The 130685-nt window shown below is 37.9% G+C and overlaps 5 protein-coding genes, 2 long non-coding RNA genes and 1 pseudogene across 8 annotated transcripts; 4 read left to right on the top strand and 4 right to left on the bottom strand.

The window, feature by feature from the left end:
- The first annotated feature begins 6795 nt into the window (after positions 1-6795).
- Positions 6796-7380, top strand: LOC139148510 (medium-chain acyl-CoA ligase ACSF2, mitochondrial pseudogene; annotated as a pseudogene).
- A 5449-nt stretch (positions 7381-12829) lies between these two features.
- LOC139148719 (medium-chain acyl-CoA ligase ACSF2, mitochondrial-like) lies at positions 12830-17550 on the top strand. The gene is made up of 2 exons (XM_070720194.1): positions 12830-12958; positions 15485-17550. The coding sequence occupies exon 2, from the start codon at positions 15508-15510 to the stop codon at positions 17152-17154; it is 1647 nt and encodes a 548-aa protein (XP_070576295.1). The 5' UTR covers positions 12830-12958; positions 15485-15507; the 3' UTR covers positions 17155-17550.
- A 28878-nt stretch (positions 17551-46428) lies between these two features.
- LOC139147855 (medium-chain acyl-CoA ligase ACSF2, mitochondrial-like) lies at positions 46429-58862 on the top strand. Its single transcript, XM_070719066.1, has 2 exons — positions 46429-46506; positions 54205-58862. Exon 2 carries the CDS (start codon positions 54227-54229, stop codon positions 55877-55879), a length of 1653 nt encoding a protein of 550 aa, XP_070575167.1. The 5' UTR covers positions 46429-46506; positions 54205-54226; the 3' UTR covers positions 55880-58862.
- Positions 58863-69102: 10240 nt separating this feature from the next.
- Positions 69103-73902, bottom strand: LOC139147853 (uncharacterized). 2 transcript variants are annotated; one of them, XR_011555816.1, is made up of 4 exons: positions 73135-73902; positions 71723-71865; positions 71162-71244; positions 69103-69511 (listed from the first exon to the last, which is right to left on the bottom strand). It is a non-coding gene; the product is annotated as an uncharacterized lncRNA (long non-coding RNA). The 2 variants fall into 2 exon arrangements; XR_011555815.1 differs by lacking the exon at positions 73135-73902 and having other exon boundaries at positions 71723-72264.
- A 609-nt stretch (positions 73903-74511) lies between these two features.
- Positions 74512-77294, top strand: LOC139148509 (medium-chain acyl-CoA ligase ACSF2, mitochondrial-like). The gene is made up of 2 exons (XM_070720000.1): positions 74512-74541; positions 75621-77294. The coding sequence occupies exons 1-2, from the start codon at positions 74512-74514 to the stop codon at positions 77292-77294; spliced, it is 1704 nt and encodes a 567-aa protein (XP_070576101.1).
- Positions 77295-92240: 14946 nt separating this feature from the next.
- On the bottom strand, positions 92241-107712 carry LOC139148508 (zinc transporter ZIP12-like). Its single transcript, XM_070719999.1, has 12 exons — positions 107707-107712; positions 105733-106023; positions 99772-99985; positions 98418-98629; positions 98003-98162; positions 97500-97669; positions 97076-97231; positions 96729-96848; positions 95754-95805; positions 95291-95443; positions 94306-94493; positions 92241-93782 (listed from the first exon to the last, which is right to left on the bottom strand). The coding sequence occupies exons 1-12, from the start codon at positions 107710-107712 to the stop codon at positions 93642-93644; spliced, it is 1863 nt and encodes a 620-aa protein (XP_070576100.1). The 3' UTR covers positions 92241-93641.
- Positions 107713-111929: 4217 nt separating this feature from the next.
- LOC139147852 (uncharacterized) lies at positions 111930-113855 on the bottom strand. The gene is made up of 2 exons (XR_011555814.1): positions 113617-113855; positions 111930-112529 (listed from the first exon to the last, which is right to left on the bottom strand). It is a non-coding gene; the product is annotated as an uncharacterized lncRNA (long non-coding RNA).
- Positions 113856-125013: 11158 nt separating this feature from the next.
- On the bottom strand, positions 125014-126666 carry LOC139148507 (medium-chain acyl-CoA ligase ACSF2, mitochondrial-like). Its single transcript, XM_070719998.1, has one exon. The coding sequence runs from the start codon at positions 126664-126666 to the stop codon at positions 125014-125016; it is 1653 nt and encodes a 550-aa protein (XP_070576099.1).
- Between the last annotated feature and the right edge of the window lie 4019 nt (positions 126667-130685).

The following is a 130685-nucleotide window of genomic DNA, read 5'->3' as shown; positions in this document are numbered from 1 at the left end:
TTTCGCTTTAATAAGACCCGTCCAAACGCCCATTCCTTGTTTTCTATTCCAGTGAGTCTAAGCTGTGACGCTATCGCTCAAACCCATGGAGATGAACTAAATAATGTTCCTTTTTTCTACATGATACGTGACAGTCTGCTTATTAGTATCGGGCAGCGACTTTGATCTCTGTGTAGCCATAGTTACTCTGCATGGTCTGTTCATTGCGAATATTGAAGACAGACCAAGGAAGATCATCGTGGATATTGGATAGCGGCATTGAGACTAATTATAACTCGCCCATCTTCTACTCTTCCACGACATATTGTATACTTTAGGACAATACAGAGATAATGAGGCAATATGATATATCTTGTCACTAATAACGTTTTGTCATCAGGTCCATCGTCATCAATCATGTTAGCGCCTTAGCAATGGGCCCAACTGTGGCAATCTTTCTACAAGCTACTAATTTTATGGTTAAAACAACATAGAGGTATTCTGTTTGTCTTACTTGCTTTCATTGCATAATTATTGTCATGGTGACATCACCTTTACCACCACCACCACCACCACCACCACCATCATCATCATCATCATCATCATCAGCATGGCAGCAGCAGCAGCAGCAATATTAACATCATCATTAAACATCATCACCATCACCATCATCATCGTCGTCGTCGGTCGTCTGTCGTCATCGTCGTCGTCGTCAGCACCATCATTATTAATATCAGTTTCACAATACTATCCAATATCGCAAGACGGCCATTTTGTTACATTTCTTCATGTCCGTTCCAATAAACTCCAATATACTGGAAGCGATATCATTGAAACTTGCAATAAACACAGTGTGTCACGGCATAAATATCCATATGTTTCACTATATGACAACATAGAGTTGCCATACGATCATATTGTATTGAATGTTTATTAAGTATAGAGCACCTATATTAAGAGATATCTCAACTAATTTTGTTCAATTTGGGCACAATAGCGATATTATGCCGAAGAATTACATTCATGCATTGATTTGTTTCTTAGTCAAAAAGAGAGGGGGGTATTGGCTGGTTGTCGGTAAAGCCATGGTTTAATTATACTCTGTGGCTGGCGCACACGAACGCACACACACATTTATGAGGTAACTTAGGAAAATAGTTTATTTACGTTGCAGGACATTTTCAATCAATGGTTCTACTCCGGAATAAAAACGTCGAGATATGTTCTACAGACTCGTATGCCAAGAGATCACGTGATGGTGGTACAAACAAATCCACGTTTTCTTTAAGGTCAATTGAAATTTGGTTGGTTGGTTGGTTGGTTGGTTTGGACGTGGTAATGGGTCCGAGGCATATTAAACTTTTGAAAGTCTGCTGACTTGAAATTGCATACAATATCTTCAGATTCATCAAACTTTTGAAATTGTGTACGTTGCTAGAGCGTGGCTATGGTCGCTCGGCATATATTTGCGCCATTTTGATGCGAGAATTTCAATATACTGTTATGATATAACAGCAATTAATCACATCTATCGACGATATATCATTCGGTTTTGACCATTTCAAGTCATATATGTCGCGAACTGGTTAAAATCTAGTGGTATACCGTCCTTGGGTGTGGACAGACAAATTACAATAAAGGTACTATAAGCTATAATAACTGTCCGTGAGAAACCTACCGAAAAATGGATTAATAAAATGCAGACATAGAGAACCGGAAATAAATGTACGTACATAAAAGTATATGAATATATGAATATTTGATGCATATATGAATAAATATGAGATGGAAAATGGTAGTGAAGTTTTCTTATTTTGGTAAAAGGCCATATGGTGTAGGTTCTGAGACTGCTGGATGTGTTTTTATTGTTTTACAGCTTGGGCTCTCATTTACAGCGGGTAAGTATGTATTTTCCTAAACTTATCATATACCTAGATTCACGTGCCCATGTAAACCTATGGGAAAAGGCGCTCTTACAGGTGTGTAATAAGTTGCCGTATCACGCCCAGGCACACTTTGCCCAAATAGGTAGTGTGCGCGCTTTTTCGAACTTTTTCGTTGTCGTTGCTACGCGCGTTGCTATCCACGTACATTCCATTCGAAAGCACGTCAGCGCGAGATTCGAACCCGTGTCTATGCGCTTCGCTCGTAGTTTTGAAGCAAATTGTAGACAGTTCGAATCTTATTCCGATCAAAATTGGTTTAAAACAAGTGCTTGATAGTCTCCTCTCAATGTTTTGCTGAGAAAGTGTATTTTAACGAGCAGGATCAACTACTCATCTGTGCTCATTCTGTAGTGACATTGTCGTTCGCATAGAACAAGCTCGTGACGCGTTCCACAACAGAACAAATGACAACATCGTACATATCAATCCGCAAAGTTGCGTGGCTCATGTTTTTTAATTTACGCCCATAACTTTAACAATGTTTTATTGATAAATACTGAACATATCACAACGTTCAATAAGGTATATGATAAAACCTTTACGGCCCAGATACGGGTTTTGCGGACCTCGGTCGTACGGCGACGGGCCCTCGCACGCTCGGGCCCTTCCGCCGTACAACCTCGGTCCGCAAAACCCGTATCAGGGCCGTAAAGATTATTATTAATATTCATCTGTCAATCGTCGTTAGCGTGTTCCGAAAAGTTTAATTTTATGTGTATCAGTCAGGTTTCAGATTTAAAGTACCGAATTATTGAGAGCTGGTGATTAAAAGGTGTTTGCATCTCAGCTGAAAATATGCTTCATCATTCGATTCACTGGTTCGTCTTTTGTATAACAAAATTTTGTCGAATATAAGGATATCAAGTGCTATCATGACAAGACCATGTGCAACCAACAAAATGAACTTGGTCCGTTTTTTTATCGATACAAAGTGGGTGACCAGTATATCTAAACACAATTCCATCTGTTTTACTAACAAGTACACAACACAGATACAGTAGCCCATTCACAACTGGTGAGGCATAATCTTGTGCAAAGCCCGAATCCAATTACAACTCGGGTCATGCGACTGGGCAAGAATGAGAGAGGTGTGTTGATGATCAGCGTTCTTGAGTTCGCTATTGTTGGCGAATGTATGACGGAAGACCTGTTCAGAGTACTCACGTTTAATAATAATTGTCGCAGTTTATCAACTTGGTGAGTTTACGCTGGTGGCAATCACAGTGACGATTTTTTTACAAATTCTAATCTAAATAACTTTAAACAACTTGTCAAAGAAAGTTTTACATCTGACCTAAATTTGAGTATAAATAGTCCAGTATTTGCATTGTCAGACAAAATAGCAGAGCTTTTTCAGCGTCGCACAATTTATTATCTCTGCCCATATGGACAACGAACTAGCACTGTTTATGGACTGGTTAATATTGCCACCCCTTCTAATTTGCATGACCTAATTCCATCGTAAGTAAAACGTTCTCTGGTGTAGCCCCTAGTAGACACGCACCAGACAAAGGGTGAATTACGGCAATATGGACATGGCCGTAGTTCATCTATAACGTGTGGTTTTACGTCCAAAGTTATAGTCGTTAAGGTGTTGTGCTGTTCACTAACAAAGCTCTCCGAACACGGTAAGCAGTTTTTAGTTGTGTATTCTATAGGTTAGCAACTTTAAAGATATTTGTTAAACTTAAAGTTTACTGTCCAGTCTAGTATAGTCTTACTACATGGATATAGGTGCTTTGCAGGAAGTAACATGTGACTTCTATCTTGACTAGCCGAGTTTATTGTGAGTGTTACGTGTAAGAATATACAGCTGTACATGTTTGTATGAGATTTGGGGTTTTAGTGCGTTGCAGTGAGGTCACGGAAGGACGTTGTAATGACACCATTTCAATCGTCTGTGAGCGCTACCAGGGACTCGAATTCTTTTGAAAAACGATAACCCAAGTTGACCTTTTGATATATAGCCTACTTTCAAGCATAATCACGTATACCTTTATTTATTTCTCTCGATTCAATCGTTCTGAACGTTTCAACTTTCTTAATTGTGAGTTCTCAACTGTCTTGCGTTAAAACATTTACAGTGTTCTCATTGACGTTATTATATACTTATTCAAAATGGTTGATAGTGGTTCCGTCGATATTAAAACGACCTCATGTACACTCTGGTGAAAATTACGTTTCCTTCGTTTTGTGGTGGGAGAGTGCATAAGCAAGAACTGGGATAATAAAAATCAGTGTTGTAGACTGTCACGCCATTTTGTCCCTACTTTCGTTGAGCGATTTCTTTCAGGCATGTCAATGAGTATATTGAAATAAATGTTGTAAGAGATTAGGTGTGGTGCCCGTATTCAATTTTAAATTTTGACACCAGCGGACAGAGCCACAATTAAGCTATTAACATGGGTCTAGCGCCCTCTTTGCCCTTCCTTGTTGTTTGTAAGCTACGGTAGGTGCGAATAATCTCAGACGACGTTCAACAATGCCTGACATTTGCAATGCAGCAATTTCTCAGGAAAAGGCCATCGGAGATGGCAATTTAATTACGTTTTCAGACTAGAGATAAAAAAGACACTCCAATGGTCACTTGCCCCCACCTCCCCCGGCACTTCGTCCCCATTTTAGCTACAATATATAGTTTCGGCTATTTCTTTTTAATATATTGACAAACTTGTTTTGTCATGAACACGATTGGAACTAATTTGGGATAATTGGATTTCCATATTTTTCAAATTTCTCAAAAGTTTTAGGGGCCGTATAGCTGAATGTTGAAATATTACAAATTACTCATCAAAACAAGTGTGTAATGTAAAAAGAAAAGCAGATGAGATTACATTTGTAAATAAATTGACATTACTTCATCATCCAATTATCCCAAATTAGATCCAATCGTGTTCCATGTCTTTCTAGCATCCAACACTGATGTCTTATAACTACTAATTGATCAGGGTTTAATGCTACTGATAAGATATTGCTGACAGAAATTAATATGAAATTTTAATTTTCTGTGTCAAAAGCTATTATAGACCAAACTGTTAAAGCTGTTTTAGTGCATTGAATGTAATACTTCGGAAACAACCAGAGTAATTAATGATGTCAGGTTTTGCCAAAAAGTAGTTTAGAAAAGATGGGCATTTCTGTCCCGGGACTTCTTTGATTCCTTCAAGTAAATGAGAACAGTGATTCTGTCTGAGTAAGACGTTGTAGGATGCTTCGGTTTAGAACTAGTATCGCAGGGTGGTTATGTGCATTCATCTGCTCAAACAGGAATCGTAACGATGCATATCGGTCTATTTAGAAAAAAATCGAGTACAGATCTTTGATTAATCTATTCAAATCTGACTAATGGTTGGATAATTATAAACCAGTTTAGTTTACTTGTATAAATAGAAACGTAGGTATAAAAAAGTTGCAATATAAATGTTCAGTACCAGCAAGTTTGATACTTCGCTGTATATTGATTGTCATGAACAGTATCTCAAAAGGTTATTTGCAAACGTCATTAGCATCATACTGTATTCAGCTGTCTTTGTCACACACAAAAAACTGACGTGCTTACGAATCTAACGAATTCTTCAACATTCTCATTGACCGATAATGATAACAAACGTAAAATGCAACTGCCAATTACATTTCTATGCTGTATTTAGATCCATTCAGTGATGGTGTACTTAAAAATGCTTTCAGAAATGACAGATACAGTAAAGCTGTATTAAGTGTAATGACAGTCTTTATGCAGACCAAAACTCATTACTTACAGGTTGTACTTTATCGTTATGTTATAGGGGACAATATTGAAAACTCACAAGATGTCAATGTCGCCCAAGAGCTACCTACATGCCGCATCAGGCACTCCATTAACGGGGAACAGCTTGTGTGACGCACTCGACCAATCGGCAACCAGGTTTCCGGATAGAGAGGCCTTTGTTTTCGCTTCGAAATTAAAAAGACAACGTATCACTTTCAAGCAACTGCGAGAAGATGTTATCAAGTTAGCTTCAGGCTTGGTTCATTTGGGTCTGAAGCCTGGCGAACGTGTTGGCATCTGGGCGGAGAATTGCTACGAATGGATCACATCTCTTTATGCAATGGCCTATACCAAACTGATTTGTGTCCGGATAGTGATTGGCTACAATGAGGTATACTTCGAACATTTGGCAAACAAAACGAAAATTGCGGCTTTGATTATTGGTCCTGGCGATCAAGAAAGAGTTCTTTTGAACGTCGCGCCAGAGTTATCAAATAAAACAAACAAATGTGACGTAGCTAAATTACCAACTCTCCGTTGTGTGATTCATTTTGACAGTGAAAGCAAACAAGGCATGATTAGCTATGCAGAAGTGATGAAGATAGGAAATGAAGATGACTTACGACAAGTAACAAAATTACGAGAAACCGTTCGTCAAGATGACGAAATGATGATGTTAGCAACGTCTGGCAGTACTGGCTTACCGAAGGTGGTAGTGAAATCGCACAGGTGTTCGCTAGAGGGCGCACACGTATATGGCAGACGCTTTCTACAAATAGTGAAGACAGACGTATGCTATATGTCGATGAACTTGTTCACGCGTCCAAGTGGAGACCTTTCAACTGTTGCAGGCGTAAGCCACGGTTATAGGGTGATTGTGCCAGATTCAAATTCAGATGTAGAATTTCTTGTCAGTTTGATCAGGGAAGAGTGTGTGTCGGTGGCGTGTCTGTTGTTCTCATTTGTCTTAGATTTCTTGAAGTATGGGAAGGTGGATGAGCTTCGTCAAAGTTCCCTGAAATACGTCATCACTACTGGCAACCTCGTTCCATCTGAAATTTTGATTAAGGCGAGAAAGAATATAAACATTTACTCTGTACTAGGAACTACGGAAACAGGTTCATGACAATAAATAATAATCCTGAGAAATTTGAGAAAACTGGTTATCCCATAGATCACACTGAGATCAAGATAATTGACGACAATGGTCACATAGTACCGCGGGGTACCGTTGGTGAGCTGTGTGCCCGGTCGCCTTATACAATGTTGAGGTATGAAGACGATGAAGACAAAACAAAATCGGCTTTAGATCAAAGCGGCTGGTACCATACAGGTGACATGTGTAAACTGGAAGAAGATGGATGCATCGATGTTGTGGGCCGAAAGAGAGACATCATCATCAAAGAGGCTAGAAATATCTACCCTGCGGAAGTCGACCAAGTTCTTGTCAGACATCCAAAGGTAAAACTATCAAGAACTATCGGTGTGCCAGATGAACGATTCATAGAAGAAGTCTGTGCCTGTGTTTGTCTTGAGAAAGGAGAAGAAGTCACAGTTGACGAACTATTACAGTTTGTGCATCCATATTTGCCAGATTTTCACATGCCAAAATACATCTTGTTCTTTGATTGCTTTCCGAGTGGACCTACCGGTAAAGTACTTATAAAAAAACTTGAAGCAAAAGCTAGGGGGGTGCTTGGAATGTAGGTTATTTCCACAACAATTAAAAAAGGTAACTTACTAAATTAAATGACAAGTGTCAAGATGACTATGCCAGTGTCTAGAACTGATAAAGGTCATGCGCCTCATCCTGTACAGTGCATATGCTTGAAGAGATCTCCAGGCCCTCATAAACAACCACTACCTACTAAAATCGTATACTGTACAGTTTGTTTAACAAAAACTACCTCGACGTTGGATATTTTGGAACATTTGATAATTGATTTGAAAATGAACGAACTTTCCTGTGTCAAACTAATGCTTGGTTCACTACGTCATCTTGTGCTGAAAGGGGTAGGAGTACTGCAATATACCATTTGAGATGCTAGCAAACAATTTGCAGTGTTTTGACACTTTTTCCCTCGATAAAACAATATATATTATAATATATATATATATAATATATATATATATATATAATATTATATATTATATATATTATTATATATATATATATATACATCGAAGTATACAGATGTCCTCGTGGGAAATTACAGTGCTCAATGCAAAAGTAGAGCGTTATAAATAAACAGATTACTTCAAGTACAAAACTAGTACTAGATTACTTCATTACTTAGTACTTGAAGTAATCTGTTTATATATATATATATATATATATATATATATATATATATATATATATATATATATATATATATATATATATATATATAAGAGCGTGTATGTTTGTGTGTGTCTGGTGTCTGTGTTGGTATGTTGTGTTTTAGGTTGTCAGGGATGGAATATATCATAACAGAAAAGAAGGAACTATGACAATAACATTAAAGTGATTGTTTGCTGTTTGCGTGCGTCTGTTTGTGCATGTGTGTCTGTAAGTGTGTCCGCGCATTTGTGTGCATGTGCGCGCGCGTGTGTTGTGCTTTTGGCCGAGAAAAACAGAATAAAAGAACTATGACAATGACATAAAAATGATTGTATGATTTGCTATTTAGTCCAGGCTTCAATATTGAATAAGATCTTCTTACAATTTTTTGCATCTTTATCGCTGTATAAGTAGCTTTCGTTCAAAATTGTTATTCTTATTTTGAAAAATTTCGGTTTCCGACATAAAAATCCAGTTCTGTGACTAATGTAACATAAGTTTATATTTGGATGGCATGTTTATAAATGAATGTATTGGATGAATTGTTGTGATTTTATTATTATTCGTATATCCCAGTCCTGGTGACACTTTCATATTGGTTTTCAATATATGACGTATGGACAACCATTTAATGCCTGTGTTTGATGCATTTACATTTGATAACCTTATTGTAGGCAATAAAAATAACAGCTATTTAAAGTGAAAATATAATGTCTTAGAATATTTTAAATGCAATTGCTAAATATATAGAAACTATCCTGTAGCAAAATGATATGGATAAATATGCAATTATATGACATTGATACGTGTGAACTCAAGTATTCCTTCACGACCATTGAAAGAGGAAAATTGTCTTGGAACTCTACTGCGCCCTAGCATATCCAAATGAAGTTGTTAACACCATGACTTGTTCTCTGTACTTTCTCTAAGAACATATAATATCTAAATATTTGTACAAGTTACCTTGTGCAGTGTGTAGTCGTTTCATTGACCTTTGACATCATATCCCAGAAAATTTATCAGTTATTTCGGCATTCAAAATACTTGTCAGTATTAGTACAAATTTCGCGGAATGGTGAAGAAAATGACACATCAGAAAACCTTTCAGTCGACAATGTCGACTTCAAGTTATCACAATGTTTCAGATCAGATAGATGTCATGTAGTGAGAAGGGTTCATCTTGAAGCAAAGCTAAAGCAAATCGTTAGATTTAATTTCTACAGGGATAAGATAAAATATCAACTATTCAAAGTGAATTTTACAAGTGTTTGATTTGCACCACCAAAACATTGTTATCATAATCATCCAAATCTTTCATATATTTTTGTGAATCATTAAAGTTGAAATGAATGTAAAATTGTCTTGGAATACATAAAATTTACTGTTCATTTCGACTTAGAATAGCTATCAAACCATACAAGAATTATTACGCTATAATGAATAAACCGTTTATTTTAAATTATGTTACCACGAAAAAATTGTCTTGCTTGAGGAAGAAAGTGGCTCTAGCTGATGTTGTACCCAAGTGTTCGGCGTCAGCGCTTAGCAGAGTAAGCATAGGCACGACCTTTAGACAATATCGTTATCCTTTAATATATGAAAGTTTGCTTCGTCACATTTTGAAGGTAGGTAATAAATCGATGTTTTACACTCCATTATATATACTTAGCTTACCCGTATGTCACTCAATGTAACTCAAGATCTAAGAGGTCAGTAAAACCATAAAATCCAGTCAATCACCAGTCTATAAAATAAATAAATAAATAAATAAATAAATAAATAAATAAAATGTCATACATTTTAATATTTGTAGGTTACAACAACAATCATAGAACACCTTTTAATGTACGTTCTATCCACAGGCGCGTTATTTTTCTGTTCAAATCTACGTCATGTTGGAAGACACTGTGTCATCTCAAACTTTTTCGTTGGATGACTGTTTTAACATAGAGTTGCCATACGATCATATTGTATTGAATGTTTAGTTGGTATAGAGCACCTATATTTAGAGATATCTCAACTAATTTTGTTTAATGTTGGCACAAAAGCGATATTATGCCGAAGGATTACATTCATGCATTGATTTGTTTCTCAGTCAAAAAAATGTACAAAATCAGCCGTCAGTTTGTTCAATTTTGATATATCGAAAGCAACCGAATTCCTTCAGTCTCGGCTCAAGTCTAAGAAGGGAGGTATTATTTGCTGGTAAAGCCGTGGTTTAATTATACTCTGTGGCTGGTGGGCGCGCATCCTGGCGCACATGAACGCACACACACATTTATGAGGTAACTTAGGAAATTAGTATATTGACAATTTCAAAATCGTACATGTAATGTTTTTCTGACGATGTGAATTGAGTTATGTATTATGTCGTTGCAGGACATTTCCAATCATGATTCTACTCAGGAATAAAAAGTTCGAGATATGTCCTACAGACACGTATGCCCAAGAGATCACGTGATGACGGTACAAACAAATCCACGGTTTCTTTAAATTCGGTTGGCTGTTAAGGGCATGGTCATGGGTGCGAGGCATATTAAACTTTTGAAAGTTTGCTTACTTGAAAATCACTACAAACCATCTTCAATTAAGGTTTGTCAAAACTTTTGAAATGTGGCACGTTGCTAAGGGCGTGGCTATGGTTGCTAGGCATATTTTTGCCCCATTTTGGTTAATATCATATCCCTTATTTAGAATTATTACATGAGTGACAAGTATTGCATTATGGATTGGTACAGCCGATAATAGTTGACGACTTGTTTCGTTGAGAAATCAAAAGTATAAATAATTCTAATATAAATAGTGAACACAACTTATATGAATCGTACAATAAGTACTTACATCATCTGAGACGATAATCATAAGATGATAATGTTATCAGGTAAATAATCGCATAATTGATGCAGATCATGTATATTTCAAAAGTCTTGTGCACAATGAAGAGATAGGTACTCCATTTCATTGTGTCACTCAGTGTAAGTTCACTTGTGTAATTTTAAAGTTGTACAAATCAATCACTTTAATACTATGTTATGATTACTTTGAGTAAAATTTCAATTTTTGTATCATCGAAATAGCATCATCGTGTATGGCACATCCACAGCTTGACTTTCACACTGCGATATTTAAAAAATACCATCGATTGCTTTCAAGTCTTCTGTTTGATTCTTGGCATTTCTCATTTTATACTTCTCGGTGTAAGGCAATATATCCCAAAGACCGACAACAATTTATTATATTAGCCGTGTTTGGAGTATAATTGCCAGTCATTTGGCTCTAATTAAACAAGTATTGCTGACGTGCGACGCTCAAGGCACGTCTTTTAAAGGGCAAGTAATGCTAACTTTCGGTGATTTTTTTCACTATTTTTGTTTTAATGTCAACCGTAAGTTCTTGTTCTACTCCCCGTTGGCATGTTGATATACACTGTATTCAGCTTGTCAACTCGGTCAGTACAAGTGTAAATTGCACTGTTATTGTTGACAAGTGAATTCTGGTCCGGACTAGAATTCAAATGACATTTTACACAATTAAAGTGCATTTTACACATATAGACACTATGTTGACAAGCTAATAGTGGGTGTTTAAACATTCTTTTTGGTGTAGAATAAGAGTTTGCAACTGACATACAGAATAATAAAAAAATCATCAAAAGTTAGCATTACTGGCTCATCATTCCATTCTGTACGTATTAATATCAACAAAATTAAAAGAATTTAGATGGGAAAATCACTAAAAGGTACTATAAACCATATCAATTGTCCATAAAAGACCTGTCGAAGAAACAGATTAATGAAATGCATACATAAAGAACAGGAAATAAATGTATGTACATAAAAGTATGTCAATATTTGAACATTTGATGCAGATATGAATAAATATGAGTCGGAAAATGGTAGCGAAGTTTTCTCAATTTTGGTAAAGGGTACATGGTGTAGGTTGCGAGACTGCTGGATGTGTTCTTATTGTTTTACAGCGTGGGCTCTCATTTACAGCATGTATGTATTTTCCCAGTTTATTAATGTTTACCTGTCAATCGTCGTTAGCATGTTCAGCAAAGTTTAATTTTCTGTGTATTAATCAGGTTTCAGTTTTACGTATCGAATTATTGAGAGGCGGTGGTTGAGAAGTGTTTGCATCTTAGATGAAAATATGCTTCATCATTCGAGTCTCAGGTAGGTCTTTTTATATAACAAAATTTTGTCGAATATAAGGGTATCACATGCTTTCATTGCAAGACCATGTGTGACCAACGAAATAAGCTTGGCCCGATTTTTGACGATACAAAGTGAGTGACCAACATATCTAAACATACTTCCTTCCGTGTTACCGACAAGTACACAGCATAGAAACATTAGACCTTGCACAACTGGTGAGGTATACTCGTGTACATTTAAGCGGTTCAAAAGCCCGAATCCGACTTTAACTCGGGTCATATATCACAGGACAAGAATGTGAGAGGTGTGTTGATGACCAGCGTTCTTGTGTTTGTTGGTGATGGCGAATGTATGAAGGGGAGACTTGTTGAGAGTACTCACGTTTAATCATTGTCGCAGTTGATCAACTTCATGTGTTAACGCTGGTGGCAATCGCAGTGACGATTTTTGACCATTCTTAATCTAAATATTTCTAAACAACTTGTCAAAGAAAGTTTTACACCTGACCTAAATTTAAGTACAAATAGTCCAGTATTTGCGTTTTCAGACAAAATAGCAAAGCTTTTTCAGTGTCATACAATTTATCATCGCTGCCCACTGGGGCAACAAACTTGCACTGTTAAGGGACTGGCTAATTTGCATGACCTAAATTCCATCGTAAGTTCTTGGGTGTAGCCTTTGGTAGACACGCACCAGACCAAGGCTGAATTGTAGGGCCGTAGTTCATCTCTGAAGTGTGGTTTTACGTCCACAGTTATAGACGTTAAGGTGTGGTGTTGTTCACTAACAAAGCTCTCCGAACACGGTAAGCAGATTTCAGTTGTGTATCTATAGGTTAGCAACTTGAAAGATGTGTGCTCAACTTGAAATTTACTGTGACACTCTCACAGCCACTGCCCCCTTTGGTACTTTACCATCTGTATAAATCCTACTAATGCATGGATATTGGCGCTTTGCAAGAAGTCACACATGTCTTCTATCATGACTGGTTGAGTTTATTGTCAGTGTTACGTGTGAGAACATACAGCTGTACATGTTTGTATGAGATTTGAGGTTTTACTAGTAAATTAACGTTGAAATGAGGTCAACGGAAGAACATTCTATCAAATGACGCCATTTCCACTGTCTGTGGGCGCTATCAGGGACTCAAATTCAATCGAAAAACGTTAACCCAAGTTGACCTGTTTTCAAGCATTCTACAAGCAAGTATACCTTTGTTTATTCCTTTTAGTTCAATCGTTCTCAAGGTTTCAACCTTTTCAAATGCAACTTCTCAACTGTCTCACCTTAAAACCTTTGCAGTGTCCTCATTGGCGTACCTATTCCAAAATTGTTGATAGTGGTTCGAAATATTAAATGACCTCATATAAATTATGGTGAAAAATACGTTTCCTTCGTTTTGTGTTGGAGAATGCATAAGCAAGAACTGAGAGAATAAAAATCAGTATTGTTAACTGTCACGCCATTTTGGACCTGTTTTCGTGAAGTGATTGCTTTCAGGCATATCAATGCGTATTGCGATGAATGTTGTAAGATATTAGGTGTGGTAACAGTATTCATTTTTAAATTTTGACGTCAGAGGACAGGACATACTTAAGCTTGTAACATGGGTCTTGCGCCCACTTTGTCCCCCTCGTTGTTTGTAAGCTACGGTAGGTGACAAAAATCTGAGACGACGTTCAATATAGCAATGCCTGGCATTTGCAATGCAGCATTTTCTCAGGAAAAGGCCTTGACACTGTCGGGACTTATTGAAATTAAATAGCAGCTACGGCAATTTTTATATATGTAGATTTTGACGTATCATCAGAAACGGCAATTTAATTGGTTTGTCAGACTAGAGATCAAAAACCGACGGTCAAATGGTCACTTGCCCTCAGGCACATCGTCCCCATTTTGGCTACATTATATAGTTTTGGCTATTTCCCTTAATATATTGACAAACTTGTTTTACTATGTCTGTCTAGCATTTCACCAAAATGTACATGTCTTATAACTTCTAGTTGACCAGGTTTTAATGTTTCTGATTAGATAGTGCCAGCAGAAATTAATATGAAATCTTAATTTCTGTGTCTAAAGCTATTGTAGACAAAACTGAAAAACTGTTAAGCTGTTTTAAGTGCATGGGATGTAATACTTCGGAAATAGCTTGAGTGATTAATGTCGTCAGATTTTTTCAAAAGTAGAAAAAATGGGTAATTCTGTCCCAGGACTTCTTTCATTCCTTCAAGAAAATAAGAACATTGATTCGGCCTCAATAGGACATTGTAGTATTCTTCGGTTTAGGACTAGTATCACAGGTGGTTATGTGCATTCATCTGCTTCAAAGCGTTTAATCGACACTGTGTCTCTGGCCTTTGTGTACTTTGCATATTTTTATACAGGGTCTCCTTTAAATTATATCAAGGTTAGCGTTTTGTTGCTGTGTCGTCTCTAAAGTGCCATGTGTTTATCAATGTATACATTAGGTATTTATCAAATTTATACCAAGTTGACCTACTGCGTTGGTTAATTTCGTATCAACTTTGAAGTGACGTATGAAGTGCATGGAATTTGAGAAAAACTCGTGGCTTCTCCTTGTTATTGAGAAGGGTAGTAAGACATATAGCACAACAACATGTTCGCAGTGAGTGAGGTTATTTTCTTAGCAAAGATGCTATGTCTGTGCAATGACAATAGTTTCTGCTATATTTTCAAGGCCGAAGATTCTTCACCGGAGTTTTTCATATACGTTAGGCCGCAAGACTTCATATCATCAACATGTTAAAGTATATCTGGAAACATGAACTAAAATTTATGTCGCGAACTACAAGCCTATCTGAACGACTTCAATCGAACAGTAAAGTAGCAATGTATATCCGTCTATTTACAGAAGATTCGAATCCAGATCTTCGAATAATCTATTCAAATATGTGACTTATAGGTAGATAATTATAAACTGGTTTAATTTACTTGTGTGTAGATAGAGACGTGAACATTAAAATATGCATTATAATTGTTCAGTACTAGCAGGTTTGATGCTTAGTGGTATAGTTATTGCCACGAACACAATCTCAAAAGGTTACATTATGTGTCTAAACTCTTTGTCGCATCTAAAACGTGACGTGTTAAAAATGCTTCCACAATCTCATTGACCAAATAATAACAAACGGAAAATGCAACTGGCCAATTGCATGTCTATGATGCATTCAGATCCATTCAGTTGGGATGTTCTTAAACTGCTTTCAGAAATGAAAGGTACAGTAAAGCTGTCTAAGCTTAATGATAATCTTAATGATATCTTATGCATACCAAAACTCACTACTAACAGGTTGTACTTTTATGTATACAGGGACGATATTGAAAACTCACAAGATGTCAATGTCGCCCAAGAGTTACCTACATGCCACATCAGGCACTCCATTAACGGGGAACAGCTTATGTGATGCACTCGACCAATCGGCAACCAGGTTTCCGGATAGAGAGGCCTTTGTTTTCGCTTCGAAATTAAAAAGACAACGTATCACTTTCAAGCAACTGCGAGAAGATGTTATCAAGTTAGCTTCAGGCTTGGTTCATTTGGGTCTGAAGCCTGGCGAACGTGTTGGCATCTGGGCGGATAATTGCTACGAATGGATCACATCATATTATGCAATGGCCTATACCAAACTGATTTGTGTCCGAATAGTGATTGGCTACAATGAGGTATACTTCGAACATTTGGCAAACAAAACGAAAATTGCGGCTTTAATTATCGGTCCTGGCGATCAAGAAAGAGTTCTTTTGAACGTCGCGCCAGAGTTATCGAATAAAACAAACAAATGTGACGTAGCTAAATTACCAACTCTCCGTTGTGTGATTCATCTTGACAGTGAAAGCAAGCAAGGCACGATTAGCTATGCAGAAGTGATGAAGATAGGAAATGAAGATGACTTAGGACAAGTAACAAAATTACGAGAAACCGTTCATCAAGATGACGAAATGATGATGTTAACGACATCTGGCAGTACTGGCTTACCGAAGGTGGTAGTGAAATCGCACAGGTGTTCGCTTGAGGGCGCACACGTATATGGCAGACGCTTTCAAGATATAGCGAAGACAGACGTATGCTATATGTCGATGAACTTGTTTACGCACGCAAGTGGGGACCTTTCAACTGTCGCAGGTGTAAGCCAAGGCTATAGGGTGATCGTTCCAGATTCAAATTCAGATGTAGAATTTCTTGTCAGTTTGATCAGGGAAGAGTGTGTGTCGGTGGCGTGTCTTTTGTTCTCATTTGTCTTAGATTTCCTGAAGTATGGGAAGGTGGATGAGCTTTGTCAAAGCTCCCTGAAATACGTCATCACTACTGGCAATCTCGTTCCATCTGAAATTTTGATCAAGGCGAGAAAGATTCTAAACCTTTACTCTCTACTAGGAACTACGGAAACAGGGTTCATGACTATAAATAATAATCCTGAGAAATTTGAGAAAACTGGTTGCCCCATAGATCACTTTGAGATCAAGATAATCGATGACAATGGTCACATAGTACCGCGTGGTACCGTTGGTGAGCTGTGTGCCCGGTCGCCTTACACGATGCTGAGGTATGAAGACGATGAAGACAAAACAAAATCGGTCATAGATATAAGCGGCTGGTACCATACAGGTGACATGTGTAGGCTGGAAGAAGATGGATGCATCGCTGTTGTGGGCCGAAAGAGAGACATCATCATCAAAGAGGCTAGAAATATCTATCCTGCGGAAGTCGACCAAGTTCTTGTCAGACATCCAAAGGTAAAACTATCAAGAACTATCGGTGTACCAGATGAACGATTCATAGAAGAAGTCTGTGCCTGTGTTTGTCTTGAGAAAGGAGAAGAGATCACTGTTGACGAACTATTACAGTTTGTGCGTCCATATTTGCCAGATTTTCACATGCCAAAATACATTTTGTTCTTTGACTGCTTTCCGAGTGGCCCGACGGGTAAAGTACTTATCCCAGAACTTGAAGCAAAAGCTAAGGAGATGCTTGGAATGTAGGCTATTTCACAACATTTAAAATATCGCTTAATAAATCGAATGTCAAGTGTGAATATGACTGCAACACTTTCTGCAACTGATGAATGTGTCGAGCGCCTCACATGCACTGACAGTGCGTATGCTTGAAGAGAATCTCCGCGTATAGAAAACAACTTTATCGTACCAAAATCGTGTTCTGTACTATTATTTTCACAAAACCTACGTCGATGTTGGATATTTTGGAACTTCCATGTTTGATTCGAAGGTGAAGTGTTTGGTGCACTATTTTATCCATTGCATGCAGAATGTCCAGGAGCACGGCAATATCCGCTTGAGATGCTAGAATACTATTAAAAATGTTCCGAAACATTTTTCTTGCAAACATTATTTCAGTTAAAATACCTAAAATAACCACGATGACAGATTAAAATGTATATATATATATATATATATATATATACATACATACATACATACATACATACATACATACATACATACATACATACATACATACATACATACATACATACGCAGATACATAAATAGATGGATAAGCGTGTGTCTGTTTGTGTATTTCTGTGTGTTGTACTTTAGGTATACAGGGATAGAAAATATCATAACATAAAAAAAACATGACAATGACATAATTTGGATGTTAGCGTGTGTCTGTGTATGCTTGTGTTTATGACTGCTTGTATGTGTGTGTGCGCATGTATTGTGTTTTGGCGGAGGGCAGGGATGGAGTTTTATATCACAACAGAATAAATGAACTATGACAATGTAATAAATGTGACTGTATCATTTGAGGTCAAGTACCGGCTTTAATATTGAATTATATCTTTTTACAGATTTTGGTATCTTTAACATTGTAGATTTAACATCGTTCATCATTTTCATTTTTATTTTGCATAATTTTTGCTTCGACATAGAAAACCATTACTGTGGCTTATGTAACAGAATTTTATATTCTGAATGACATGTTAATAAATGAATGTATTGATTGTTGTGATTTAATTACTATTCGTATATCCCGGTCCTGGTGAGACTGTCAGGTAACAGGACAGTTACGCCCGGGACATTTAGTACCCGGCATTTGCCACCTACCATTTAACCCCCCCTCCCCCCGCCTCCGGCTATTTACCATCGGACACTCACCACACGGACACTTGCCACAGAAGACGTTTACCACCCGGATAATTACCCCCTCTCTTAAAGGACGTCTGATTCATTATCTTTATTTTCAAACAGTTTCAAATTTGTTTTGCCATAGCATAGACACGGTCTATGATTCAAACAGCATTATGGAGAATATTTTATATGTTGGTGATGAAGGAATTACCAAATATTTATGAAACATCTAACATGCATTCTACCAGTAAAACATGAAACTGAGGATGTTTGTAACTTTCGATGCAACCCGGTTTTGACTAAAAAAGACAAAAACGGAAAAAGAGACAAATATTATTAGTTGCTTAGTGTTAGGGTCAAGGTTAGGTTTAGGGTCAGCCAATAAAATGATTTGTATAGAGACATTATTTTATTCCGTCAACCCCATAGAGTAGTTGTTTTAATGCCATTTATAGTATTTTTCAAGTTCAAGATTACCATTTCAACTGAGAGCCACAGACAACTCCACTTGGCGTAGTGGTTGGAGTAGGTCGGGCGTCTCGGGTTCGATTCCCTGACAGGCATACGATAAAATTTAGAATGTACAGTAACACTCGCGAGGCATAAGGCAAACCATGTGGGGCACCCAGCATGTGGCAGTCCTAGAAAAGATGCACATGAAGTCTTCGCGAGCGTTCAGTACCCCTCTTTTTTATCATTTCCCTTTTGACATCATTTCGACAAAGCAGTATTGTTGTTATAAAAAGTGTAAGGGGTAACTAAGGGTGGCAAATGTCTCGGTGGTAATCAGCCGGGGGCTAATTGTCTGGTGGTGATTGTCCAGAGAGTATTTGTCTGGGTGGTATCTGTCCTAGACCGACTGTCATATTGGTTTCCAAAGTGACATACACAACCACGTATTGCCTGTGTTCTAAGCATTTATATTTGATTACCTTATTATAGGCAATAAAAATATCAGCTATTGAAAGTGAAAAATCTTTATATATACTATAGATGGAATTGCTAATATATAGAAACTGTCCTGTAGTAAATTAATAAGGGCGAATATGCAAATGTATGATATTGATGCGTGTGAACGCAAAGTACTCCTTCATGATCATTCGAAGAGCAATATTCTCTTTCGAACTGTGCTGAGCCCTAGCATATTCAAATGAATTTGTTAACATCATCATGACTTGCTCTCTGTACTTTCTCTAAGAACATATAATATCTAAATATTTGTGCAAGTTACCCTGTGCAGTGTGTAGTCGTTTCATTGACCTTTGACATCATAGCCCAGCAAATTTATCAGTTATTTCGGCATTCAAAATACCTGTCGGAATGGTGAATAAAATGACACGTAAGAAAACCTTCCAATTGACAATTTTAACTCCGACTTCAAGTTATCACGATATTTCAGATCAGACAGATGCCATGCAATGTCAATGAAAAGGATTCATCTTGAAGCAAAAACCCGACGCGATCCTTAAACAAATCGTTATATTAGATTTCTACAGAGATAAGGTAAGATATCAACTATTCAAAGTGAAATTATTTATTCACAAATGATTGATTTACACTACCTAAACATCGTTATCATAATAACTCAAATCTTGCATACATTTCTTTTAATCATTCGAGTTGAAATGATTGTAAAATATTTTCTTGGAATACATAAAAGCCTATTTCGATTCACAATAGTTATCAAACCATACAATAATTATTACGCTAGAATCATTAAAGTTCGGCTCGAAATGGACCGGGATCATGATTAGTGTCAAGTTTTGTTGGGCATTTGGGGCATGGCTCTGCATAATGAGTCTGTTGGAAACGGTTGCGATCGTTCACATTATCTGCGAGTAGTAAAATAAAGGTGGACAATTGTGACACTTACCCGAAAAAGCTACACCTCCCTTCCCCCAGAACTACCTCGTTGCTCCAATATGTGTCAATGCGGTAACTGTGGAGCAACTCCCTTCCCCCAGAACTACACGTTGCTCCAATATGCGGTAACCGTGGAGCAACCCCCTGCCAGAACGGGCTTTGTCATTGATATGGCTATCTATCGGTGCGAACTTGTTCACCCGATAGATAAAATTTTAGTAATTTCCTCTGAACTTAAAATGTGACGGAAGACCATTACTTCAAATAAAATGAGACGTTTCAGATGAATAACCTGATATCTAAAGTGTTCACTCTTTTATCTCTACGTACAAATGTAGTTCCTAAGTCGTTCTCTACTCTATTCCCACCAACAAAACATTCAATACTCATTTTATTGCGATCTTTATCGATACTTATAATAATATCACAAGTTGTTCTGTTATCTGTTTCATAGCGTAATATCCAACCAAATCATCAAACTCGTCTCCTGTAGCTAACTTTACACATCTAATGAGAACTGTACCATGTTGAAGTATTTTCATATTATCAGTCATCTGTTGATTTACTGTCTGTAAAGTTAATTCAGCTGCCTCATCACCGACACTTTTCAGACCCAGTTTCTTTAAAGTTGTGTCCCAAAATAATCTTACTGGAACCCCGCTAGCATTGTATGAGCAATAATTCTCCCCCTCGTTTATCCACCTTCTTAGTGTATTATCTGAAGACATTATTGTATTAAGAGGACTAATTTTAAGGTGAATCGGTATACCAAGAAGTGCAATGTATGGATTCGTAGGAGTAAGCCAACTACGAAAATCTAACAACTTGTACTTGTTAACATTGCTATCGAAATAAATAACATTTGGAGTTCCTGGCAGTTCAGTAACTCCACCACTAATTTCACTATCCAATATATCTAAGATGTTACGCGGTACATTATAAGGCATGAATTTCTTACTATCCCCATCCCACGTCAGAGCAAAAGGAGTTGGATCATTCGAAGCCTTTGTAGCGTCTATTATGGACTCATCAATGTCTTTCAGTTCAGAAAATTCTACAGCATGTTCGTGACTTTGCACGTCGGCTAAAGCTAAGACAAAAAGTTTCTCGCGGTCCTTATAACGAAGGACGTAATCCTTATTATGATTACCTGCTATCTTAGTATTATTGTTAACTTTAACATCACTCAGATCTTCGAGCTCGAGATTTTGTACGTGAATTGCACCTAGACCGAAGTTACTTGGACCAGACATACTCCGTAGGGACCTATATACAGTGAAAATTAAATAATACCTTGTAATATACAACTAACAATCATGGCTTCAGCTATAGGAATGACAGTTCTCGGTGCTGTATTAAATGCAACGGCATTCACAGGAGGAAATATTATCGGACAAAAGCTTTCCGGTAATGGTGACGCTCTTATTGAAGAGAAGGTCCGACATGATAAAGCATTAGAAAAATTTGAACATGATCGCAACGTCTGGTCAGAAAAAAGATTACTCCATGCTGACTGGGAAGAGAAAATCAAGCAAAGGACGCACATGCTGCAGCAGAGTTAAGAGATACAGATGCAGAAATCCTGGAAGAAGCAGAAGCGGTGCAAAGCAACTCTACGTCAGGCCGTTCCGAAGGGCAGTTCAATTCTCAGATTATTATCAGCCCAGTCCTGAGCAAAAGAAATATGAAATGATTTATATTGCTGGAGGATTGGTCGTGGGATGGTTTATGTTACACCGGTAGGGCTACAATAATTCAATACAAAAGCTAGTTGACCAGTTATTGAAATTGATCATGTTTCCATCCTGATCTGTTATCCAAATACGCATTGAACTCATATGGTCTGAACCTTTTCTCAATGGCATGGAAAGTGCTCCGTTTTAAAATCATAGGTGACCTTTCACTTATTTCTTTTGTATCCTTGACGGGAAGTATTTGTAAACAGTCCGATAATTTTCCCTGTATGTATTCACCAGAGCCAAATGAAACATAATTTCCAGTAACATCAACGACATCTGAATGAACTATGTATTTAGTAACTGTTAAGAAATCTGCTCGACCTGGACTAATAGTACTTTTTATAACTGGGTTGTCCTCAGGTTTATCTGAAAAGCCGACTACGTTGGCGAAGCTACCTGTGGCATTGAAATAGACTTTAATATCTTTAGCCAAAGTTAGAAGAACGTGGTTTGTCGGCAGATGTTTTTCAAAATTAATTTTTTGCTTCAACCCGATTGCTTTGTTTAACGTATCGATATTGTAGTTACCTGGACGTATTGATTTAGTCTTCTTCGGTTGGTCACCTTCTTGGTATTTTAGTACATTATTCGTCGATGTTATGTTATGCCATGAATTATATAGTCCACACTCTAGCAGTCTTATTTTAGTAAACTGTGATATGTCAATGCTAGGGTTAAAATTAACAGTAACCGGTTCGCCTGTTTTGCTTACAATCCAAATGATCATCGTTGTACGTTGTATGTATATATTACTAAGTATAAGTGTTCGATGAATATTATTACAAAGTATAAGGTTCTGCAGGAATAATATTTTTCTGTTCAAGGAGATCTTTTGTTGCAACCGCGGCAGCAGTCGCACCGCCTAATTTTGTCAATCGAGTTAAATTTGGTCGACTTGGATCGCCCATATCTATTTTCAGAAATTTGCTGGAGATCATTAGATATCCCATCGTAAGTCCTGCGATTACAATACCATCGTACATTGTGTTTACAACTGTTTTAGTATCCATGATTGCTGACTAGTATATAAAATAGAAAAATAAAAAAATTACGGAGTTAATCCATCTCATGCAATGTAGAGGAGCTGGGTTCCCCTCCCCCCGGAACCCCTGTCGGAACGGTTCCGGAGGGAGCCGCTACGGGCTCTGTTTTTTTCACTTTCTGGGGAGGCTGAACGGGATGCCGAGCACGCCCCAAATATAGCCCTAATGCAGTCAATGAAACTCCCACAATTCCTAAAACAAGATAACATTTATTATACCAGCTATCACACTGTTGTGGTGGTACCCTATCGGAACGGTCCCGAAAGGGGCTCGCTACCGCATCGCTATCATTAATCATTGCTTGGCGTTTCTTCTCCTTGTTTTGCCTGTTCCATTCCGCTAATCGCCTGCCCGCAGCAACTCTCCCTGGATGCTTCGTCGGTAACGTAATTTTCTCTATGTTGCGCTGTGTTGTAGTCGGTGACGGAGTCCCTGGCGGAGTCGTTTGCTGAGTCGGTGCTTGCAAAGTTGAATCCATTTATTTCGGGTATTATATTAAGCCCGATTTTTTTAAATTTAAATGTTTACCCGTAATTAAACCAGTGGAAACTAGAGCAAGTATGGGCCCCCATGTGTAGGCTATCCGTCCTGATAATCGTTTTATTTCACTGTTTAGAATAAAATCCTTTTTCAGATCAGTGGCATAGTTATCTCGATCATCGATCGGAACTACCTGACTGATTGCATGGGCTCCTAGATCTATGATAACTTTGACGTGATCAAGTGTTTCCCTAGGCCCTTCAAGCATCACGTCTCCGTGAGCGTTGCTTGATCGCCGTGACGCTTCTACAATGCCGTGACGCTTCAGATTTTTCCCGACACCTTGATTGACAGCCCCACTTGACAGCTCAGTGTATTCATTGGCATGGGACATCTGCCAAAACTAGCCTTATCAACATCGTTTTTAGTCCTGAATAGACTCTTTCGTGTTGATTGACGAGTTTACATTAATCAATTGACACGTACACAGGTGTTGAAAAACACCGGCCGAGCGGCACATCGGTGCGGCCGCGACTTTGATCATGTGGTTCAAGCGCCGTGAGTGGCCGTTTATCAAGTTACGTGGGAGATTACAGTGACGTCGACGCCGTGAAAACGCTGGTGGTCAAAGCTATCGGTCAAAATTGCGACCCTCAAAAAGGTTTATAAGGCGTCTATACCTGATGACGGTTAGTCTACATGAAATCTCCATGGCAGTATTACGAATGCGCATTTGTATTTTAATTATTTTTCTGTTCTTGTTGTTGAGACAAACGGTGAAAGTATCAGAGCAGGAGAACGGTAGAGTTCGTGGGCTGCACACGTTACGTGTGTGTCATATTACTCTACACTGACTTGACATAGTTTCTCGATGTTGGGGTCACTGTCATTTTACAAGTTTTTTGGTTAATCGTGCAATCGTTCTTTTGCATTCTTGTCGTCTTTTTTTTATTTCGCACAAAGTTTTTAAAAATATGAGTTTGGATTAACTTTTTGGTCGCGAAATGATGTCTACAGTGCCATGTGACGTAAACAGGTCAGGCGATTTCCAAGATGGCGGTCGAAGTGTGGGCTTTGAGCGTTTCGCGCTGTTTCAAGTTCAGGTCTCGTTACAGGTTCGCTAAGGAGGCAAGTTACTGAAGCGACAGGGGTTTCATAAATTTTGGTGACGATCATTCGTGTAAATACGTATGAATTTTCTGTTATGGTAAACCGTAACAGTCCCTCTATTCATTGGGACCGTGACCGTAATGTGCTCAAAAACTCGCTGGGGTACACAGCCCTGATTGTGTGGCTTCGTTGCTCTGTATAATTTCGTAAACAAGTGACGCAATGTTTCATTGCAAATGTTTCTCCATGCAATGAGAGTACGAGTTGAATTTTTACAACTGAAGTTGGACTGCTGAAGAAAGCAAGATGTGACCGTTCAGTTTTCATGTATGAAATTATTGCACTTCATGGTGCCTGGCACCTGTAAACTTAATTGTTTATTCCCCTGATATGTATGTTCATGCAGCAATGTGTGAGTAAATAAAAGGCATATTAAATGACTACAATTTGCAGTTACTGTTTTATGTGTGTGTATGTAATTAATATATGTTAATGTATGCAAATTAATTATGTAAATTTTATGCAAATTTCCGACATGCTTGCCCTTGATCCTAGGGAGAACACTGGTGATGGTATCACTTATAAGGGAACTGTATTTCGCTTCGTACATTTTGAAGGCTTAATTACAGATTCATCTTCCCATTTTTCTACGCCAGCAACTGAAATCTCCTTGCCAAAAAATAACTTACTTTGGCCACTTGCGATGACACAGAGTATTTTTTCACGTTTCGTCTCTATTATGGATTGAGCGTCCGAAGGCGCCGAAGGTAGTGCCCCTTCGGAACGCGTATTTGCCGCTGCCGATGACTTTATTAAATTCTCCATTGTTTGCAGTATGTTATCTATTCTTAGTAAAAAATAAAAAATTCGTTTAAACCTGAATCCGAAATAAAGTATTAACATAGTCTGGAATGTTAGAATGATTCCGACAGGGATTCCGGGAAAATTCTCCTCCATTTAAATCTATCTGTATATAGAAACACGAATAATGAGTACAGACGCATTTCCCAGTTGCTTTTCAATTGAATAAGACGAGCGTACCGACAGTACAGCATGCTGATATTCCTCCCAAACCGAATGGGGGAATAAAACCTATTCTCATGGACTTAGAAATATATGTAACGCCGACAGATAAATTTACTTTTCATCCTCGGGATATATTTAAAGATAACGTAATCACTCATCGAACAGCTAAAGAAAGTAATGTCTGGCTGGGCGGTCCGCACATGAAATACTGGGACCAGCAATTAAATTTCGCCGTATGGTGCAGCACTACTGGTTGTGGTATATCATTCGCCCATCTCGTCGATAAGAAATTTCCACCACAAATACGATCATTCTGCCGTTTCCATGTATATTTTACAATACGTCGTATTCTTCATGAAATGGGCGTTGCACTTCCAGACGATACCCCCACCTTCAAAGCCGGCGACAATCCATACAATCTCGTCCAATATGAACTTCTATGTACAGAATTTGGAAATATAAGTCCAACGAAGTCCGACTTTCGTTATCGAAAAGGCCAAAACTCAGGTCTTGGTTATGGTTATGAATATTACACTAATCGTGGGCCTGTTCGACAGCCAAAAGCAATATACAATGGTCATGACTTTTTCCTCTCCGCCGACGGAGGCGTTTTCTATACACATACAATTTTTGGAAAGAAAAAACATGTACTGTCCGACAAAGACCGACCACACTATTATTTCTTCCGAAATGATGGATCGGAGGGGCAATATAATAGTTTCATTCCTCTGACGGAGACTCGGGACTAACAAAGGCCGGTCTCGCCCGCCTCAATGAAAGCCTTGAAGCCTACGTATATTGCATACTTGGCGCACAAGCTAATATTCGCAGTACCATAGTGGGCGATACTGGCAGTGCACAGACCGAAAGAATTCGGCGTTCTCCTCGAAGATGAAATTCGTAATACTGACAAAGTAATCAGTTATAGGCGATATCAAGACACAATAATGAATACTGGTGTCAAACTTGATATGGCAGTTTCGCCCAATTTACTTCTCTTACCGTCTGAGATGGTTATTCTTTCGGGCCCGGCAATCTCGGGTTATAATAATGAATTGCAATACGCAACAGAATCTATGACCTTCGGGGTGAATGGTGATATAAACACGGAAGTTCGAGAAAGTGCTATACATGAGATGGAAGGGGAAGAGGATCCTGTGAAGTGGCAGGACGAGCCCGGAGGGTCACCTCACAATGACACGACTCGGATTCCCTTATCGTCTTCGGAACGGAAGGCAGCAGCCGTGACCGGCGCAGACCCTATTCACGAATATGGTAAAATTGGTTTGTTATCTTTAGCAATATTCATTACATTTATGTACAGTATATAGATCCGATGTATGCAACCGTGCCATTCAACATGATTGTAACTGGACCGACAAATTCTGGCAAAACAGAATATGTAATGGATCTCCTCACCGGTCCGTACTTAAGGAAATTTGAATATATAGTTTTCATTTGTCCGACATTCATGAACAATAAACATATAATAAAAGATTCATTTTCGCCGATGACAATGTGTTTGTGTTTCCGGTCGGACTCGATGCTGTGGATGATACACTAGCCTTCGTGCATAAGGAATGGGCCGGCACGAACACTTTAATAATCCTCGACGACTGCGCCTCGTCCAAAGATATGAAGAAGCGCAGTGACGTTTTAGTCAAACTTGGTTTCAGCGCAAGACACGACGGACTATCTGTCTGGTCGTTCTGACTCAACAATATACTAGTATTAGTAAACCATTCAGGGAAAACATACAGATGTTAGTACTATTTTACACACCGAGCAAGACAGACAACAAGACTATTATAAAAGAATATGGAATGGAGGTGTCAGAACGGGAGGCCACGGACCTGGTCAGACAATTGAAAAGTAGGCCATTCAGTAAACTAGTATTTCATTTACGGCATCCGTACGACATACAATTTTTCGTATAATATAGCAATTATGGAAGGTTCTACCGAAGGTACTCTTAGAGAATTATATTACAACCCGAAAACTGGTTTTGGAGGTGTACAAAAATTATATGACGCAGCACGCTCCAGCGGGCTCCTCAATTACTAAGAAAGAGGTACAGGACTGGTTAAAAACTCAGCTAACTTATAATCTTCATAAACCGGTACTCGTACTCGTGGCGGCCGGCACGGTTTTCGTAACATCGATAGACTCACAGTGGCAAGCAGATCTCGTGGAATTCCCTGCAGCATTCGCAAAAGAGAATAAAAACATTCGATACATGCTAACAGTAATCGATGTGCTCAGCAAATATGCATGGGCCAGGCCGATACAGTCAAAAACGGCAGATGATACTGTGACGGCGCTACAAGACATAATTAAGAAATCCGGGAGGCAACCCGACAAACTTCAGACAGATGAGGGGCGGGAATTTACTAATCGAAAAATGCAGAAATGGTTGGAGGAGGCGGGAATTCACTGGTTTCACACCTACAGTGACAAAAAAGCTAGCGTCGTTGAACGTTTTAATCGTACGTTAAAGACGATGATGTGGAAATACTTCACATACAGACAGACACGTTCCTGGCTCCCCATTCTACCACAACTTCTCGAGAATTACAATAACACCGTACACGGAAGTATCAAAATGAAACCCGTCGACAGTAACAGAGGAGAACGATTGGCAGGCATTTTATACACTTTACCCTGAGTTGGCAGCCATGGGAGCTAACCCTGAATTCAAGCCGGGAGAATGGGTCCGAATTACAAAATACAAGACCACTTTTAAGAAAGGATATTTACCAAATTGGACAGAGGAGATTTTCGTAGTTTCAAAAGTGGTGTACGCAGCTGGACTGGGAACGCCACCAGTTTACAAAATAAAAGATCTGAATGGAGAGGAAATACTGGCACTTTCTATTCCGATGAACTGCAGAGTGCCCTTTCGGAACGTGCCGACGAGCTGTACAGAGTTGAACGAATTTTGAAGACGAAAAAAATTAGAGGAAAGAAATATTATCTGATAAAATGGAAAGGTTATCCAGAAAGTTTCAATAGTTGGGAGCCAGAGGAAAATGTTATTAGAACTTCGTAAGTTCCTGTGCTGGTACTTGTCAAGTACTAACGCAAGTACTAACGTAAGTACTAACGTAAGTATTTACGAAAGTTATTCAATAAGTACCATGGAATAAGTCTTAATTTCTTGAAAGCCGAAAGTGTCAGTTTACCACCCCGCTTCCAACCACCTGGCCAAGTATTTATCATGTACTGTCGTAAGTAATGTTCACTTATTGCATCTTGTTTGGCCGTATGTGGATGAGGTGGTACCTCGGTTCCTGAACATATTAAGTTTGCAAGATCTTCAAAGCGACTTCTCATGTTGCCACAGTCCGTTCTTTCGAGTCCCCCTTTTTCAGCTTTATCTATAAGTTCTGGCTGAAGTATAATGTACACAACTGACATGAGCCATAGACAAGTAACTTCAAAGTCTTGCCTTTTCATCATATCAAGTGCCCGTAAGTCAAACGGAGCATTATAAGCACACACTGTTTCACAAGCATTAAGAAGTTTGTGTAGGTTCTTGAGTGAGACTCGAGGTTGTTCTAGTTGTTCTTGTCCAGGTGGATAGTACGCTTTTTCAAGTTCCTCCTTGCTGAAACCGTCTATTAAAAATCCCTGGCTGCCGCCGCTCCATGCAATTCCAAAGTCAAAAGCTCGTGGAAAATCTACTGGTCCGACTGTCTCGGTATCAATTGTTGGATTAAGTATATTCTTGAGAAGGGCAGGCGTAAGAGATTGATGAATTACCAAACATGGAAGCCTGTAGTCATTACAAATTTCTAAGAAAGTCTGTTTGAACTTATTGTGAATCTCTTCTAGTTCTTCTAAGGCAGCTATTTCATATTGTCTTGCTCGAGTCAACACATTCCGCCTGCAATAATCCCAAGGCATATCTTTGAATATGATAATGAAACTATGTAAATGGTCAAATGCTCTAGAAACAATCTTTTTTTCTTCCGCTGCCACGGAAACGCCCCGGATTCTAGAAAAAGTTAGATGTTGAATTATGGAAGAGTCACAAATAATGTAGTTGGCTTTCCCAGCGGAGTCTGTACCAGCCTGACATTGTAAACTAAGAGTATGTTCTATAAACTGCTTCTGAAAATCGGCAATCAAAACTTTCCCATTATAAAAGTCGGCAATGTTGCTGGAAAAACTAGTGTCAAATTCTGGTACGTGAGACGCAGCCAAATTTACTGCATCGTAACTCTTACCACTTCCAGTTGGTCCATTTATGAATATGTATGACATTTTGGTGTACTATATCATAGAAAAAAAAATTTAAAATTATTTTTTATTAAGATATATACGATAAGACAATGGCAATCCTTTCTATTTCAGATGCAATAAAAATACTTGAAACTGGAGAAATTCAAATCAGTGACGACAAACTCATATTTGGTGAATCTTTGGTAGATCCTTTCATATACGTAGACAGTGAGCTAGAAGTAGTTTTCAACATCGGACCTAAATATGGATCCAACGATCCTGCTACATGTGATGAAATGTGTGTCCGTTGGCAACAAAGTCTTCAAAAGTTTACCGATTTAATAGTATTCCGTACCTTAGGTGAAAGTTTCGATGCAAACACTGCTAAAAGTTATGCTGCAAGCCTGGCCGCTCACTCCAAGAATCCTACCGGATTTTACAATCCATCTAAAGTGTATCAGAAGCGAGGGAGCGGGGCACAGATAAAGTATTTTAAATTTCGGTTTAAAAGAGGGGGAGGGGCTCACGATTTCGCTACATGTATTGATATGGTTCAAGAAATTGACTGTGGTTTTAAAGCAGTGAGCCAATTGCCAGTCCGAGAAAATCCTGCTATTGTACCTCGTAATATCCGGAAAGGTAGTAAGATAGAATTCTTAGCATTTAAACCGCGCTTAAATAAACGTGCTCTTTCTTTCACTGTTGAGAGGTTATTTTGTGCTGCGCCTAATAAACCAGAAATTCAAGATGTGGAAGAACTAGTCGACTTAGAAAGATTAGGTGAGATATATAAACAAATAAATGCTGCTAAAAATATTATAGTGGATTTTGATGACCTATCATAGAATAATTATTTTTTTCTTTTAAAAATTTTTAGGATAGTATATATCATAAAGATTATTATGGCCCGTCGATTACGTACAGCATTCAAGGGAGCAGTTTTACGAAAAGAATTTCCTGAAGTCAAGCGAGTCGTGGATATTGGGGCGCTGGTGGATATTGAAGGTATGGCCAAAGAAAGAAAGATGTACTCTGTTTATGCAGAAATGGAAGTCAAATTTTCGGATCCGAAAAACGGTAATACACAAAATCGTACATTGCCTGTTAAATTAAAAGATACATACACAAAAGATGTAGGAGGGTCGGATGTGAAACAACAATTAATAGATCGCTACGACCATATGCTTGATACAATTGAAGATGTTGAGGGTTCTGGTCTCGTTCTCGAGGAGATACTTAATTTTGAAGTAATTCTAGTAGAAGTTTTACTCGGGGCCGGAACGGGGGCTGGCGCAGTCCAACTTCCCGGATGGTTAAAAAATAAGCATTGTGTGAGCGATCTGGTGCTACCTTCTGGCAGCGAGAATTGTTTTCAGTATGCCGTCGTAGCAAGTATAAAGTTGAGCGATCCCGAGTTTCGCAAAAAGAAATGTGGTCAGGTAAGGAGAAAATGGAATACGTATGACAAATTTATGGCTGACTACTGTTGGGATGGAATACCATTTCCTACGCCCGCCGATAAGGTAGTAACATTCAAGCGCTTCGAGCAGCAAAATCCAGGCACGAAACTCCAAGTGTTTCAGATCTACGAAAATGATCCCGCCCCGTCCGACATAACTGTGTTATATAGTGGTTCCGAAGGTGGAACGGATCAAATAGCAAATATATTACTGATAGTTGGTGAAGATGGCAGCCACTTCGTACCAATTACTTCGTTAAATCGCCTTCTTAATTCTCGTAATAATCGAAAGAATGAGCGCAGACAGAAGTGTATTTGTATGGTTTGTAAGCGAGGTTTTGCATCAACAGAAGAATTAGAAATACATCAGGTATACTGTGGAACAGACACTGCCCAGCCAGTTTTTCCTAAGGAAGTATGTCAATTTGAAGGACATAAGAAGAAGGTGCCCTGTCCCTACGTCGTGTATGCAGATACTGAGGCAATTATTGAGAAGGGGACCGGCCGACACATTCCAATTTGTATTTCGTATGTTATGGTGGAACGATGGGGACTGGACAGTAAGCCGAAAGTTTATGGTTACAGAACATTCACGGGTCTCTCCTGTGTTACAGACTTTCTAAAAGATATGAAGAAAAGGGCTGAGCATTATTCGAAATCGTATTATTGGAAAAAAACCGATGAAAGATCCTTCTAATTACAACGATCCAGACTGTATTGCATGTGCGACACCCGCCGGATACCGAATAGTGAAGGACGGAACGACTTTTTATTGTGAGGGATGCCGTCCGTCGAGAACCATTCCTATCTACTTTCACAACCTCAAGGGATACGATGGTTCTTTTATTTTGCAAAAGTTACATGAAATAGATGAGGGTACCGGACCAGAGCCAATATCATAGCTAAGACGGGCAATGTGGAATTATGTGTCTTATGAAAACATTTATTTTTAGTGCATCAATTGTTGTCGATGGGAAGAGGGAGACAAAGAAACGTTTCTTTTCTATAAAGTTCATGGACAGTGCTCAGTTGATGTCTGGGTCGCTCGCGAAGTTGGCAAAGACTGTGCCAGAGGATGGATGGACGGCAGTACCACTTTCGTACCCGGACATTCAGCGGGCGAAAGGTTTCTTCCCCTACGAATATTTAGACTCGGTTGACAGACTAGAAGAGGAGGAGCTCCCGGAGAGGGGCAAATTTTATAGCGAATTAACGGAAGAGGGAATTTCGGAGTCCGATTACGAACATGCTTTGCGAGTATGGGACGAAGTTGGATGTAAGACGATTCGTGATTATATGGAATTCTATTGTGAGACGGACGTTCTCCTTCTTGCAAATATATTCGAAAATTTCCGCGACACATGTTTAAAAGCATATAGGTTAGATCCAGCCCACTATATGTCAGCGCCCGGCTTGACATGGGATGCTATGTTACTTTACACAGGTAATAAATTTAAACTCATTCAAGATGCTGAGCAGATGACTTTCATTCAGAGGGGAATTAGAGGCGGTATCAGCCAGTGTAATATTCATTATTTACAGACAAATCATCCAGCTTATGCTATAGACGAGCCTGGCGGAGCTGGTGGGAATTATGATCCGGAGAAACCATTGTCCGAAATAAAATATCTCGATGCTAATAATCTTTACGGATGGGCAATGAGTCAACCAATGCCCACGGGCGGACTTCATTGGATGACGATGGAAGAATTGTTAGAATGGTCTGCTCAGAATGGCGGAGCAGGATTTGATTGGGGACCCGGCGCTAGATTTCCTCCAAGTTTTCTAGAAGTAGACTTAGAATATCCAGTCGAATTACATGAAGAACATTCCGATCTACCACTCGCGCCGCATCACTATGAATTTCCGAGGCAGGGCAGTCGACTGATTACAAGTCTTATGGACAGAGAGAGATACGTCTTACACTACAAGTTACTTGAATTCTATCTTCGGATGGGAATGCGACTGAAAAAGGTGTATAGGGCGCTTGCCTTCGAAGAGGCGCCATGTCTCGCCGACTACATTGACTTTAATACTAAAATGAGGGCACAGGGAAAGACAGATTTTGAAAAGAATTTCTATAAGTTGATGAATAACGCGATGTTCGGTAAGACAATAGAAGACGTTCGAAAGTACAGAGACTTTAGAATTGTTTCGGACCGCGGTTCCGATAGTGGTCGTAAAAAGATTCAGAAGTATAATCCAAAGATGAAACATATAACTTTCATAACTTCCGAAGAGGATGGTGATTCCTGCGACAGTGTTCTCCTGGAACTGAAAAGGGAAAAATATGAATATAAAAAGCCAGTTTTCATTGGCGCGGCAGTGCTTGAACTTTCTAAGCTGCTTATGTATGAGACGCATTACAATTACTTTCGAAAGCGGTTCCCTGGAATACGATTAGCCTACATAGATACTGACAGTTTTGTTTACAGTGTACCTCTTCCTTCCCCAGACGTAACTTTCAATGATATAGTTAAGGAAGATGTGGAAAAGAATGGTGAGAAGTCTATATATGATACTAGTGGGATGAGCGGCCCCGCCAACTTTCCAAAGATTAATAAAAAGGTGATAGGTAAATTTAAAGATGAGTTGAATGGTGAACCTATTCTTGATTTTGTCGGCATACGCTCGAAAGTGTATGCTTTTCGGACTCCAACTTCGGAGACGAAAAAAAATAAAGGGATAAAAGATGTTTGTGTTAGAAAACATTTGAACTTTGAAGACTATAAAGATCTGTTTGAAACTGGGAAGGAGCCCGAGCCGGCACAATTTGTACAGTTTGTACGGAAAAAGGCTGGAGAAATCCGTAGTGAAAAGCGTAGTAAAATCATGATGGCGCCAAATGATATCAAACGTGTGCAGTTATATCAATCTAGACACGGGCGAATGGCTGGCAGAAACATGGTTAAAATTATTAAAAGAATCTAATTTACTATTCTTAACGTTGACCTGGGCATCACTGATAACATAAACGTGGGCAAATATATTATCATCGCGAGCGTCGTCGCCAACTTTTACTGAAGTGTCCATTTTTATTATCTCAAGTTGAATTCCATCCTTTGTGTTCATTACTTTTAAACCATTTCCATGAAATTCAATATCTTTAAAGCTACGCAGATCGATAAATAGACAGAATTTATTCTTCAAATAATCGACTTCATCTATATCAATTTCACACCAATCTTTATCTTCAGCAAAATACCGTCGTGCCTCTCGCCAAAATTGTCTTGGTAACATCTTCTGAGCGTACACTTTATTTGCAATGCCTTCGATTGATACAGACACAGATTCAATGGATGGGTTAAAGAAAAGTTCACTATTAAGTTCTGACTGATTCTGATTTTTAGTGAAGAGTAGCGCAATACCTCTAATGCTACGTCGTGGTACATTTATATTTTCATTGATAACCGTGGTTGATTCTTTGAATGGGATTGTTCTAAAATAATGTATATGCTCGTAGAGAAAACTTTTCCCACTGTTGTAATAACCAGCAGTATCTCTCGCGAGTACGGGATCACTTAATGTTTCGTATTCCATTTGAATGTTTTTTAATTTATAATTGGGTGTAACAACATTATTACTGACAAGTAATTGGGAGGCGGGTGCCAACGTAATTTCCCATTCGATATGACTCCCTAACTCTTTTGGATATGCAACTCCATGGCCTGTTATGAGGGGATGGGACAGACGAATAGCATATTTTGTTTTATACGCGTCGAAAAGTAAAATATCGTCCCATTTTGAAAGCCTGTCGTCATTTGCATCGGCCGCGCCACTTCTCAATTTTCTTAGATTTTCGTTCTGAATTCCATACAGTGTCATGTTAGTTCTCTCCTTTTTATGTTTGAAGAGATCACGATAACATTCAATAAGGTTATATTTATTCAAATTGAAAAGTGCCTGACCCTCAAATGTGAGAACCATACGCTCCACCAAATTTTTGCAACATTTGTACTACTCGGTTATCTTCATGTCCGTTACTTCGAGATCAAAAACCAGGTCGAAAGTATCTGGAACTAGTACTACTCCGCTTTCTAACTTTGGACATCGTATGATAAGTGTCTGGCCTGGATCTGCCTCACTTGGATTATGAGCAACCACATGATGAGTTCTTTCTGACTTCGTTCCCTGCGGTATTCTGTTGGTGAAATTCGGTAATAATGAACTATCGTACCCCATTTTCGTGTAATGTATATAGTAGAAGAAAAAAAAAAAAATAAATCACATCTTTACATAAATATTTCCGTCTGACTGAAAGATAAATCGATTACCTGTGTCGCGAATCAATCGAAGAACCCAATATTCTTGTAAATGTTGGACTTCCATTTCATCATTGTCAATCTCCTGAAAGACGTTTATGAATTCTAGTCGCTTAAAGAAGTTAGTCTTTTGACATTCCTTAATGAAAGCTAATATGTTATGATATAGATTATCATCTTTGAGTCGGACACCTGGATTTGCTCGAAGGATATGTCGATTTACCCGCCGAAGTTTGCACCATTCCAATTCGACAGAGAAACCAAATAGGTCTTTATTTTTAGAAAGAAACTTTGCAATATTCTTTTCACCAAACATGCGGGCCATATATTAATACATAATTTTATTTATTATGACTAATGTTAATCCAGTTAAAAATATCCATAGCTGTTCTCCAACAAACCCGACAACCGATCCCGCTGTTTTTAATAGAAAACTGACAAGTGAACCAATTAAACCTGGTATTGCAGCAGCACTTTTTGCGGCCAATGTTTTTAACCATTCACCAAATTGCTTTACAATTTCTTTCGCTTTTGTGTAGCTATCGCTTGAGCCTTTGGGTGGACCTGCTCCAGACCCGCCAGTTCCTGCTCCCGCTCCTCCTCCTTTAGTCACAGCCAAGGCAATCGTTGATATTGTCATTCCAAGGGCAGTCAGTATTGCAGCGATTGTAATACCATTTCGTTTAAATAACTCTGTCAGCTTCAGCCTGAGTGATAATTCTGGATCGGAAATTACATCACGAAGAGACCTAGTCGTAGCGAGACTTTCACGTGCCCCGCTAATCTTACCATTTTCGTATTCAATTCGATTGTCAATTTTAGCTTCTCTTGTTATGAGTTCAGCTAGTAGTTTTCAGCTTTTTCTTTTGCTTGGGTGTGTTCTTCAGGAATTTCCTTTAACTGTTTTTCAACTTCTCTTTTCTCTAGCCTTATTTTAACTTTTTCGTTGTTAAGCTCGCCAAGACGCATATTCGCAATCCTTAATTCATCATTAATAGCTCTATATTCAGGGTTTAGATTGTTCCATTGTTCGATTTTATTTTCAAAAGCTTGTATTTTATCTGCATTACCAGAAGCATCTTGCCGTAAGAATGTCAGTTCATCTTTATATACACCCATGTCTTCTGGCGTCATCTTCTCAGCCGGTATTTTATCGTTTTTCACATCTTCAGAATACAATGTAGAACTTACAAATTCGGGCTCTGCGCTAGAGTGATATTCGACTCCACTCCATGTGTATACTTTATTTATAAATTCAGGTCCTCCTTTCCTCTTTCTTAATGTGGATTTCTCTAAAAATCTACTTCCTTTATCTGTTGTAACTCTGATGTCTTTATAATACAGTTCACCACCTTTAATCTCAGCATTTATAATCAATTCGTTTAGTGCATCCGGATTAGTAATCTTATATTTGTCTAAGAGTCGTTCAGCCATATCCTTTGTAATTTCTCCTCTCTGTCTAATCAACGAATCACCTGGGGGTCTATCGCTTGAGCCAGCCTGGGAAGGATCGGCTTCTGCAAGGGCATTATCGTCGTCTATAAAGTATGTTTCAGCAGTAGCATCATCATCGTCATTTAAATTTGCATCATCGAAATCCTGTAGTGGTATATCTTCTCCTCCTTCTGCCATATTGTATTTCTATATTACTACAATTATTTTTTATCATGCCTTACATATACAGTAAAAAATGCACGTCTCAGTTGTTGAAAGCGTTGAACAATTGGCCGACTATATCGAAAGAACTAGCGCTGCATATCGACGAAGTTACAAATTGATGGGTCGAATTGATATGGCTCTTAATGTGACTAAGGGAATTCTTGTAAGTTCAGCTGTAATAGCAGCAATTCCGACAGTTCCAGTTCTTTTAGCTTTAACTCCTATACCAGGTGTTATTATTGATGTAATACAAGGAAAAACAGGAGTATCAAAAAGAAGAGAGAAATATAAACATTATTACGTTCAATATAAACAGCTGCTTACACAAATACAAGAAAAAGGCGCAACAACAGAAAACACCTCAGAACTTATTCAGGACATTTTCAAGCAGGCACTAGAAATACAAAAACAAGAAGGATTTAGTCCGCCGCTGGAACGATACCTACGACATTATGGATTAAATGGATATGAAAGTTAGTTAACGAGATCGTTCAGAAACCTATCGGAACGATTTTTCTGAAAACTGTAGAATGTTCCATCTCAATCATGACATCACAAATTGCTAAGCAACCGGAACGGTATTGCGAAAGTCATACTGGAAAAGGTATTGCGCAACATCCCTACGGTTCCGGCAGGGTAAGTAGCTGCACATTGTAGAGGATGGGTCCACTGGTCATCAAATATAACAACCATTCAAATTCTCCGGTTCTTTCAGTGTTGGTTCCAATAACTATATCACACACGCCTAATTCGCTCATTCAGAGCTGCTGGACTCCGTCTGTAGAGCTTGAAAGTGCCAGTCTGTGTTGAAGAGTCTCCGTCCATTATTGAAATGTGGCTATTTCTTTCTATACAGATGTTGAAATACCAGTTTAGTCATCTGAAACACTGACGTCAGTTTCCTGTTTCCTGTAGGCTGAGTAATCTGTGGTGACGTCAGCGCTAGCTGTTGCAGAGGTCACCCTCACTTCATGTAGGGACCTACCAGCAGCTTTCATGTCTATACATACCACACTGGATTATTTTTAGATAACCATCTGTTAGCCATATCAATGACAAAGCCCGTTCCGGCAGGGGGGTTGCTCCCACGGTTACCGCAGATGTGAGCAACGGGTAGAGTTCGGGGGAAGGGAAGTTTGCTCACAAAACGTTACGGCATTGACCATATTGGACAACGAGTAGTTCTGGGGGAAGGGAGGGTAGCTTTTCGGGTTAAGTGTCACAATTGTCACCTTTATTTTACTAACTTCTGCGGATCTGTTTGCTCTCCAAATCACGCTCAGGCTCGGACTAATATAGATATGTACAGCCTTCGTTTCCCGGTTCGTTTCAGTTATGCCATGGCAAATACTCGAAATAAAAAAGAAAGAAAGGAAAACTATCAACTTCATCAAACAGGAGTTTGCTTGAATGAAGTTTTTTCAGGCCATATCAACGTTCATTATGTGAATGATTCGGCTACTGACCGCCATGTACATACGGAATATTGGCGCCGTACAAAGTCGAATAATTATCAAAAAAGTAATAAACTTATAGAAAAATTACAAATAACCCGAAATTGGCAATTTCGTATGGTGAATTACCGATGAATGTTGACTAAACTGTATCCACCTGAACATGGAAGGAGGAACATGTCAGGAAAATGGTAGGAAATAGGTAAACGGCGACGTCATGACCGATCGCTATTAAAATCAGAAAATAAAGGAAGTTCACAACATCACGTAAGGGTCGATACTTCCTTGAATCTCGTGTATCACGATACCTGTAATAGCGATAACGGTCGGCTGCTCGGTTGCTTGGCGGGTGACATCGACAACTCATCACGAGTTATGTTTATTTTCGTAGCAATTGGTATGTCAAAACCTTACCAGCCCTCCGAACACGACATGTCATTTCCACGTGTAAAAACGGCCGTTTTCGTGGCCAGTATATATATCCAAAACAACTGTTCGGTACCGTCAAGTTCGACCGTAGATTTGGAAGTTGTTAAAAACGTGGATCTCTTCGACTGACTATAATTAAATTGATCATGGAGGCTACCATCATGTTTTGAAGGTTGTTTTCGAGGTCATTCTCGGTGCAAACTTCAAACTCTGCCTACAGTTTTGTTTTAAAAAGTTTACGCGCTTTTCCCAAGAATACATCGTACTACCAGTATACCCCTCTTGCTAAGTCACGTCTGAAAATGGTTCACTTTCGTGATGTCATTGCAACATAAACGCTAGCAAAAGAGTTGATGACAATTTACACAAAGTTTTCATCCTTCGCCCGCTGATATAACTCTAAGCATACTTATGGTTGGTTTACATCGTAATTGTTCTCGTATGCACAGCAGTTTACATCTCTGCGCGTCACCGAATGATTGACAATTGTTTGAATCATGGAACAACTGTCTCTTGAGGGCCATTCCCTTTGTTCAGAAAGCGATTTCTCCCCTAGTCGTCGTAGTTTTAAAAACTTTGTGAAACTTTGCGGATACCTTTTTGGCCTAGGTGTTTGCTAATAATTTTTGTTTGAGAATCGTTTAGGCTGATTTTAATGGAGCGGTCTACCTAGCTGTTGCCAGTTGTCACTCAAGCGCCATTATGAATTTTCAATGAGTAGGGGGCCTTTTATACCCCACACACCGGTTTAAAGTGTTTATTTTAAATTATGTCACCACTAAGCAAATGTCTTGCTTGAGCAAGAAAGTCGTTGTAGCAGATGATGAACCCAAGTCTCCGGTGCCAACGCTTAGCACAGCAAGCATGAGCACGACCAGTAGGCAACATCGTCACCGTTTACAATTTGGAAGTTTACTTTTTCTGATTTTGAAGGTAGGTAATAAATCGATGTTTTACACCCCATAACATATACTTAGCTTACCCGTATGTCAAATAGTGTGACTCAAGATCTTATAGGTCAGCAAAACCATAAAACCTAGTCAATTACGGTCTATAAAGCAAACAAACAAACATACAAATAAAGAATAAATAAATAAATAAATAAATAAATAAATAATAAATAAATAAATATATAAATAAGTGCCATAGATTACATTTTAATATTTCTAGGGTACAACAGAACTCATAAACTATCTTTTGATGTACGTTCTACCCATAGGCGTGTTATTTTTCTCTACAATCTTTGTGCTTGTTCAAAGATACGTCATGTCGGAAGACTCTGTTATCTCACAATTTTCCGATGAATGACAGTTTTATTTTCAATGAGACAAAGTGTAAAGTATTGATATATGAGTCTTATTACCATTAAAATGTCTCCAAACGTTTTAAAAAACTTGGTTGTAGGTATTGGACGTCTTGAGCAATTATATGGTTGATGAACAAATACGACATGATGGTTTCAATCGGGTTCGAACTCACGACGTACGGTACTCAGTCACCTAGTGGAGAAGCCACAGACAAAACCGCTCGGCCAAAATCCCCAATCTCAAAAACGATTGGTTCAATAACCGAGCTACTGAGATGTTACAATTTGTCTGACTGCGACCCCTCCACACGCTGTAGAGTTCGTGAAGTATTCACACTCGTACGCCTACGGCTCAGTCACAATCAGGTTGCTCTAGAGTGTTTCACTTTTGTCAAAATTTCATCTTGTAGACACATATCTAAATTTACTAAATTCACAAAGCTTAAGTTTGGTACATATCTGCTCGAAAAGTTGTGAACCAAACTTTTCTCAGTATTTCCATGGCAACCAGTTCTTTATTGTGTTGACACACCGTCACGGACACTACAAAATATTATGAGTTAATGGAGAAATAACATAGTAGACTATACAACATTCGTACAAATATTCATTTTAAAAGTTTAACCAGAAAATATAGACATCTGTTGTAGAAAATAAGGTGAATGTATCAGGATTTTACCCAGCTTTGCATGATTTCCTGCAAAATGATTTGTTACAAAAAAAAAATTTTTCATTTTTTTCTCCCCATGAGCTTATGATTCCTCTAGTTTACAGATTTGCCCTTTAGTACATTTAAATCATTTTTTACTGCAATTGTTGAAGTCTTTAGAAAACATTAATAGTATTTGCAGCAAAATTTTGCTCATTTTTTGTTAGTTTTCTAGTCATTTTTGTAGTATGGTAAAAGCGTCACGGACACTACACATTCAGGAATATGTGTGTGAAACAAACTATTGTTTATTATAACCGGTAAACCTGTAAAAAAGGCAAAATTATGACAAGAATCGATTACAAACAAATCAAAAACATATTTTTAAGGAAGTTTGACATAAAGAATATTTGCAGTTCTTTTATTTTTCAATAACCAGAAAATGTTATCAGAAATACAACACTGAATGCAAAAATTCTTGAGATAACTGGTATTAAGACAATGATAACTGGTATGTAGAAAATGCTACACAATGCAAAACTGTCCTGGTATCACTATAAAGTGAACAATAAATGATTTACTGAACTTTTGGTTTCCAACATATTATTGTGATCTTTATTTCAGTAGCGTCACGGACACTACACATTTGAATACTTAAAGGGCAACTTCTTTATCAGTTTTAACAGACAATATTAAACACGAATTCTCTATATCAGAAGTCATGAAGAGTGTAATATAATACTCTCTTGCCACTCATAGTGATATTTGTAGGTGACTGGAGTATTTTATGTATTTGGTCAGTATATATTGTGTATATATAAGGGGAAAGAGGTTGCAAATCTGACTATTTATGGTGGTACTGCAGTAGTGTGGGCTCCATTATGGATCTTTGTCAATAGTGATGTATAAAAAGGGAGGATATATGTCCCGCAATGTTATTTTTCTATTTTATCCCCTTCTTTGCATTATAAGGTTGTATTATTTGTGTTTGGTAAAATTTAAGTCGTGTGTTGTTTGTTTATGGAAAGCTATGGCGAGCCATAGTCGGATCTAGCATGTGGTGTCTTTTGAATGCTGTGATCCTGAAATCAATGTTTCAAAACCCAAGTGTGTGGTTTCTCCTTAGTTGCAAAGTCCTGTCTTTCCTAAGTTGTTGTGTCAGATATTTTGATTTTTATATGCTTGTTCTTGTCGTCGTTTTTCTTGTGTTGAAGTTTTTTTGTGAATTTTGCTTTTGACAAATGTTTTTTTTAATGTTTTTGTTTCTTTTGTAGGCTGTTATTGGGGTTCAGGGAAAAGGGTTTTTAATGGCTCGTCCTTTTCACGTTGCTCCCAATATTTTGCAAGACTTTCTTTCAAGTCTTTTGTTTTAATGTATGGCCTATATGTTGTTGTGAAGATTAGATTATTTGTTTGTTCCTTCTTAATTTTCTTGTACTTTTTGTTGAGTTCAATTCCTGTGTTTGATTTCTGTTGTAATTCTAGTTATTTCTTTTCCGTGTATTCTCTGTAAATTAATTTGCTTGTAAAGAAATCAACTATCTCCTTGAAATCGTTTGGGTCATTGGATGTACAGAAGTATCTGAGAATTTCACCTTCAATTAGTCCTTCAAAATTTGATTTGGGTAACATGATTCTCTGTGCAGGTATTGGAATGTTCCAATTAGTTTTGTGTGGGTTTTAATATCCAAAATATTTTCTTGGTTGTGCCTTGGGCCCTTCAAAATTTTGACATCGAGAAATGTTATTTTTTCTAGTGATTTCTTAACTGTAAATTTAAATGTTGGGTGCATTTTGTTTATTCTATGGCTGAACTCTGCCAGTTGGTTTTGTGTTCCAGTAAAAATTATGAAAATGTCATTTCTGAATCTTTTCCGAAAGTAATCACATTTTGGTATTCAGAGATGATTTCCATTTTCAATTTATGAAATGCAATCATGGCAATCCCCAGCAATGCATTGAAGCCCATTAAACAGCCATATATTTGGCGGTAGAATTCGTTGTTGAATAGCCCAAGACTTGAAAGAAAGTCTTGATAAGGACGAAACATTAAAATCCTTTCCCAAACCGCCCAATAATGACCCACAAAAGAAACAAGAGCATAAAAGACACACTTGTCGAAACAAAGTCCACTAAAAGAGACAAAACGTTAACAATAATCTCAACACAAGATACAAATATAGAAATATTGATGTTATTTGAAGCCAATAACACGTGAAAACATTAACATCAACAAGTATAACAAAAACAACAAAATATCTGACACAACAACTTAGGAAAGACAGAACTTTGCGACTGAGGAAAACTACACACACTGGTTTCCAAACAGATTTCAGGATCACAGCATTCAATAGACACCACATGATAGATCCGACTATGTCTCACCATAGCTTTCCCTTAACAACCAACACACGATTGAAATTTCATCAAACACTAATAATACAGCCTTATAATGCAAACAAAGGGTTAAAACAGAAAAATAATTTGAAGGGACATAAACCCTCCCCTTATATGCATCACTGTTGACAGAGATCTGTACTGGAGCTAACACTACTGCAGCATCATCATAAATAGTCAGATTTGCAACCACTTCCCCCCTTATATAATTCAAAAACACATTTTGTCTTTTGTTTTTTAATAGGATTTATTCTGGTCTATGAAGTTTACTTCAGATGTCAGGTGAATTTAACTTAAATGTAAATGCAGTAAAAAATGGTTAACCACTTGTTAGGTGTAGTGTCCGTGACATGAAGCCAGTTGCAAATGGAAAGTGGTTTAATGTGAAAGTAAATTAGTTTGTTCAGTGTTATGTCTTAATTTCACCATAAATAACATTTCTATCTTAAAGTAATATAGGGAATAACTGATAACACTATTTCTGTTCCTTTTTGAAACCCTATACCGTTATTTCATCGGACAGTTTTTTTAACATTAAAATCTTAAAAGGTAGAAAAACATCTTTCACTGGTTTAATATATTTCATTTGATGTCTCACTCAAAACTAAGTTACTCTCTTATAAAAATGTAACTTCAGCTGGTAAACAATAGAATTACCAGCTTTAATCACTGTAACAAGTAATGTATGGATTTGGTGTCACGGACAATACGGCTGTCACGGACACTTCATTTGGCTCCTTTTTGATACGCTGAAACAATACAAAGAGGTAAATGGATTATATTTTTATAACACAAAAGGAAGGCAAACAGGCCACTTTGGCTAATGACATCAGATCTCTACTATCTGAATATGGCTGAAAGTTATGAGGGTGTCACGGACACTACAAAAATTTGGGACAAAAGATGTGGGCAACTTTCATGATTTGTCATTCATAGTCATTACGTTGACCCTATAAACATTTAGTACAACTAATCACAGTTGGTCTTCCAATTAAATAGATTTTGTAAGAAACATTCTAGGGTAATGTTTTACAAGTGATAATAGAGAGATAAATCAATGCTGTTGTCAAAATATAAAAAGCGTAACGACACACCAATTTCATTGCTATCACGCCATTTCTATTCAAATCCATGTATTAAGATGAAATAACTTGTAAAAGAAAGAAGAAATGCTACGTGATACTTTAAATATTATGAATAATCGAAAAAATAATCTAACAGTTTCAAAAAGTGAGTTTACAAAATGTGCTTTTCCAGATGAAACAGCGTAACGCCCATTTTGACCCATTTTTAAGGTACTTTTTTCACTACTCAGCTCAAAATCATCACAAAACCTCCATTTTTTCGATGGGGCCTGTTTGGTTCTACTGGTTGTTTCATATTAAGAACAATGTTTCATTAAATTTTGCTCAACATTTTTTTATATTAGAGTGTAACATGTCGAAATCTGTCTAGAGCACCCTGATTGTGACTGACCCGTTACTATAACATGTCGCACACAACTTTAGCGAAGCGAAGCAATGAATACATCGCTTAAATGGACGAAAGACAGCCTCGGGACAATTCTGTCCACCATTAGAGCTATCAACCCAGGGTAGAAAATACGATGGTTTCAATCGGGTTCGAACTCACGACGTACGGTACTCAGTCACCTAGAGGAGAAGCCACAGACAAAACCGCTCGGCCAAATCCCCAATCTCAAAAAAAAAATTAAGAATTTTTTTTGATAAAAATTTATTCTTAGTAGATATTGTCGTACATAACGACAGTTTATTTCATGATAAGAGCATAAATGACCATAAAATAGAGAGCCAAGCCGGCGGTGAACAAAACACTTTGGGCACAGCCATTTGTCACCTGTTGAAAAACAAGAGAGAATACGGTATAAAAAATACACACTTAATGTAGAACGCCCCTCGGGGACAGATATTTGAACTCTCAAACTTTTACAATTCTTTCCTGATCTATCTCTAGTGAGGGCTCGTTTTGACGGCCTTGGTAAATATAAAAACTTTGACCGTCTTTGTTTTTTTGAAAATTTTATTTTTATTTATTTATTTTATTTGATTTTATTTTTCTTCATAAAGTTAACACAGGGATGGCGGCCATTTTTAATTTCAAACATCGGTAAATTTTTGGTAATTTGTTTCTCTAATACCAAACTTTGCATTTTTATTCTTGATTTTGAAAGACAATGATTGAAAGATTGATCGAGCAAAGTTTGAGCAAAAGTTTAAGTCTTTCTCTTTCGAGGCGCAAACTACCTTAACAGAACAACGGCTAATGACAATTCACAGGTTATAGAGATAGAAAATGCGTTGAAATAATTTTATACCAGCTTAATAAAGTGCCCTCGTTTGTATATGATCGACTGTTTGCTAGATGCGGGCAGCACCATCGCCATTATTTGCCATCAAGTCGAATCCTTATGTAGGACATAAGCTAAGGAGAGCACGGGGCTTGCAAAATGTATGGCCACATCGTAAATTATACTATTTGTAATGGCAGCACCATGACGAAGTTATTCTGCAAAACCGTCTTCTACTAAATGACGTTCCACCGTTTGCATATTGGATGCAATAAATTAAATCGGACGATGTGCACGTGAATGAATAATTAGACGTTTGCAAAAGGCACCCATGACAGAAAATGCCATTGCGATTAAAAAGAACGGGCATGAAATGCGTGTACGGGCCTTTTTGGCTTCACCTTCTTTATGTACGAACCCTATACGCCTTAAAAACCGAAAGCCGAAGTACCGCGTATCTCTCGTATTCGGGTAATGAGTACCACGTTTGGCAGAGAGAAATGTTAAGACATCTTTCTTCTACTCCGTGTTTGACCTTGGCGCCTGGTTTAACAAAATAAAATAGACGTTTTCAAGGTGAATCTCCGTGTATGACCTTTGGCTGCTTTTCAAATTTAAGTGAAAGCGACATTTTGGAGGTGTGTCTACGTGAAAGGCCAAATGCATCACCTTTTATGCTTTTGAACATCGAGGCGTGCAATGAATGACAGGCAAACGGCATTGTCACCAATTGAAAGAGAGGTGTTCATCGTTGAATGTTGACATCAGACAAAAGAACACCTCAAATTCACATTCGACGTACCTAATACCCTCTCTGCCCTCTTTTCGTGGTCTGTAAGTATTAATCTTATCTTCGTATATATTCATAAAAATGCTGACAAAACAGTTAAGTGAAGATCGAAATGACAACGCATAGTGAACTGCCAGAAGTTTCAAGTAAGAAAATCCCTTCGTGAAAAGATCTGACATCTACTGACTGAGTGAAGTTTCATGGCTGTCTTGGCAAAGTCCTAACATATATTTTGCAGTGTATACAAGTAGACATGGATATTCCTGAGTAATCTGAAATTTTCTCATGGAATCTCAGTAATATTTACTGTGGAAATGGGTTATATTTGTATTGGATCGATGAAAATTGTTCCATGGCGTTCTTCATGCGCATTTAAATACATACTAACCTGTGACCTAGTGTAAAGCGCCAGTGAATATCGCTGATGGATACTAGGCGCTATATAAATTATTTATCCTTTATCCTTTAACCTGGAATGAAGTACATTCTTCATTACTCGTTGTTTCATAGTAGGGCAGCATTTGATCACAGTCCCTCCTCACATGATTTGATGAAGAAACTACCATTTACTTAATATTGTTACAGTAAAGATATCTCCCGTAACGTTTCTTAAGGTAGAACGCGCCTTGGGGACAGATATTCGGACTCTGAAATTTCGGAAATTTCTGTACTTCTTTTCTGGTCTACCACTTGTTGGGGCTCATTTTAAAGCTCTTTCACCGTCTTAGTTTTTCAAAAATCTAAAGTTTTGTTTTTACCCCATAGAGTTAACACAGGGACAGCCGCCACTTTGAATTGTAAATATCGCAAAACGTTGAATAATTTGTATCGCTTGTTCCAAACTTTGCACTTTGACCACTTATTTTTTATTGCTGACTTGGTAAGAGAATGGTTGAAAGTTTCATTTAGGAAAGTTTGGGCATAAGTGCACTGTTGATAAAATGAAGTCAGGGCATTTCTGTCATTACTATACGGAATAAAATCGCAAAAAAACATAAAAAGATACAGCTGCTGGCCCCTGAAAAATAAAAGACTGTCAGTAAGCAAAGATTACTTGTGCTGGCTACTAACATCTAATTACCAACTGAAGATTTTTGACTTACTGCTGTTTTCCCTTTTGACAAGAATCTATATACAACAGTTCTTGACATCTAGTTAGGCACACAGTGATAAATACATTCAAAGCTCATTCAAAATTGACTAAAATATTGTATTCGCAGTCAACGAATTTTGAAATTTATATACTACAATTGCCATGTCATCATTCACAAACACACACACACACACACACGTGTATATATATATATATATATATATATATATATATATATATATATATATATATATATATATATATATATATATATATATATATATATATATATATATATATATATATATATATATATATATATATATATATATATATATATATATATATATATATATATACAGGGCTCGAAATTAGCGGTAGTCCCGCGTCCACAGACTACCAACTTTTCCCTGGGGCTACCAAAGTCCATGAAATGGTAGCCTTCATGGACTACCAAGGCCTGGGATATGAAATTCAGTCAGCGTGCCATGTCTGGTCTTTCCCTTTTGGACGAGCTAAATGTAGTCAAACCCAACTTGACACAGTTAGGCCAGGCTACGACTTTGTGATGTACTTTGCAACAAAGTTTCAAAATCTAAACTGATGTACTTGGATGACAGGCACAAAATATAGTGGCCAATGAAAACGTCATGGTATTTTCATTGCATTTTGATCAAAATGTATCACTCACAAAATTCTCCCTACTACAGAAAGCCTGTGGTCTATTTTTAGCCCTGCTGACGAGATGGTGGTCATTGCCATGACGACTATCAAAATTGGCATGCAACTTTGAGAATGAAACGGGTTGTCCATACAATGATAGGTCACCAAACTTTTGAGTGTCACTGTCGTCAATTATATACCAGTTTCCTTTAGGTAAAGGTGTGCAAGTATTCACATCTATAGCTGTGGAAACGCAGCTATCTGTTGGCGGGGTAGCGTAAGTCGCTATGCGGGTCAACGGGGTTGACCTTTGACCCGCATAGCGACTTATGCTACCCCGCCAACAGATAGCTGCGTTTCCACAGCTATCACATCTAATGACTAACAAATTCACTTCATGGGCAGAATGTTGTAAAATAGCTTTTTCTTCTCTGGTAATGAAAAAATCCCTTAAATAAAATACGCATGGGCTACCAGCCATTGTCACTGGGCTACCAACTTCAGAAAATGGTAGTCCAAGTGGACTACCAGGGAAACAGTCAATTTCAAGCCCATATCTATATATCTATATATCTATATATCTATATCTATATATATATATATATATATATATATATATATATATATATATATATATATATATATATATATATATATATATATATATATTGCTCAGTTATGTATAATGTATACATTGCTCTGATAAGGTGTGGATGGGTCACAGTAAGAATATCTGTAGGTAATTACAACTTAACTCTAAACCACTCTGTTTTAAGGGTGGGGATTTGGCCAAACGGTTTTGACTATGATGTCTTCGCTAGGTGACTTGGTGCCGTAAGTTGTGAATTCGAGAATATATATATATATATATATATATATATATATATATATATATATATATATATATATATATATATATATATATATATATGAATGATACATGTGTAAAATGTTTAGCAGATTAGTTAACTTTCCCGTATACTAACGTGGCCGCAGCTATGCAGCATGAACCTTACTCCAGTTTGGATAATGATTTGGTCTACATAAAGGGGGTCGGTTTTGTGTTTGTTTGCCAATTGAATACTGTATATAATGGTCTTTCAAGAGACATGCCATGACACGCTTGACTTCGGCAGTTAACCTAAATAGGTCACATTGCCCTTTGACTACTACGTGTGTATGTATGTATGTATGTATGTATGTATGTATGTATGTATGTATGTATGTATGTATGTATGTATGTATGTATGTATGTATGTATGTATGTATGTATCTATCTATCTATCTATCTATCTATCTATCTATCTATCTATCTATCTATCTATCTATTTTTTCTCATGATTCGCGGAGCACGTGTACCTAAATTGGAGTAATAGCTGAGGTCAGTCTGCAGGATAGCAATTGCCTAAACTCTAACACTGCTGCACTTTGGGTTGGTTCAACTCTCGTGCGCTATAAATCTTATGCAGCCTTGATATTGAATTACCCTGGATCCATTGGCAGAACTTCGAGCGGGCTTGTTTTACACCCGGAAGCTTGTTTGTGGACACGGTATCAAGTGTCTGAATGCCAAAAAAGGCCGACGACTTGATTATTTAATAAAAGAATCACTGCTTACGTGATATTAGTGTAGGCCCTATACGCGTCCAATGAGAGAAGAGCAATCTGCCAAGGGTTGTATGCACAGGCGCGTACATTGCATGCAGCTTATTCAAAATGGCCGGCGCTGTATGGGGGCCCGTTCTAGTCAAAATTATGTTTTATTAATTTTAGTATGTTATAATTTATTTTATATAGACTGGAATTAATTAACTAGCACCTCGAATTAATTGTATGTTTCTTTCAATTAATTTTATATGCTTTAATTAATTTTGTGTAGTCATGCCGAATTAATTTTATGTGTTCCAATTAATTATTTCTGCTGATCTTCCCTGCAATTAATTTTATGTAGTCTAGAATTAACTTTGCTAACATTTCAAATTATTTATATGTTTTTTATGTGCCGGAATTAATTTTATGTAGGCTAGATTTAATACATTAATTCCTTCAATTAATTTTGGGTTCAAAATGTTTTCACGTGCTGCAATTGATTTAATGTGTGCTAGAATTAATTTCTACTAGTGTCTTGAATTGATTTTGTGTTTGGTCGAAGTAATTATGTGTGTTCGCTCGAATTAAATATGTGTTTGAGCGAATTAATTATGTGTTCGCTCGAATTAATTATCTGTGTTTGCTCGAATTAATTATATGTGTTTGCTCGAATTATTTTCGGCTGATCCCACAGTCCTTTGCGCACGCTTTCTTAAATCAATATGGCGGCTCCCGACCGGAGTGGTATTATTCAGGCGCTCGAACCGTGATCTGTGAAAATGGAAATCAATATATATGACGCTTGCCCAAAATTAGATATGTGCATATTTAATGAGGTACCAGATATGGCATCATAAGGTCTCCCATCATACCAAATATGAATGGTGTAGCCCTTTTGGTTGCTGAGTTATGGACATTTATGTATATTCGGGGTCAAAGGTCACTAGGGTCACGTAATATTTGGTCAAAAAAGTGTATCCAATAGTTATCCTTATATTCCTTATATACCAAAAAACAGACCTCTAGCTCTTTTGGCTTGCCAAGAATAAGATATGTGCATAATAAATACAGGATACAGCATGTGTTGTCATAAGGTGTCCCATCATACCAAATATGAAGGGTGTAGCACTTGTGGTTACCGAGTTATGGACATACATGTATATTTGGGGTCAAAGGTCATCAAGGTCACGTGATATTTTGACACAAAATTGCCTGGCCATAAGGGCTATAGCGCCCATCTATTACCCCGAGGGGCCATGTGTTACCAGAAACACATCGCTGTTCTCCGAGGCCGTAGCTCCAGAGCTTGAGCCCGGCTTGGGCCCGTTGTCCACTGCTGCAAAGACAAAGGCGTGAAAGCTTTTCACAGCCCGATTTCATAAATCAGCGAAATTCACGAATTCTGAGAGTTTCCGGTGATAGAAACTGGTCAACGGTCAGATGGTTGCATAAACAATCGATCGACTGGCCTCTTTTGCCTAAAATCATACCATACCCTATGCTACTCGCGAGAAATCGTCTTGAAATCGGCTGGGCACACCAACCCAGCGCTATGGGGGCCCGTTCTAGTCAAAATTATGTTTTATGTTTTTTTGTTTTATGTTTATTTGTTTTTATGTATATTTCAGCTCTTTGAATAGTATTTGTATGGGCTCCTGATGGTCGCTGTTATGTTACACACTTTTGATAGTGTATATTTGTCATGCGTATAACTTTCCCCTCGTTTCGATGACACGTGATGAAAGAGAACGCAACATGCAACAAAGGTACGTATCTCCCTGCCATTGCACCACATCAACGATGCGAAATATCAGATGTCAATCATCAACTAGATACATTTCAAGAATCAGGGACATCACTGAGTCAGAATTTTACCGAGGCAACAGGTAAGAGCTACATTTGAACAGAACTGCATGAGCATGCTAAATTGTAGCCTTTTTACTTCTACCAGCACAGCTAAGCTAAGCTCGGCCTGAACATTCTTGTCCTGACACGAGGACAATATGATGCGGTTGACCTAAATTTTCATTGAAATATGGTTCTGACCGAAGGGATTAGTTTTTTGTTGAGGGACACAGGCTATTGCCTTCCAATCATCATCGATGTGCAAGCTACATGTACATGTATGAAAGCGCGTGACAATGTTTGACCTGTATGAACCTTCTTCAACAATAACCAACCTGCAGGGCGATCTTTCTGTCCCTATCATGTAATATGTAAAATATGAGGAATTAAGTCATGTCGGAGAGCAATACACATATTGCTGACTTATTACCCCTGGTATGTTTACAGAACACTTTCATTGCACGTAATTTGCGCGTTATGGTTAATTTAGCGAATGTTGTATATCGATGTGTTTTGGCAATACATTACTATTATATATACTGTGATGTTATTTTAATGTTCTAAAATATCTTACTTTTCCATCATTTTCAGTTTGACAAGAAAGCGGCCCGAACCAGAATATGGATGATGAAATTTAGCTAATCATGTTGAAACGTATGGAGATAGGCGGGAGACATAATTGAACAAACGCTTTTGTTTATGAATGTTAGTGCCATTTGAAATCAATATTTGACTGTTGTTTCCCACTTGTCACTTTGTAAGTCTGAATTTTTGTTCAATGTAATTTACAAATGATATTTATGCCGTCAATACATGCATTTCTTTAAAAGAGGGTATTGCAAGATGAATGCGTTGTTATTATTGGGAGATTATCCATGCTACCATACATTTTCACATTAAGTGGAAATTACAATATGATAACGTTTGTTGATCCACTGTGTACTTGACAGTGTATAAGTTCCCCTTTAGGCTATTCAAAGAAAATTCTTAGTTTGCCGTCCTTGGATTTTTGAAAAACCTACCAGCCAGCCAGGGAAAAAACAAACATAAACAAAAAACACAAGTGTACCTTAGAAGTTCATTTTTTATTTGATTTCTTTTGGAAACATAATATTTTATTTGTAATAGTGTTAACATTGTATTTGTTTTCTAAATTTTCTCTGAAAACCTACCCACACGCGGGCGGCAATCAAAGATATTTTTTAAAGTACCTTACTTGGCAAACTCTGCAACATTTGCTGAGATGTGTTTGTGTCTCTACTAGCACGACTTCCTTAACACTATGTACATTCTCATGTTAATGGTGATTGAATGTCATGCCGCTAGACTGACTAAAGTCATGTAATTATGTAGATCAAGGCAAACATACAGGGTTCATGGGGCGATTTCAGTACACTATTAGACTGGATAACGAGAAAGAAGATTCGTGATTATGAGAATCAAAAATTTGTAATTACAAGAATTAAAAACTCGATATTGCGAGAATAATAAATCGTTATTTCGAGACTTAAAAAATTCGTAATTACGAGAATTAAAAACGAATTTCATTTATCGTAATTACGAAAAACAAAAGCTCGTAATTTCGACACCTTAACTTGTCACTACGAGTTTTAATCCTCGTAATTACGAGGATTAAAACTCGTAATCGTATGAATGGGTGTCGGAGAGATACATAGAAATCATACAGCAGAATTGTTCAAATATATCGGAAAATGCTAGTTGCTCGTCATAATTTCATAGCAAACCAAACATGGAACAACTGCTGGTCTATCCTGGATGTAAATAATTAACATAACATTTCAAGGTATTTGTAGTGTTAGGATTATCTTTTCAGCTTGTCGGTGACGACATCAAAGTTCAATCACTCATCTATTCATCTAAGGATGTCTTATAATTACTTTCTACATGTTATCAAATCATAATCATGCAAAAACCTGATATTAAAATATAACAATACGTTCGAAAATTAAAGATATGGTTTTATACATTACGTCTCATAACTAAGAGATCAAGGCTCATGGTAACGAGAATAAAAAACTCACAATTACGAGATTTGAAATCATGTTTGATTTACGATGGTGTCACTGAATTCCCATTGGCTAATTATCCCATACTACCAGCTCTGGTTGGATAGTGAGTGTTGTTTACTTGTTGAAGGGTTAAAGGCTAGTGTACATGCGAAACAGTTCTCGCTCGTTTTCCCTGTAATTGCCGTTTGAAAAACGACGCAAAGCAACCTATGATTCCATTTAAGTCTCATTAGATAGTAATCTTTGTCGTAGCAATCGTTTCAAAAATCTTCAACGCTGTAAAGTCATTTGTCGTGTTTGCAGACGAGCCTTTCTGTTATGTTTACAAAACAATAGTTGCTTACAAACAACAACAGTCCCGGCTTCCTGTGCTCAGTAACACAAGGTTATGGCATAATATACAAGCAGCACGTGCGCTGCAGAGTAGCTGACCTTCGTTATACATGTAATAATGTCATATATGATAGTCACCGCCGATGATTACTGATAGATTATTCTTTGATACAATTGTTACCTTGCAGGTGGCGATTAAACTCACTCAAGATGTCATTATCTGGAAAGAGCTACCTGCATGCTGCATCAGGCATTCCGTTCACCGGGAAAACATTGTGCGATGCACTCGACCAATCAGCTGCCGAGTTCCCTGATAGAGAGGCGTTTGTCTTTGCTTCGAAATCTACAAAACAACGTATCACTTTCAAGAAACTGCGGGAGGATGCCATCCGTTTAGCTGCTGGTTTAGTTCACTTAGGTCTGAAGCCAGGTGAACGTGTCGGCATATGGGCGGAGAATTGTTACGAATGGATCACGTCATTTTATGCGATGGCCTATGCAAAGCTTGTTTGCGTCCGTGTAGTGGTTGGTTTTAATGAAGTATACTTCGAACATCTGGTGAACAAAACCAAAATGGCAGCTTTGATTATCGGGCCTGGTGATCAAGAAAGAGTTCTGTCGAATGTCGCACCTGAGTTATCAAATAAAACAAACGAACATTATACAGGTAAAGAAGCAACCCTTCGTACTGTGATTCGTCTTGGCATTGGGAGAAAGCTAGGAATGATTTGCTATGAAGAAGTGATGAAGATGGGAGATGACGAAGACTTTGGACGAGTTGGACAATTACGAGAAACCGTTGATCCTGATGACGAAATGATGATGTTAACTACCTCCGGCAGTACAGGCTTACAAAAGGTGGTGGTGAGATCGCATAGAATTTCTCTTGAAAATGTACATGTATACAGTCGACACTGGACACAAATAGTGGGGGCAGACATATGCTATATGGCAATGAACATGTTCGCGCATGGAAGTGGGGAGCTGTCCTTGATTGCGGGCGTGAGCCATGGTTTCACAGTTATAGTGCCAGATTCAAATTCTGACGCAGAAAGTCTTGTAAATTTTATCAGGGAAGAACGTGTTACAGTAGCTTTTCTACAGTACACATTTGTCTTAGATTTTCTTAGGTATGCGGATGTGGACAAGCTCAATAAGAGTCGTCTGAAATACGTCTTCACAAGTGGCAACCTCGCTCCAGCTGAAACTTTGGAAAGGGTTCGAAAGGAGTTAAACTTGAACATCTTCACAGTACTAGGAATTACAGAATTGGGGCATGTAACTTTCAACAACAATCCGGAGAAATTCTGGAAAATCGGATACCCTATAGATCATTTTGAAGTCAAGATTATCAATGACAGCGGTAAGATCGTACCACGTGGTAGGGTTGGCGAACTGTGTGCCCGATCACCTTACACAATGGTGAGATATTGGGACGATGAAGAGCAAACAAAATCAGCCATAGATGAAAGCGGCTGGTATCGCACAGGCGACATGTGTAAAATGGAAGAAGATGGATGCCTTGACATCATTGGGCGAAAGAGCGATATCATCATTAAAGATGCAGGAAATATTTATCCTGTTGAAGTCGACCAAGTTCTTGTCAGGCATCCAAAGGTAAAGCTGTCAAGAACTATCGGTGTGCCAGATCAGCGATTCATAGAAGAGGTCTGTGCCTGTGTTTGTCTTGAAGAAGGAGAAGAGGTAACAGTAGAAGAACTTTTGCAGTTTGCGCGCCGATTTTTGCCAGAATTTCACGTGCCAAAATATATCTTGTTCGTCGACTCCATTCCATGTGGTCCAACGGGTAAAGTGCGCATTCAAGAACTTCAAGCAAAGGCTATGACGATGTTCGGAATTTAGGCGAATGTACTAATTTTTGCAGCAAGGCTTGTTAGTGACTATTGCTGTTTGTGTTAAATTGGAGGTACACTTCACCGCTTCAAAGTTTATCCAGAGCCCTTCCCTGTAATATCACAATTATATTGCATGTACCACGGAGTAAGAGGAAAACTTGAGCGGTCGTGCTTTCTCCTGCACTTCCCTCCTTGCCTGAAACGTCCCAGAACAGAAGTGTACCAGTCACTCAGTCTAAATATTTTAAGAACAACATCAAAACTCATCTTTTTAGAACAGCATACTAAACAACGCTGTTCTGCCTCCGTTATGCGATATTAAACACTACCACCTTTTTTATTTCGAGCATAGAAATAAATTTGATTGATTTAATGATTGATTGATTGATCGATAGATAGATAGATCGATAGATTGATTCATTGATAGCGAAGCTGAGTAAGTAACATTTATTTAACGTACATAAGACTTGAAGGTCACTGTGCACTGAAGGCAACTCTCAAATGTTTCTACGTAGTGTATAAGAAAGGAAGAAAGGTGTTCATATTGGTATTCATAGCTGCTCTTTTTATCTCCTGAGTCAGTGATTGTAAATAAGGAGTTGTTATCTAGTCCATTCACACTAATGTGATGTCAACAGTCTTTAATTTTCGTATGTATGACTTTCCATAATGTAATTAAATAGATTCAAGCTAAACATTTTGAAGATCTATAACAATTCGGTCCCGAACTAAAAATCGTAAGTAATATCGTATATTTTGCAAGAATAGAGTGAGAAAACTAGGATACCTTTCTTTACGGTAGTCTTTTAGAATGGGTCAAGATGGGGGCAGGATGTTCTCTTGTAATGGAATTTTTTACAAGCGAGGGTGAAATGGACATGCAAAGGATTTTTGTATCATACGGACACGAATGAAGTCATCAGACCACAGTTTATCCACAAGATATGAACCGAAAATGTTCCCGTGTTTCAGTATATTGCAGTTGTCAGTAAATTTAGTCCTTTGCCACACGTTTTCATTTGTTGCATAGCAAGTGTTATTGCCTTCAGTCATGTTTTTCAAGCTCTATATACCAAACAATTATAGCTCATTAAACTACGCAATTATGAATTAGCTGACGCGAAAATTTAAAATGTCTTTCACGGTTGTATAACTGTATAACGTTGTTATCAATAGACATAGTACTGTCACGATCAACTATGGTCAGGCCCTTTAGTAAAATCTGCCTAACTTGGAATTTCATTTCAAATGCAAATTATCGATTAGCTGGCACGAAAATGTAAATTCTCTTCCACTAATACGGTATCATTGTCTCATCCATAGTTACTTTCATAAATTTTGCTAGAGTTCTTCAAGTTTTATGTCGCTAATAAGAAAATTCGTCAATTAAGATAAATTAGACATTAGCTGAATGCTCAATGACTTCAATAAGGATGTATCATAGTATCTTCACTTTACATAGCAAGTTTCGTCAACTATGATCAAGAAATTTCAGATATATATCCCTAATTAGAAAAGTTTATTAAAAAACAAATTAGCAATTAGCTGATCACTAATGCTAAGCGATTTTCAATAATATTATATCAAAGTATCTTCAATTTCGATAGGCAGTTCGTTGACTTTGATCAAATCAATCCATATATATCCCTAATTAGGAAAGTTCGTTATATATGCAAATCAGTAATTAGCTAAAGAAAATGCTAAATGACGTTCATTGATATTGTATCGTCAATGTACCTAGCAAATTTTGTTAACTTTGATCGATACGATCCAAATATATATCCCCGATTAGAAATGCTCATTAAACATGCAAATTGTTAATTAGCTGATCAAATCTCCTGACAACTTTCATAGATGTTATAATCTCAATTTCTTCAATGTACATAGCAAGTTTCATCAACTTTGATTAATCCATTCCAGATATGTATCCCTAATTAGGAAGATTAATTAGTTATGCAAATTTTTAGGTAGGTGACCTCAAATTACAATTACTTAACACGTTTACTCATGTTATGTCGTAGTATCGTCAATGTACATAGCACGTTTTTTCAACTTTGATCGATACAATCAAGACAGATATATATCCCCAATTACAAAGTTGAATATACAAACTAGTAATTAGCCAATATCAAATGGCGAACGCTTTTTAATTATATTATATCATAGTTCTTTCGATTTGAATATAGAAAGTTTGGTCGATTTTGATCATACAGATATATATCCGTAATTAGGAACGTTTGTTAAATATGCAAATTAGTAATTAGCTATAGTACAAATGAATTATTGTTATATCGACAATGACCATAGCAAGTTTATTAACTTTGATTAATTCATTACAGATATATTTCCCGAATTAGGAATGTTCATGATATATGAAAATTTGTTATCAGCTTAGCTCAAACTGCTAAACGATTTTCATTCATATTTTATCGTAGTATCTGCAATATACATAGCAAGTTTCGTCAACTTTGATGAAGTTGATCCACATATTTATACCTGATCAGAAAAGTAAGCAATTAACTTTAATGTTACCTTTCTTAATATCTTTCAGGGCTGATATATCCTAGTGTGATCAACATTTGTAGCAAATCTCATCATATTTTGTGCAGCCGTTCTCAGTATATATCCTTTTTTTCTAAATTTAAATCATTAGTTATGCCAATATGCACAAGTGTGCCTGCCACACTCACCATAAAGTAATCAGTTTTTGCAATTTCTAAACAGAATATATGTACCAAATTTCATTCAATCCTGTCAGCTGTTCTTGAGACATCAAGCCAACAGGCAGACACGCACACCGACACACTCATACACAGACAGAGTTGTGAAATTAGCTTGTGTGTGAACACGTGATCTAAAAATACAAAAAACAACAGTATAATCCTTGCTACAATAAATTTAGCTTTCAAATTGTACACACAAACAATGTTGAAATCGTATAGTCGTTTTTGTGATGTAGATGGTCAATAAAATTCTTTTCTAAATATGCCATTCAGCCTTTCTTAGTTTCTTGTTTTATGTTGTACACTTCTGCACTCAAACCTGACGGAGTGAAGACCGTGGTGTAAATATTTTATGACTTCTAAGGGATCATGTTTTAATGCTACTGATTATATATTGCTAGTAGAAATCATATGAAACCTTACGTTCTTGGATTAAAAGCTATTATAGACCATACTGTTATGGCTGTTCAATCTTTGAAATTTTCAGCGGAGGATCATACTTCAGTAATAGCCAGAATGATTCAGGGTGTCACGTTTTGTCAAAAAGTAGTTTAGAAATAACGGTAGGGGTAATTTTGTCCGAAACTTTGTTGATTCCTTCAAGTAAACAAGAATAGTATAGTCTGTCCTGGTAGGACATTGTATCATTCTGAAATTGGGAAGTAGTATCGCCGGGGTTGTTATGTACTTTCATCTGCTTCAAGGTGTTTCTTTCACATTGCATCTTTGGGCTCTGTGTTTTGAATACAGGGTTTCTGATGTACCATTTTCACACTGCTTCTTCTTAATGAGTACTCGGCCAGTTAGCGTTTGGTGATGTGATCGCTATAATGTTATACGTGCATCAGTGTATACAATTAGGTAATCATCAAATTTATGCCAAGCTGACCTTTTGTGTTGGTTAATTTAGTATCGACATTAAGGTGACGTAGGAAGAACTGCGAATTAGGAAACTCCGCGGCTGCTCAATGTTATTCAGAATGATAGTAAGACATGGCACAAGAACATGTTCGCAATGAATGAGCTCATGGACTTAGACAGCAGAGATGCAATATGTGTGTCATGACAATTAGGCCATGGACTAGAGGAGATCTACCTGCACCCCCCAACAGATAACAAACCTGTATTTTTCAGAAGCCTTAGGATCCCTAGAATATAAAATGGAATTTTAACAGAAAAAATATAGGCATGCAATGTCTGTTACGGTCATGTTTTGAAGGGTAACGCAGAATCACGATTTTGTGACCCACAAGCATTTTCGTCAAATCTGTCTTCTTGTAAGTCATCTGCAGAGCTTGTTTTTTAACTAACCTCACCTGTTTGGTATCATTAGAAACGCAATTCATTCCTCTTTAAGGTGGCATATTGTACTATTCAATATCTTCTACAGTTTTTGTGAAATGTGACCATAACTTACCCAACACCCAAAAGTTTAACATTGCAAATTACAGTAAATCTCAAATTCTAACAAATTTTAAGCTAGGCATAATAAAAAATGCGATGCTCTTTATGAAATCTGTTTTATTTGGTAGAGGTACATGTCAGAAATTTGAAATAGACTTTTAACAGAAAAAGTATTGAAACTCTACAGCTGTAACAGTCAGACTTTTAACAGAAAAAGTATTGAAACTCTACAGCTGTAACAGTCATATTTTGAAGGGTACAGCAAAATCTCAGTGTTGCAGAATTGCATGCATATTTATTAAACCTGTCTTCCTATAATTCATCTGCTGAGCTTGTTTTTGAATATAACCTAATTTGTTAGGTATCATTAGAAAGTTAATTAACTAGTCTTTAAAATGACAATATCGTGTATAGTTTTCATAAAATATGACCAAAACTTACTGCATGCCCCAAAGGTTACATCGAAAATTGCTGTCGTAGCTAACATCAAATTCTACGAATTTTTTTCCTATACATAAAAAATCGGGCAATTTTTTGTATGAAATCTATTTCATTTGGTAACGGGTCATGTCAGAAATATAAAATAGACTTTACATGATACATGATTAATGATACCAAACAGGTGAGGTTATTTTTAAAAATAAGCTCAGCAGATGACTTACAAGAAGACAGATTTGACGAAAATACTTGTGGGTCGCAAAATCGTGATTTTGCGGTACCCTTCAAAACATGACCGTAACAGCTATTGCATGCCTATATTTTTTCTGTTAATATTCCATTTCGTATTCTAAGGATCCCAAGGCTTCTGAAAAATACAGGTTTGTTATACTGTGGGGAGGGGGGGTGCACGTAGATCCCCTCTAGCCCACGGACTAAATGGTTTCTGCTATGATTTTAAGGCCAAAGATTCTTCACTTCAAATTTTCGTAGTTAGACTGCACGATTATATATTATCAACATTTATAAATATGTCCGGAAACATGAATTAAAATTTATGTTAACGAACTACAAGCATGTCTCAACGACTTCAGTCGAACAGAAATTGTAGCGATGCATATCGGTTTATTTACAGAAGATTCGAATCCAGATCTTTGGATAATCTTTTCAAATATGTGACTTCTGGGTGAATAATTATAAATCTGGTTAAATTTAGTAGAAGATGCAGAAAGTGAAGTAAATATTGAATGTTGCATTATAATTGTTCGGTACTAGCAGGTTTGATGCTTAGTTGGTAAGTTATTGCCACGAACACAATCTCAAAAGGTTATATTCATGTGGCTAAAACGTGCATTTGCATACTAAAACGTGACGTGTTGAGGATTGCTTCAACATTTTCAATGAGCAATATAGCGATAACTACAGGAAAATGTAACTGACAATTGCATGTCTGTGCTGTATTCAGATCCAGGCAGTTGGGATGTTCTTCAAACGCTTTCAGAAATGAAAGGCACAGTAAAGCTGTCTACAGCTTAATGATAATCTTAATAATAATCGTTATGCATACAAAAATTCATTATTAACAGGTTGTACTTCGTGAAAATATTACACCAGCCAATTGAAAACTCACAAGCTGTCAATATCGCGCCAGAGCTACCTACACGCTACATCGGGGCACTCAATTTACGGCGAACATTGTGACGATCTCGACCAATCGGCAGCAAGGTTTTCGGACAGAGGGGCCTTTGTTTTTGCGTCGAAATTGAAAAGACCGCGAAAAGACCGCGAGAAGATGTTATCAAGTTAGCTTCAGACTTTGTTCCTTTGGATCAGAAGCCTCGCGAATGTGTTGGCATCTGGGTGGAGACTTGTTACGAATGGATCGCATCATATTATGCAATTGCCTATACCAAACTGGGTTGTGTCCGAATAGTGATTGGTGACAATGAGGTATACTTCCAACATTTGGCAAACAAAACGAAAGTTGCAGCTTTGATTGTCAGTCCTTGCGATCAAGAATGAGGTCTTTTGAAAGTCGCACCAGAGTTATTAAATAGAACATTCAAACAAATGTGACAAATCTAAATTACTGACTCTCCGTACTGTGATTCATCTTGACAGTGAAAGCAAGCAAGGCACGATTAGCTATGCAGAAGTGATGAAGATAAGAAATGAAGATGACTTACGACAAGTAACAAAATTACGAGAAACCGTTTATCTCGACTACGAAATGATGATGGTAGTGAAATCGCACAGGTGTTCGCTTGATGGCGCACACGTATATGGCAGACGCTTTCAAGAAATAGCGAAGACAGACTTATGCTACATGTCAATGAACTTGTTTACGCAGGCAAGTGGGGACCTTTCAACTGTCGCAGGTGTAAGCCAAGGGTATACGGTGATCGTTCCAGATTCAAATTCAGATGTGGAATTTCTTGTCAGTTTGATCAGGGAAGAGTGTGTGTCGGTGGCGTGTCTTGTGTTCTCATTTGTCTTAGATTTCCTGAAGTATGGGAAGGTGAATGAGCTTGGTCAAAGTTCCCTGAAATACGTCATCACTACTGGCAACCTCCTTCCACCTGAAATTTTGATTAAGGCGAGAAAGATTCTAAATCTTTACTCTCTACTAGGAACTACGGAAACAGGATTCATGACAATAAATAATAATCCTAAGAAATTCGAGAAAACTGGTTATCCCATGGATCACTTTGAAATCAAGATAATCGACGACAATGGTCACATAGTACCGCGTGGTACAGATGGTGAGCTGTGTGCCCGGTCGCCTTACATAATGTTGAGGTATGAAGACGATGAAGACAAAATAAAATCGGTCATAGATCAAAGCGGCTGGTACCGTACAGGTGACATGTATAGGCTGGAAGAAGATGGATGCATCGACAATGTCATAAAAGTCACCGTTGGCTGTTTGCGCGTGTGTTTGTGTCTGCTTATGTTTATGTCTGTTTGAATGTATGTGTGCTTGTATGCATGAGACCATGTCTGTGCGCGTGTATTATATTTTGGCCAAGGGCAAGGGATTGAATTTATATCATAACAGAATAAAAGAACTATGGCAATGTCATAAATGTGACTGTATCATTTGTTGTCTTGTACAGTCTTTAACACGCAATTAGATCTCTTTACAGATTTTTGCATCTTGAACGTCGTAGCTTTGTTTCAACATTTTAATTCTTTTTTTGCATAAATTTGCCTTTGACATAAAAAAAGTACTGTGACTTACGTAACAGACGTTTATACTCTGAATGACATCTTAATAAACGAATGTGTTGGTTGAGTAAGCGATTGTTGTGATTTAATTAGTATTCGTATATCCCGGTCGTGGCGAGACTGTTATATTGGTTTCCAAAATGTGGCATACACAACCACTTGTTGCCTGTGTTTAAAGCATTTACATTTGATTACCTTGTGGCAGGCAAACACCGTTTAAAAATCTTGCTCACATACTATCAATACCATAGTTGAATAAACCAAATAGTCTAAGATTAGGTCACACATTCTGACGTACTCTCCTGGGCTGGTGTCCTACATGAGGATACGACTCGATTGCAAATAATGGCGATGATGCTGCCAGCATCTAGCTTGAACAGTCGATCATATACATGCCGGCGACACTTTGTCAAACTGGTATACACATTTTATCAACGCATTTTCTATCGGTATGCCGTGATTATGTGTTATGTCAGTGTTAACCTGTGAATGGTTATTATCCCCTTTTCTGATATGTATGTATTTCTATATCGTATTCTCTTTGCTTTTCGATAAGTGACAAATTGTCATAGCTTTGCCAAAACCTTTATTTTACTTCTCGTTTGAAGTGGTTTATTCAACTACGGCTAGGCAATTTCTCATCATGAAATAAACTGACGTCCTCATTTATGACAATATCTTACTTACAATAAACCTGGCGTAAATTTTCGCATAAAATATATGTGGCCGATGAACAAACTATTGAAATACTAGACTCATAATATACTTTAAAATTTATCTGAATTAAAAAAACACAATTATTCAACGGAACATTTTGAGATGACACAGAGTCTTCCTTCATGACGTATCTCTGAACGCGCAGAAATATTTGTAGAGAAAAATAACTTCAGTCGCATCAATTAATATAGAACGTACATCAACAGGAACTCTGTGGTTTCTGTCGTAACCTAGCAACAATAAAATGAAGGGTTCTGCAAAACGGTCTTCTGGACGCCTTTGTGTCTCCTCTATGCATGGCCAGTCACATAGTTCGTTCTGGATGCAATAAATTAAATACGTGAATGAATAAGACGTCTATATAAAGCCTCATTATGTCATGGTGAATAAGATTGAGGGCGAGTACTGCGTTTACGAGCCTAGTGTGGCTGAACCTTCTTTTTGTAGGAACCTACACACCTAAGAAGCCGAAAGCCGAAATGCTGCATATTCCTCGTTTTCAGATAATTACAGCGTAAGAATATTAGAAATGCGTTGCTGAATATCATTCAACCCTTCGAGCGCAAAAGTCAATTTTTGTCACCTTTAAAAAATATCCCCGGTAAATTTTTTTTTTCAGATCTTTGCCAAAATTTTGATAAAAAACTGTAACAGATGAAATTTAATGTCCATCTAGTTCAAAATTATCAACAAATTACAGAAAAATTTATAAAAATTGGTTAAATGTTGCAGTAAAATTTTAGTGGGAAAAATACTGCACTCAAAGGGTTAAGGTACCTGGCTTGTGTACTCTACTTTTATATAGTGAATACAACGTTTGGTACAAAGAAATGTTACGACATCTTTCTTCTACTCCGTGTATGACCCTGTCTAAAAAGTTAATCCCCCTGTATGACCTTTGGCGGGTTTTAACATTTAAATGAAAGCGATGTTTTGAAGGTGTGTCTACGTCGTAAACATCAAGGCGTGCAATGGATGGCAGGTAAACGTAATTGAAAGAGAGATATCCATCTTTGAATGTTGGCATCAGACAAAAGATCAGTTTAAAGCTCTCAGTCGACATACATGTACCTAATACCCTGTCTGCCCTCGTCTGTGGTCTGTAAGTATTAACTTAAAATACTGACAAAACTTTCTCAGTGAAGATCGAAATGCACCGTATGTTGTATGTTACAATGCAAGCAGTTTCAAGTCAGACAATCCCTTTGTGTACAAATCTGACACCTATTCACTGAGCGAAGGTCCGTGACTGTCTTGGTAATGACCAGACATATCTTTTTCAGCGTGCCAATAGAAATCTGAGTGGAATCTCAGTAATATTTAATGTGAAAGTCTGTAATATTTGTATTCAATTTGGATTTATTGACGCACACTGTTCATGTGCATTTAAGTATATACCAACGTAAGTGTATGGTATACATTCTTCACTTACGAGTTGTTTCATGATAAGACAGCATTTGATTAAAGGTCTGGTGAAATGGTCCCGTTCGTGTGACTGAATATCTTCCAGTGGGTCAATACTATTACACTCGCAACAGAATTGCAACCTAAAAGTACGCGCAAGTGTTAGTTTTTTTGATATTTCTATGCGCGGCTTTCATGGGGTCATTTTGCGACACTCAGGTCACGCCCATAGCGGGGATAATGGTTGGCCGTCTGTGACGTCACAGGTGTGTTCATTTACATCGAATAGCGGTCCAACGCCGCCTTATCTCTGCCCGGTATCCGCTAACAAAACAGTGTTCGCGCTGCCCATTCGCCACGTTGGTCAATGCGAATCGAAATCAGAAGTGGCGAAAAAAAATCGATATTAATTCGCCACAGCGGCGAAACTGATTTTTGTTTAAAAATATGGTAAAATAATGAAAAAAACGTGGGTTTTTTGGTCTTTTGTTTAATCTGCGCTTCTCTCTCGGCGATTCGCAATAACTGTCTACTTCCGTATTATTGCGTTCTTTCCGTCGTACGTTTTTGCAATCGAGCCAAGTCTCGCGAGAGATTTGACGTCATATTAGTCTAGTGTACAGCATGCATAAATGGCTCTCGCGAGAATTCAAACTTAGACACACGCAATCGAGCCCTCGCGATAAATTTGACGTCATTTTGTCTAGTGTACAGCGGGCATAGGAACGCTCGCTCGCGAGAATTGAAACTTTTGCTATACATAGCAGACATACGCATTTTAATCGAGGCAACAAGGTTCGGTGTTGCAGTTGATTTACATTGCGGTCTAGATAATCTGTGTTGTGCATTTTAATCACGGTCTTAAACATTCCATGTTGCGGTCGATTTGCATCGCGGTCCTCGTGGTCCGGTATTCCCCGTTGTTCTTCAATTTAATTGCCGTCCCAACGACGCGTTCCGTGTTGCTGTCGATTTGTATCATGGAGGACTCTACGTCCATGATTTGTATCGCGATCTCTACGTTCCGTGTTGTTGTTCGTTTCAATGGTAGTCTCAACCACAGCCCCTCCGTGTCTCAACATTCAGTGTTGCTGTTCATGCAGCTGATTTGCATCGTGGTCCCAACCTTCCGTGTTGTAGTTGTAGTGCATTTTAATCACGGTCCCATTTACGTTTTAAGTTACTGTCGATTTGCATTGCGGTCCCGACGTTCCGTGTTCCGTGTTGTACACAATGCAAGTGCATTTTAATGGCAGTCACAACGTTCAGTGTTGGTGTTCATGCAGTTGATTTGCATTGCGGTCCCAACCTTCTGTGTAGCGAGTAGCGAGGCAGGATAAGCCGAGGGACCGTGGCCCCGGGACCGTGGCCGATCGTACGAACCAGCAGAGACAAGCACATTATGGTTCAAACACTCAACACTTGACGGGAACTTGAAAAAGTTTACAGTTGAGCCGTTCATGTTCTTGCCGCTGTCACCACAGGGAACTTAGTAATCTTGTTGTTGTTGTTGTTGTTGTTGTTGTTGATGGTGGTGATGATGATGTTGACGATAATAAAAAATATTAAAAAACAAGAGATTTTATTTAAGATTGGCACAGAGCACTGAGAAAACACAATTATTATTTCATGCCTCCCCTCAGTATCATGGTGATCTCTGTAGTATAATAACAAACCTGTAGGTAATTGTCACTTGTGATGATTGTTTATAAACATTCCATTATCACTTTTTCTGCTCCAGAGGTGTACATGTCAATCAGGACCCAGATTTACATATACTGGTCAATAACATTGCAATGTGCACATGTATGATATATATAGGTACTTTGTTTCCCAGTAAGCTTTCAGAAGAAGAACAAGAAACTAGAGTTGATATTATAAAAATTTGTGAAAAATTCATCAAAAAGATACAGCTACACTGCAGCCAAAATTTCATTGGAAGCTGTCATTATTTACAGCCTAAGGGGGGGTGGGGGGTGGGGTGGGGGGTGGGGTGGGATGTTGGAGGAATTTTGTCGGAAACTCTAAAATTTCAAGTACCCGCCCCCCCCCAAACCATGATGAACTTGAGTAACCCCCCTCTCTTACATGGAAATTTTGACTGACCCCCTCCCCCTCACTTTTGAAACCTTAAATTTCAATACATGTATTTTATATAATTTACATAAATACAGCAATAGTAAAGACCATTCAAATCCTAGTGTACCCTGCTAGATAATCATTGTTTATCTCATGACGGTTGAAAAAGGTGAAACCAACAAAATGAAATTCAAAGTCACAACAAAACATAGATGTCAAAGGTCACACTATAACCAGTATACAACCACATACAGTATTGTTTAATATGGATGGGTATCATAACAGGGTCCTCACTGGGATATCTGATAGGGTAGACTTTGAAAGTACTGATTGAAGAACATGCGGAAGGCTGATGGGGAAAGTGTCCGACGGGCTTGCTCATCTCCCTTGCATGGAAAAATTTGAGAAATTGTAGTGTGCATTGGTACAGTTTGGCGTAATCTCAGAGGTGTTTTCAATGTGTAATTTTACTGAGTAAAAATTTTAGAAATTGATGTGTGAAGTGGTGCAATCTGAGAGGTACGTGTTTCAATACATTTTGCACCAACGTTTCAATACATTTTGCACCAAAAATTGAGTAACCGCCTTCTTTCTCTCAACATTTTGAGTAACCCCCCCCCTATAGCTTTCAATATTTTGAGTGACCCCCTTCATATTCCTCTGACCCCCGGCTGTAAACAATGATGGCTTCCAAGGAGATATATCTTCAAGCTTGTGCGATATGGATTTCAGGCAATGTCAACTTGTGGACAGGGTACAGAGATTTATGTTGCAGATTATTGCAAATTGGACTAACTCGTGAATACAGTACATGAAGTCCCATTCCATTATCAAGAGCAAAAGCTGAAAACTACATCTGAAGCTTGCTTTGGAGCAATATATATATATGCCGAACATGCAAAGTATTATCACTTCACACAACAAATCAGTACTTGCCAAGGAAATGGAAAGCAAGAACACAACCGCCACCATCGCCAATAAAGAATGCAACTGCAGACAAAAGAGCAAATGCCCATTGCCAGGAAAATGCCCTCACCGAGGGCGTGGTTTACCAAGCAACGGTCACCAGAGAAGACAACAACACACACGCAACATACATCGGCCTGACGGAGACTCCATTCAAAACAAGATATAATAACCACATGCTATCATTCCGCAACACAAAATACAGAAACAGCACCGAACTGAGCAAGCACATCTGGTCACTGAAAGATGCAAAGACAGAATACAGGATTGACTGGAAAATAATAAAGCAATGCAATCCATACTCCAACGTCACAAAAAAATGCAATCTGTGCCTCCACGAGAAATTCATACTCCTCAGATATCCAGAAATGTGCTCCCTCAACAATAGAAACGAATTATATCGACCTGCAGACACAGGAGAAAATTTCTCTTGTGCAGTCACTAATTATTCAACCATTTGCAACAAACAGGTGCCAACAAAAACAAAACAAAAGAAATCGTTCCCGCTAAAGTTTCAGTCGATCACAGCCACCCGATGAGTGTAGGCAGCTCTGCAGCCTATACGAAACAAATTTGTAGTGGAAATGTAATATTTTAGATTATCCTGATCAACTCAGTTGTGTATTTAGCTCTACTCTAGTATTGAGCACTCTACTCCAGCTGATCTTGAACTAAACAAGTATATATATATATATATATATATATATATATATATATATATATATATATATATATATATATATATATATATTATATATATATATATAGTCGCTTGAGGGCGCTTGTAGAGTATTCCTCGTGGTGCCGATGGACGGAATTCTCTCTCAAAATTTCTCAACGTTACGGGAGAAATTTTGTTAAATTTGTTCTGCTAGACTATCTTGAAGTGTGTTGGCCGGCAACTGGTGGTTTCTTTTGCCGAAATACGATAACATGCTCGTTAAAATGGCATGTAAAGATCACGATGCTCGTTCGTCTCAGTCCTCTGCTCAAGATGGCTTCCTCACGTGTGCGTATACGTGTACAGTGATGACTCTGGTGGTACGTGTTGAGCGCGAGCTTCGAAGTTGGAAAGTTGTGGGTATACTACTCCTCCTTTTGTTGTTATCCGGTGACGTTGAGTTAAACCCCGGTCCAAGGAAGTCGACGAGAGGGCCCAACAGAGAAGCATCACCGAAGCCCTGAAAATAAATCAAGTGACGTTACTAGTACACCAGTCTCCGGTGAGTTGAGCGATGATAGTGACGGCAGCCATGTTGCGTCCGACAACACTGCAAACGGTAGTACCGCCTGTACACTGAGCGATGTAATGGCTGAAATAAGAGGTTTGAGGAAAGAAATATCTACTCAAATAAAGACAGTAGATGACAGAGTACGAAAGTTAACAGGTGAAGTTATAGAATTGCGTGGTGGAGTGCGAGAAAATAGCGAAGCCATGGCTAAATTGTCAGAAGAAAACGAAGGGTTACGTTACAGGCTTGGTAAATGGAATATGAATTGGATAAAACTCAGGCACAAATGAAACGAAACAATTTGATTATTTACGGAGTTGAGCAAGCTGGGGAAGAACCTTGGTCGCTTACTGAGCAGATTTTGACAGACTTTATTAAAGAAAAGCTGCAAATCGAAGAGGCTCCGGACTTTGAACGTGTACATCGCCTCATATACGCCCGCAGCCACCCGCAACCAATTATAGCGAAGTTTTCCAGCTTCAAGCAGCGAGAGAAAATTCTACGAGCGGCATACAGACTTAAAGGATCTGATTATCGCATTGGAGAAGATTACACTCCACGGGTGAGGGAAATACGAAGGAAACTAAGCAAGTACGCAGAAGAAGCTCGTACAGAAGGAAATCAGTAAAATTTGTATATGATAAACTGAAAGTAAATGGTGTAATATATGTATACGATGAGTTTACCAAAAGGTCCGTCCTTTACACCCTGTTGACGAACACAAAGCAGAGCCGACTAGGGTTTTGGCCACGGCCAGAGTAATGTATCCAGGGTTTTCAGTAGCACAACTTCAGAAGAAAGTATTAAGCTGACTTTGCTCATTTGAAATTTCTAGTTTGGAATGTAAATGGCTTGCTGGAAAAACTTGGTAATGCTGATTTTCGTGAATATATCCAACAATTTGATTTTATATGTCTGACAGAAACATGGCTTTCAAAGCAAGATAAGATTTCTTTCGATGGTTATAAGAATATTCAGGCTCCTGGAGTAAAGAAAAGTAATTACGGGAGAGCCTCTGGTGGTATATTAATTTTCTTTCGTGAAAATAACAGCTGTGGTTTTGAACTTAAACCTCTCTCGTGTACATCTACAAATATAGTTTGGTCTGTACTTACGAAAAACAACAACCCACGTTTATTGATTGCTGGAGTGTACCGTCCTCCAGAGGGTTCAAAATTTGCAGATAAGAGTTTCTTTGACAATTTAGAGTCTGATCTGATAAAGTATACTACTCATTACAATTGTGATGTAATTATTGCAGGAGATTTTAATGGGAGAATTGGTAATATTTCAGAAAGTATTGAGTTTGATTCAGATTATCTCCCAATTGATGATTCAGTAAATTGTAATTATCAGTTACCACCTAGAACTTCACAGGATAACGTGGTAAATAATTATGGTGCACAACTTTTGGAATTTTGCTCTAGGGTAGATATTGCTGTTGTAAATGGTAGGTTATGTCAAGACAAAGGAGTTGGTATCTTACATATGTATCCAGTATTGGGACCTGTGTAAATGATTATGTTCTCACCACAGCAAATATGTTTTGTAATTTTTTGGAATTTAAAGTTGATGACCGTATTGAGTCAGATCACTTACCTTTATGTTTTGACCTCACTTTTCTGGTTCACACAGTCCATGTCTCTTCTGGCACAAATACTCATAACAGTAATTTCTCGAGACTGAAATGGGTTCCAGAGAAAAAGACCAATATTATGATAATTTCAATACAGATAATGTGGAGCACATGTGTCAAACTTTCTATGAGTGTATTGCATGTGAAAATTTTGAAAGTGCAGCTGATTGTCTCTGTAAAATTATATATTCTTGCAGCAAGGAAATGAAATTTAAGCATACACAATATACAGGTAATAGACAGAATCCTTGGTTTGACAAGGAGTGTTTGAATACAAAGAGGGAAGTCTATAGTTCTTTGAATAATTTCAGAAAATTTCGTAGCCAGGATAGTTTGAATCGTTATATTCAGATGAAAGCTGACTATAGACGCTTGTTACGCAGTAAAAAGTCCTCGTATCAAAAACAGAAACGTGAAGAATTAGAATTTTTAGCTATGCAGCCAAACTCAAAATTGTTTTGGCAGAAATTGAGTCAAAGTTCAACTGGTATCTCAAGTAATATTACAAGGGAAGAGTGGCATACTTATTTCAGTGCCTTGTTCAATCCAGAACAAATGGAAGTAGAGGGTGTGGAAGAGTTCTATACTTCTGTCCAGGACTTTGTAGAGCAGCTTAATTTTGATGATTTCAGTGATGTAGATATTGACTGCTCTGAATTAAACTGTCCTATAGATATGAATGAAATCAAAAATAGTGTAAATAAGTTGAAAAATAACAAAGCTCCTGGAACAGATGGTATTCCTTTGGAATTTTGGAAATATGCACCCCAGGAAATGTATGATATGCTCTGTGTTCTTTTCAATGGAATTTTGGACAAAGGTGTTTTTCCCAAACAATGGGCAGTAGGCCTAATTAGTCCGATTCATAAAAAAGGTTGTAAAGATATTCCAGGTAATTATCGTGGTATAATGCTCTTAAATGCAATCAGCAAAATCTATACATATATTATGACAGAAAGGCTCCAAAGTTGGTTTGACAAATACAGTAAGTTGGTGGAAGCGCAAAGTGGTTTTCGAAAACAGAGAAGTACCATTGATAATGTTTTTATTTTACGTACTCTTATTGAAAAATATGTATCGTTTCTACTGTGCTTTCATAGACTTTGAAAAGGCTTTTGATAGGATTCACCATTATTCATTATTTTATAAACTGGCCAAGAAAGGGATAAGGGGCAATTTTTTTTTTTTTTTTTTTTTTCATCTCTTTACTCTATGTATTCACATGTGAAAGCTTCTGTAAAATCTCCCCAAGGTATAAGTGATTTCTTTGAAATCAGTACTGGTGTACAACAGGGATCTGTCATTTCTCCACTTTTGTTTTGTTTTATATTAATGACTTAGAAGAAGCATTGAAATATGGTACAGAAACTGTTGTGTACTCTTATACGTTAAAGCTTCTGTATTTGTTGTATGCTGATGATCTGTCTCTTTTTAGTAGCACCCCTAATGGTTTGCAGCGACTCCTTAACCGTCTTTATGATTATTGTAAACGTTGGAGATTGACAGTAAACCTGGTAAAAGCAAAATAATTGTGTTTCGAAAAGGAGGTCGCCTAAAAAAGACCGAGAAATGGTACTGGGGATGTAAAGAAATTGAAGTAGTTTCAAAGTATAACTATTTAGGGGTCATTCTTTCAAGTTCAGGTGTCTGGTATCAGGCACAAAAATACATTGCAGATCAAGCCAGGAAGGCTTTGTACAATCTTGAGAGCACTTTATACAGATTTGATGGGCTTCATCCCAACATTGCATTTCACATATTTGATTGTAAGATACTTCCTATCCTTCTTTATGGTGGTGCTATTTGGGGGACACGAGATTGTGTCGATGTTGAAAAAATCCAGCATAAATTCTGCAAATTTCTGTTAGGTGTAAATGTGAACACAACAAACTCTGCTGTAAGAGGAGAATTGGGAAGATATCCCATTAAAACTTACCTTGATATGGAAATTTTACGTTATTGGATAAGATGTCTTCACCCTGAATGCCCTGAAATTGTCTATGATTGTTACAAGTACCAGTATGATCGAGCAGAAAAAAGTGTAAACTGTTGGGCTTTATATGTAAAACATTTGTTGTATAAATATGGTTTTGGTGACTTCTGGATAAATCAGCAAACAATCGATTGTACTTATTTACTTCAACAGTTTAAAGAAAGGTGTTGTGATATCGCAATGCAAGAATGGCAATCAGAGATAGAGAGTAGCTGTAGTCTCCGTACATATGTAAATTTTAAAAATGCTTTTAAATGTGAGAAATATCTTAAATGTATTCAGACTACTGTATATCGCAAGGCTTTAGCCCGTCTTCGGGTATCATCCCATAATCTTCTAGTTCAAAAAGGAAGAGAACTTGGAATTCCACTTCATGATAGATTGTGTCCATTTAATTGTAATTGTATAGAAGACGAATTTCACTTTGTCCTGGTCTGTACTCAATATGAAAATCTCAGAGCCCGTTTCATTCCTCAATTTTACTACACACCTGCTATAAAATGGAAATTTAGTCGATTATTACAATCAGAAAATGAGAGCATCTTGGAAAATCTAGCAAAATATGTATTCCATGCTTCTAAACAACGTCAGCGTCTGCTTGGCAATGGAAACTAGAAATGTAACTTTGTCTGAAACCTCAAGTGACTGTAACTTTTCAATATGAAAATTGTACATTAAGGCCGGTGGCCTATAGTACTGAATAAATATGATGATGATGATGTATATATATATATATAATATATATATATATATATATATATATATATATATATATATATATATATATATATATATATATATATATATATATATATATATATCACCTTTCGTTTTACCTATGTCGCCGGGGGTAGGGGTGGTGAGGGGTCACCCTGTTTTCAAAATCAGCCACCTCATGACGTCCGCAAAAAATTATCCACTCCCCAGGCCGAAGAAGACCAGCCCCGTAGGACTTCAACGGCGCCTTTCTACATGCATGAAGTGGTGGGCTGCGATATATGTGTTTACGAATTCTACACGTTGGGCGCCCCGATGTTATTACAGTAATGGACTCAATAGAAATTATTGGGAGGGCCGGTGTTTTTCAAAATGATGCGGTGCATAAAACAGTGACCTTTCAAGAGTGTTTTCAAGGAAAACAAAGTGACCTTCCCCAATTTTCATGCGCAACTGAAACTGTTTACTGATTTATAGGTCAAGTAGTAATATCTAGGTTAAAGGTCACTCTGGTCACGTGACGTTTGTCAAAAAACGTCTAATACTTATCCCTCTCCACTTAAAATCAGACTTCTGGCTCTATCGGCTAACCTTGAATTAGATATGTGCATAATTAATGGTGTACAGGATGATGTAAGGGTAAAAGGTCAGGGACAACCCCAAAATTTTGGAGTGCAATTTGGTTCCATACCAGTCATTCTTCAATAGACACTAGCCCTCTAGGAATCTTATATTGGATGAGATAAAGTCATAGCTCAGTTAGCTGCTGAGATGTAGGGCAGGTCAAAGGTCATAGAAAATTCGGAAAAATGATACTGTAAATCTTCTCTTGACAGGACCTGTGATCTTGAAATTTGGCACATAGACACCTGGCTGTATGATCTACAAACAATTTGTAGAGAAACTTCCTTTTTAATTTTGATGCGAACAAGGTCAGTTTTCAAGTTAAAATCCACAATGGCCTCAAAAGAAAGGGTCTAAATATTATTGAAATGGATTGTGACATATAGGGAAGGGGTCACTGTGTGGTCGATGCAGCGCTTCACCCAAAACTATCAATTCATAATACATTGGAATCTATAGGGCAATCTATTATCAATTTTACATACAAAATAAGCTGTATGTGTACATTTATATATGTTTGATAATTTATGTCAATGTACTCTGCTTAAACTAGGAGGTAAAAACTACATGTGTGTACAAGAAATTTTGATTTTTTGGATTCATTTTTCCAATATCTGTGCATAGGTGTTTGATAATATGATATAAAACCATTTGGTAGAAATAGGATGGTTACAAGTACATATGTGTACAAGAAATTTGATTTTGGAAATTCCGACTGAAATGTTGATTCACTGTACATTGTAGTATATGAGGAAAATATGAACACTTTTTCCAATACAAAACTAGCTAAATCTGTGTATTTATAGACACTATATAATTGATATTAATGTGCTTTTATTTGACAAGGGTGGTTACAGCTGCATTTGATTTTGAAATTTCACTGAAATATTAATTCACTATACAATGTTATGTGTGAGGAAACTATGAATAATATTTTCCAAATACAAAACTAGCTAAATCTGTGTATTTATAAATGTAGACGCTTGATTATTGATATCTCTATATACTTGATTAACGTCATGTATTATTATAGTCACCCCGACAATTACTTATAGATCCTTCTTGTATATTACCATGTTACCTTGCAGGTGACTAATAAACTCATCCAAAATGTCAGTATCTGGAAAGAGCTACCTGCATGCAGCATCAAGTATTCCATTACTGGGAAATCATTGTGCGATGCACTTGACCAGTCAGCTGCTGAGTTCCCTGATAGAGAGGCGTTTGTCTTTACTTCGAAATCTACAAAACAACGTATCACCTTCAAGCAACTGCGAGAGGATGTCATCTGTTTAGCTGCTGGTTTAGTTCACTTAGGTCTGAAGCCAGGTGAACGTGTTGGCATCTGGGCAGAGAATTGTTACGAATGGATCACGTCATTTTATGCGATGGCCTATGCAAAGCTCGTTTGCGTCCGTCTGGTAGTTGGTTTCAATGAGGTATTCTTCGAACATCTGGTGAACAAAACCAAAATGGCAGCTTTAATTATCGGGCCTGGTGATCAAGAAAGAGTTCTGTCGAATGTCGCACCTGAGTTATCAAGTGAAACAAAAGAACGTGACGTAGGTAAAGAAACAACCCTTCGTACTGTGATTCGTCTTGGCATTGAGAGAAAGCCAGGAATGATTTGCTATGAAGAAGTGATGAAGATGGGAAATGACGAAGACTTTAGACGAGTTGGACAATTACGAGAAACCGTTGATCCTGATGACGAAATGACGATGTTAACAACCTCCGGCAGTACAGGCTTACAAAAGGTGGTGGTGAGATCACATAGAATTTCTCTTGAGAATGTACATGTATGCAGTCGACACTGGGCACAAATAGCGGGGACAGACATATGCTATATGTCAATGAACATGTTCTCGCATGCAAGTGGGGAACTGTCCTTGGTTGCAGGCGTGAGCCATGGCTTCACAGTTATAGTGCCAGATTCAAATTCTGACACGGAAAGCCTTGTAAATTTTATCAGGGAAGAACGTGTTACAGTAGCTGCTCTATCATACACATTTGTCTTAGATTTTCTTAGGTATGTGGATGTGGACAAACTCAATAATAGTTGTCTGAAGTACGTCTTCACCAGTAGCAACCTTGCTCCAGCTGAAACTTTGGAAAGGGCCAGGAAGGAGTTAAACTTGAATATCTACACAGTACTAGGAACTACAGAATTGGGGCATGTAACTCTCAGCAACAATCCTGAGAAATTCTGGAAAATCGGATACCCTATAGATCATTTTGAAGTCAAGATAATTAATGACGACGGTAAGATCGTACCACGTGGTATGGTTGGCAAACTGTGTGCCCGGTCACCGTACACAATGCTGAGATATGAGGACGATGAAGAGCAAACAAAATCAGCCATAGATGAAAGCGGCTGGTATCGCACAGGCGACATGTGTAAAATGGAAGAAGATGGATGCCTTGACATCATTGGGCGAAAGAGCGATATCATCATTAAAGACGCAGGAAATATTTATCCTGTTGAAGTCGACCACGTTCTTGTCAGACATCCAAAGGTCAAATTATCAAGAACTATCGGTGTACCAGATCAGCGATTCATAGAAGAGGTCTGTGCCTGTGTCTGTCTTGAAGAAGGAGAAGAGGTAACAGTAGAAGAACTTTTGCAGTTTGCGCGGCGATTTTTGCCAGAATTTCACGTGCCAAAATATATCTTGTTCGTCGACTCCATTCCATGTGGTCCAACGGGTAAAGTGCGCATTCAAGAACTTCAAGCAAAGGCTAAGACGATGTTTGGAATTTAGGCGAATGTACTAATTTTTGCAGCAAGGCTTGTTAGTGACTATTGCTGTTTGTGTTAAATTGGAGGTACACGTTAAGGCATGCTTTCAACCACTTACCTCGGGTCTGGAAGATGGAAAGAGTGGTTCATAAGATTTGAACGTGGCTTGCACACAATAAACGTTTCTGTAAGCACAATCATATAATTTGCAGACCAATCAACTATAATCAGTCTATTAAATAAGTGAATACCTATTCAAAGAAGTTTGTCAGATGTTTGCCCATGTCAATCACATCAAAACTATATTAACTGTAATGCACTCCTGTATGGTTTGTCATCAGCATTTGTTCTGACTTCCACTTCAGCGTGATCAGGATTTTGCAGCTACAATCGTGTCTCGCTCTCGGAAAAAAAACGGTTCCCAAGGAATTACACTGGTTGATCGTTCACTACAGGATCCAGGACGCAAAGTCCTTTTCATCACCTGTAAAGAGTCGAACAACAATGCTCCTGTCTACATATCTGACCTAATCCGCTTCAAAGTTTATCCAGAGCCCTTCCCTGTAATATCACAATTATATTGCATGTACCACGGAGTAAGAGGAAAACTTGAGCGGTCGTGCTTTCTCCTGCACTTCCCTCCTTGCCTGAAACGTCCCAGAACAAGAAGTGTACCAGTCACTCAGTCTAAATATTTTTAAGAAGAACATCAAAACTCATCTTTTTAGAACAGCATACTAAACAACGCTGTTCTGCCTCCGTTATGCGATATTAAACACTACCACCTTTTTTATTTCGAGCATAGAAATGAATTTGATTGATTTAATGATTGATTGATTGATCGATAGATAGATAGATCGATAGATTGATTCATTGATAGCGAAGCTGAGTAAGTAACATTTATTTAACGTACATAAGACTTGAAGGTCTCTGTGCACTGAAGGCAACTCTCAAATTTTTCTACGTAGTGTATAAGAAAGGAAGAAAGGTGTTCATATTTGTATTCATAGCTGCTCTTTTTATCTCCTGAGTCAGTGATTGTAAATAAGGAGTTGTTATCTAGTCCATTCACACTAATGTGATGTCAACAGTCTTTAATTTTCGTATGTATGACACTCCATAATGTAATTAAATAGATTCAAGCTAAACATTTTGAAGATCTATAACAATTCGGTCCCAAACTAAAAATCTTAAGTAATATCGTATATTTTGCAAGAATAGACTGAGTGAGAAAACTAGGATTCCTTTCTTTACGGTAGTCTTTTAAAATGGGTCAAGATGGGGACAGGATGTTCTCTTGTAATGGAAGTTTTTACAAGCAAGGGTGAAATGGACATGCAAAGGATTTTTGTATCATACGGGCACGAATTAAGTCATCAGACTACAGTTTATCCACAAGATATGAACCGAAAATGTTCCCGTGTTTCAGTATATTGCAGTTGTCAGTAAATTTAGTCCTTTGCCACACGTTTTCATTTGTTGCATAGCAAGTGTTATTGCCTTTAGTCATGTTTTTCAAGCTCTATATACCAACAATTAAAGCTCATTAAACTATGCAATTATGAATTAGCTGACGCGAAAATTTAAAATGTCTTTCACGGTTGTATAACTGTATAACGTTGTCATCAATATACATAGTACTGTCACGATCAACTATGGTCAGGCCCTTTAGTAAAATCTGCCTAACTTGGAATTTTCATTTCAAATGCAAATTATCGATTAGCTGGCACGAAAATGTAAATTCTCTTCCACTAATACGGTATCATTGTCTCATCCATAGTTACTTTCATAAATTTTGCTAGAGTTCTTCCAGTTTTATGTCGCTAATAAGAAAATTCGTCAATTATGCTAAATTAGACATTAGCTGAATGCTCAATGACTTTCAATAAGGTTGTATCATAGTATCTTCACTTTACATAGCAAATTTCGTCAACTATGATCAAGAAATTCCAGATATATATCCCTAATTAGAAATGTTTATCAAAAATCAAATTAGCAATTAGCTGATCACTAATGCTAAGCGATTTTCAATAATATTATATCAAAGTATCTTCAATTTCGATAGGCAGTTTCGTTGACTTTGATCAAATCAATCCATATATATCCCTAATTAGGAAAGTTCGTTATGCAAATCAGTAATTAGCTAAAGAAAATGCTAAATGATGTTCATTGATATTGTATCGTCAATGTACCTAGCAAATTTTGTTAACTTTGATCAATACGATCCAAATATATATCCCCGATTAGAAATGTTCATTAAACATGGAAATTGTTAATTAGATGATCAAATCTCCTGACAACTTTCATAGATGTTATAATCTCAGTATCTTCAATGTACATAGCAAGTTTCGTCAACTTTGATTAATCCATTCCAGATATATATCCCTAATTAGAAAAGTTTATTAAAAACAAATTAGCAATTAGCTGATCACTAATGCTAAGCGATTTTCAATAATATAATATCAAAGTATCTTCAATTTCGATAGGCAGTTTAGTTGACTTTGATCAAATCAATCCATATATATCCTTAATTAGCAAGTTCGTTATATATGCAAATCAGTAATTAGCTAAAGAAAATGCTAAATGACATTCATTGATATTGTATCGTCAATGTACCTAGCAAATTTTGTTACTTTGATCAATACGATCCAAATATATATCCCCGATTAGAAATGCTCATGAAACATGGAAATTGTTAAATGGATGATCAAATCTCCTGACAACTTTCATAGATGTTATAATCTCAGTATCTTCAATGTACATAGCAAGTTTCGTCAACTTGATTAATCCATTCCAGTATATATCCCTAATTAGGAATGTTAATTAGTTATGCAAATTTTTAGTTAGGTGACCTCAAATTACAATTACTTAACACGTTTACTCATGTTATATCGTAGTATCGTCAATGTACATAGAACGTTTTTTCAACTTTGATCGATACAATCAAGACAGATATATATCCCCAATTACAAAGTTAAATATACAAACTAGTAATTAGCCAATATCAAATGGCGAACGCTTTTCAATTATATTATATCATAGTACTTTCGATGAGAAAATAGAAAGTTTGGTCGATTTTGATCGTACAGATATATATCCGTAATTAGGAACGTTTGTCAAATATGGAAATTAGTAATTAGCTTTAGTACAAATTAATTAATGTTATATCGACAATGACCATAGCAAGTTTATTAACTTTCATTAATTCATTACAGATATATTTCCCGAATTAGGAATGTTCATGATATATGAAAATTTGTAATCAGCATAGCTCAAACTCTTAAACGATTTTCATTCATGTTTTATCGTAGTATCCTCAATATACATAGCAAGTTTCGTCAACTTTGATGATGTTGATCCACATATTTATACCTGATCAGGAAAGTAAGCAATTAACTTTAATGTTACCTTAATATCTTTCATGGCTGATATATCCTAATGTGATCAACATTTGTAGCAAATCTCATCATATTTTCTGCAGCCGTTCTCAGTATATATCCTTTTTTACTAAATTTAAATCATTAGTTATGCAAATATGCACAAGTGTGCCAGCCACACTCACCATAAAGTAATCAGTTTTTGCAATTTCTAAACCGAATGTATGTACTATAAATTTCATTCAATCCTGTCAGCCGTTCTTGAGACATCAAGCCAACAGGCAGACACGCACACCGACACACAAACAGAGGTGTGAAATTAGCTTAAGTGTGTGAACACGTGAGCTAAAAATAAAAAAAAACGACAGTATAATCCTTGCTACAATAAATTTAGCTTTCAAATTGTACACAAAAAACAATGTTGTAATCGTATAGTCGTTTTCGTGATGTAAATGGTCAATAAAATTCTTTTCTGAATATGCCATTCAGACGTGCATAGTTTCTTGTTGAATGTTGTACACTTCTGCGCCCGAAATTGACGTACTGAAGACCGTGGTGTAAATATTTTATGACTTCTAAGGGATCATGTTTTAATGCTACTGATTAGATATTGCTAGTAGAAATCAATATGAAACCTTATGTTCCTGGATCAAAAGCTATTATAGACCATACTGTTATGGCTGTTCAATCTTTGAAATTTTCAGTGGAGGGTGATAATTCAGAAATAGCCAGAATGATTAAAGGTATCAGGTTTTGTCAAAAAGTAGTTTAGAAATACCGGTAGGGGTAATTTAGTCCTAGACTTTGTTGATTCCTTCAAGTAAACAAGAATAGTATACACTGTCCTGGTAGGACATTGTATCATTCTGAAATTGGGAAGTAGTATCGCGGGGGTTGTTATGTACTTTCATCTGCTTCAAGGTGTTTCTTTCACATTGCATCTTTGGGCTCTGTGTTTTGAATACAGGGTTTCTGCTGTACCATTTTCACACTGTTTCTTCTTAATGAGTACTCGGCCAGTTAGCGTTTGGTGATGTGATCGCTATAATGTTATACGTGCATCAGTGTATACAATTAGGTAATCATCAAATTTATGCCAAGCTGACCTTTTGTGTTGGTTAATTTAGTATCGACATTAAGGTGACGTAGGAAGAACTGCGAATTAGGAAACTCCGCGGCTGCTCAATGTTATTCAGAATGATAGTAAGACATGGCACAAGAACATGTTCGCAATGAATGAGCTCATGGACTTAGACAGCAGAGATGCAATATGTGTGTCATGACAATTAGGCCATGGACTAGAGGGGATCTACCCGCAACCCCTCCCCCCCCCACAGATAACAAAGCTGTATTTTTCAGAAGCCTTGGGATCCTTAGAATACGAAATGGAATTTTAACAGAAAAAATATAGGGATGCAATAGCTGTTACGGTCATCTTTTGAAGGGTACCGCAGAATCACGATTTTGTGACCCACAAGCATTTTCGTCAAATCTGTCTTCTTGTAAGTCATCTGCGGAGCTTGTTTTTTAAGTAACCTCACATGTTTGGTATCATTAGAAAGGCAATTTATTTTTCTTTAAGGTGACATTGTACTGTGCAATATCTTCTACAGTTTTGTGAAATGTGACCATAACTTACCCCATACCCAAAAGTTTAACATCGCAAATTACAGTAAATCTCAAAGTCTAACAATTTTTAAGGTAGGCATAATACACACAAAATGCAATGCTCTTTATGAAATCTGTTTTATTTGGTATAGAGGTACATGTCAGAAATTTGAAATAGACTTTTAACAGAAAAAGTATTGAGACTCTACAGCTGTAAAAGTCATATTTTGAAGGGTACAGCAAAATCACAGTGTTGCCGACTTGCATGCATATTTATTAAACCTGTCTTCCTATAATTCATCTGCTGAGCTTGTTTTTGAATATAACCTATTTTGTTAGGTATCATTAGAAAGTTAATTAACTAGTCTTTAAAATGACAATATCGTGTATAGTTTTCATAAAATGTGATCGCTATCCACCTGGACTGCTGGCCGCTGCTGATTTGCTATTTTGAAAGTGTCCCATGCCCAACATACTTCAGCAGTGCATGCATGGTGCTCCTGTTTTCATTACAATACACCATTGACGAATTTGTTGGAACAATATCAAATGTCTGTTTCTATCCCTTATTATATCATACCAGTATATTGATGGCGCAAATACAGCGATCTGATTGGTCGGGACGCGAAAAGAACCGTGGCATATTGGCGATTTATCATATACCCATGCCCATATTGCTACATCATAGTGACGTTCAACGTAAAATATCAGCCGTGATATTTCACGGTAAACGTCGAGATATACACGATGAACATCATCAGTTTTAGAGTTTCCCGAACTACATTAGCAGTTTGTTGGTAAACAACGTAAACAACAAAATGGCTGCCGCTCCCCGCCTGCGAAGCAATGTCGCCGACGTAAAAACTTGAAGGGCTTCGAGGAACACGGGTATTTCTGGTTGCAAAATACGGAATTATATTATATCATGCTACCATGCGCCATTCTGATTGGACGAGAGCTCATTCCACCGATGCTAAAATACTGTTTTAGCACTGACAGCAGTGGTAAAACGGGCCCCTAAACCAGCATTTTCGAAAATTTCCCACTCGCTGCATTTGAACGTACCCATCTAAACCATAGACCCTCGCGAAAAACCGAAACAGTCCGCTTTGTTTCAAAGAAAGAATACCGAATTTTGATACACAGATAAAGTGTGGGTCTGTAACTCACCTCTTGGTGAAAATAAGTTGGGATCGATGATAAAATACATCTCTGAAGCAGCACATTTGAGTGTGATGTAGACGAATTATTGCATTGAGGCGACAGCGCCCCGTGCACTTTCTTGATATTGCGGGAATCGAGACGTGATATATCCTACCGCTCTTTAAAATGAAGCTAGTATTCGTTCACACACTAATAAATTGACACTTCCTCACAGTAACGGTATGTCAGATATTCTTTACCAAAGTTTGGGCTGCAACAGACCAGGGTGTCCTAACGATGTAGATCAAGAAGTTCAAAATAAAAATGGGACGACTCCTGGCGACTGCGACAAAATTTGACATCAAATGCTGCGAACAATATCAGCGTCCAGCTCTCGCTGCATCGGGCTACACACACTGTACAACTGTTCGTCACAATTGCAGTAATCGTACGTCTGGATTATTTCAAAACTGCGTGTTTTTCTGTAACTTCACTGTACCACCTCTGAATGTCGCGACGGTCGACGTATACCGTATACGCGTAAGCGGTACAGAATGAGACAAATCTATTTTTAGTATGCCAAAAACCAGGACTATTGTTCATATGTAAATTTACGAAAAAAATGTTACTTTTTCTTTTGATTTGAACTCTTGACCTGTTTTCTGTGTCTGCAGCAGGTATTTTAATGATAGTCTTCGCGTTGCATGCGAATAAAATGCAATGTTGATGAACGTATGCGTATTTATCGTACGATACTGTGTGCGTGTACGTAATCCCAACATAAAAATGCTCGGTCTCGGGCGCAGAATTTCCGACGATCGATCTCTCACACGTCCATTTTCTGCATTTGGGGGTTCAAGTGACGAAAATACTCAAACAAGACAACAAAGACAGGGGGTATACAAAACGAAGACCGAAGATCGAAGACCGAACACCGAAGATCGAAGACCGAAGACCGAAGACCCCTGAATTTGGATTAAAGGCACGATGCACTCTAACCGGCAAGGACGGATCGAACGTTATAGTATTTAGTACGCAGTAATTACGCTGTTTCAGACGTAATACACGCCAAATTACCATCACATCGGAGTCAAACTGAAACACTCGCCTGCGCGACTTGATAACGATGGCGGCTAACATCTCAAACACAATACACGAAGTTCAACCGAAATTAAGCCAATACGGCGAAATATGGCCCTTAAATATCGGAAATATGACAGTTCTTTGATTTGTACTTTTGACTTTGACAGATATGGCAAGCCGCTAGTATTGGTTTCGGATTGTAATTCTCAAATAGGCGCAACTATTTTAAGTTTTAATGTTTCATATAGCCATTTTTGATATAATTGTGAATGAATAACTCTCACCTTGACCAATTGAAACAATCCCGACGAAATATGGACGATTATTACGAAAGATATGCCAGGGTCTTCGTTTTGTACATTTGGACTTGAAAAACGCCCAAAATTAGTAGGTTTTTCTTAAATTACTCCAAAAATATATGTCCAAATTTTGTTTTTGGTACAGAATTGACTTCCTCCCACTATTTGTCAAAAAATAACAAATACTCCTACAATGAATGATCCTTAAATACCGGAGATATCAAGGGTCTTCGTTTTGTACTTTTGACCTTACAGATACGGTAAGCCGATGGCATTCGTTTCTGATTCCGATTCTCAAATAAACGTAACTATTTTAGGTTTTAATGTTTCATATGGCCATTTTTGATATAGTTGTGGATGAATAACTCTCTCCTTGACCAATTGAAATAATCCCGACGAAAAATGGACGATTTTTATGAGAGATATGCCAGGGTCTTCGTTTTGTACATTTGGACTTGAAAAACGCCCAAAATTAGTAGGTTTTTCTTAAATTACTCCAAAAATATATGTCCAAATTTTGTTTTTAGTACAGAATTGACTTCCTCCCACTATTCGTCACAAAATAAACCAATACCTACAATGAATGATCCTTAAATACCGGAGATATCAAGGGTCTTCGTTTTGTACTTTTGACCTTACAGATACGGTAAGCCGATGGCATTCGTTTCTGATTCCGATTCTCAAATAAACGTAACTATTTTAGGTTTTAATGTTTGATATGGCCATTTTTGATATACTTGTGGATGAATAACTCTCTCCTTGACCAATTGAAATAATCCCGACGAAAAATGGACGATTTTTACGAGAGATATGCCAGGGTCTTCGTTTTGTACATTTGGACTTGAAAAACGCCCAAAATTAGTAGGTTTTTCTTAAAGTACTCCAAAAATATACGTCAAAATTTTGTTTTTGGCACGGAATTGACTTCCTCCCACTATTCGTCACAAAATAAACAAATACCTACAATGAATGGTCCTTAAATACCGGAGATATCAAGGGACTTCGTTTTGTACTTTTGACTTTGACAGACTCGGATACGGTATTTGCCGCTGGCATTAGTTTCGGATTCTGATTCTCAAATAAATGCACCTATTTTAGGTTTTAATGTTTCATATGGCCATTTTTGATATACTTGTGGATGAATAACTCTCTCCTTGACCAATTGAAATAATTCCGACGAAAAATGGACGATTTTTACGAGAGATATGCCAGGGTCTTCGTTTTGTACATTTGGACTTGAAAAACGCCCAAAATTAGTAGGTTTTTCTTAAAGTACTCCAAAAATATACGTCTAAATTTTGTTTTTGGCACGGAATTGACTTCCTCCCACTATTCGTCACAAAATAAACCAATACCGACAATAAAGTGCCCTTAAATACCGGAGATATCAAGGGACTTCGTTTTGTACTTTTGACTTTGACAGACTCGGATACGGTATTTGCCGCTGGCATTAGTTTCGGATTCTGATTCTCAAATAAATGCACCTATTTTAGGTTTTAATGTTTCATATGGCCATTTTTGATATACTTGTGGATGAATAACTCTCTCCTTGACCAATTGAAATAATTCCGACGAAAAATGGACGATTTTTACGAGAGATATGCCAGGGTCTTCGTTTTGTACATTTGGACTTGAAAAACGCCCACAATTAGTAGTTTTTTTTGAAATTACTTCAAAAATATACGTCTAAATTTTGTTTTTGGCACGGAATTGACTTCCTCCCACTATTCGTCACAAAATAAACCAATACCGACAATAAAGTGCCCTTAAATACCGGAGATATCAAGGGTCTTCGTTTTGTACTTTTGACGTTGACAGGTACGAAAGCATAATCCAGCGTTGATTACAGATTACGAATCTAAAATTCACTGAATTATATTTGTTTTATTTGTTGTGAGGCATTTTTACTACATTTTTAATAATAAATGCATAAATGAATTTCGAAGAGTTAAATAAATTATTTATTTATATTAATTAACATACATACATACATACATACATACATACATACATACATACATACATACATACATACATACATACATACATACATACATACATACATACATACATACATACATACATACACACACACACACACACACACACACACACACACACACACACACATACATACATACATACATACATACATACATACATACATACATACATACATACATACATACATACAGACATGCAGACAGATAGAGATAGAGAGGTAGATAGATAGATAGGTAGATAGATTATGTATATATATATATATATATATATATATATATATATATATATATATATATATATATATATATAACAAGCTTAATGCACTTTGAAAGTTTTTTTTATTAAAACAAAATAAACTGTCAACTTTACGCTGACCTTACATAGTCCTTTGTAATGGTAAAACATCAAATTTGTAGCAATTCGAACTTCAAGATAACTACTGTATTGTGATCGGTATTATCTTACGAAGGAAAACAATTGCTTAGAACAATTGCAGCGAGGGTCATCGGTTTAAGATACTGTTGAAACATTTTTACACAAGGTACATGTGTACATGTTGCTTAATAAGTAATAGCATGGGTAGTACGACAGACCCTAACTTGGTGATGTGCATTTTAATAGCCATCCTGACATCGCCGTATAAGTAACTGTGATTCTCCTTATCGCTTATAACAAATGCCAATTTGATGCGTGTTGAGACTGAGTAAAATAGTACGTTTTACATTGTAGTGCGAAACAATATACCTTTATCTGTGAGATGATTATCTACGTTCAATATTGAAGCTTACAAACACTTGCTTAGTCACTGAACTTCTCATTTGTAGCACTACAACCGTTATGAACGATCGTCCGGGTCTTGCACAGCGCCTGAAACATTTAGCACCAAAACAAGTGTCTGGATATCAAATTTTGGGTAACCCAACTGTCCCAAAAAAAATCGTCAGCCCACAAAATTTGTCACTTTCAAATTCAGAGCAAATTTTACTAAATTTTATGTAATTTCAGCGTTGTATATCTTGTATGGGGTTTTACACACAAAAAAAATCAAACACGATAGAACCAAATTTGGGATAATTGGATGGTGAAGTAATGTCTATTTGATCTGTAAATGTAAGCTCATCTACTTTTTAGCTACGCTGTCAGCGACGCGGAGTTTATCAAATAGGTTTATTTTCCGTCGTCGTCCGTCATCCGTCAACAATTGCCTTCTCCTCGGAAACCGCAAGTCCGATTGCTTTGAAATTTTATATGCAGTTCACTTGGGGTTACTTCACTTAAGTTTGTTCAAATCGTAGTGAAATTTGCGTATTTGTATTTTAGGGACATTTTTTCCTGTTTTTGGTAAAACAATCTTCTTCTCTGAAACCACTTGTCCGATTGCTTTGCAATTTGATATGCAGTTTACTTAGGGTGACTCCAGTCAGATTTGTTCAAATCGTGGTGAAATTTGCATATTTGTATTTTAAGGCAATTTTTGTCGTTTTTGGTAAAAAAAATATTGAAAAATCTTCTTCTTCAAAACTACCTGTCAGTTAGCTTTGCTATTTCCCTACGGATGATCTACTTCAGATTTGTTCAAATTGTGCAGAAATATTCAAATTTGCATTTTAAGGCAATTTTGCCATTTTAGGTAAAAAATTGTGTTTCTCAAAAAGTACTGGTATGATAGCTTTGAAATTTGGTATAGAGGTTCCTACAGATCAACTAATTTCTGATGAAATCTGTAATTTTGTATTTTTCGGGCCAATTTTGCCATTTTTGGTCCAAAGATTTGTTTCTCAAAAACTGCAAAGATTTCTTTCTCAAAAACTGCAAGTCGATATCTTTGATATTTGGTATACAGTTTCCAAGGGGCTATTGTAATATATTATATATTGAAATTATGGTGAAATCTGCAATGTTTATTTTTGGGGCAATCTTTACCATTTTTGGTCAGAAAATTTTATTCTCAAAAAACTACTCGTCAGATAGTTTTGGTTGACATGTTCTTAGGGATGATCTGATGAGATATATTCAAATTATGATGAAATTGTGTATTTTTGCAGCTATTCTAGCCACTTTTTTCCGGCTCCTGAAATGAGCTATCAAAGATTTCCACCTTCTTCATGAACATGTGTCAAAAATAGTTATTCTCTACATAAACACAGCGTAGCTATATCTTCCGTTAGGTCGCTTGTCTTTTTAAGTGACAAATGCATTTGTTTTTATGAATAATTTGTAATATTGCATCATTCCGCCATAGGGCACGTACAATTTTTGAAAAATTTGAAAAATATGAAAATCCAATTATCTCAAATTAGTTCCAATCGTGTTATCAACAAAAACAATCGTCGTCCTACCTAACCAAATTTTCGGAGACATGTTACAAGAAACACACAGTTGTTTAGGTCACGTACTTGGCAATAACAATACAAAAAACGAATTTGTGGAACCACTCAAGCCATTTCAATATATCCACAATACCATGTTAAAGTAAACATTAGTCAATTTTGATGCATGAAACGAATTCCAGTACGACCATTCGATTTATCCACTATGTGCTACTTACAGAGGCACTCCCACTTGGTAACATTTTTAAAACGTATTTTTTAATGCCAACGGTCGATATTTGACGTGGCGACTGCGCGCGGATCGCGAGATATCGATAAAAACATGTCCTCAAAAAAAGTAAAAGTTTGAATTCCGGTGGCCCACCTAAATTCAGCTTCCGAACATCGAACGTTCGGCACTGGGGCCATTGTCAACTAAGCTATAGAGTACGAGTCTACGCTGACGCTGCTGTACGCCACAGTACCACTCGCGTCGGTGATCGGTCATGCCCCATGGGGGAAAGCCGAGTCTTACTGACTCGGAGAAAAGACGGAAAACAAAAGTTTGCTGATTCCGCCAGAATTCCCATAGGTGACTAGCACATACGTGCGGTTGATACATAGCGGCCGCCGCGCGCGGTATGCGTGCATACCACGTCTATGTATCGAACCACGCGTAACTGTGTGGCAGACGACAAAATGTAGTCATCAGAGGCGGCTAACTAATATTTTACAGGTAAAAACTGATATCTATGTGGTATTGCTTAAAAATATAATAGAACTGACTGAGAATAATGAAAAAGACAAAAACTAAGGAGAAGTTAAAAAAAAACTGGCATATCTCTCGTAAAAATCGTCCATATTTCGTCGGGATTATTTCAATTGGTTAAGGAGAGAGTTATTCATCCACAAGTATATCAAAAATGGCCATATGAAACATTAAAACCTAAAATAGTTACGTTTATTTGAGAATCGGAATCCGAAACGAATGCCATCGGCTTACCGTATCTGTAAGGTCAAAAGTACAAAACGAAGACCCTTGATATCTCCGGTATTTAAGGATCATTCATTGTCGGTATTGGTTTATTTTGTGACGAATAGTGGGAGGAAGTCAATTCTGTACCAAAAACAAAATTTGGACATATATTTTTGGAGTAATTTAAGAAAAACCTACTAATTTTGGGCGTTTTTCAAGTCCAAATGTACAAAACGAAGACCCTGGCATATCTTTCGTAATAATCGTCCATATTTCGTCGGGATTGTTTCAATTGGTCAAGGTGAGAGTTATTCATTCACAATTATATCAAAAATGGCTATATGAAACATTAAAACTTAAAATAGTTGCGCCTATTTGAGAATTACAATCCGAAACCAATACTAGCGGCTTGCCATATCTGTCAAAGTCAAAAGTACAAATCAAAGAACTGTCATATTTCCGATATTTAAGGGCCATATTTCGCCGTATTGGCTTAATTTCGGTTGAACTTCGTGTATTGTGTTTGAGATGTTAGCCGCCATCGTTATCAAGTCGCGCAGGCGAGTGTTTCAGTTTGACTCCGATGTGATGGTAATTTGGCGTGTATTACGTCTGAAACAGCGTAATTACTGCGTACTAAATACTATAACGTTCGATCCGTCCTTGCCGGTTAGAGTGCATCGTGCCTTTAATCCAAATTCAGGGGTCTTCGGTCTTCGGTCTTCGATCTTCGGTGTTCGGTCTTCGATCTTCGGTCTTCGTTTTGTATACCCCCAACAAAGACACACAAGTTGATATAATATAATAGCAATAACCCCCTTCGCAGGAGGGTATACACTCGATTTTGGTACAATTCGCTCCATATAGCATTTGCCTATCGGCTCGTGCTATATGTCGCGCATTGTACCAAAATCTCGTGTATACCCTCCTACGGCGTGGGTTATTGCTTAAATATCACGTTGAGTCTTGAATGTTTTCCCATGGTATTTCTTTTGGTCAAGTTCTAGCAAACATTCTGCCATTCGCATGGCGCACGGTCTCCACTGAACAGGTAGTGAGCGCGTGGCGTGACAGCGATGTCGCGCGCGCGACGACTATTGACATGGCAACTCTAAAGGTAAACTAACAAAATGGCGTCCCCTCTCCGCGCGAGCTCCGTGCCGTACGACGAATGAAATCAGGATAGATTTAAAGCTGAGCAGTTTTTGATCGGTTACAGTTGTAACAGCATATTGAACCTTCTGTATGACGATTTTTGTATCCCGGTGTCTTTCTTCTTGGGTTTCATTGAGATAAGGACGACTTGCAGCGTGATGTTGACATCTTCGTCGTATACTTTATGAATGAGGCCTGTTCACATAAATATTCTGACATTTATGCGCAAGGCGTAATAAAGTAAAGCCTCAAATTAAAGGTTTTTCGTTCTATTAGTAAAAATTCCCTAAAATTATGGGCATGGGTATATGATAAGTCGGTTATTACCCAATATCGCCTGTTCCTTGTGTCGTATCAGCATTCGTGTCATTTGTGCTGCGTCAGACACTCGACTTCGTCTCGTGTCTGACGCAGCACAAATGACACGAATGCTGATACGACACAGGAACAGGCGATATTGGGTAATAACCTCTAAATACCACGGCTGGCTTACGCGCGAGCTCTCAGCTTGAGAAAAAAATCCGTTTTTGACATTCCACGCCAGAATTTCAATATACTGTTCTGATATAATAGCAATAAATCACATCCAGCGACGGTATACCACTCGATTTTGACCAGTTCACTTCATATATGCACTCGCTATCGCTCGTGCATATATGTCGTGAACTGGTCAAAATCTCGTGGTATACCGTCCCTGAGTGCTTTATAGCTTAAATGTACACTGGCGTAACTAGCGACTGTTATAAAAACCTTGGGGATATCTAATGTTAGACATAGCACCACCTTCTCCTTACAGAGGAAATCCGCATTATAGTAACAACTCGAACAACAAAATGTAAATGTAGTTCAGCAGATTTTTCAGTTTGAATATTCACTGTAAAAAAATGTAAACCTTGTCATGGATATGTTAGAAAACTACAGCAATCAGAACAGATTTAAATTCAATATTTAATATATATATATATAAGAATTATTGCGTATACCACTATAAAACATCTCGATTAGCGTTGCTGTGAAAGGGTCGTATGAAAATTAATCTACGGTCAATCACAATAATTAATACAACATCTTAATTGATATGGCCGGGGTTGCATCTCACTTCTATGACGAGAAATTGAAAGCATAAAGCTATGGAAACATTGAAGACAAACGGATGGAGGGAACAGAAAATCAAACTGTATAGCCTTTGGTGTAATATCGTCAGCAGTGTCTATCTGTGTCTAAACAGTATGATTTTATGTCAAAGTGACTTCATCGTATTTACATCTTCTCATCTTTTAAATCCTCTTCTCTCTTTGAGAGATCAATTTATCTGATTCAGTCGCTTCTTTGTTAAAATTAATTCATAAGACACTCTGTTGTTTGCGGGCTGTATTAGAATAGCTTCGGCTGGACGTTTCGAAGGAAAAAACCCTTGGCACAATTTAACAGTAAATTATCATCACACCAAAAAGTGACCCTTTTAGCACAGCTTGTGTTGCCCCTTGTAGGAATACGCGCAGGATTAGTGCTTGTATGTGTCTGCAAAGACAATACTGAACTGTGTAAAGAAAACTGATACTAGTAAATGTCGGCTGTGTTGAAAGACATTGTGTAGAAAGCATCGTGTACGCAGATGTGTAACATAGCTCGAAAACTGTCCTATTTATCTTGTTATGTAACCAAGAACCCCTGTACGATAGTGTGCGTATCGAAAGTGAAAGACTGAAATTTTCGTTCAACTTTCAGAAATGTAAATATCAACCATTCTCTTACCAAATCAAGAATAAAAAATCAGGGGTCAAAGTGCAAAGTTTGGCACTAGAGAAGCAAATTACCTAACATTCAACCGTTATTTGGAATTCAAAATGGCCGTCATCCCTGCGTTAATTCTACGGAAAAATACCATTTTCCTTTTTCGAAAAAACTAAGACTGTGAAAATTTTTCTTAATCCAAGAGCTCTAAAAATGAGTCCCCAAATGTTGTAGATCAGAAAAGAACTATAAAAAGTAAAACATGATTGTGCGCATATCTGTCCCTGGGGCATTCTATCTTACGCACAAATTAATGGAATTACTGCAATAGGCGAAACTGAGGTTGCAATATGTTACTTGTAGATCGCTGTTGATCCGTGATCCTTATTGGACATTGCGGCAATACGCGCTGGAAAAGAGTAGCATGTCTATATACTAGTTTATATACATCAAAGCACAAGTAGTGTTACACAACTGTTATATCATCAGCGGAAAACAAAATGCAGATTTTTCGGCTTTTTATACCACCCAAGCTTGACTACCTAATAGAGATCAAAAGTCGGAAGACTTTCAATAGAAAATCACAATGATATAAGATCCTATATCCGCAATATTTATGAATCAGGGAATTCACGTAAATGTGCCCGTATTTCTCCGAAATGTTCCCGTCTTCAACTGAAGTTACATGCCGATGCTGATGCGTATGTCCTCCTCAAAGATTGCCAGTAGAAGAATGATGACAAAGCCAATCAGAAATCCCACGTTCTGACAGATAAAGATTGTCCATGGCCTCTGCTGATCTGACAGCATCAGTTCCGGAATCTGTCAATATGAATGTATATTGCTCACTGATGAATGGATGTATTGCTACTTCCGTCGAATTATTTTCAGAGTATATACGATTCTTTTTATTCGAAATTTGTGGAAATAAATAATGATTTTCCAGATTAAATATCCATACTTTATTCCAGAATTAAAAGAGTCTACGTCATTGCCGCACTTTAACATGTCTATCCGAACCACAGCTACTTCATCAATACTTAAGGTCATTTCCTCAGATAGATCTGATTGGATGGCTCGCTGTGGCACCATGTATGAAATTGACCTTTGATCAGACCAATTGGTTATACGTCGGCTGATTAGGTTGCTAAGGTGATTAATTGTTAATTGATTAGTTGGTTGGTTGATTGATTGATTGATTGATTGATTAACTAGTTGATGGCCATACTAAAATTTATTGAATTCGGAATGTCTCCATCCGAAGAACGATCCACTTCATGAAATAGCGGTAATGTCGTTTATCGACAAGTCAAAAGTTCAAGTGATATAAACTCGTCGTACTCACCATGTCAACCAGAGCTACATACAGAAACATGCCAGCAGTCAACGCCAGGATCCAGGTTGAGGCGTCGGCTACGCTGCCAACGGCCAGGCCGATGTACAAACCAATAAATCCACAACACGCACAGAAAAAGTTCCAGCCTAGCGCCATCTTGTAGCTCAAACCGGAAGACACCAGAATAGCAAAGTCGCCTAGTTGGGTAAGAGAAGAAATGCTGTTTATTACATTAAGGGGAGAAAGTAGCCGTTTTGAATGTTTTGTATGTCAAGACAATTGAACTAGCATATTGTGAAGCACAGCCCTGTGGTATCGTAAGCCAGGGCTTTTGTTTGCAACTTGAAGAAGCATTTGCTCAATCGCAGGCAAATCTGTCACACACTTCATTACTTTTCCAAAAATCCGGTATGTAAGCGGACCTGGGAGTTATTTTAGCTACCACTCTCTCAGAGTGTTTCATGATAGCGATCAACATTTAACCGGCCTAGCTGAGCTTTTTGAATGGCACAAATGGTGACAATATTGAGGTCTAACAAAGACTGCAACTTTCTTCCCTTTGTAGTTGACATGCATTCCATTGGCAGCTTATCTCTAAAGATAGTAACCGAAGCGAAGATCAACACAAAACCAGCACATTCTCAATGAACAATCTGATGCTGTCCACCAAATAACTGTTGCCTTGTCCATACCTGAAACATGTACTGAAAATGTACTTAAAGGACCGCTACCTCCATTCCGAATACATAACTCCGACCAACAGCACCCGTACCGCCATCGTTTCACACCTAACTCACTATTCTAAGTTAGAATAAACCCTGAATATTTTTACCTATCTCCCTATTACACTTTATTGGGTCAGCGGGCATAAAAGTTAAAGGTTTTCAAGAGCTTTCTTCCAAGAATTTATAAGTTCAGGTCATTGCAAAAAGATTTTTTCCGGCCAGAACGCATGACTTTCGTGCACATTTCCTCCCAGTTACACATTACTCACCCATTTCATGTGGCAATTCATGGCACAGCACTGCTATAGCGGTGGAGACCCCGGATGCAGCATCTATGCAGTACGCTGCACCTATTGCCATTCCGTCGGCGAGATTGTGGAATGCGTCGCCAACGATAATCATGATAGCCACACTGTTGAGACCTAAACAAACACAAGTTTAAATAAATCAGTCAATAACTTTAGCGATAAAATTTATTGTACCAATAAAGTCGATATCTAATGACGTTGAAAAATGCGAATCGCTGTCACAGTAATACAAATGCGGTTTGAACGGTTCAGTGCCGTTAATTTCGACTGTTCCTCACAAAACTTCATGTTGTTGCCATCTGTCCGTAAGAATGGAAATTGCATGCCATTTCTTTGTTTATAAAAGTTTTGTCCGTAAGTCATAGGGTTTGGCCGTGTTATACCTGCAATAAGATATTCAAAGTTAGCAAAGCAATAAACTTACCACTGAAGCAGTTAAATTTCGTCTTCTCTTTGTCAGAGGAACCCTCCTCAGTCTGCAAATTAAAGAGGCGTTGGAATCAGATTACAATTTTAGATCAATATGTTATTTACACCAAGAGATCCGAGTCGTTCAACTATAAATTGTGTACTTATTGCGTCAGCTTCACTGAGGTGAGACTTCTACAATATCTTTGCAGTCCGCCTTATGGCTTTATTACCTAAGGTTGAATGCGTGTCGGGGACAAATATCAGGGGTCTAAATTTTTTCAACACTGTTCTGATCTACCACTTATGGGGCTCATTTTAAAGCCCTTGGAGCAGGAAAAATTTTCACCGGCATTGTTTTCCAGAAATCGAAAATTTACTTCTCCCCTTATAGTTAACACAAGGATGGCGGCCATTTTGAATTTCAAATATCGCTAAACGTTATTAGTAATTTCTTTCTCTAGTATCAAAGTTTGGGCAACGACCCCCTTTTTTTCCTGATTTTGAGGAAGGTTTGAGAAACAGTTTAAGTCTTTCACTTTCGAGGTGCATACTACGTTATGGTGCTTATGGTGTAATATATGTTGAATGGCATTTCATCAAATATGAGACAAAATGGAGACACGATTAGTGGCATTTCTCCTAGTCTCCATACTTATTTATATTGCGAAGCCCCGTAAAACCTGACTATTTTCGTCTTGTGCACATAGCTTTTCAAAAGGCATAGCTTTTCTGAATTTCGGTCCTTTCACAGACAAAATGCTGGGAAACCGTTGCAAACTCGGAAACTTGACTTTTAAAGACAGATCCGCATTTCTGGGCTTGGTAAAATGTTTGCCGGTCCCTCTATGTTGATCGAAAACGAATAGTACACATAATAATTTTTTCAATGAAAAATTAACTTGGAATTTCAGTCTTCACTGAGAATCTAAATATCAGTGTCTGGTGCTCTTTAGGGTCATTCTGTGCTGTCAAACACAGCTGAGCTTACCAGGTGTGATTTGGAAGTTGAAGGACTGATGGCGCCGTCCGTATTTTCATCCGGTTTCATGGTATGGTTGTGAGAATGAGAGTGGCCGTGCATGTGTGTTCCGCCTTCAATGTTCATTATCTGTAAAAAACCATGAATAAATCAAATGGATCACTGGTTTTAATTCGTCTTTCCACTTCAGAAATTAAAAGTGGGAGGTACAGGACACAAGACATATCAAATTATATCTAATGCCTCCTAAAAGGTCGGAGATACAGGGTAATAACCAGATAATTTTTCTTTTTACTGAAAATTGATCTGGCTTCGAAATTCGAATGAAGGAGGAAAAACACTGTTGATTTATTTACCTTATTTCTACCGAGCCACGTGGAAACTAGACTCAAAGACCTTTCCAGCACAAAGAATCCATAGAGAGCAGTCATTACAACGGTCATTTTCCATATGTAAGACTTGTCATCGGAGTGGCCGGCCGGGTCATCGGAGTGGCCGTGTAGTTCCAAGGCCTGAGGGAATTACGAAAAACAAGAATTTCGACTTGAGCAATTTTCTAGGAGAAGAGAAAGAGACAATCGGCTAGACGGCTACAGGCAGACGGAGACGAACTGACATCTACGACAGACACACAGGCTGAAAGAGAAGGCAGGGGATGCGAGCGTGACGTGGCAAGGACGGTTCGATAGATACAGTGAGAAAAATGGTAGTACACAAAGCTAACATATTCATGATTTGCAGGATATGGGATGAAATCAAAGTCGTCAAGATGATACTCACGTGGGGAATAAGATGAAGAAGCGCATCCGTTGTCATGGTTCCCACTGCCAAAGCCGTCAGGGTTTGCATCACAGTGTGGTAGGCTTTCCTACTTGCCAACGGAATGAACAGAACTCCCAGCAACGCCAAAAGACTGATCAACAGAACCGTCAGTGTACCCCATAGATACACTGTGGACAGGTCAAAGAAAGCAATTATTCAATGAAGTCAATGCGATGAGCAGTGTGGGGCATGAAATGAAGGAAATATCGGTGACATCGGCATTAGGCTGAACCCAGCTGATACAATGACTCAACTTGCAAGTTATACTGTAGTACTTTGTACGTTGGATGTATATGAAGATAGGGCGGAAGACGTTATGTTTTCTATGCCAATTCTCTAGATTATGAATGTTTTCTTGACAACTACGGTTAGTTAAATCTCACACTGAATTCCTCATAGGAACAGCTGCGCATGGATCCTGTGATAGTTTTTGAGCGAAACAATTTGCAATGATTGCTTACTTTGCCAAGTAGCTGGTGTAATGACGACCTCTTCAGCGACGCATGCGTCGGAGACGATCTGCTGGACAAATGAAGGACACATTTCCAGGAATTTCTGCTCGTCGATACCAACTGTCTCGTCTATGTCATAGATATGTAGTAATTCATCCGCATCGAAACACTACAAAGAGAACAAAAGATGATAAGTCATCGTGAAATACGTCACTCCAAGCCAAAATTATCGACATGAGAATGCGCATGCCACATGCATATCAGATTATCCTATTGCACTTCTTTTTTGTCGGATCTGCTCGGAATCTCGAAATCTCGGCTGCAGCTTACGCACCGCGAGCTCCAGCGCTATCTCCCATCTGTCATAAATAAATTGCCCACCTCATATTACAAGAAAGCTCCCCGTACAGTTCACAACTCTTACCTCCTCCACGGTGAGTTCACCATGGTCATGATCGTCGTGGTCGTCGTCTGCCGCCCTCTTCGACCTCTGACGCTGAGCATTTGATCTGACTCGCTGGCCAATATCGCGTAGTGACCTGACGGTATCCATGGCGACACTTCTCTTGTGCACGTGACCGCCGTGGCTGTCATCGCCATGTCCTATGCCCATCTTCTCTTGCAGACTTTCAAAATCTACACAGAAAAGTGTACGGTTGTTGTTAAAAAAATCGAGTGATATGTGCCGTAACACTATTTGCGATTATTCGAATGCTACAGCCAAATAACACATGTGTTTCCGGTTACCCGATCTATACAGCCAAATAACACATGTGTTTCCGGTTACCCGATCTATCTCAGAAAAAACCTGCCTACTCGAGACTTAGGCATTTTGAAAAGAAAATCAACTTGTAAATTCTCTAAATTTACCGTTGTTTATGTGTTTAAGCAAATGTATGGAAAAATTCCTCCGATCTATCTACCCTAATTTTTGGAGGCATGTTACTATATAGAAACACACATTTTTTTTATTTGGCCTAAGATGATGAGGTTCAGCGTTTGTTCTTTTGTTTGTTTGGTTTTTTTTTTTTTTTGAGTTGATATAAAATTATTCAAGTGAGTCAATCGCTGTAGCCTAAAGAGGTCATAACTATACACAGGTAATTCACCGTGACAAGAATTTTCTGTGACCCACACCATCATTTCTATCCATGTTTGTGACTGCATCTGTTTTTACTCCCAACTCATATTATCCACAATTATACATAATATCTTTCTACACTAATGCCTCCCCTGCACTTCTAGTTTGTCCTGCTTGTCAATATTTGTCTTTGCATCAAAGCTTCCAAATCTATCCGTGCCCGGGCCAACACAAGTCTGTCCCTTTCTACCCTTGCGTCCGTCTGTCTTCCTAGATTCGTCTCTCTGCTTATCTGTATATCGGTCTGTGGATTATCTCGTTTGACTTGCTTGTCAGCAAAACATCCAGGTGCATATTCAGAGCAATGGACGTAGCAGGAGCCTTTCTTACTGATTTTGTCCATTATATAATTACCATTACAATTGCAAACTCATCTATAACCCTCAACGTATCCTGAAATAACCTAGCAATGACATTCACTCACTAAAGGATCCATAATTCTCAATATTTGTGAGGTTCTTCGTCTGTCTGTCTGTCTGTCTGTCTCTCTCTCTCTCTCTCTGTCTCTGTCTGTCTGTCTGTCTCTCTCTCTCTCTCTCTCTCTCTCTCTCTCTCTCTCTCTCTCTCTCTCTCTCTCTCTCTCTCTCTCTCTCTCTCTCTCTCTCTCTTTTTCTCTCTCTCATGCACATGTACTTACTGTCCACAGATATCACGTCTTCTTCACCGTAGAGCTCAAATATGTTGTGGATAAAACTTTCTGGATCAACCTCGGTGGGAGTTCCGATGCAATATCCAAATAACAAGTACGACACCGTCACAGCTGCTACGCTTTCCATTTCGTCAAAATCTGCTCCAATGGTGGAGTTCTCCATTTCCACGTCTTCTTCAAAGATGCTATGGTCCGTGAAACACTGAAGATTAACAGTATTGGTTAACGACTCAACAATATGACTACTTCATACAACACAAGCAGTTGCCATCATTTCATGATGGCGATACATGCAAATCAGAACAAACTTCCGAGCTCAAACGAAATAAAAATACAATAAACAATGCAATTTTGAACTATTGCTTTAAGCTATTAAATCAAAAATTGTGGACGAGTGTTTCCATACCCTTCAACAATGATCGTATTTCTGTCTATCTCACTCCCCTCCCCCTCCCTCCTTTCCTCTCTCTCTCCCTCTCTCTCTCTCCCTCTCTCTCTCTCTCTCTCTCTCCCTCTCTCCCTCTCTCTCTCTCTCTCTCTCTCTCCCTCTCTCTCTCTCTCTCTCTCTCTCTCTCTCTCTCTCTCTCTCTCTCTCCCATTCTCTCTCTCTCTCTCTCTCTCTCTCTCTGTGAACAAAATCGACGTCAACAGATGAGACTCTTACTCCCTTAGCTGTATTTCTAGGCCATTAGACCGAACAAAAAAATTGTGCTGTTCCGACAACCCGACCTACCCTATTTTTTACCTGCCGACCCTAAACCTTTTAGAGCTACGTAAACACAGAGGTAAAACAAAAAAGAAAAAACTGTAAATCACGCGTTCGTTACTTGGCATTTGATTTTTGCCTTAACGAGGATGTCTTTTATGGGTTTTTTTTGCTTTTCTATGTAGGATACATTTTTCTGGAAATGTTGTGGCCAGTGTTTGACTGCCCTGAACCCCTGAAAATTGCATATTTAAAAATAAAAACATAGGGCCAATGTCCCAGAAGCTACCATAGACATGGATACAAAATTAATTCCTGACTGTATGAAATTATTTCACTAAGGTCATCCTAGGGACCTGTAAACCAAATATTAAAGCTGTCTGACCAGCGGTTTTGCAAAAACAAGCGACCCTACAGTCGACAGAGCTCCGCTGTGTTACTATGTAGAGAATAACTTTTTGTGACACATGTATTGATGAAGAAGGTTGATATCTTTGATAACTCATTTCAGGATGGCCTGACCAAAAATGGCAAAATTATCTACAAAAATACAAAATTGATGATTTCATCATAAGGCCAAAGTAATTAAATTCTTTGTTTTGCGTCCCCACCCGCTTAGGTTTTTAAGGTTTTCATGAAAAACACACACAGTGTATTTGAATAGGAAATTTTAGGACATGACCGCTTAGCTCTTCTGAACTAAACTTTTGATACAGTTTTTATTTGCTGCAATCAAATTACATTGTGTTAATTTTCTTGTGTGTGTTTTTCAGCCGCTTAGACTCGTACCTTTTCCCATTTAGAGTGGACGCAAAACAAAGAATTTAATTACTTTGGCCTAATTTCAATATATTACATTAAGATAAAGCCTAGGAACCTGTATACCAAATATCAAAGCTATCACATGAGTAACTTTTGAGAAACAAATATTTCGACCAAAAACGGCAAAAATTGACCTAAAAATACAAAAATTGAAGATTTCATCAAATTTTACTATATCACACTAAGAGAACCCCTAGGAACCTGTATACCAAGTATCAAAGGCATCAGACAAGTAGGTGCAATCTGTGCCAAAAATGGCACAGATGCACCAAAATTACAAAATTGCAGATTTCAACATATATTCAATATATCATATTTAGTCCATCTGTAGGAACCTGTATACCGAATATCAAAGCTGTCAGACAAGCGGTTTTTATGAAATAAATTATTTTGACCAAAAATGACAAACAAATTCCTTAAAAATACAGATTTGCATATTTCATCACAATTTGAAAAAATCGAAGTTGGATTATCCCTAGGGACCTGTATACCAAATATCAAAGCTGTCTGACCAGCAGTTATGGAGAAGAAGATTTTTACCAAAAACGCCTTTTTTGCGCTAATTTGCATATTTTCAACAATATGAAAAAATTAAAAAAAATAGTTTCTCATAATCATATTTTGCATCTACTCAAAAAATATCAAATCAGTAAGTACTGTGTTTCTCAAGATATTTGTGTGGACGGACGCCTCACAAACGGACATACATACGTACATACATACATACAGACTGACGACGGACGCCGGACGGGTACCCATCCCAATAGCTTCTATAGACTATAGTAGCTAAAAATGGAAAAAAAATCCTGCCGACCTACCTACCCTGTTTTTGAAAACCGTGTTATCGGAACAGCACAATTTATTTATTTATTTATTTATTTATTTATTTATTTATTTATTTATTTATTTATTTATTTATTTTTTTGCCTTAGACGCTGTAGTTAAAATGCAAAATCAAAACGAATAAAACGCTATAGGTCACATATCCAAATTACAACTTAGTGTGTACTGCCTCAATTGAGGCATGAGCTGCATGAGTGAACCTACGACTGGCTTGACGGTTATTGTATTTGTCGAAGGTTCAATTTACCAGCAACGCGAATACACTATGTATTGAAAATCTGATCCTTTGGTACTATCATTGTCATTTGCAATTTACCAAAAATTTAGCCCCTACACAGTAAAATCATCTTTTAATTCTCAAGAGGACTGTTTAATATGAATCGAGATTTCACTGCCTCATATAACATGGTTTATTTTGAATTTCTCATTTATGGTAATATTTCAATAATAACAAAAAACCTGTCTTTTGGAGGGTTTATGTCTGATGTTATTATCACAAATTTTCATGTTATTTGTGAGCCTGTACGTTGTATTAAACTCCTAACGTTGTTTTTTTAGTGTCCAGAAACCAATGAGGTTACACCTTTCGTTGTAGCACATTAATTTATGAGTGCAGTTGTATAACCTTGGAAACGAGAACACGCTCTTCTTCCTACAATTTATAGTATAAAACAAAATATGAAAGATCTATTCATGTTTGCCAAATAACTCTGGAAGATCGTTTAAAACTGTCTACGTATATCACCGTTGCTTTGCCCCTACCAAAATAACAATACTAAAGTATTTCGTGGTATCGTCGATTTTCTTCCATACAATAATTGCTTGTTAACAGCTATTTTGAAAACGAAGACTGCATCAATTGTGCAGATATTATCTTGAAGTACTGTATATCATTTTGACATCGTGTATTAAGTGTATTAAATTCAGCTCATGAGATGCAAATAGTGTACACACGTAAGTTTTCTGTCCCCGACAACTTGAAACAACCTAACTCGAAGCACACTTATTGTACAGTAAGTATTTGAAATATATAACGGTTAGCTCTGCATGGCAGGGCTGTGTGTAGCCCTGCGTACAGGTCTGTGTGTTCCCGGCGTTATACGGCCTCCACCACAGCCCTGCAACGGTCCATAGAGATAACTGGCCAGATTCAAAATGGCGTTCTCCATGGGTAAACAACTTGTCGAGTACGATATGTTTCAGAAAACGAGCGGTTTTGGACGTTAGGAGAAGTTAATCGCACCTTTTCTGGGGTCGGTTAGGAGGTAAAGGTAGGCAGGGAAAGGAATTTGCCCCGATAGAGTAGAATTTCGGCCAAAAAGACCGTGTTTTTTTCGTTGCGGTCCGGATCCGGACCGCAGAGTCGCCAGTTATCTCCATAGACCGTTGCAGGGCTGTGGTGGGAGGCCGTGTAACGCCGATAACACACAGCCCTGCCATGCAGAGCTAGGCTGTGTGTGACCGGCGTTATATATACGGCCTCCCACCACAGCCCTGCAGACTGCTATAGACAAAACCGCTGGTGGCTCCTCGGCGCTCAGTTTCTCCGCCGAAAACAGCCGATTTTGAATCCAAAACTAGCATTGATCTTCGTTTTCGAGCATACCCACCTCGCCCAGGTACACGATGTGCTCAGCCGCGCTTGTAAACTTACGCAAAACCTACTTTTCTCTCTCTATGCGAGGGAAGCGTTCGTTACACGTAATTACCTGTACGTCTGACGGCGCGCAGAGGCGTACGCGTATCCGTGCTCACGTGTGAATAGAGAGGTTTAGTTGTGCGTTCCCGATTATTTTGCTGCATATTTTTCTCAGAAACATGCAAAATTCATGTAATTTTTAAGAAACATGAATTTCGATAAGTGAGGACCACTCTCAAAGTAGCTCGTTGTACCCTCGAACTACCTTAAATCGGCTGATTTTCTTTGATACAGTTATTTATGTGGTTTAGAGAATTCTTTTAGAAGGCGTCAGACAAAAAGTGGAATGCGACTACAACATTTCGTTCATGTAATGAAATTATGGCAAGTACTCCTTGTACAGTTGCAAACTCTACGAAATATTCTGATATCAAAGATGTTTGCTAATTTACAATGATACCTTTTGAGTTTGCTTGTCTAAATTCGTAGAAATCATTGAGAAAATCTCAAAAATACTACACGTAATTATGACTACGTGTAGAAGTGTTGTTTGGCGTTCGGAACGTCTGTGCTACACGTACGCGACGTTTGGTATCACGTGACAAAGACGCTACGCGTACTGATCGAACGTAATAGGCCAAACCCGGAATTCGAATCGACCACGGTACAAACAAAGCCATGTGCGCAAACGCGCACAGACGTACGTGTATTTCCATACGCGTTCAGTACACATGTGGGTTTGTTTGTACCGGCATCACGTGATTATTTGGGCGTACTGAGTATGTAGAACGGCGTACGCATCGCGTCCTTTTTATTCCGGAGTAGAACCATTACGTGTAACTAAACCTCTCTATTAGATTAGTACGCGTAGCGTCTATTTCACGTAATAACCAGACGTCACGTACGTGTAGCATGACGTTCCGAACGTGAAACAACACTTCTACACGTAGTCATAATTACGTGTAGTATTTTTGAGATTTTCTCAATGATTTCCACGAATTTAGACAAGCAAACTCAAAAGGTATCATTGTAAATTAGCAAACATCTTTGATATCAGAATATTTCGTAGAGTTTGCAACTGTACAAGGAGTACTTGCCATAATTTCCTTACATGAACGAAATGTTGTAGTCGCATTCCACTTTTTGTCTGACGCCTTCTAAAAGAATTCTCTTAACCACATAAATAACTGTATCAAAGAAAATTGGATGATTTAAGGTAGTTCGAGGGTACAACGAGCTACTATAAGAGCGGTCCTTACTTATCGAAATTCATGTTTCTTGAAAGTTACACGAATTTTGCATGTTTCTGAGAAAAATATGAAGTAAAACAATCGGGAACACACAACTAAACCTCTCTATTCACACGTGAGCACCGATACGCGTACGCCACTGCGTGCCGTCAGACGTACAGGTAATTACGTGTAACTAATAAACCTCTCTATTGTTAATCTCATTCAACCCATGACCACTCGGGCGAAAAACAGCCTTGCAAACAAAACAGCATGGCGCGATATCGAACTTCGAAAGTCGACGCTCTGATAGGAGTGGAACAAGAGAAAATTGTGAAATATGTAAAACTTCTGAGAGAAATAAAGGAAATAATTTTGTCAACAGAAAATGATCATCGTAGATTGTACATAGCTGAGTGGTGGTTAAAAATAATGTTAATTACAGAGTGCTACATCGCGATGTTCTTTTGTTTGCAAGGCTGGTTTTCGCCCGAGTGCTCATGGGTTGAATGAGATTAACAATGGCCCATCCATACACACACAAAAGACAGAAGTAAACCACGTCGTGACTCTCTGATAATCGATTCATGTCAAGGTCGTTGCCTTGTCTACGTGGGAAGGACAAACATACTGTAATTGCGCTGGTTTGTCGTTACAAAGTCCGTTCCAAAATGGAGAACTGAAAATTGAAAAACAAGAATTTGAGACACCTTAGCAAAGTTAACAGCCTCATAGGTTTTGTTGACATCTTCGATGACACTTTCAAACTCTTCTAGTGTTAGCACTGAGCCCGTGGCGCTGTCTGGGTCTTCGTAGTTGAACAACTGGTAGGTGTAGTAGCTGTAATTTTTTGCACTCGGCTCGGTGATGTCTTTGCACACGGTCTCCAGGTCGCTAAGGTAGAAGAGCAGTACGACGCCTGCGCGTCCAAATTGCTCCTCACTTAGACCCAATAGCGTGTCGGCTCCGACAACCTCGAACAAACTTTCAGCGGACATGCACTGAAGTTGAAAAAAGCGGGAGAAAGTCAGAATTGACTTGGGAGAGTTTCTGTTGCAAGACAACCGACGACTTGCTTATGCAAACAAAGAAATATTATTTTAATGGCTATTGCGGCCATTTTCTGCACACTTCTGCCTTCAGTCAAAGAGACTGGTTTGAATTGATTATATACAAATGAGTTTTTTGTAAAAAAATATCAGTTTGACCACTCTTGTAAAATTTGACGAATGTTCAGTTGAACTTAAGGCGGGAACTGTTGGTTCTTTGAGTTGGATTGTCTAGACTGCAATTGACTGGCACAAATCGATCGGGGCATGGCTGCTGACTCTATTCAAAGTAATTAAAGGAAAGTTTTGATTCGAGCTAAGATTTACCTGCGAACAATTTGTATTATCACCAGTAAAATCCATTTCACTGCACTTTACTCTCTCAAAAAGGATGTCAACGATGTCTTCCACTTAAGACAAAGTGATATTTCTCTCTCCGTCTTCGTCGGCTGCAAGTTCGTCCATGTAGTCGACGACTTGGTGAAATGGGTCGCCGTGATCGTGATCGAGGTCGTGGTCGTCATCGTGTGGATCTTCTGCACATTGAATTCCTGTGAAAGTCATGAGAAACACCACCAGGGACGAGATTGTGATAAGATCTGAAAGCCTCATCGTGTTGGAAATTTCTCCTTTCTTTTTTCACCGCCTTGAACGTTCCTTCGGAAAGAGTGCTTTGCAACACGGCGGATCTGCGCAGCTTGCTGTGCGTCCAATGCTGTCAGTGAAGTGACGGAATGCGATCACAAGGTCGGTGAAACCACAGTAAACGGGTCAATAAATCAATGGCATCTCGCATCACGTTGCGTGTCGGGTCCTGTAAGGAAAACTTCAACGGTATCAGGTAACTTGCAACGTGACGCCACTCCTTCCAATCTTATGTAACGCTAATCTGTTCTTATCGTTTTATTAATTATCAATCATGGCCATGCATTAGTGTAGATTTTCAATTTTGAGAGTCTCTCGTGAAACAACGTCTTGTCAGCCCAGACCAAAGGCTTCTTTTCTTTTTGCAAGCATTTCGCAATCGACTTGAGAGAGGTTTGTACGCTGGCAGGCCAAGTATCTACGCTATGGATACCTAAATTGCAGAAATATTAATGAGCACCTGAAATAGTTTGAGAAAATCTCTGCTTATCTCGTGTAACATTCGTGCGTCCTGGAACAAAGCTATCTTCATCATAAACAAGATTGAAAGACTTCGCATCCACACAATTTTAACCCTTCAAGCACCATGGTCAATTTTTGTTGCCTCTATAAAATATTTCCTAAAATTTTTTTCCAGAGTTTTGCTAAAATTTTGATAAAAAACTGTAGCAAATGAAATATGATGTCCATTTGATCCAATATTATCAAAAAATTACAGAAAAAAACATGAAAACTGGTAAAATGTTGCGCTACAATTTTGGTGGGAAAAATTACACCCCTAAAAGGTATTTACGCACGTACTTGAAAATCATGTCGCAGTTATCTGATCATTGTACTTGTTAAGATGTAAATGGTGACTTATAAGTCCATAAGGCTTGGCAACTTGAGAGTTGCAGGTCACAATAATAAATAAATACTACTACTATCTCGCTCATTTAAATATCATCTTTACGTGCTGCAGTCTCCGAAAATAGCATGACACCTGCTCACCTGCATGGGTTGTATCAGCGGATGAATCAACAGGTGGTTATTTATGAGAGTTGCCCAAACAGGCACAGAGAGAGAGCGACTCGGACGGATGTCACCTTATAGGAGCCTTGTTATCAGTGACAAATGAAAACGTGGCGTTTCAAAAATCATTGTTAAGGTAGTATGTGCCTCGAAAGTGAAAGACTTAAACTTTTGCTCAAACTTTTGATAAGGAATCTTTCAGCCGTTCTCTTTCACAATCAAGAATAAAAATCAGGGGTCACCTCGTAAATTTTAGAACTAGAGAAACAAATTACCCAAGATTTACCGATATTTGAAATTGAAATGGCAACCGTCCCTGTGTTAACTCTATGAAGAAAAAAGAAAATTTTCGATTTTCGAAAAGCTAAGTTTTCTTTCTCCAAGGGCTTCAAAATGAGCCCCACAAGTGGTAGATCAGAAAAGAATTGTAAAAGTTTGAGAGTCCGAATATCCTGTCTGTCCCCGAGGCGCGATTTACCTCAGTAAGTGAGACGGTGTTTACAGAGTTTGCAATTAATAGGGATAAATAAACAAACGTTTCGTTTTTCACTTTCCATGGCCAAAAATAATTAGGAGCGGATTAGTTCCAGTATCGTAGGTTTTTTCTGTTTGAGGTCTTCTGTATTTGTATATTACACTGTAGCGTTTGGCGCATTATAGTAGAATAGATATAAATTTATAACTACAGCTTTCGCGGCATCATTTATCATGTTCACTGTTTTCAATGATAAATTGGGATTGTCAAAATGGCGTTGTAATCACTGGCCCAAGTTTATGTCGCTGTATCGTGGTACGCCACGTTTTAACTGGATATGAATCTGAAAATTGGTCCCAAATGATCATAATTTTATCCTCATGAATGCGATAAGCCTAAGTGGCAAACAAACCAAATCTCAAAGTCATCGGATCATGAGTTTCAGAGAAAACGATATTTCGACAATTAATAAGTTTAGCTCAAAATTTAACACGTACAATTTTTTTTAGCTACTATAGACTGTAGTCTATAGAAGCTATTGGGATGGGTATCTGTCCGGCATCCGTCGTCAGTCTGTATGTATGTATGTATGTATGTATGTATGTATGTATGTATGTATGTATGTATGTATGTATGTATGTATGTATGTATGTATGTATGTATGTATGTATGTATGTATGTATGTATGTATGTATGTATGTCCGTTTGTGAGGCGTCCGTCCACTCAAATATCTTGAGAACCGCAGTACTTACTGATTTGATATTTGTTGTGTAGATGAAAAATATGATTTTGAGAAACTATTTTTTTTAATTTTTTGATAATGTTGAAAATAGGCAAATTAATGCCAAAAAAGGCGTTTTTGGTAAAAATATTCTTCTTCATAACCGCTGGTCAGACAGCTTTGTTATTTGGTATACAGGTCCCTAGGGACAACCCAACTTAGATTTGTTCAAATTGTGATGAAATATGCAAATGTGTATTTTTAAGGAATTTTTTTGTCATTTTTGGTCAAAATTTGACTTACATTGTATGTAATTCTTGTACTGTATAAACCCTATCAATTCACCCAGAAAAAATAATTAATATGATTTTAAATAATTGAATAATCATCAAAGCCAAAAAAATTTAGTGTAGAATTATCAGAAAGTTCAACTTTTTTGACAGTCCATAGTGCAATGCTTACCATCTTAGAGGATTAAAACATGTAAAGGCAACTTTCCTGAATCCCAACTTTGACATATTCTGAACCGTCATTTATTGTGCCCTGTATGTTATCTCAAAGAAATTGCTCGTAATAGTTTGTCGTGATAGGGTGGTCAAATAAATAGAGATAGAGAAAGTTCTAATCTTCATGTATGGTTGACTTGCTGAGGATAAAATAAAATTACTTTTTGAGGAAAAAAATAGAGTGGTCAAAGTGATAGGGTTTTTATGGTAAAGCTGGGCTGTAAGATTCCTCATGTGCTATTTATAGAATTTATGCAATCTGTAAACAGTGCAATGAAAGTGTTACATGACTCCTTACAATGCTTTTGATGACCTTGAACTTCTTAAGTTTCAAACATTTGTCTCTTCAGTGTGCTTTCTCTGAGTACGTACAGTCTCAACTTATTCTACAGAACTTACGTACAATGTTAATTTGAAATTTAAAATGTGGTTGGTTAGGATGAAAATAACCAGCTTAAGGTTCTTTATAACCTGACAGATATGCTGTATTTTTATGACGTAAAGCTTGATTTAAGCAAGTCTTGTTTACTTTAAATAGAATGTAATTAACTCTCGTTTATTAGCTACTATAGACTAATATAGTATGTACCATATGTACATGTATGTATGTATGTATGTATGTATGTATGTCCGTTTGTGAGGCGTCCGTCCACTCAAATATCTTGAGAACTGCAGTACTTACTGATTTGATATTTGTTGTGTGGATAAACTATATGATTTTGAGAAACTATTTTTATTAATTTTTTGATATTGTTGAAAATATGCAAATTAGCACCAAAAAAGGCGTTTTTGGTAAAAAATCTTCTTCATAATCACTGGTCAAACAGCTTTATTTGGTATACAGGTCCCTTGGGATAACCCAACTTAGATTTGTTCAAAATGTGATGAAATATGCAAATCTGTATTTTTACAGAATTTTTTTTTCCATTTTTGGTCAGGCCATCCTGAAATGAGCTATCAAAGATATCCACCTTCTTCATCAATACATGTGTCACAAAAGGTTATTCTCTACATAACACAGCAGAGCTCTGTCAACTGTTGAGTCGCTTGTTTTTCAAAACCGCTGGTCAGACAGCTTTAATATTTGGTTTACAAGTCCCTAGGATGACCTTAGTGAGATAATTTCATACAGTTAGGAAATACTTAATTTTGTATCCATGTCTATAGTAGCTTCAGGGACTTTGGCCCTATGTTTCTGATTAAAATCATTGCTGAAAACCACAACACGAATTTGAGAGCTATCGCGAATGAGCAGGTACACCAAAAATGTACACGTGCAAATGTCGCTATCATTTGAACAAATCCGGATCTGGTCATTTCTGAACTACCTTCATTCTAGCTACTATACGCACGTTGCTATGCGCAAACGTTCCTGTCGCAAACAAAGCACGAGTTCCGTCTATTTAAGTGGCGACAGAGCAGCCAGCGACATCGATTGATAATATAATATTTAAAGCCTCATTACTACGCTCATTAATATAGCCTATTATTAAAAGGTATGGGATCGGGATATCTTTTTGAGGCTATACATTGAGCGAGTGTCAGGTCAAGAGGGTGGGTGGGAGGGAAAACCACATCTATCATCCAATACTAAGCGACGTCTTGCTCTCGCTATCATGCCTGGTTCCTCTGTTATTAAAGTCGCCTCCCGTCGTTAGCAAGTGACACTGATTAGATGGTCACTGGCCTTTTATAATACCATATATGAATATTCATAATCTGCGTAGTAATTTCGCGTAGTAATTCGGCTTTGAATAATATATTTAAAGCCTCATTACTACGCTCATTAATATAGCCTATTATTAAAAGGTATGGGATCGGGATATCTTTTTGCCATTGCATTGCGCATAAGTCATAAATATCACATCCATTCTACCACTTCATATATATTCCCATACCTTCATACCCCAAAAATAAATCCATCCACACCCTTCACCTTCTTCTCTCTAGTTTTTTGCTCTTAATCAAACAAGCAGATAATACTCGGGGTGATTTAAATTGTCTAGAGGTTTTGTGATCTCATTCCATTCATCGATGTGTTTATGAAGTTCCCCGGCCATAAATTCGTCTGGATTACGAAACCACAACTGCTTTGCCGAGTTTTTGTGCTGAAATCTCGGCCAGGTTTAGATTAGGTGGAGCCGGTCCAGGGGCGCCCCCAAGCGTTATCCATCCATAACTTTTTTCTGATAGCCGTGCTGTTATGTACTTGATGAGACATTTCCCCAATTATGAACAATTTGTTGACAGATGTAAACTCTCGTTACTATGTATATATACACACTTTTATATATAATTTTTTTTTTTGCATATATATATATATATATATATATCTCGCTCTCCGCATAAATGGAAATGGATGTTGATATGGGGGCACCCCCCGGACAGGACCATGCGAATGGCAGGCCGCCTAAAAAGGCGGAGGGCACTCAGAAGGCCCCCCTGTCAAGGAGTACCAACAATCATGGGTGGATGAAGTAAATGAAATGACACATGCTATCTCACTGATCACTTTAATGCCATAATAAACAACAAACCAGAATTTTTTTTTAAGCAAAGTAACATCACAAACACAAGATTCCAAACTACGGGAAGTTAAGTTCATAAGTTCCAGTCCGTCATCATCTGCAAAGATCATCATTTTTTATCAGGACAGTTTCTTGCTAAATGACCCAATTTTCCACATACGAAACATTTCATGCTTTGACGGTAATCAAATCGTAGACGTTGAGAATTTGGATACGGACGATAGTCTCTTGTAGGTCTGGTGTGTTTTAGAAATTTTCCAACTTTGGAGGCAATCTCTTCTTCTTCCTTATTTCCGAGCAATAACACAATTAGTTTTCCAGCATCGCTTCCAAATTCATTCCCCTCGAACTGAGACAATACTGCTCTGTATCGCTTCAACGTCGGATGGTTGACAATCGTAGCCCTGTCTACCAACACTCTAAGGGCGTTAACCAATTGATACCGTGACGCGGACATGTGGGCTAAATCCATCAATTTCAATAGCGCTTCTTCAACATTTGCTGTGTCAGCAGCTTGCTGCAGCTTATCGACTTTTTGCTGTAACTCGTGCAGAGCATTCCTGTCAGATACCTGCAACATAAAGCCGATATCTAATTAATGACAGTCATATCTCACTAACTCTTATTTCTATAGCCGTTTATTCTCAATGTCTACCTCTGCGTAGAGCATTATCATTTACAAGAGCCTCCTCGCTCTACGATGTCTACCTCTTCGTAGAACATCATACAAGAGCCTCATTGCTCTATAATGTCTACCTCTGCGTAGAACGTTATCATTTACAATAGCCTCATCGCTCTACAATGTCTACCTCTTCGTAGAACATTATCATTTACAAGAGCCTCATCGCTCTACAATGTCTACCTCTTCGTAGAACATTATCATTTACAAGAGCCTCCTCCTCGCTCTACTCCAAATCTCTCATAAGAAAAACAAGTAGATTTTATTCATTTCACAAATAAATAAAGAGCGCCTCTACACCCGGAATTCACATGTCTTCCTAATGTCTACCTCTTCGTAGACAGCATAATACACGAGCTTCCTTACCTAACTTTGCAAATCTACAACGTACACGTGCATAAAATCTCTACGTGATCCCAAGTCTACTTAGTCAGTTTAGATGCATATGCTCCCACCATATTTAACCAAAAAGACTTCAAAGAACAAGTAGAGAGTATGGAGAAAGATAATAGGATGGAATAGGAAAGGAAGAAAAAAATAGCTGTAGTCGTAAGGAAGGCAAAGGTGTGAAAGGGGTGAAATTCAAACAAAGGTGTGAAAGCAAAGGACAACAGGTGAGCGACATAGCATAACGAAGTTGTGGTCAGCACAGGAGTGAGGAATGTCTACATGCAAAGACAACCAAGAAACACGATGAAATAAATTAGAAAAGTGCTATGATAATAAGAAAAAGTATGCTAAACGCAAACAGAAGCAAAACTGGCGCTGTCAGCACGAAGGAGTAACCCACTCACAAAAGGAGTAAAATTACAATATGAAGGGGCTCACCTGAGGAACAAAATTTTCCTACTTGTACCGTGAAAGAAATAATAATGACAAAGGTAAGCTAAGCGTGAAGAAGGGCAATACTGGCGCTCTCTGTATCAAATAGTATCCCACTCACAAAAAAAAGGGCATAACTACAAATGGAGGAGCTAACCTGCGACACAGGGTTTGCCACTGCTTGCACAGTAGGAGGAGTAGTTACATGTTGAGTAGCACCATTTGTAGACGGCACTGGAACCGCGGCGGTCGCAGATGGTAAGGCCGAGGACAGAGGTTGCTCTGCTTACATGCGGGTTGCAGGCTCAACAGGTGGTTGTACGTGCGCTGAGGCAAAATTCTGAGCAGCAGTGAAAGCTGTAGGGGTGGGTTCCATGGCAGTGCAGCTGTTGTAAGAAGCCTCCGACGTTAGCAAGTGACACTGATTAGATGGTCACTGGCCTTTTATAATACCATATATGAATATTCATAATCTGCGTAGTAATTTCGCGTAGTAATTCGGCTTTGAATATTCACTGAGTGTAAAATAATCGTTACTTTATTCAAAGCCTAAGCACATAGCGAAAATATTCCGCCAGGTGTGAGCTCATAAATATTTATGAATAGAACAAAGTATAAAGTAGTCCCCAGGGAACACAAGGTGTTTTTTTAGCTCCCATATATGCATATGTATATATGCAAATGGAAGGTATTCTATTTTTTGGCACTGACTTATTCATTTGAACAAATTCACATCTCCACCCCTAGGTGCACCTGTACAGCAAATACTAAGACCGTAGGTGCTGCAGTTCAGGAGTTTTTGACGTGGACGGACATACATACATACATACATACATACATACATACATACATACATACATACATACATACATACATACATACATACATACATACATACATACATACATACATACATACATACATACATACATACATACATACATACATACATACATACATACATACGTACGTACGTACGTACGTACGTACGTACGTACGTACGTACGTACGTACGTACGTACATACATACATACATACATACATACATACATACATACATACATACATACAATACATACATACATACATACATACATACATACATACATACATACATACATACATACATACATACATACATACATACATACATACATACATACATACATACATACATACATACATACATACATACATACATACATACATACATACATACATACATACATACATACATACATACATACAGACGCCATTTTGCCACCTTATAAGAATACCTATTTCTGATTAAAATCATTGCTGAAAACCACAACACGAATTTGAAAGCTATCGCGAATGAGCAGGTACACGTGCAAATGTCGCTATCATTTGAACAAATCCGGATCTGGTCATTTCTGAACTACCTTCATTCTAGCTACTATACGCACGTTGCTATGCGCAAACGTTCCTTTCGCAAACAAAGCACGAGTTCCGTCTATTGAAGTGGCGACAGAGCAGCCAGCGACATCGATTGAAATTCACTGAGATTTACGAAGAACAACGGTGTGATGAAAATTATCCATGTACGCAACATTGAATAGGCCACGAGATCACATTACCAGAAAAATGTTCAATAGAAACAAATATTATGCTTTGAGCAATTGGTTTATGTATTTGAAGCTGGGCGACGAGTGACAGGTTGGCTCACGTAGCATCGCGTGATCGCATTCGAATTGGCTGTTTTTTTCAAGTTCACTTTCTTATCTTCTAAAAATAGTGACAATATCACTGTTCGCTCCCATAAAGTTATCAAAACAAGCCAACAATTGTATGAAACATGAACATATAGACAGACAGACTGACATGTGATGACATTGGCCCCCAGTGTGCCTTGGCCCATGGAGAGTGATAAAGATATAACAAACAGCTGAATGTAATGTTAAAATAGTTAAATACAGGCCTACAGGCACTCAGGGTGAATATGTTACAGCAATTTGATTAATTTCTTTTCCTTTTCTACTTCTGTGATAATTTTTAAGACAATCAATCTGCAAGGCAGTTTATGTATTGACAAATATGTTATCTTTTACAAGCACACAGCAAACTGTTCTTGATTTTTCATTTACAATATTTGATATAGACTGAAATACATAACATACAACCAATGTTTACATTTTGCCCATACACCAGATACATGGAGAGATTTTAATATACAATCATTAAACCCGGCTCGGACATAAATGTCCGATGACGTTATAGAGTACCAGGGGGTCAGGGTGCAAAGGATTAACTCAGAAATAAATAAATAAATAAAGAATATTTATAATGCGCCTAATCTCAAAAGGGAGCTCTAGGCGCCGGACAAAATACACTACTTCCTGAAAAAATATGTCTTGAGGGCATGGCGGAATGAAATATTTGAATCCATATGGCGTAGGTTGACAGGCAGACTGTTCCAAGTTTTCGGTCCTGAGTGGGAAAAAGACCTTTAACCGAAGGATTTTGTGGCAACACGCGGCATTCTAAAAAGGCGTGTGTCAGATGAAGAACGTAGGTGTCTTGAGGGAGTATACATTTGCAAAGGGTCAGAAAGATATCGTGGTCCGGTCCCTGAAACCAAGTAAAAAAAAATTGTAGAAAGTTTGTACTGTGTACGACTAGCTATGGGCAACCAGTGCAGTGATTTCAAAAGTGGTTGTATGTTGTGTGATTTTTTGGCTTTATAGACAACTCTAGCAGATGCATTTTGAACACGTTGCAATTTGTCAATGAGGTGTTTTGGGCAGCCAGAAAGAAGGCTGTTGCAGTAGTCTAAACGAGATAGGACAAAAGCAATAACAAGAGTCTGAGTGGCTTGAACAGTGAGCAGATGACGAATAGAACTGATCTGCCTCATCTGAATACAGGCAGCTCTGCATACATACGTGCTCTGACATGGTTAAATGGCTATCTAAAGTGACACCAAGATTTTTCACAGAGTGGGAAAACTTTATAACTGCATCACCAACTAACATTGAGTCGGGAAGGGACAATCTGCCTTGCAATCTGGGTGATATGACAAGCATGGCTTCAGTTTTACTGTCGTTTAACCGGAGTTTGTTGTACCTCATCCATGTTTTGACATCATTAATGCAATCTCGTATGGAATCTATGGCGGAGTGGATCTCATCAATTTTGGTTGCTTTGTAGAGTTGATTGTCATCTGCATAGGCATTGTGACTCACAGAATGTGACTTAACGATATTAAAAGGGGGTTCTGTGTACAATACAAACAAAATGGGTCCTAAAACAGTGCCCTGTGGGACACCAAAGCGAAGAGGTGACACATGTGACTTACGGCCATCAATTGAAACAAACTGATCTAGGGACAGATAGGATTTGAACCAGGATAGCGCACAATCGATTCCAAAAGAGTGTTCAAGTCGATGAAGGAGAATTTCGTGATCTAAAGTGTCGAACGCAGCAGAGAGGTCTAACAAAGTCAAAATGCTAATTTTACCCCTGTCTAGAGCAGTGAGGAGATCGTTAACAATTCTAAGGAGGGCCGTTTCTGTGCTATGATGTGGTCTATAGGCTGACTGAAGTGGATTCAACAATTTGTTTGAAATAAGATGGTCATTTAAGGTGGTTGGAAAGGCTATTTTTGCACCAATTCTTTTCTCAGAGTTAATGTCAAGTTTCAAGTGTTAGAATCAAGATATTTAGTTCAAATTTTCAGAATACATGTAACTCCCTTAGTTAATACTTTCTCCAAAGAATATGAAAATTGTATATTTGCAGCCATGATTTTGAAATATGACACCAGTAAATATTAAAATTTAATTTTTCATATTATTTTTACATATTTGAATTTAATAATAATTGGATAGTATTAATATTACCAAATTAGTTATAAATATGTTGACACCATTTATTGTTAGATTTGTACGGCAGGATTTGTAAATAAAATTTGTTTTTATGATTTTACATGGGTTTACATATCAAAAAATTATTAAAAATTCTTTCAAATTTCAAAATGTGATTTTTCAAAAAGTACTTCAAATACAGGAAAATTGTGCCACACAAATCTTATCTGTAACCTTGTTAACAGGCTGCATAATAATAATTCGTTCTATGATTTTCGAAAGGAAGGGCAAATTTGAGACGGGTCGATAATTATTTAAATCATCTGGGTCAAGAGATGGTTTCTTAAGCTAGGGCTTTACAAGAGCAGTTTTATAAACGTCTGGAAAAATACCTGAAGTGAGAGAATTGTTAATGACTTTGGTGATGGTGGGTAATAAGATGTCTAAGTATTCAACTAAGAGACTGGTGGGCATAACATCAAGGTCACAACTTTTGGCAGGAGACCTTAGCATGATGCGTTTCACTACAGAAACTCTACAGGGAAAATTAAACATTGTTTTCTTTCAGAACAGCTGGTGCATCTACATCTGGAACAACTTACAAACTTAACCAATTACACAAGGATGGTGACACAAGAGATAAAGTAAAGAAATTTAACTGTGGTGAACTTGACAGCTCCTTTCAAATCCTTACCTAACTTGACATCTTAAACTAAAATACACTGCATGGTTAATTGTACGCAAAAATACATCGGGGGTGTCTGGAAGATTGATGAGGTACATTATCTTTTTTATCCGATACATTGTACATTCTTTTTTCCCACTCTCCCACCTTTTCTTTTCGTCAAACCTTCTCTGGGTGATTTTTTATTGACATTTGTTTGGCATTTTTTTTCAAAATCTGCCAGGAACCCCTCCCCCGCTCCCTTGCTCTTAAACATTCAAAAAAGTTTTGAATATATTTGTTGGAAACCAAACCTGTTAAAATCACCTCAGCTATGTTTTCTCATGATTTTTTACCGCATTTCAACACCAAATACAATTTACAATATCAATGCTTACTAAATCACCACATTATATATTCTTAGTTCCAGTAGGTATAAAATTACAAAAAAAATCTAAAAAATACAAAATGAAAGATATCCCTGTAAAATTGACAGTTTTGCAAAGTTGCCCTAACATTCAACATTCCGGATTTCAACCTAATTTCAATATATCACATTAACATAAACCCTAAGAACCTGTTTACTTAATATCAAAGCAATCAGACTGGTAAATTTTGAGAAACAAATTTTTTGACCAAAAATGAGAAAAATTGCCCCAAAGTACGAAATTGCAGATTTCATCCTAATTTCAATATATCTTATTAACATAAACTCTGGGAACTTGTACAATAAATTACAAAGCTACCAGATAAGTAATTTTAGAAGAAAAATTTTTTTGACCAAAAAAAGCAAAAAATGCCCCAAAATAAAAAAAAAATGCCATTTTCAACATAACTTCAATACATTATATCGAGATTAATCTTAGATACCTTTATACCAAATATCAAAGCTATCAGATCAGTAGTTTTTGGATAAAAATTTTTTATCAAAAATTGGGAAAATTGCTCCAAAATTACAAATATGATAATATCAATACAATTTGTACAAGCATGACTGTGGTCATCCTGAGGAACATGAACATTAACTTTCAGAGCAATCAGACGGGCGATTTCAGAGAACAAGATTTTTTGACTAAAAAACGGGAAAATATGCCCTAAAAATACAAATATGCAAAATTCACCCCAGTTCTGTTTCTTGACTCCAATGACAACATATATTAACAAAACTACAATTACACTGCACACAACATTATTATGAATCCTAAGTGTACCAGTGAAAATTAAATGAAGTATAAGTGCGTGAAGCTCTCTGGATCGTCTTCTCCAAAATGCAGTTTGAAATTGAATAGAATCCTCATGTCTTCGTCGCGTCGTTATTATGGATGGAACAACAACAACAGCAAACTATAAAAGTAAACAAAGTGGAACAGGAAACATTTAATATTTGCTGCATAACATTTGATCGAGCCGGCTATCTCTTGTGTCATACGAATATGTGTATACACTGCATCTCAGCCAACGTTGTGATAAACAGCTTGAGCGGAGATACCCCTATTTGCATATTTATATTAGAATTTCGTTCAAATGGAAGTGATGAGGGCGCTGTTCTACTTGACCGTTAGTGTGATTTTTCCTGTTTTTTGGGGGGCAATTTCAGCCCATTTTTTCCCAACAAACGATGTCAGAGACGTTTCTATGGTCATATAAACCAGTTAAGTTTGTGCCAATGAATTTTTATCAACTTCTACGGCTTACTTTTGGTGCTATGTGTGTATTGTCGATCTATGGCTCGCTAAACATAGGCCTACTTTTGGGCTGCCGCAACTACATGCACAGCTGATTCTTGTGAATATTTTTACATAGTTAGACAGTCTAATCATTATTTAAGCCCCCTAACTTAGTTTTATTCTTGTTCATGCCCTGCAAATCACTGCTTTGGCCTCGTAGGTCGTACGCCGTCCCGCCATCAGAAGACAAGATGGCCGCTTAAAGTGAGGAACGTGTTGCACTCCGCTGACGCCTTGCTCACGTTTACAAATTGTTTAGGCCCAAAGATTGCACAATATCACATATTTTACTGTTGTCAATCCAACTTATGTTATATTTATATTTGATGCTTGGGTTACAATTTCGCGGTAGTCCTCGTAGGTATTGGCTACCAATATTCCATTGGGTAACCGGAGAAGTCGGGCAGTTGAGAACTCGGCCATCGCCAGCGCCGATGGTGCCGACCAACTCGGCCAGTGCAGTGGGACTCGGCCAGGAGAAGTCTGCCACTCGCAACAAAGCAATATGATTGCATACGCATTCTCTTCACAGTTGAATATGCCAAACAATTTTAACTTTTTACTACCATAGTTTTTGTTATTTTGTCGGTTTAATACTACCGGGTACTACGAACATTCAGAAAACAACTCAAAGTCGAAGAGCTCCCACGTCCACCCTGCAAAACATGTACGGTCTGCCTCCGTGTTTCTGCAGATCGCGCGCGTACCGTATTAAAGTTCAGGCAAACTTTATGCCATTTCTTCAGTAAAATTCATGGCTTGATGACTCTTAACTAAGTTGCTTCGCCATCTCCTATGACTTTTTAACGAACTTCAAGTATAACTATGACGAAGACTGCAAAACTCGCTACCACGATCGCGATACACCGCCATCTTTAATTTACCCAATGTGTGTGTTCATACGTGCGTTGAACTGTGATCTGTGAAGTTTGCAAACATTACGCTCATCTTATGAATGACATTTAGATCGCTTTCGTATATAACTTAAGTGAGACTTCAAAAACAGAAACACTAATATGGAGCATATATTCTAATAGGGTGCATACTGTACTGGCCGACTTCTCTTGTATTCGGTCATTGTCAACTGTCAGTGTCTGTCTGTTTGGAGTCGATGCAGGATGTGGTGGTCGGACATTCCCACGCCTGATTTTACTGACCCCTCAGCCTTTCAAGATAATAATATCGTTGTAAGAGTGGATTTGAGTGACCGTGATTTGTCACAGTTTTCCTTTTCACTGGTAACGGGTAGTATATCACTGTTCAGTTACCAATTGTTTCAACTCGTCAATGTTGACTGAAGTCCGATAGCATAAAGGCTGTACACGCGTACACTGGGCTGTACGATCGGCCTTGTACGGTAACACTAACAGCGCATACATGGCATCATGAAATCATGCCGCAAATATAGGCGCACTGTCAGAAATTCACGAAACTTGTCACAAGCGTTGTTCAATAGCAAGTGGTTTGACACAACAAGTATTATTTTTGTTCAAGACCTGTATCAGTGTGTTTCGGGTCACAGTCTAAAAATAGCACACAGCTGAGAGGTATAAACCATCATTGCAACGTACGAATTCAGTTGTCAATTATCATTAGTATTTATTTCTATCATGCATAGATACGATGAAATAACTCTCAAAGTGTACATTACCTCATAGCATGTTCAATTTCGCATTAAATAATCATATTTGTGAGCTTTCGAGCCCATTTTCACGACCAAGTCGCTCGAACGACGTGTATTCCGACATATTGCTTGTTTACATTCAGAACGAGGCTCTGCAGCCTATTGAATTATGCAAATTTCTATACGTCCGCTCAAGCTGTGATAAAGACGTTCGATGTATCAGGGACTAGAGTACTTGTTCCAGACTGTACGTACAGCGCAAGTTTAACTGCCTTCGGTTCCTACCTGCGTCCCCCGTTCTTGATATAGCCTGCTGCTGAAGTTAAACGTCAGTTGAATAATTTATTGGTGCCAACTAAAATTTAATCCGTTGCTTAGCAGCATTATATGTGAATTTTGGAATACTCAAATTTTATCGTTCGGTGAGTTCCCCAATTTCTGTTTATGCGAGAGGTCGGTAGATGAGCGGGCATTTACGAAGAAGACGACAGTGAACGGTCTCGTTTTACCAAATTTAGAAACAGACATACTAAGACGACCATCTTTAAAATAATCTGTAGATTTTCATAATATGTTTGTGGTTAAATTATTTGGCCAACATTCTTCGGAACCCACTTCATATCCATCTACGCGATGATTATTTGTTTCTAATAGTTGGTCTGGACAAGATGTGAGAGCCTTTTTCCTTCATGTTCACTCGAAAAACTCTGTCTCTTGAATGTGACATCATATAATTAGTTACTGTAAACATTTTGTGTAAATGTCGTTCTGGTTGCCAATTTCCACTGTATTTATAGCAAGCATTGCCCTTGATCACGAGCGAATTTCTGTTTAGGCATAAATTAAAGTGTTATATACATAGGGAATACTTTGATAAAGCTGGCTATTGAACAGTCCAAATTTGTTCGGCCAATCGAGCAAGATACTTGGACGCCATACAGTAACGGGAAAAACTCTTTTTTAGAAGGTTCGTTTATTTTGAGAAATGCTTAGAGAAATACTTTTCTATCATGTCATTTGCACAATCAATGCAACAGTCTCACTGCAATTTCTAACAGGAAATACCACATCCTATACAGAAAACTAATTTATTGTTTGTAACTTGGGGGGGGGGGGTTAACAGCCAAATGGTTATATGACAACTTTTTAACAGAAAGAGAGAAATTCCATTCATTAGAGAACACAATATCCTTTATTCCGTTGAAATCTGCAGGAAGATAAGATTAAATTTGTTACAGCGCATGGATTCTTTAAAAGTTCTTTTAACAAGATAAACGTTTAATTCCCTTAAAAAATCAAATTCCTCACTTAAAATGAAGAGTTTATAAAGTATTTAAAAACGGATAGAAAGAATGCAAAAAGTAAATGGATTGAATTTGATCGCACTTCTAAAGTTCAAAAGTCATACTTAGCTTTTTTTCTTATGCTGAAATGTTGATGAGCATGGTAAACTAATTGATAACTTATTTTCGTATTCGTAGAAATTCTTTAAGTCGGCCATTTGCAAAGAGTGAATTCATTGAATATCATAACCAGCTCATTTGCATATTTATAAAACACTTTCTGTGATTGGACCAAACACAAAAGCTTATAATGCATTCTGAATTTGAATTGACAATACAACATTAAGGAATCACCTTTATTCATCGCAAGCATGAGCATGATAGGAGGCATTGATCTTTTGCATTGGTTGAAAAACTTTCATGAACACTTGAATTTTCACTATTTTTGCTTCTACATCATGGTTCTCATATTTTTGGGCACATGTGTAAACTGAAGTTTTATGATTCAGTTTATATTCGATCTCTGACAACCTGTTTTTATCTTTGATCCAACTGAACCAAAGAACTCATTACCTTCAGCAATTTCACTTTGTTGTTGTTGTTGTTGTTGATGTTGTTGTTTTTGATGTTGATTTTGTTTTGTTGTTGTTATGTTAAGAAAAATACAGCTTTGGTAAAATAATATATTGACTGAAATCAATAAGTTTATACGTGTGTCCCTATTTCGTATCGTCATGTTGAAATATAACTCTTATTAACCAAAAAGTCAACAGTTCCTATCAACAATATCTCTATCTAGATTACATCGACCAGATATGCTTATCACTATACCATACTTATACCTCATATTTCAATATCCAATTGAATAAAAAGAGCGGGTGAAAGGGCATTGCCTTGAAATGTCAAAATTGTCATAAATATTGCTCGGCTCCAACTAAATGGAATAAACTTAAAAGATATTAATATTTATTCAATATTAAATTCCAGGTATGTTTAAGGACAAAGATTTCACACGGTCCTACTCAGACAGCAGACTTAGGATATAGAAATCGCTTAATTCAGCATATTGTATTTTAACTCAGCAATGTCCTTTGGCTTTTTTGTGAGTATACTCACAATTTTTCGATCAGTACTCGAGTACTTATAAATCAGCATCGTGGAAACTTCCAATGTCAATACGTTTCCAGATATTTTCATGAGAGGGTTGGCCGCCAAAGTTAAAAACATCTGCCAGTGTATACATTGTATTGTCGAAGACCTGGTCAAAGCAAATCACCAATATGCTAGTTTAATTATGACCCTGTAGACTTCAGTATACATTTTATTTAATAAATAAACTTGCTGGAGCTATTCTAGAGAAAGCAATGAGTTAGGCGTACGGGACGGTGTGAATAGGAAGCACTCTTATGCTGAAAGGTTGATGAGCATGAGCATGGTAAACTAATTGGGAAATCGTGCTGCATCAACAATAAAGTAAACGCTAAAAAGCATTAAATTGTACTTGTGAATTAGGCCTACATACGTAATATGTCGAAAAATGCTCTTAAAGAGTAACTATGGCCCTATATCATACAATTCCGTGAGTTACCACTAATTCTTAAAAATTATAATTAACACCTCTATAACCCCAAAATGTAATGTTCTTCCAGACGAAGCGAATCACAACGTGTACATGTGTAATGGCCACTTGTGTATACACAGAATATACAGACGAAACAGTTAAATTATGACAAACTGTTGAATTTCAGATACTATTGATGTCCTTCGACATCACGTCTCATGACAATTTATTAATGTAATGGCCGTTATTTGCAGTGCGAACTTCGGAAACCATTGGAGATCAATTTTCTAGCCAAATCGATTATCAATCTTTATATCAAGTGCAGAAGGCAAAAACGTTTCTAAATTTCCGTTACCTAACTTGTCTAAAGTTAGTTAGATTGAAAACTGCTGTTCATCAGACAGATTTACCAAGACTTCCCACACTTATAAATACAATTGTCATTCAGTGTGACAAAGCATCAATGGGATATTTGTAAAAATTACGCAAAGCCATTCTGCATACATTTTCTTACAAGTAAGACGGATACGCCATAAGATGATACAATAAAATACTAGATATAAACAACTTTGTCATCGCAAAATGCTAAATTTCGATGTCAACGTTAATTGTGTCATTCTGGGGTCCATCCCGATGGGTTTGATATAAATCTGAGCTGGAAAGAAGGCATTTAGGATTCCCGCCCGTTTACTACTACTCTACACCAAATGTTGTGACCAGATTCTTATAAAAAGTGGCTATCAGTTTTAAGTTGAAATTTTGACGCGCTTCAAAAAGGTAGTCTGTTAGTTGTCAAATGGAATTAGTTGTTTGGTCACTAGGTTGATTAACGCAGTCATTGATAAGGATGCAGTGTACGATTTCTATTGATCTACATTCCAAGCTTCTCGATGGCTTTTGCCTTCAGGTCTCCAGGAAGTACTTTCCCAATCGGGCTACTTGGGAACGAGTCAAAAAACAAGACGTATTTTGGCACACGAAGTTCTGGCAACGACTTTCCGAGGAATTGCAAAAGTTCGTCTACGGAGGCCTCTCCACCTTCTTCAAGACAAACACAGGCACATACTTCTTCAATGAACCGTTCATCTGGCACTCCAATGGTCTTCGATTGTTTTACCTTAGGGTGTCTGGCAAGAACTCCATCGACTTCAACTGGATAAATGTTGTCTACCCCTTTGATGATGATTTCTTTCTTTCGCCCCATGATATCGAGGCAGCCGTCTTCTTCCATCTTACACATATCACCAGTGTGGCACCAGCCACACTGATCCACTGTCGATTTTGTCTCTTCCTCATCGTCTTCATACCTCAACATTGCGTAGGGTGACCGTGTACACAGTTCACCGACAGTACCACGTGGTACAATGTGGCCACTGTCGTTTATTATCTTGATTTCAAAGTGATCTATAGGATAACCAATTTTCTCGAATTTCTCGGTGTTGTTATTTACGGTGACAAAGCCAGTTTCAGTTATCCCATGTACTGTGTAGATGTTCAGGTTGAGCTGTTGTCTCGCCTTTTGAAGAGTTTCAGTCGGGATTTGGTTTCCCGTTGTGATGAGGTATTGCAGTTGACTTTGGTCTAGAATATCCGACTTCCCAAACTCGAGAAAATCCAAGAGAGACGAGTACGTTAGAGACGCTACTGTAACACTTTCTTCCCTTATTAAAGACAACAGAGTTTCTGTGTCAGATTCTGAATCTGGTACAACGACTGTGTAACCGTGACTCACACCTGCAACCGTGGACAGTTCTCCACCTCCATGAGTGAACGTGTTCACAGCCATGAAGCGAATGTCTGTTTTTAGAATTTTTGCCATGTGTCTGCCGTACACATGTGCATTCTCAAGAGAAGCTCTATGCGACTTCACGACCACTTTCGGCAAGCCCGTACTGCCAGACGTAGATAACATCATCATTTCGTCATCAGGATGTACAGTTTCTCGTAATTTTCCAACTTGTTTGCGGTCCTCTTCATCTTCCATGTTCATCACATCTTCGTAGCGAATCATCCCCGACTTGCTTTCACTGCCAAGGTTAATCACGGTACGGAGGGTTGATAATTTCGGTACACTGCATCTGTTTGTTTCATCTGCCACACCCGTTTCGGCGTTCAACAGAACTCTCGCTTGATTCCCGGACTCGATTATTAGAGCTGTACTTTTTGTTTTGTTCATTAGATGTTCAAAGAAGACGTCGTTGTATCCAGCATGTATTCGGACGCACACCAGCTTGGCGTAAGCCATCGCATAGAACGATGTAACCCACTCGTAGCAATTCTTTGCCCAGATGCCAACACGTTCGCCCGGCTTGAGACCCAAGTGAACAAAGCCTGAAGCTAACTTGACCACGTCTTCTCGCAGTTGCTTGAAAGTGATGCGTTGTCTTTTCGATTTCGAAGCAAAGACAAACGCCTCTCTGTCCGGAAACCTAGCGGCTGATTGGTCGAGTGCATCGCACAATGTTTTCCCAGTGAATGGAATGCTTGATGCAGCATGCATGTAGCTCTTTTCAGGCATCTGCATTTTGGGGGAGTTTAATATTGACCTGTAAAACGAAAGTGAAGTAAATATGAGATTTTGTATACTGTGATATATCAGCGGCTGTTATTCATAACTTTGTAACAATACCCACTAACAAAGTCCACATTACGATGTCTCGCCAACGTAATGCTTGGCTTATGAGTTATAGCCACAGAACCACTGACCAGTATAAAACCTGTGGGACTCTCAAATTGTTACAATTCTTTTCTGGGCTACCATTTGTCGGGCTCCTTTAACACCTCTTTGAGTAAGAAAAAATTTCACCCTCTTAGTTTCCCCATAGAGTCAACACACGTGGATGGGGAAATATCGAATACCAAATATCGGTAACTATTTTGGGTAATTTGTTTCTCTAATACAAAGGTTTGCACGGTGACCCCTGATTTTGATTTTTGATTTGGCAAGAGAGTGATTGAAAGTTTCGTTGACTAACATTTGAGCAAAAGTTGAAGTCTTTCACTTTCGAGGCGCATATTACCTTTACACGGGCGACCAATCAGCGGAGTTTGTGAAATCGTGAACAGAGAGGCGTTTTCACATGTAAGCATTATTTTAACGTATTCGTAAACAAAACCTATATAAAGCCTTTGGAGGCCGGGTTGAGTGAAAGCTATTCACATCTGCTCTTTTACTACGATTACAATCATTTTCCATCCCACCGACCAGCACATAAACCTCCCCACTTCCGCCACACCAGTCTACCAAGAGACCCATGTACGGAACCCGGTGCTGTCCGTTCGCTTACGGTCGCTCAACTTTAAAATCTGCTTCGAACCTCTGTTGGTGGCGCTAAAATAAAATTACGGTGAAACCCAATTTTGAAGGCTGTTTACGTTACATAATAGGTATGATCCCCACCGCAGATGGGTGCAAACTCGATTTCGGTCTACTAATGGCCATACTGTTTGAAGAAACTTTAAATACGGAAATATATTTTGGCATTTGATGATATTACGGTGCTGGGGCCAGAGTACACAGAGCCAGGAAATGTTGAATATCAAGTCATGCCGTGTGCGCATTACCAGGTGCGCGCAAAGTATTACACACTAGTATATTAGGACCATGAGAAGGCAATATTGTTAGAGTATGCGATTACTATACCTCAACATTGATTCCGGCTTCGCCAGATTTTTATGGGAATAAAGTGCGGCAGTGCCTCATGATTATCGTACCGCGTTCTGTAGGAATGCATATACCTAACCATCGTGTTATGATGGTGGAGTAAAGCGTCTGAATATGATAACAGACCTTCAATGCTCCGCATATTAGCAAATGGCAAGGACTGTTACTAAAATACCAAGGTAAATATAAACGTCCTTGAAACTAAACATCTGATGGGCACATTTTATGGCCATCATAGTAGTGTTCATGGAGCTCTTCCAAGCCAATCTACGAGAAATAGTTTCTGCCTGTCTGCATACCGCAGGAACAGCCAACAAAGCTGATATATATTTATATATCTTCATTATATGATACTGTGGTAAATACTTACAAAATACAAACCTGTCCAATTCAACTATCCTGTGAATATGTTATTTCTTGCAAGTTGGGCTGCTGCGAAACAGAGTAGCTGACGCGTCGACCACCTGTTAAAACGTATATTATCACTGAATGATGTCACTGTATCGCCTTTTGACGATCTCTATGATGGATGCAAAAGGGGCGTAGCGTTGATATGGAAATTTTTTATGGCTCAATCCATACACCAAAGGACCAAGCACGAAAATCAAGATAGTCATATATGCCTTTGATGATATCTGTGATATCATGGATGGAACTGCATTTTTTATCAACGGCCTTGTCTCCACTTACTCAGTATTGCTATCAGGGAGTCGGTCAACAATCCTGCAACATACTTTTTCAGGTTATGCTCACACCGCAAGATGTTGACTGACTGATTAAATCCCCTGGTAAAATTAAGTTAAACACGGTAGCTCATTTGCATTAGGCAGCATTTCTAAACTAATAGCAGTATGTGGTCATGTGGTCTGGCTTCTAATTACGATTTGATGGATGATAGATGAGATCATTGATAGAAAATATACTTTTTATATGACACATCACATTTATCATCAAAAGGATATATACATATCTTGATTTTCGTGCAGGTCCTTGTGCATAAACTAGGGCAATTTGCCTTTTAGCAAGGGGACACCAACCATGTCAGAACGTCTCAGTCTCCATAAGAACCCTGGAGGTGTGTCTGGTACCAGAAATTTGATTGGGCCTGAGGCAATGTCAATCATTCGCGGTACCCTTCATTACGGAAGGGGGCGTTCCATTTTAATCAAATTCATAAAATGCTATGATTTATTTCTGTTTATGCTATATTCTTTTTCCTATGATCCTTTCTAAAATGTCTGCAATTTTATTTAATCTTTTTCATTGGAAATATTTGTGCAATTAAGCGTCAACCGCATTTATGTTATCGCGCATCGATACCAATGAAAAAATGGTTTCAACAACAGGTTTAGTCCTACAGGGATCACATACTGAATGAAGTACACACATATTTCCTAGATTGTAAAATGATTGGAAAAACACATACACTGTTAAAAGCGATTGCCTATTTGACAGGAAACAGCACCAGGTGACGTGAATACTAAGCGACAACTGAAACCCATAGCCAGTGTGACTTTCAATGCTGCCTGTTGGCGGTACAGCAGAGATAGGGGTTAAACCACTGCAAAGGAAACTGACGAAAATCCTCTTAAAATGTACGCTTTTTATAATTAATACAATCATCCATGTAAATTTCACATCCGCTGTTCAACGGTATTGCCTATACTTGACATTTAATTGAAAAATATGGCGAAAATACTCGGCAGGTCCAGGATCCGAGTGTGGGGCTGCTAATATGGCACGGATCTGGTTACTTAGGATTTAGTCTTACGTTATAGTCAACCAATGGCGATCACCAAAGTGTGTCATGTGATATAATTAATAACTGTCTGTCGTTGGCATGTGAGAATTTCCCGCCAGGCGAAGTTAACCTATGTTCCTACCCATTTTTAAGATCATGCAAAAGTCTAGTGTCAGAGTTCAGTGGATGGTGGTCAGACTTTATTATAGACGTTATGATTCGATATTATGATGTTTACGGATATTTGGGAATTGACATGTGTCACTAAACAATTCATTGCCTGGCACTACGATCGAATGGCATTCTAAACTATCATTGGAGTCGTAAGGCCACAGGGCCATAAGGCGGCATCAGTCATAGCAAGGGTGTAAAACAATCAATAAATTTATGATTATGAATACTGTTGATAAAATTAAATATTTCTGTCATTGTTGTATATTTACGAACTACACTCAAATCCTGAATGATGGTCAGTTTTCGTGCCAAATTCGCGCAGTTTTAGTACAGAGCCTGTTGTTAATAAATTTATGATTATGAATATTCTTGATAAAAAATTAATATTTCTTTCATTATTGTATACTTACAAAAGTACTCTACAGCACTCTACTCCTACACGATGGTCCAGTATGTATGCCACAATTCACTCAACTGTAGCATAGACCCTCAGAAATATGGTCTATGTAGTTACACTGCAACGGTCACAGTACTGCCTTGGCAGACTCCTTACATGTAAAGAGTAAATAACAGGCAGGGACCGACTCTGACCGTCCAAACAGTGTACAGGCCTTCAAATGACTCACGATTTCTTCACTGCTGCTTCTTGATTTCCGAAATGTCTACCGCACTGGGGCAAGTCGAAAGGTCAGGCATCGAACCGGCCTTGTTTTAGACCATTGCCCTTGCTTGTATACAAAATTAATATTCGTTGTTCAGCGACGGTGATTAAAAGAGTGACCGTGTCGATAAAAAATTACAATTTTGTCTTAATTTACTCTCACGAGTTTTAACCAAATTTTAATGTATAGAAAAATTGGATCACCGGGCGATATAAATTAGTGTTAGCGTGCCGAGTAGAGTGAGTTGTTTTACTTTTCAACTTGTTCGCTCTCGTTCGCAGCAGAATGCCACAGTCGGTCCA

The sequence above is a fragment of the Ptychodera flava genome, chromosome 13, assembly GCF_041260155.1.
Source record: "Ptychodera flava strain L36383 chromosome 13, AS_Pfla_20210202, whole genome shotgun sequence".
NCBI lineage: Eukaryota > Metazoa > Hemichordata > Enteropneusta > Ptychoderidae > Ptychodera > Ptychodera flava.
This window is presented reverse-complemented; position numbering and strand designations above follow the sequence as displayed.

Bases quoted from the DNA above. Each gene is read 5' to 3' on its own strand.
- LOC139147855 (XM_070719066.1), top strand. From the start codon at position 54,227: ATGTCATTATCTGGAAAGAGCTACCTGCATGCTGCATCAGGCATTCCG.
- LOC139148507 (XM_070719998.1), bottom strand. From the start codon at position 126,666: ATGCAGATGCCTGAAAAGAGCTACATGCATGCTGCATCAAGCATTCCA.
- LOC139148719 (XM_070720194.1), top strand. From the start codon at position 15,508: ATGTCAATGTCGCCCAAGAGTTACCTACATGCCACATCAGGCACTCCA.
- LOC139148509 (XM_070720000.1), top strand. From the start codon at position 74,512: ATGTGCATAATTAATGGTGTACAGGATGAT. The intron at 74,542-75,620 runs GTAAGGGTAAAA...GTTACCTTGCAG, and splicing joins TTAATGGTGTACAGGATGAT to GTGACTAATAAACTCATCCA.
- LOC139148508 (XM_070719999.1), bottom strand. The intron at 99,986-105,732 runs GTGTCTCAAATT...GTTAATCTTCAG, and splicing joins AGGCTGTTAACTTTGCTAAG to TGTTTCACGGACCATAGCAT. The intron at 96,849-97,075 runs GTAAATAAATCA...GGTTTTTTACAG, and splicing joins CGTGGCTCGGTAGAAATAAG to ATAATGAACATTGAAGGCGG.